This window comes from Capricornis sumatraensis, chromosome 9 (genome assembly GCF_032405125.1).
Source record: "Capricornis sumatraensis isolate serow.1 chromosome 9, serow.2, whole genome shotgun sequence".
NCBI lineage: Eukaryota > Metazoa > Chordata > Mammalia > Artiodactyla > Bovidae > Capricornis > Capricornis sumatraensis.
The window spans coordinates 32,553,683-32,697,861 of record NC_091077.1 but is presented as its reverse complement, the minus strand read 5'-3'; the positions used below and the strand labels follow the sequence as shown (position 1 = coordinate 32,697,861).

The 144,179-nt window shown below is 38.0% G+C and overlaps 1 pseudogene; it reads left to right on the top strand.

The window, feature by feature from the left end:
• Positions 1–69,712: 69,712 nt before the first annotated feature.
• On the top strand, positions 69,713–71,822 carry LOC138086533 (CREB-regulated transcription coactivator 2 pseudogene; annotated as a pseudogene).
• The last annotated feature ends 72,357 nt before the right edge of the window (positions 71,823–144,179 follow it).

Below are 144,179 nucleotides of genomic sequence, written 5' to 3'. Positions count from 1 at the left end.
GTCTCACAGAGTTGGACACGACTGAAGTGACTTAGCAGCAATTTAATAATGTTTTACCTTGAAAAATAACTTCAGTGAATCTTATTTTGTGTTAATTTTTCTGCTCAGTTTTAAAGATCTTAAATCACTAGTGTTTTGTTTAAAAATCTATGGCTGTTAGATAGTTTGCATAGTGTTTTTTTTTTTTTTAGAGGAATGAGAAAGAAGTTTATTTACAGAGATCAAAACAAAAGAGAGGAGTTGGTTCTCACAAATAAATTATCAAGTGTCTGCTGCTGTTCCAAAACCCTGCCTCCTTCTCACTTATAATCAAATTATACGTATGTCTCATTACATATCAGTCACACAGGGTAATAATTGCTAAAATGAAGCTGTAATCAGAATTCCTGAGTACTTCAGTAAAGAGAATTTAATTTTTCTTCTGTAGGTGAAGGAATACTTTTCAAATAGGACATTATCGGCCCTCAAAATTGGGGATGGTTTTAACAGGAAAGATAAAAGCTTTTCTTTTTCCTCTGTTGTCATCGATGACGACATGAGCACTAAAGCAGAGAACGGATGACCCATTTCCTTCATGGTTTTCATCAGGCCCTATCATTTCTTCCCACCTGCACCCCGAAGATTCTGCTATGAGTTAAAGCTGACTTTTCTTAAAGCCCAGTGAAGAGTAACAATGTAAAGATGGATGTCTGCTCCACTGGGATCATGCTTTGGGATGTGTAAGTCAGAAAGAAGGAAAATTAGTCAGTATTTAACTGTGTTGAGTTCAGAGTGACTTGTGAGTGACTATTTTTAGCTAACTTTTAGTTTTCTTGAAGCCATGAATGACTCAGTTTGTGTCCATATGTGTGTGTGTGTGTGTGGTGATTAGAGGTGGCTGTGAGTGGTAGAGCCCTGAATGGTGATGACAACTTACGCAGACTTCTTCAGGCCTGGCCCTACACCCCAACCAACGTGCTTCCCCCCCGCCCCCACTTATCCCCACACTTGTGCACTGAGGCAGAAAAAGAGATCTGCCTGTTAGGTAGATTGTCATTCTATCCTAGGCTTTTTTTCTTCTCATATCTCTGTGAAGGGTGGAATCATACCACTTTCCAGGGCCTGGCTCAATAATTCTGTCATTTCCACTGGAAAACCCTCAAAGGACAACTACTCAACAAGAGAGAGTTTTGACTTTCTTTTTAAAAAATTACTCATGATATGCAATTTTGGGACAGCTTCCCCATTCATACACCTAATATTACCAGTGCAGCAGGCAAGAATGTGGTTTCTTATTTAAATACACTTAACAAAAACTATTGAGTAATAATCCAGATAGTCTAAGTTAATTTTATACCCTATCAATTAAAGCATATTTCCCCAAATTAATAATCATGATGATTTGGTTTTATTTTATGAAAACATAAGAAAAAAAAATGTAAAAACTCAGAAGGAAGTGGTTCTAACAACTCTCCAATGAAGCACAATGGAAGAATGACAGTATAATTAACACATTTTTTTCACTGACAAATTATTATACTACATTTTGTTGTAGAAATCTCAGCCTATGATAAAAATTTCTTAGCATATACTCATGATTACTCCTCTACACAAGATGAATTTTTTTCATGAAAGAGCAAATTTAATTTTGGCTCAGGGCGATAGGACTTGTTAATCATTCACTGTCAGCAAATTCAGATACAATTTTTGGAAAATGATGATGGTGTTCCCAAAGCTGCCTGGCAAACAGAAACCATCCCAGCATTTTCAGAATAAACATATCAATATCTGACAATGCAGGCTCTTAAGACTCTCTCTGGCTTTGGTTTTACAAAATTCTGTTAAAGCGAGCAATAGCCTTAGTCTTGTTCTCCCGTGCGTTCTTGGTAAATGCATTCACAGCAATTAGCCTATGTGCCTTCATTTGGGGAAGGAACAAGAGCATGTCCTCTTTCTGATTTGAAAAGCAAGGAGCTAGAGACCAGCATTTCCCTTTCCCAGATCATCTACCCCAACCAGGCAAAACTATTAAAGTATTTCTTCATTGAGAATTGGCAAATATTTTCTCTTTATAAAGGGCCTGACAGTGAATATAGACTTTAATAGGCCATTTTGTCTGGGTCACAACTACCCAAAGATGTGTGCTGTTGTAGTGCAAAAACAGCTATTGACAATATGTAAATGAATTGGCAGGGCTATGTTCCAATAAAACTATTTACAACATCAGAATGTTGGCTGGCCAAGGTTTACTGACCTCTACTCTAGACAAATGGCTTGTCTTTTAGGTCCTCTCTCAAGTTAGCTCTGTAAATGATTTCCTAAAAAATAAAGAGAGGGAAAAAAAAGTGAAGAATTCTTTACTACCCACATTTTACACTTTTCCTAGATTAGATTTCCAGGTAACATGATAACATCAAGGTGGGAAGTATTGCTCACTCTGGCAAGCAGTAGTCCCATGTTCTTTCTAGATGTGAATATGAGTTAAATTTGAAAAATAACAGTGAGATAAAGCTAGCTCTCAGCAGGGGCTGCCCGGGAAAGTAAATGTTTGGTTCAAGAAGGAACTGGGAATAATCCTGAGAATAACTTATTTTGATAGGTACTACTTAATGAACAACTCTATTAGGCATTGTATGAACATCACCTTATTTAATTTCAGAATTGCTCTTTCAGGTTAATATTTGGAGACCTCATTTATATGAAGAAAAGAGGACTTAAGATACCGAAGACTTGATTTTAATAAACCAGAGGGAGGTGATGAACTTAGGCTGCGTGTATCTGAATTACAACAAATACGAAGTGAAGAGTAGAAAACTGTGCTATTCAAAATCTGACGGTGTCTGGGACCATGACAATAATTTATCTTACAGAGTCTATCATCCTAGCAAACAGCTGGGGCAGAGGACAGGAGTACTGACGGGAAAGGAATTTGTAAGCACTCTAAATTCAGAGGAAGAATCCAGTTCTATGAGTGACGAGACAGTTACATAACAATTTTGGATAGTCCATGGGTTAGGATAACCAACTGTCCCAGTTTGCCTATGACTAAAGAGTTTCTTGGAATCTGGGACTTTCAGTGGTAAAATCTGGGAAGTTCCTAGCAAACCAGGAAGGGTGTTATGGGTGTAAAGGTGTTTGAGACTTACTAGAAGCTCATGAGCAGTGCTGTGCTAAAGCTGGTTCACAAGCGCTCTTGAGAACTGATTGTTAAATTTTCAGGAATTTTGCAAGGGCATTTTTAAAACAACTATCATTAAAAATTAAATTATAGAAGTTATAATTAACTCAAAATGACTGCTTTCTGATTTTAGGGTGGTTTTCTCTCATCTATGATTGTGAAGTTATTTATATTCATTGCATCAGTCCATTTGGTAGTTCTTGTTGTTCTCACTAAGTCATGTCCGACTCTTTGTGACCCCATGGACTGCAGCACGCCAGGCTTCCCTATCCTTCACCATCTCCTGGAGCTTGCTCAAACTCATGTCCATTGAGTCAGTGATACCGTTCAACCTGCTCAAACTCATGCATATTGAGTTGATGATACCATACAACCATCTTGTCCTCTACCTCTTCTCCTGCCTGCAATCTTTCCAGGTCTTCTCCAGTGGATCATCTCTTTACGTCAGATGGCCAAAGTACTGGAGCTTCAGCTTCAGCATCAGTCCTTCCAATTAATATTCGGGGTTGATTCCCTTCAGGATTGACTGGTTTGATCTCTTTGCAGTCCAAAAGACTCTCAAGAGTCTTCTCAACATCACAGTTCAAAAACATCAATTTTTTGATGCTCAGCTTTCTTTATATTCCAATTGTCACATTTGTACATGAAAACTGGAAAAACCATAGCTTTGACTCGATGGACATTTATTGGCAAAGTAATGTCTCTGCTTTTTAATATGCTGTCTAGGTTTGTCATAGTTTTTCTTCTAAGAAGCAAGGGTCTTTTAACTTCATGGCTGTAGTCACTATCTATATGATTTTGGAGTCTAAGAAAATAAAGTCTGTCACTGTTTCCACGGTTTTCCCATCTATTTGCCATGAAGTGATGGGACTGGATGCCATGATCTTAGGGTTTTGAATGTTGAGTTTGAGGCCAGCTTCTCCTCTTTTACCTTCATCAAGAGACTCTTTGGTTCCTCTTTGCTTTCTGCCACTAGGGTGGTATCATCTGCACATCTGAGGTTATTGATATTTCTCCCAACAATCTTGATTCCAGCTTGTGCTTCATACAGCCTGGCATTTGGCATGATGTACTCTGCATATAGGTTAAATAGATAGGTTAAAAATATATTACATAAGCAGGGTAAGAATATACAGCCTTGACGTACTCCTTTCCCAATTTGGAACCAATGTCTTGTTAACATGTCCGATTCTAACTGTTGCTTCCTGACCTGTATATAGGTTTTGCAGGAGGCAGGTCAGGTGGTCTGGTATTCCCATCTCTTTCAGAATTGTCCACGGTTTGTTGTGATCCACACAGTCAAAGGGTTTAGTGTAGTCAATGAAGCAGAAGTAGATATTTTTCTGGAATTCTCTTGCTTTTTCAATGATCCAATTTGATCTCTGGTTCTTCTGTCTTTTCTAAATTCAGCTTGTACATTTGGATGTTCTCAGTTCATGTACTGTTTAGGCCTAGCTTGGAGGATTTGAACATTACTTTGCTAGTATGTGAAATGAGTTCTATTGTGCAGCAGTTTGCATATTCTTTGGCATTGCCCTTCTTTGGGATTAGATGAAAACTGACCTTTTCCAGTTCTGTGGCTACTGCTGAGTTTTCAAAATTTGCTGGCATATTGAGTGAAGCACTTTCACAGCATCATCTTTTAGGATTTGAAATAGCTCAGCTGGAATTCCATCACCTCCATTAGCTTTGTTCTTGGTGATGCTTCCTAAGGCCCACTTGACTTAGCACTTCAGGATGTCTGGCTGTATTGAGTGATTACACCATCATGGTTCTCTGGGTCATGAAGATCTTTTTTGTATAGTTCTTCTGTATATTCTTGTCACCTCTTCTTAGTATCTTCTGCCTCTGTTAAGCCCATACCGTTTCTGTCCTTTATTGTGCCCATCTTTGTATGAAATGTTCCTTTGGTATCTCTAATTCTCTTGAAGAGATCTCTAGTCTTCCTTATTTTATTCTTTTCCTCTATTCCTTTGCATTTTCACTTAGGAAGAAATACTGCAAAATTGTGAGTAACTGTATCTTTTCCCAACCAACTGTGATTCAGTGACATCATGCTATATGCTTGAAATAGGAAGAAAGGTGCTTTGTTTTTTTCTCTAGAAAATGACAGGAACAATGTTAATAATGCAGATTAAACTCTCTAGTGCATGGTGTTTATAAGTGTTACATTATGCATTGTTGCTGTTCAGTCTGTAGGTCATATTCAACTCTTTGAGACCCCATGGACTGCAGCACACCAGTCTCTGCTGTTCTTCACTATCTCCCAGATTTGGCTTAGATTCATGTCCATTGAGTCGATGATGCTATCTAACTATTTCATTCTCTGCCACCCCCTTCTCCTTTCGCCTTCAATCTTTCCCAGCATCAAGGTCTTTTTTCAATGAGTCGGCTATTTGCATCAGGTGGCTAAAGTATTGAAACTTCAGCTTCAGCATCAGTCCCCTTCCAGTGATTATTCAGGGTTGATATCTTTTGGGATTGGCTGGTTTGACCTCCTTGCAGTCCAAAGGACTCTTAAGAGTCTTCTCCACCCCACGATTTGAAAATGTCAATTCTTCAGCACTCAACCTTCTTAATGGTGCAGCTCTCACATCTGTACATGACTCTAGGAAAAACCATAGCTTGACTGTATGGACCTTTGTCAGCAAAGTGATGTCTCTTCTTTTTAATATACTGTCTATATTTGTCATGGTTTCTCTTATAGCACACACAAAAAAGAGGAAATGTTATTCAATATTTGAGAACTCTTCAGCAAACAGTAGCTTACATCATTGACAAATGAGTGAAGTTCCAACATGTATATTATGTCACTTTCATTTTACTCATTAAAGAAAAATATCAACCAACATTCATGTTGCAACTACACTGGTTCATCAGTTCTAGCTATAAATTGGCAACAATTCTAATGGGTTGGGAAAAATCAACTAAAACATTCTGAGAATTAATTGTCTATATGGACATTACAATAATGAATGCATTTTATTATTGTAGATTGTGTGCTTCATATCCTTTACATTAGCACACTTTTGTAATATATCTCTATAAATCTATATCTGTAGGTCTATAGCTATGTACCTTTTCCCCCAGAGAGCTAGTTGTTAACTATTGACTAGTATACTACTGCTCATAAATTCAGAAATGTATAGTAGCAGCAAGAAAAACCCAGACTCTAATAGCTGGTGAGTTTGAGCTTGTACTAGCTGCTTTATTCAAAATGTGTGTAGCTGTGTCTGGCATTACACATGTCTGAGAAGAAAGGGTCTTGCATAGAAAGTCCTGATAGTAAATAACATAAGAAACAGCATTCTTTGTGAAACTCATGATCCTCTTTCTCCCCAGATACATAATTATATTCTGAAGTGGCACTTAACTGACTGAAAGTCTTCTGTGATTATATCCCTTTATGCCACAGTATAGGAAACTTAGAATGTAAGTTCTATGAAAAGAGAGATCAAGATTATTTTTTTTCCTTGCAAAATTCACAAGATACATAGATTCTCAGCACCTATGCCTTGGGTGCAGGAATACATAATTGAATGAGTAAATTAAATTTCATTATCCCTTCTTAATGCTACAGCCAATGATGTCTCATTTCCTAAGACTTATTTAAGAGGATGGGGCATCAATAATATTACCATTATTATTTTCCTCTCAAATTAAAGCTAGGCTCCCTTCCTACCTGTAAGGACAGAGCCAGGAGCTTCGTCTGGGATTGGAAGTGTCCTGCTTTGAAAATAACATTTATTTGCACTTTTGTATTTACCCTTAAAATCTTTGCATTTTTCTCCAGAGAGCAACACATTTTATTACCCTAATATATCCATCAAGAGGTTTTTATAAAGTACATCAACTTTTTCTCTGTAAATCTTTGAATAAGACTCATGTTCTAATTAAATATGCTTTGCTTGTCATATAAGAACTTATGCACATATACTTGACACATACTCCAAAGTTTCATGTAACTCAATTTGAGAAGTTTTACACAACTAATACTAAAATCCTCTCTGAATAATTTATGCAAATAATAGAATGTTATTCTGAAAAGTCATATTTTAGTTAAAAACATAAGCCAATAGATAGTCCTTTTTCTATTACTGTTAAAGGTCAAAACAGTAATAAAAATACAAAATATTTTAATGAAATGTCTATAGCTTAGGGTATTTGAGGACCCAACTGTGAATTATATTATGTTTTAATTTATTCAAAGAAGTTAATTATAATATCCTGAGGGGGTCAATTAATTATCCATTAAAATAACATTTTACATTCCTTGAATGCTTTATATTATTTTATTATTTACTCAATTGCTTAAAAATTTAAACAACTAAAGAAAGAGTATGATATAGAGTTACTATGACAATATATTCCAGAGCCAGTTACTGACATTTTTGATGATGCAGTTAAGCAATATGGCTGTAATACTCTTAGGCTCTTGTCAGTTTAGTAATCGTGATTTTCTAAATGATTTTTGGAAGCAAGTTGTGCCAAGAATAGTAGACATCCTCACAAACACAAGTGGCCTATATTATTTCTTGGCAGATATTTTCTTTTTCTCCTTTAATTTGTTGGTGTGAGGTTGTAGGCAACTATATCATTTAGGGCATTTCCATGCTATCCAGCAGAATTTCCCTTTAAACATGTTTTAGAGGACTGTTAATTTTTTTTTGTGTTTTTAAGGGAGAAGAATTAATAATGTCTCAGAATCACAGGACCTACTGAAGTGCAAAGACATAAAACTGTCCTCAGCTCACTGATGAGTCCATATGTATGATTTTTAAATATCATTAAAACTGGGTAAGCATGTTTTAAAGTGTTAGTTGCTCAGTCATGTCCAACTCTTTGTGACCTCATGGACTGTAGCTGCCAGGCTCCTCTGTCCATGGGGATTCTCCAGGCCAGAATACTGGAATAAGTTGCCATGCCCTCCTCCAGGGGATCTTCCCAACCCAGGGATCAAACCCAGGTCTCCCTCATTGCAGGCAGATTCTTTAACCTCTGAGCCAACAGAGAAGCTCTTTTCATAATTCACCTGACATGTTTTTGACTGAAAGTTACCTGGAATAGTTTGCCCCATAGGATGAGTGAGAAATACCATCCACTCTCAAATAAATTACCCAGAAAATACTGAAAACACTGTGAACAAATAATCTGTTAATTTAGAGCAATTTCAACAAATGACGTAGATTTTCAACTAGAAACAAATTGGTTATGAAAGTTAAATTTTAAGTTGAAAGCTCTTTTGAAAAATATTGCGAAACAACAGTCCTCTCCATTTCTTTCTAAATACCCGGTCCTGGGGCTTCCTGGGTGGCTCAGTCAGTGAAGAATCCATCTGCAGTGCGGTAGACCCAGGTTCGATCCCTGGGTCAGGAAGAACTCCTGGAGAAGGAAATGGCAGCCCGCTCCAGTATTCTTGCCTGGAGAATCCCAAGGACAAACGAGCCTGGCAGGTTACAGTCCATGGGATCAGAAAGAGTCAGACACGATGTAGTGACTGAACCACCACCACCACCCATTCCTGATGAAAACCTCAGAGGCAGGGTATTTATATAATGACTTCTGTAAGTTATAACTAAATCTCTGTTTCCAGAACTATTTGTAGAACCACTGAAAGAGATATATAGAATCTGGAGAGGCCACTTCCTTTTATTTATTTTTAAAATTAATAGACTTTACTTTTTGGAATAGTTTAAGAATTTAGAGTTATATATTTACACACTGGTTATACTTTATTTCTGTGGCTCAGAGGTTAAAGCGTTTGCCTGGAATGTGGGAGACCCAGGTTCGATCCCTGGGTCAGGAAGATCCCATGGAGAAGGAAAATGGCAACCCACTCCAGTACTCTTGCCTGGAGAATCCCATGGAGGTAGGAGCCTGGTAGGCTACAGTCTGTGGGGTCGCAAAGAGTTGGACACGACTGAGCGACTTTACTATACTTTATAGAAAACCAAGTTTTTTGTTGTTTTTTGTTATTTTTCCCCTTTAAAACTGTAATACTGAGAACTACTAAAATGATTTCTGAAGATTTTTTTATTTGTAGCATCTGCTGTTATTTCCCCTAAAATTAGTTGGTATTTCCAGGACCCTTTTTTTCTGTTTACCATCATCACCATCCAACCACCGCTGGAAACTCAGAAAAAGCTGATAATTTGCCAGAAATGTCACAAAAGAAAACCAATACAGTATTGTAAAATAAAATAAAGTAAAAAAATAAATAAATAAAATAAAATAAAAGAAAAAGAAAATCACAGCACCTTTGGAGCTGCCTTGATCCACTTAAATAAAATTCACACTTTCTGATTCTAAAATGTTTTGCCCGGAGCCTTGCCATAGCCAGAACACAGTGAAATTAGTCTAAATTTAATGTGATGTTTATAAATGTAATGTGATGTTTCTTAGCAGTTGATAAGCAGAGAAATATTTGCAATCAACTTTTAAAAATGCATATATTTCTATACTTACAAGATTCCTCTGAGGAACATATAAATGAAATATTTAATTATTTAATTATGTACCTGTGTTTATGTGGGAGAGAAAAAGAGGGAAATAGTATTTGTATTATCTATAAATAATCATAATGATTGTCTTTTCATATAATATTTTCAATAACAGAATCAAACCAAGTTTTTACAATAAAATTCTCTTTTGGAAGGTATGTTACTGTTTTTTCTAACTAGTAAAAAATATTGCAAAACTTAAGTAATGATTGATTTCCAAAAATTTAAACACAATTCAAAGCAAATGCTGTCAAATTTTATTAATATATTATAAAATTAATATACCTCAAGGAAGAAATGATTAATGTTCCTTAGCTCCAAACTTCTTATGCAACCCTCTTCTTCACTGTGACTCTTTCATCTCTAGATTCAACTCTATCTAGGCCGTCCCCATTTTTGTCCATTCTTACACTCCCCTGCTTCTACTCCTTTGAGACTCCCTCAACTTTGTCATAAGAAACACTTTCGTCAACATAAAGAAAAATATACAAAATAAAAGTGGTGAGTCAAGTTTTACTCAGTAATTTTATGAGGCCCAGGAAACAACTTCTCAGTAATATTGAGAAAACTGCTTCAAAGAACTAGGGGAGTGATGTGTGTGTGTGTGTGTGTATTTTATTTTTTTGAACATACATGTTATCAAACATACATTTTATTTAAAAATTATTACTAAGCACAAAGAATAGATATCTCAAGTTAATGATTATGATGCTTTTCTATGTATTGGAAGATACAAGAATTTGGAATCAGAAATTCTTCCTTAGATATGCATTTCAACTACCTTGGGGTCTGTGTATACAAAGCACAGAAAGTTTAATCCTGTTGTTCATATTGAATTTACCTCGGATTGCACCAGTGGTGGAGATGGGAGACTGCAGTGGGTTGTGACTTAACTGTTCATATAATGGAATGACGAGTGACACTCTTTGTTATTTTGTTTATGATCCAGAAAATGTTGTCTCTTCTGCTTCTTCCCATGTATAGAGTTGTCCTATTGCAATTTTATATAGAGCTATTTGTTGTTGTTCAGTCACTAAGTTGTGTCTGACTCTTTGCCACCCCATGGCCTGCATCTTGCCGGGCTTCACTGTGCTTGAGTATCTTCTGAAGTTTGCTCAAACTCATGTCCTTTGAGTTGGTGATGCTATCTAACCATCTCATCCTCTACCACTCCTTTGTCTTTTTACCTTGATTCTTTCCCAGCTTTGGGATCTTTTCCAATGAGTCAGCTGTCCACATCAGCAGATAAAGAATCTGACAGCAATGCAGGAGACACAGAGGGAGGAAATGACAGTCCTCTCCAATATTGCCTGAAAAATACCATGGACAGAGGAGCCTGGTGGGCTGCAGTCCAGAAGCTCTCAAAAAGTTGGACTATATATGATATGTCTATAGTATATGTATAGTCTATATATGACTATGCAATCCATATAGAGCTATATGTGTGATCAATGACGTCAAGATGTTTAGCCATCACTGATTTTGTCCAAGACCTAGTTACACAATAGATAATGCAAGAAATACCAGTTCTGTCTTATAAAATTGACAGGACATAAGGAACATAGCTAGTAGCGTTAATGAGATCATAATTAGAGATTTAAACCATGAGATTCCAGAACCAAACCAGCTCCTTTAAAGATCAAAAAATCACCAAGACTAGAAAGTGAATCACTGCAGGCAGAAATGTTTCCATGTGGGTCATTAAATGGGTTATATCAGAATATTCATCTGGTGTGGAGCACAGCAATTAATTTGAATTGTGGTGCTGATGTCTCCTTGAGTGTTGAGGCCCTTTAATGGACCAGAACCTGGTGGTCCGGAGTCGACGATAAGAAAGTAAAGGAGAGAAAGCAGCTGATATTCCTTGGTTTACACAGAAAGCCAATAAAGCCCCTGCACAGGGCTTGCTCTGTTCTTGAAGGCCCAGAGAGAGACACAGAGCACCTTCTTAGAAGTCCGGGCAGGAAAGTGAACTCAGAGAGCCTCTGCGCTCCAGGGGATCAGCCTGAAAGAGAGAGACAGAGAGAGAGAGAGACAGAGAGAGAGAGAGAGAGAGCGCACGCATGCGAGCGAGAGAGCTCTGATGGAGGAAAGGTGGTTTATTCAACATTGTGTAGGTATTTATACTGTCTTACAAGATAGCTATTTTCAGCAGAGATAAAATAAAAACTTACAAGTTGTCAAGAAAACATGAGGTCATCCATATGAAAGAGAGAGTTGTAAATAACCACTTTTACCATATGTTTCATAAAAAGAAAGAGGGTACTTATCACCATATAGAAAAACTAATGAAGGAAATGCCTGGATTCCTCAGTCCCAGGAGAGGCTTGCCTCTCCTCTTAATTCCTGAATATTCAGGAATTAATAAGGAACAGAGAATTCCCGACAGATCCAAAACAACACACAGGAAGCCTCCTGTTAAATGCTTCCTGACACTTGAGATGCTGTTAAGGATATTAAGGGCCATGGAATTTTGTAATAATGCTTTCCTTATCATAAAGAAGTCAGAATTCAGTAGGTTAATAGCCTGATTACTATCATTTAAGGCCTGTTGGCTGAATTTTATTAAGACTTTGATGTGGGTAATTACATCTTCCATCTACAGAAGGCAAAATTTAAAAATAGCTAGCTGCTAAATGGTCATACAAATGGAATACAGAATTCTTGATCCGTCAGGCTTGTACTAAAGGTAAATTTGTTGGAGTCATATCTGAAGTGGCACACTTGTTTCAAACTCAAGGGAATCCTAAGGTGTATCTTCCTATCCATAGTGGTGGAAGCCAGGGTGACAAAGCCACTGAGTTCCTTTAGGTGTGACCTGGTATATCCCTGGTGATCTAACCCAGTCTGTTCCATACTGACTGCTTTCTTTAAGGGAAATGACATGTTGGTGTTTTCATAAAGCATCAGACTAATCAGAGGATGAGATTGTTGGATGGCATCACTGACTCAGTGGACATGATTTTGAGCAAACTCCGAGAGATGGTGAAAGACAGGGAAACCTGAAGTGCTGCACTCCAGTTCAGTTTAGTTCAGTTCAGTCCCCCAGTCTTGTCTGACTCTTTGCAACCCTATGGACTGCAGCATACCAGGTTTCCCAGTCCATCTTAAAGCTTGCTCAAATTCATGTCCATCAAGTCGGTGATGTCATCTAACCATCTCATCCTTTGTCATCCCCTTCGCCTCCTGCCTTCAATCTTTCCCACATCTGGGTCTTTTCTAAGGAGTCAGTTCTTCACATCAGGTGGCCAAAATATTGGAGTTTCAGCTTCAACATCAGTTCTTCCAATGAGTATTCAGGACTGATTTCCTTTAGGATTGACTTGTTTTATCTCCTTGCGGTCCAGGGGACTCTCAGGAGTCTTCTCCAACACCACAGTTCAAAAGCATTAATTCTTTGGCATTCAAGTTTATTTATAGTCCAACTCTCACATCCATACATGACTACTGGAAAAAAAAAAACATAGCTTTGACTAGATGGACCTTTGTTGGCAAAATAGTCTCTGCTTTTTAATATGCTGTCGAGGTTAGTCATAGCTTTTATTCCAAGGAGTAAGCGTCTTTTAATTTTATGGCTGCACTCACCATCTGGAGTTATTTTTGAGCCCCCCAAAATAAAGTCTGTCACTGTTTCCACTGTTTCCCCATCTATTTGCCCTGAAGTGATGGGCCCGGATGCCATAATCTTAGTTTTTTGAATGTTGAGTTTTAAGCCAGCTTTTTCATTCTCTTCTTTCACTTTCAAGAGGCTCTTTATTTCTTCTTTGCTTTCTGCTGTAAGTGAAGGGAAGTGAAAGTTGATTTGAAAAAAAACTACAGCTTCTTTCTTCCAGTGTAAACTTTCTAAGGGTCATCCAAACAGCCTGGGAGAGGTACAATCTACAAAGATAAGCCAGAAAGTAAAGGATTAGATCTGGTAGGTGAGGTGAAGTCGCTCAGTCGTGTCCAACTCTTCGTGTCCCCACGGACTGTAGCCTACCAGGCTCTTCCATCCATGGGATTCTCCAGGCAAGGGTACTGGAGTGGGTTGCCATTTCCTTCTCCAGAGGATCTTCCCGACCCAGGGATCGAACCCAGGTCTCCCGCATTGTAGGCAGACGCTTTACTGTCTGAGCCACCAGGGAAGTCTAGATTGAGTAGACAGAACTACAATTACTCTTAATCCTGGTAATTCCATTTCCCATACAGTATAAGCCTAAATAAGGAGTCTTTCAGTACCACCTTAACTTAAGTGAGAAGCAAGGAGGCTTATCTAGTCTTTACTATTAATTTTTAGATATTACATCATTAACATTTTCACAGAATTAAATTTCCTCTTGAAACAAGTCATCACACTCTTTTTAGGTCTTTTCCCAAGGGTTTCTGTATTTGTCTCATATTTTCATTTCTTCTACACCATGAGCTGTAGCCCACCCAGGATCCTCTTTCTATGGGATTTCCCAGGCATGAATACTGGAGTGGTTTACCATTTCCTTCTCCAGGGGATCTTCTCACCCAGCTCAGGGATTGAACCTGTGTCTGCTGCATTGGCAGGTGGGTTCTTTAACACTGAGCCACAAGGAAGACCATTCAGTTGTCTAATTTTCTCTAAATTGATGCTTTGTACCTAAGATTATTTTGATTTATCCTATTATTTCCTTGGCTAATTCTTCAAACTGTGCTCTTGCTTGCCTGTTATTATGCACTTTTAGAAAATCTGTTCCATCACTTTGTCTTACCTCTTCATTAATTCATCCTTCTATGATATAGTGATTCTCAGAACTTTGCTATCCTAAAAATTTAATCACAGGTATAAGTGATAGAAAGACCAGAATCAGAGAAGAAAATATTTCATTAGGTTGATGTTTGCATTGTATGGCTGGATATATATTCCGTGTGTCACCAATTAACCTTATGACCTAAAATCTTATATATCTACATATGAATATATTTTGTAGATTTGGGTAATATTTTCATTAATCAAAGTTCTCTGTTTGGCTTCATTTTTTTTTTCAATAAAAGCATGTAGATGTAAAATTTGAAGGAACAAAATATTTCAGCTTTACAAGCTCCATTGAATTGTTCTCTGCTATACCATAAGGACAGATGCCACCAAAATCTTTCCTTTACAAACTGTATCATAAGAAAGGATTTATTGAGCAAAAGATAAATCTGTTTCTGAATATGACTCTGTCAATTAACCCTAATATATTTGTCCTTTTATATCCACTAATTCCTATGTAATATGGAAATATATAGATCTGAGGCAGGGACCTTCATCAGAGCTGTTTTTCATTTGACAACCTGCTTTCAGTTTAGTAATTTGGGATATCTGCTTTGAGTTTTGCTATGTTTGGTCTATAAATATTTTTAGATTTCATAATGATACAGGCAAATAAAAATGGCAATTATTTTTTATTATAGAGCCTTCAAATAAAAATTTGAAAAGAATTTCCATGTTGCTTTAGGTATAAAGTTAAATTTGGAAAACTAATTATCCAAGGACACTAATTATATCATTATCTTTCATAAATTTTCTTTAGCTTTTAATCTTTCAAGTCAAATATTGGGCCAATTTTTAAAAAGGATTCCATTTTTTTTCTAGTTGAATTTTGATAGGCCTTTGGTTAGTAGCAAGCTTATAAGGCTTTGTGTGTATGGTGTGTATGGGTGTGTGTGTGGGTGTGTGTGTGTGTGTGTGTATGTGGTGGGGAAGCTATTTAACAAGCTCTGGGGCCAGCACTATGCTTGTAATTTTGAATTCACAGATTATGTCACAGATATTGTCTTCAATAGAAAAGATGCTCTGGATAGAGTTCAATAATACACCAAATACTTCAGAAAAAAAAGATATAATCCTCTGTCTTTGCTGTAAATTTAACAATTTATCAAAGTATTACGGTTACTTCAAAAGGTGAATTGATTTTATCTTTAAAATGGCATAAGGGAAATGATTGATGCTAGTATATATAGAGCTGAGTTCCATGTACTTTCTCCCTTAGGGCAAAGGGAAATCTGTACTATAAAATCCTTATAGTAGAGACGTCACCTGTAAAGGTAATTGAGTGTGTGGAGTGAATTCAAAGGAAGAGAGGAAAAGACAAATAAGTTTATGGGCACATGAGATAAAAAGTTGAGATATATTTGTGAGAAGCAGGAGCTTCTATTATTAATCTCAAATATTATGAGATTGAAGGTTTTAATATATAAAGACAGAGTTAGAAACCCCCGTTTTAGGAAAAGTTATTTAACACATGTTTCTGAGTATTTTTTTTTTTAATCTGTAAAATATAAGTAATAGGTTTGCTATGGTGATTTATAAAAATAAGGATTTTGTATCATCTTCTTTGTGGGTTTATGGAAAGTACAATTGAGAAGAGTGGCCCCAAATCATTTTGGGCACAGTAGGGGGTGCTGAAATTTTGGAACAGCTCCCTGTGTTGTAAATATTTACATTTCACGTTTTTAGATACTTGACAGTTCTTCATCAACTGTCATTAAATTTATGTGTGTTTTCCAAAGATAGCATGAGTCATCTCTAATTCATTGTTTCTTCTTACTTGAATCTAATTATCCTTTCCTCATTTCCTTTGATTGAAGTCTCACTACATCATAAGCAGGTGAGGGTATTAAGAGAATTTCATAAAAATCTTCCTTTTATCTTTTCTCTAAACTTTTACAAAAAAAACTGTTTTGGGCCAGATGGAAAATCAATGAGAAAGTCAACAAGTGAGTGAAGCAAATGTGAGGCAGCAGTTATCTTGGTCTGAGATAACTTGTACTGTTTCTAGGGAAATAAGAAAATAATAGGCAAAAAAAAAAAAAAAGGCAGAAAGTGAAGCAATACATCTGTGTAGATTATGTTAATGAAAATAATATTTTTAGGAAGCAAGACTTTTATTAAGGTCTTGTAAATTTCCTTTTTGGTTTAAATTTTTACTATATGTTGTTTCATTTAACATATAGCCTATTTCACTTATATTCTTAAGCTATGTGTTAAAGAAAATACTATAAAAGTTATAAATTCTAATTTTTTCAATGTTATTAATTTATGAAACACAGATTATGTAAGCATACTAATTTTTCTTTACTGACAACAAAATACTTTCCTTTTAAATGAAATAAGAATTGAGAAAGGTGATAGTTACCATTTGTCATCACAGAAGGATATAGTGTATGGCTAAGAAGGCAGTAGTAGAGAATACTGATAACTCATTTTTATAATTATTGCAAAAAAGATTATCTAACTCCATAGTATTGATGTACACTTTTAAACTCTGCTCTCTGATCCAATCATTATGAAAATGATCTTTATATATTATTGTTATAAATTGCATATATCTTTGACTGTCTACCAGTAAGAAGATATTTATACTATAATTATAGGATTATTCTCCCTCTAAAATTTACTTACTAATCTTAGAATAGTTTCAATCACTTTTCTATTAATCTTGAAAATAGAACTGAATTTTAATTTATTTTTTTAATTGAAGGAGAATTGCTTTACAATATTGATTTCATTTCTGCCATACATCAACATGAATTAGTACCACCCTCCCACCTCCCACTCTTTCCCGCCCCTTTAGATTGTTACAGAACCCCAGTTTGATTTCCCTGAGTCATACAGCAAATGTCTATTGGCTGCCTATTTTACACATGGTAGTATATATGCTTCTCTGCTAGTCTCTCCATTCATCTCACTCTATCCTTCCCCTAATCTCACCCTTGTCCACAGTCTGTTCTCTATGTGTCTCCACTGATGCCCTGCAGATAGGTTCATCAGTACCATCTTTCTAAATTCCATATATATGCATTAATATACAATATTTGGGTTTTTTCTGTCTGACTTACTTCACTCTGTATAATAGGCTCTAGGTTAATTCACCTCATTAGAACTGACTCAAATGCATTTCAGAAAAGGAGCTGAATTTTCTGGGAAAAAAATGGCTCAAACCATAGCTAAGAATGATGAAGCAAACTCAATTTTCCTCTTCCTCAACTCTCCACTGATGTTTCACTATCTCTCACTCCAGATATCATCATTTAGATTTTACCTCTTTATTCAGTTTTACTATTTTTCCATTAGAACTTTCAAATTTTAGTGAGGGTATTACTCATCATTGTGTAATATCATTAATACTACTCTTTGAAGTAAGTTGATTGGATTGACTTTTAATAATAAAAAAGAGTTCTTTCAAAACTCATTTTAGGATAAAGTATAACTAAAATCTACCCTAGGTTAAATCATTTAAGATGCTGCAACAAATATGGTTTTATAGGACATTTGTTTCTTGGTATAGACTGGCTCAAATGTCATAGATTTATCTCTATGATTGAACCAATCATGAAAATGAGTATAAACAATGGGTTAAATAAATATCAAATTAATATTTTATCTTTAGATGTAATGCTCAAAATCCTTCAAGCTACGCTTCAGCAGTAAGTGAACCAAGAAATTCCAGATGTACAAGCTGGATTTAGAAAAGGCAGAGGAACCAGAAATCAAATTGCTAACATCCAGTGAATCATAGAAAAAGCAAGGGAATTCCAGGAAAACATCTACTTTTGCTTCATAGACTACAGTAGAGCTTTTGACTGTATGTATCACAAGAAATTGGAAAATTCTTAAGGAGATGGGAATAGCAGACCACCTTACCTGCCTCCTGTGAAACCTGTATGCAGGTCAAGAAGCAACATTTAGAACTGGGCATGGAACAATGAACTGGTTTAAAATTGGGAAAGGAGTACATCAAGGCTGTATACTGTCACCCTGCTTATTTGACTATTCAGAGTACATGATGTGAAATGCTGGGCTGGATGAAGCTCAAGTTGGAATCAAGATCACCGAGAAAAATATCAATAACCTCAATATGTAGATGACACCATGCTAATGGCAGAAAATGGAGAGGAAATTAAGAGCCTCTTGATGAGGGTGAAAGTGAAGAATGATAAAGCTAGCTTAAAACTCAGCATTCAGAAAACTAAGATCATGGCATCTGGTCCCATCTTTGTGGCAAACAAATGGGGATAAAATGGAAACTGTGAGAGACTTTATTTTCTTGGGCTCCAAAATCACTGTGGATGGTGACTGCTGTCATGAAATTCAAAGATTCTTACTCCTTGGAAGAAATGCTTTGACAAACTTAGCATATTAAAAAGAGACATCAGTTTGCCAACAAAGGTCCATATAGTCAAAGCTATGGTTTTTCCAGTAATCATGTACAGGTGTGAGAGTTAGGTCATAAAGAAGGCTGAGTGTGAAAGAATTGATTCTTTCAAACTTTGGTGCTGGAGAAGACTCTTGAGAGTCCCTTGGACAGCAAAAAGATCAAACTGCCGCTGCTAAGTCGTTTCAGTCGTGTCTGACTCTGTGCAACCCCAGAGTCGGCAGCCCACCAGGCTCCCCCGTCCTTGGGATTCTCCAGGCAAGAACAATGGACTGGGTTGCCATTTCCTTCTCCAATGCATGAAAGTGAAAAGTGAAAGTGAAGTTGCTCAGTCGTGTCCGACTCTTAGCGACCCCATGGACTGCAGCCTACCAGGCTCCTCCGTCCATGGGATTTTCCAGGCAAGAGTTACTGGAGTGGGGTGCCATTGCCATCAAATTAGTTAATCCTAAAGGAAATCAACCCTGTATTCATTGGAAGGACTAATGGTCAAGAAAAATTCTAACACTTTGGCCCACTTGATGCAAAGAGCTGACTCACTGGAAAAGACCCTGATGCTGGGAAAGATTAAAGGCAGCAGGAGAAGAGGACTGCAGAGGATGAAATGGTATCATTAACACAATGAACATGAGTCTGAGGAAACTCCAGGAGATAGTGAGGGACAGGGAATCTCACATGCTGCAGTCTTTGGGGCTGCAAACAGTTGGCCACAACTGAGTGACTGAAAAACAAGATGTATTCTTTGGAAAGTTATGGAGTAGGCAGAGGGTAAACATGTTCAAGCCGTTCATTAGAATTACCTTTTAAAGAAGACTGATTAAATGATTTTAGGATGCACTTTTGATTTGGGGGCTCCTTCGATTGCTCAGTTGGTAAGGAATCTGTCTGCAGTGCAGGAGAACCCTATTCAATTCCTGGGTTAAGATCTGCTGGAAAAGGGATAGGCTACCCACTCATGGTATTCTTGGGCTTCCCTTGTGGCTCAGCTGGTAAAGCATCTGCCTGCAATGCAGGAGACCTGGGTTAGATCACTGACTGGGTTGGAAAGATCCCCTGGAGAAGGAAAGGCTATACACTCCAGTATTCTGGGCTGGAAAATTCCATGAACAATATAGCCCATGATGATTTCCCTGGTGGCTCAGACTGTAAAGCGTCTGTTTACAGTGCAGGAGACCTGGGTTTGATCCCTGAGTTGGGAAGATTCCCTGGAGAAGGAAATGGCAACCTACTCCAGTACTCTTGCCTAGAAAATCCCATGGATGGAGGAGCCTAGTGCAGGCTACCGTCCATGGGGTCGCACAGAGTTGGACACAACTGAGCAACTTCTCTTTCTTTCTTTCTTTCTTTCTCTCTCTCTCTCTTTCCTTCTTTCTTTCTTTTGCCCATGAGGTCCCAAAGAGTTGGACAAGACTGAGTGACTTTCACTTTTCACTTTTGATTTTTGATGTCCACCCCCCACCCCCACACTTAACTTCAGCTCAACTCTCAGTAGCTCCTGTGGACATATGGGACAATGCATTTCTATATCAACCCTCTAAATCTTTCTGTTCTTTTTCCTGAGGGCTTTCCCCACCACACCAAGGTGGTTGTAAAGGAGTAGCCCAACAAAGCAGAATTGTGAAATATTATTCTGGAGTTGACTTGTTCATTAGTTGGATGGTAACAAGGAACCTTTTTCAGTAGTATGGGGAAAGAGAGGCAATAATCATTGACTGTTTCTGGACCATCTTTACCATCTTTCTTGCCATGAACTCCATTAGTAGTAAATTGGGATGATGTTTAAACAGAAGATTAATTAGCAGTTTATGCAATAGCTCTGGTAATTGAAAGATGTAAGGGCAGTGGTGATTTTAAAGCCTTGGCTGGCTTTTGTTCACTGCCATCACAGTTTTGAAGACAAATAATGCAAAATTGGTGCAGTCAAGCCTTTACTCATAGCAAGCTCTAAAAGCCAGAAGGTATCTATGGAAACATTTAAGGACAGTCTCATCTCCTAAAGCAAGAGAGAAGATCATGCTAAAAAATTAGGTCCAGAATTTGATTGAAAGGATGGTGCAACTATAATGTAGATGCAATGCCATAACCCTGAATGCTTCCTATATTAAAGCAGATGCCCTGATAGGGAAATAAATAAAACCCTATAACATTGGCTCAAAGAGAAGATACTTAGTATAAATGAATATTCTGAGGTGGCAGGAGGAGACTGTAGTAAACACACACATCCACTTTCATCATTGCTTTGGAAGATTATTATTTTTCCTGGAAAAACCTGAGAGTGATTACTTGTCAGTTACAAGCTGAATGTAAAAGCTGGAAGTCCTCCTTGGTAGCACATACAGAGGCTAATGTCTTCTGTAGTAGGAGAGAAGAGCAAGCTGAGAATAGGTCCCAGGTCCTAATTATCAGAAAAGCCAGTTTCCAAAAGAGATTAAATTCTCAACAAAGCAAGTCTCAGGATTTGCTTTCTAAGATCAGAACCCTGGTTGGGGAAAAAAATGGGACTCAGATATAAAGAATGGGAATGGATTGATGTCCACCAAAATAACAAGTTATCAGATTCCTCTGAGTTCTCTGAGCCTGAAGAAGTGGTATAAACTTTCCTATTAAGAGGTAGAATTCTTTCATTGCCTTAAAATGGTATAAATACTTCTTTGCTACAAGTCGTGTATGGCACTTAAGATTAAACTCCACCTTTCTTTCTGACCTTTAGGCCTTAAACTAGGATTAAGTTATAACCTAAGATATCTTATACGCTATAAGAATTGTAAACTAACCAGCAAGAGCCAGTAGAGTATAAGTGGGATTGTATTCTGAGTTTATTTATTTGGGACCAATCTGCAAGGATATAAGTCTAAATACCCTGGTAAGTTCAGTTCAGTTCAATCACTCAGTCGTGTCTGACTCTTTGCGACCCCATGAACTGTAGCACGCCAGGCCTCCGTGTCCATCTCTAACTCCCAGAGTTTACTCAAACTCATGTCCATTGAGTTGGTGATGCCATCCAACCATCTCATCCTCCGTTGTCCCCTTCTCTTTCCGCCTTCAATTTTTCCCAGTATCAGGTTCTTTTCCAATGAGTCAGTTCTTTGCATCATGTGGCCAAAGTATTGGAGTTTCAGCTTAAACATCAGTCCTTCCAATGAACACCCAGGACTGATCTCCTTTAGGATGGACTGGTTGGATCTCCTTGCAGTCCAAGGGACTCTCAAGAGCCTTCTCCAACACCACAGTTCAAAAGCATTAATTCTTTAGTGCTCAGCTTTCTTTATAGTCCAACTCTCACATCAATATGTGACTACTTGAAAAACCATGGCTTTGACTAGATGGATCTTTGTTGGCAAAATAATGTCTCTGCTTTTTAATATGCTGTCTAGCTTGGTCATAACTTTCCTTCCAAGGAGCAAGCAATTTTAATTTCATGGATACAGTCACCATCTATAGTGATTTTGGAGCCAAAAATAAATAAATAAATAAATAAAGTCAGCCACTGTTTCCACTGTTTCTCCATCTATTTCCCATGAGGTGATGGGGCCAGATGCCATGATCTTCGTTTTCTGAATGTTGAGCTTTAAGCCAACTTGTTCACTCTTCTCTTTCACTTTCATCAAGAGGCTTTTTATTTCTTCTTTACTTTCTGCCACAAGGGTGGTATCATCTGCATATCTGAGATTTTTATATTTCTTCTGGCAATCTTGATTCCAGCTTGTGCTTCCTCCAGCCCAGCATTTCTCATGATATACTCTGCATATAAGTTAAATAAGCAGGGTGACAATTTACAGCCTTGACATACTCCTTTTCCTATTTGGAACCAGGCTGTTGTTCCATGTCCAGGTCTAACTGTTGCTTTCTGACCTTCATACAGATTTCTCAAGAGGCAAGTAAGGTGGTCTGGTATTCCCATCTCTTTCAGAAATTTCCATGGTTTGTTGTGATCCACACAGTCAAAGGCTTTGGCATAGTCAATTAAGCAGGAATAGATGTTTTTCTGGAACTCTCTTGCCCTTTCAATGATCCAGCAGATGTTGGCAATTTGATCTCTGGTTTCTCTGCATTTTCTAAAGCCAGATGTTTTGAACATCTGGAAGTTCATGGTTCACATATTGTTGAAGCCTGGCTTGGAGAATTTTGAGCATTACTTTACTAGCATGTGAGATGAGTGGAATTGTGCAGTAGTCTGAGCATTCTTTGGAATTTGCTTTCTTTGGGATTGGAACGAAAACTGACCTTTTCCAGGCCTGTGGCCACTGCTGAGTTTTCCAAATTTGCTGGCATATTGAGTTCAGCACTTTCACAGCATCATCTTTTAGGGCCCTGGTAAGGACATATGGAAAAACTGATGGTTCATGACAAATGAGGTAGAAATGGCAGAATTGCAGTGACACTTGGTGGAAGAAAGTATTAAAAGTTTCAGAGAAGTGGGCAAGCTGGAGTAAATACTAAATTTGGAAAACCTATCAGATTATGATATTCATGGAGAGGTCAAGGGGGTATACACAGGCTGATAAATAACATTGGGTGTGATGGAATCATGAAAGAAACAGGCCACATAGAAGCACTTAACCTCCAAGAACTGGGTGGATACTGTTATAATAGAGTGGTAGGGTAGCAATGGAAACTAGACGAATTTGACCAGAGTGCTATGGAGATGGTTAACAGAATATACCATCACTAAGGGAAAAAGAAATGAACAGTCACCACGGGTGCTGTTCAGTTTGCACCAGCAGAAAGAGGTAAGTCAAGTGCTGGCTTTCCAATGAAAAGTTACTTTTTCCCTTGTCCAATTTCAGAACTGAGCAAGTGTTTCAACCCAAAACTAAAGTGGCCATGGTGGCAGAGAGGAGGCTATGTGTAGGCCCCAAAGCATGGGCTCCCTTTCAGAAAGGTTCATTTAGTTGCTGCTGAAACTATATTAATTGCTCAGTTGTGTTTGACTCTTTGTGATACCCCATTTGCAGCCTACTAGGCTCCTAAGTCCACAGAATTCTTCAGGCAAGAATACTGGAGTGGATAGCCACTTTATTCCTCTGGAATTCCTATTGTCCACTTAGTGGCAAGTTTATTACTTGAATCCTTTCGTTCTGGAAAGGTCATATATTTACTCTAACAGGAAAGACATATTCTGACTATGAGTTTGCTTTCCATCTTTACAGGGCTTCAGTTAGCACCATTATCCAGACAGGATGTTTAGTGTGTCACCATGGGATATCATATCAGGCCTGATCAGCGAACCAGCTTTCCCTCTAAGGAAGTGTACCTAGGATCATGGAATCTACTTTTCTGGCACATACTCCACTACTCAAAAGTTCCTAATGTATTGGAATTAACAACAGAAGACCAAGTTAAAACACCAATTTACAGGCAGTACTCTGCAAGTTTAGGAAGTCCTTCTCAGTTATGCAATATATAAATTGCAGCAAGTACTTTAATCCTACACTTTGTCTCTAAATAGGAAGAATACAAGGTGCAGAGCAGAAGCTGTCCCACTTAGCATCGTTCCTCTTGACTTACCACAGGATGTTTTATTTCTTGTCTCTGAAACTCTGTACTTTGCATGATTAGTGGTCCTGGCCCCAAACCAATCATTTTCCAGGGAACGCTTCAAAAGTTCCACTGAACTCTCACCTATGGCTGCCGCCTGACCCTTTCGGTGTGTGTGCTGTGTGCTCAGTTGTGTTTGACTCTTTGTGACCCTGTGGACTGTAGCCCGCCAGGCTCCTCTGTCCATGGAATCTCCCAGGCCAGAATATTGGAGTGGCTTGCCATTTCCTTCTCCAGGGGATCTTCCTAACTCAAGGATTGAAGCCATCAGCTCCTCCATTGGCCGGCAAATTCTTTACCACTTGATCCACTTGAAAAGAGCTTTATTAACTAAACATGCATAAAAATCTGATATAAATGCTTTAGAAATTTAACTCTTCAAAACATAATAATAAATGTCAAGTATGATTTTAGAGATTCCCATAAATATAGTCTATAATATCTAGTCCTCTCATTTGTAGCTCTTAGACTTTGACAAAATATTCCTTTGACTTTGGAGTATGTTCTTCTCTGCCACAGTCTGAGGCTATTAAGCTTGTGCCTGTTGGTTTTAAAGGATGACTCTGGCTTAGAGCACAGATGGTTGTGGTAATGATATCCTTGGAGCAATTTGGAGCAGTAAGGTCTATAAAGTTGAACCATCCTGAAAGTAAAATATTTTAGGTAAAATGTTAAATCCACTACCCTTAAAAAAGAAATATCCTGAATTTTATTAGTTTTATTCATGAGTATTTACCATCACTCCTTTTTTTTCCCTCTCAACAATCAAATTGTATAATGGCTTTCACAAGGGAAAATGTAAAGGTGACATTTTAAGTATAAGTTTTTACCCAAATGAATGAATCTCAGAAGCAGAGAGATTATTTGCCTACCCTGTGTTTTGAATTTTACTATCGCAGACACCGTTTCTCTCCATCACTCCATAAAATACTGTAGTAATTTACTTGCAAACTTCAGTTCAGTTCAGTGGCTCAGTCGTGTCTGACTCCTTTGCGACCGCATGAATCACAGCATGCCAGGCCTCTCTGTCCATCACCAACTCCCGGAGGTTACTCAAACTCATGTCCATCAAGTCAGTGATGCCATCCAGCCATCTCATCCTCTGTCGTCCCCTTCTCATCTGCCCCCAATCCCTCCGATCATCAGGATCTTTTCCAATGAGTCAGCTCTTCACATCAGGTGGCCAAAGTATTGGAGTTTCAGCTTCAGCATCAGTCTTTCCAATGAAAACCCAGGGCTGATCTCCTTTAGGATGGACTGGTTGGATCTTACTTACCTGCAACCTAGTAAGTCAGAAAAAATTTCCTTTATGTCTAATTAAAATCAGTTCTACCACAATTACCAATTTTTGATTTCTTTCAAAGTTTTGATTTACCTGATGATTTTCATTTTAATACTCTCTAATACTTTTCCAGAGTTTTCTTAAAATGAATTTCCAGATAACAATTACGTGTGGGTGAGTAACCAAACTCTATTAGCCTTTGCCCTGCTTCATTCCATATTCCAAGGCCAAATTTGCCTGTTAACCCCAGCTGTTTCTTGACTTTGTACTTTTGCATTCCAGTCCCCTATAATGAAAAGGACATCTTATTTTGGGTGTTAGTTCTAAAAGGTCTTGTAGGTCTTCATAGAACCATTCAACCTCAGCTTCTTCAGCATTACTAGTTGGGGCATAGACTTGGATTACTGTAATATTGAATGGTTTGCCTTGGAAATGAAGAGTGATCATTCTGTCATTTTTGAGACTGCATCCAAGTACTGCATTTCGGACTCTTTTGTTGACCATGATGACTACTCCATTTCTTCTAAGGGATTCCTGCCAAAAGTAGTAGATATAATGGTCATCTGAGTTAAATTCACCCATTCCAGTCCATCTTGGTTCTCTGATTCCTAGAATGTCGACGTTCACTCTTGCCATCTCTTGTTTGACCACTTCCAATTTGCCTTGATTCATGGACCTGACATTCCAGGTTCCTTTGCAATATTGCTCTTTACAGCATTGGATCTTGCTTCTATCGCCAGTCACATCCACAACTGGGTATTGTTTTTGCTTTGGCTCCATCCCTTCATTCTTTCTGGAGTTATCCCTCCACTGATCTCCAGTAGCATATTGGGCACCTACTGACCTGGGGAGTTCCTCTTTCAGTATCCTATCATTTTGCCTTTTCATACTGTTCATGGGGTTCTCAAGGCAAGAATACTGGAGTGGTTTGCCATTCCCTTTTCCAGTGGACCACCTTCTGTCAGACCTCTCCACCATGACCTATCCGTCTTGGGTTGCCCTGCGGGCATGGCTTAGTTTCATTGAGTTAGACTAGGCTGTGGTAGGTGTGATCAGATTGACTAGTTTTCTGTGATTATGGTTTCAGTATGTCTGCCCTCTGACGCCCTCTCGCAACAGCTACCATCTTAGCTGGGTTTCGCTTACCTTGGATTGGGTATCTCTTCACGGCTGCTCCAGAAAAGTGCAGCCACTGCTTCTTACCTTGGATGAGGGGTATCTCGTCAGGGCTGCCCCTCCTGACCTTGAATGTGGGATAGCTCTACTCATGGACATCACCAGATGATCAACATTGAAATCAGATTGATTATATTCTTTGCAGCCAAAGATGGAGAAGCTCTATACAGTCAGCAAAAACAAGACCAGGAGCTGACTGCGGCTCAGATCATGAACTCCTTATTGACAAATTCAGACCATTCAGGTATGACCTAAAACAAATCCCTTATGATTATACAGTGGAAGTGAGAAATAGAGTTAAGGGACCAGATCCGATAGATAGAGTGCCTGATGAACTATGGACTGAGGTTCTTGACATTGTACAGGAGACAGGGATCAAGACCATCCCCATGGAAAAGAAATGCAGAAAAGCAAAATGGCTGTCAGAGGAGGCCTTACAAATAGCTCTGAAAAGAAGAGAAGTGAAAAGCAAAGGAGAAAAGAAAAGAAATAAGGATCTGAATGCAGAGTTCCAAAGAATACAAAAGGAGAGATAAGAAAGCCTTCCTCAGCGATCAGTGCAAAGAAATAGAGGAAAACAACAGAATGGGAAAGAATAGAGATCTCTTCAAGAAAATTAGAGATACCAAGGGAACATTTCATGCAAAGATGGGCTCGATAGAGGACAGAAATGGTATGGACCTAACAGAAGCAGAACATATTTTAAAAGGGTTGGCAAAAATACACGGAAGAACTGTACAAAAAAGATCTTCATGACCCAGATAATCACAATAATCATGATGGTGTGATCATTCACCTAGAGCCAGACATCCTGGAATGTGAAGTCAAGTGGGCCTTAGAAAGCATCACTATGAACAACGCTAGTGGAGGTGATGGAATTCCAGTGGAGCTATTTCAAATCCTGACAGATGATGCTGTGAAACTGCTACAATCAATATGGCAGAAAATTTGGAAAATTCAGCAGTGGCCACAGGACTGGAAAAGGTCAGTTTTCATTCCAATCCCAAAGAAAGGCAATGCCAAAGAATGTTCAAACTACCCCACAATTGCACTCATTTCACATGCTAGTAAAATAATGCTCAAAAATCTCCAAGCCAGGCTTCAGCAATACATGAACTGTGAACTTCCAGATGTTCAAGCTGGGTTTAGAAAAGGCAGAGGAACCAGAGATCAAATTGCCAACATCTGCTGGATCGTGGAAAAAGCAAAAGAGCTCCAGAAAAACATCTATTTCTGCTTTATTGACTATGCCAAAGCCTTTGACTGTGTGGATCACAATAAACTGTGGAAAATTCTCAAAGAGATGGGAATACCAGACCACCTGACCTGCCTCTTGAGAAACCTGTATGCAGGTCAGGGAGCAACAGTTAGAACTGGACATGGAACAACAGACTGGTTCCAAATAGGAAAAGGAGTACGTCATGGCTGTGTATTGTCACCCTGCTTATTGAACTTCTATGCAGAGTACATCATGAGAAACGCTGGGCTGGAAGAAGCACAAGCTGGAATCAAGATTGCCGGGAGATATATCAATAACCTCAGATATGCAGATGACACCACACTTATGGCAGAAAGTGAAGAGAAACTAAAAAGCTTCTTGATGAAAGTGAAAGAGGAGAGTGAAAAAATTGGCTTAAAGCTAAACATTCAGAAAATGACGATCATGGCATCTGGTCCCATCACTTCATGGGAAATAGTTGGGGAAACAGTGGAAACAGTGTCAGACTTTATATTTTTTGGGGCTCCAAAATCACTGCAGATGGTGATTGCAGCCATGAAATTAAAAGACGCTTACTCCTTGGAAGAAAAGTTATGATCAACCTTGATAGCATGTTAAAAAGCAAAGACTTTACTTTGCCAACAAAGGTCCATCTAGTCAAGGCTATGATTTTTCCAGTGTCATGTATGGATTTGAGAATTGGACTGTGAAGAAAACTGAGTGCCAAAGAATTGATGCTTTTGAATGGCGGTGTTGAAGTCTTGGACTGCAAGGAGATCCAATCTGTCCATTGTAAAGGAGATCAGTCCTGGCTGTACTTTAGAAGGACTGATGCTAAATCTGAAACTCCAGTACTTTGGCCACCTCATGTGAAGAATTGACTCAATGGAAAAGACTGTGATGCTGGGAGGGATTGAGGGCAGGAGGAGAAGGGGACAACAGAGGATGAGATGGCTAGATGGCATCACTGACTTGATGGACGTGAATTTGTGGGAACTCCAGGAGTTGGTGATGGACAGGGACACCTGGCGTGCTCCAGTTGATGGGATTGCAAAGAGTCGGACATGACTGAGTGACTGAACTGAACTAAGTAACCAAGGAACATTTTAAGAATTCTTGTATGTATCGTGCAATGGCCTGTTGCAAAGTGTTTTTCTTTCCCATTTTCATTAAAGCATATTGAAAATGGTTATATTCTGCAACCTACTAGGATAAAGAGAATTGGAGAAGGAAATGGCAACCCACTCCAGTGTTCATGCCTGGAGAATCCCAGGGACGGGAGAGTCTGGTGGACTGCCTTCTTGGGGTCACACAGAGTCGAACATGACTGAAGCAACTTAGCAGCAGCAGCAGGATAAAGAGAAAATACTGATCACTGTTGGATGGAGAAAACCCCTTGGAGAGTCTGGCTAGTTCAGGCCCTTGCTGAACACATAAAACCTGATGGGATTAATAGCTCAGTCTGCCTGGAGAATCCTGGGGATGAAGGAGCTTGGTGGGCTGCCATCTATGGGGTCGCACAGAGTTGGACACGACTTAAGCAATGTAGCAGCAGCGGCAGCAGCTGCCTGTAAATCATTAGCATTATAAGAGTGTGCTCTGACACATTTGTTGGGACGTTCTTGCTATATCATTGTATAAGACTTGCTAACTAGCCCGCATTTCATATTTTGACTCACATTCAGTTTAAGATGCAGGATAATCTAACTCTGGAGGATATTTTTAAATTTTTCACTTTTAATGGAAAAGACCTACTTTTATGTTATCTATTATTTCTGTTAAGTGAAAAACATTAAAGAAATTTCTTCCTCCCCTTGTCTCTTCTTGTCTCCATCACCTAATATTAGATAATAATGCTATATTTCTAGGATCATTTTCTTGAAATTGTTAACTGTTCAGTTCAGTTCAGTCACTTAGTCGTGTCTGACTCTTTGTGACCCCATGAATCGCAGCACGCCAGGCCTCCCTGTCCATCACCAACTCCTGAAGTTCACTCAGACTCACGTCCATCGAGTCAGTGATGCCATCCAGCCATCTCATCCTCTGTCGTCCCCTTCTCCTCCTGCCCCCAATCCCTCCCAGCATCAGAGTCTTTTCCAATGAGTCAACACTTCTCATGAGGTGGACAAAGTACTGGAGCTTCAGCTTTAACATCATCCCTTCCAAAGTAATCCCAGGGCTGATCTCCTTCAGAATGGATTGGTTGGATCTCCTTGCAGTCCAAGGGACTCTCAAGAGTCTTCTCCAACACCACAGTTCAAAAGCATCAATTCTTTAGCACTCAGCCTTCTTCACAGTCCAACTCTCACATCCATACATGACTACGGGAAAAACCATAGCCTTGACTACACGGACCTTAGTCAGCAAAGTAATGTCTCTGCTTTTGAATATGCTATCTAGGTTGGTCATAACTTTTCTTCCAAGGAGTAAGTGTCTTAATTTCACGGCTGCAGTCACCATCTGCAGTGATTTTGGAGCCCCCAAAAATAAAGTCTGACACTGTTCCCACTGTTTCCCCATCTATCTCCCATCAAGTGATGGGACCAGATGCCATGATCTTCGTTTTCTGAGTGTTGAGCTTTAAGCCAACTTTTTCACTCTCCTCTTTCACTTTCATCAAGTGGCTTTTTAGTTCCTCTTTACTTTCTGCCATAAGGGTGGTGTCATCTGCATATTGGAGGTTATTGATATTTCTCCCGGCAATCTTGATTCCAGATTGTGTTTCTTCCAGCCCAGCGTTTCTCAAGATGTACTCTGCATAGAAGTTAAATAAGCAGGGTGAGAATATACAGCCATGATGTACTCCTTTTCCTATTTGGAACCAGTCTGTTGTTCCATGTCCAGTTCTAACTGTTGCTTCCTGACCTGCATTCAGATTTCTCAAGAGGCAGGTCAGGTGGTCTGGTATTCCCATCTCTTTGAGAATTTTCCACAGTTTATTGTGATCCACACAGTCAAAGGCTTTGGCATAGTCAATAAAGCAGAAGTTGATTTTTTTTCTGGAACTCTCTTGCTTTTTCCATGATCCAGCGGATGTTGGCAATTTGATCTCTGGTTCCTCTGCCTTTTCTAAAACCAGCTTGAACATGAGGGAGTTCACAGTTCATGTATTGCTGAAGCCTGGCTTGGAGATTTTTGAGCATTATGTTATTAGTGTGTGAGATGAATGCACTTGTGCAATAGTTTGAGCATTCTCTGGCATTGCCTTTCTTTGGGATTGGAATGAAAACTGACCTTTTCCAGTCCTGTGGCCACTGCTGAGTTTTCCAAATTTGTTGGCATATTGAGTGCAGCACTTTCACAGCATCATCTTTCAGGATTTGAAATAGCTCCACTGGAATTCCATCACCTCCACTAGCGTTGTTCATAGTGATGATTTCTAATGCCCACTTGACTTCACTTTCCAGGATGTCTGGCTCTAGATGAGTGATCACAGCCTCGTGATTATCCGGGTCGTAAAGATCTTTTTTGTACAGTTCTTCTGTGTATTTTTGCCACCTCTTCTTAGTATCTTCTGCTTCTGTTAGGTCCATACCATTTCTGTCCTCTATCGAGCCCATCTTTGCATGAAATGTTCCCTTGGTATCTCTAATTTTCCTGTAGAGATCTCTATTCTTTCCCATTCTGTTGTTTTCCTCTATTTCTTTGCATTGATTGCTGAAGAAGGCTTTCTTATCTCTCCTTTTGTATTCTTTGGAACTCTGCATTCAGATCCTATATCTTTGCTTTTCTCCTTTGCTTTTCACTTCTCTTCTTTTCACAGCTATTTGTAAGGCCTTCCCAGACAGCCATTTTGCTTTTTTGCATTCTTTTCCATGGGGATGGTCTTGATCCCTGTTTCCTGTACAATGTCACGAACCTCATTCCATAGTTCATCAGACACTCTATCTATCAGATCTAGGCCCTTAAATCTATTTCTCACTTCCACTGTACAATCATAAGGGATTTGTTTTAGGTCATACATGAATGGTCTAGTGGTTTTCCCTACTTTCTTTAATCTGAGTCTGAATTTGGTAATAAGGAGTTCATGATCTGAGCCACAGTCAGCTCCTGGTCTTGTTTTTGTTGACTGTATAGAGCTTCTCCATCTTTGGCTGCAAAGAATATAATCAATCTGATTTCAGTGTTGACCATCTTATAATGTCCATGTGTAGAGTCTTCTCTGGTGTTGTTGGAAGAGGGTGTTTGTTATGACCAGTGCATTTTCTTGGCAAAGCTCTATTAGTCTTTGCCCTGCTTCATCCGCATTCTAAGGCCAAATTTGCCTGTTACTCCAGGTGTTTCTTGACTTCCTACTTTTGCATTCCAGTCCCCTGTAATGAAAAGGACATCTTTTTTGGATGTTAGTTCTAAAAGTTCTTGTAGGACTTCATAGAACTTCAGCTTCTTCAGTTACTGGTTGGGGCATAGACTTGGATTACCATGATGTTGAATGTTAACTGTTAGTATATCTTTAATTTTTTAAATTATAAATGGTATACTTTGACTTCTCAGTGTTACTTTTGCTTATAATAAATTAGCAACAGTTAATCAACACTTGCTTTATCTAAAAATAACTTTTCATTCTTTTCTTTCCAAGTTCTCAATTCTGTCTATATAAATTGTTGTACCATATTTGTATTCTTTGTTTTAATTCTAATACTTACATTTTTTTATACATAGTCCTATACTTAAATGTAATGATCCTTGTCAGTCCTTTTGCAGTGGTTTTCAAATCAATTTTTGATTGTCTGAAATTTATTCTCTAGTAGTTTTTTTGAGAAAAACTTATGAAAATGAATTCTTGCATACTCAAAACTCTCTGAAGCTCCTAAATTTGAAGAGCAGACATGTTAAAATTAGATACTTGACTTCTACTTTATTTCCTTGAGTATCTTGTTGGATTATTATTATTACTTGTTTGGATATTACTGAGTGGAATCTGAGGCCATCGTACCATTTGCACTTTTCTAAGTCAAACAGGTTTTGCCAAGTTATTCCCCAAATCCTTTATTTTTAGGTTCCACTGACTTTTTTTAAAAGAATATTTTTCAGCATTAACTATTCTGAATCTGTTTTATTTAGAACATAGTGTACCTTTTAATATGTATATTTTAATCTTCTTTTCTTCCTTTTTTATTTCTAGAAAGTTATTTTTTTCCAAAAGATATATATCCCATATTCTGTTTTGTTTTGTTTTTGTTTTTTTACAGGTGAGGTGAAGAAGAGCTCTGAATTTGTAATTATTGAATTTCCTTTGCCTCTTTTCTGTATCTAAATTTTTTCTCTAATCCTTCTAATATTTTTTTAAATTATTGATTTATTTATTTTTGCCTGTGCTGAGTCTTCATTGCTGCATAGACTTTTCTCTAGTTGCAGAGAAAGGGGCTTCTCTTTGTTGCAGTGCATGGAGTTTTCATTGTGGTCATTTTTGTTGTTGCAGAGTACGGGCTTTAAGGCGCTCAGGCTCAGTAATTGTAGCTCCTGGACTCTGGAGCACAGGCTTAATAGCTGTGCTGAGTGGATTTAGTTGCTCCTCGGTGTGTGGAGTCTTCCCAGACCAAGGACTGAACCTGTGTCTTCTGCATTGGCAGGAAGTTTCTTAACCACTGAGCCACCAGGGAAGCCCCCTTATACTATTTAGATCTATTACTTTTTGCTGTGCTCAGTTGCTCAGTTGCTCAGTTGTGTTCGACTCTTTATGACCCCTTCGCTTGCCGCCCACCAGGCTCCTCTTTCCGTGGGGATTCTCCAGGCAAGAATACTGGAATGGATTGCCATGCCCTCCTTCAGGAGATCATCCCAACTCAGGGATCAAATATTCCCACATTACAGGTGGATTCTTTACTGTCTGAGCCACCAGGGAAGCCCTATTACTTTTTAGTTGCTTTTTAGATCATATTTGCACAATGTCTGTTTCCTTTATGTGTTGGCCATTATTTTTTTCAATTTAGTGAGAGATTTGCTTTCCATTTCTAACTTCTGGCTGTCTCAGATGATCTGTCTGTTCAAAACCCACTCATCTTGACTTCTCAGATCTTACATAGCCATGCTGCTCTTTACCTCCTTGACTTAATTTTCTACTCCTCTTCTTTGATTTTCTCAGCTCCACTACACTTGAGTGACTTGGCTGTTCTCTCTTGCCATAGTATGTTTCCCCCTATTTGTCAACATCACTAGCTGCCTCTCTTTGTTCAGATCTTTTACTCACAAGAAGCTTTCCCTGGCTAATCCACCTATAACTTCAATCCTATTCCAGAAATATCACATTGTTGGTCTGCTTTTTTCCATTTAACTGCTATCACGGCTGGTGCACTGTTTTATTTATTTACCTTGATTATGACTTTCCTAATAGAGTAAAACAACAACAACAACAACTCCTTACAAGATTTTTGTCTCTTTACTATCACATCTTCAGCACCTGGCAGAGATGTCATTTCTTACAAAAACAACAAAATGTTATCATCAGAAGAAAATGCTTACTGAAACATCAAAGACGGTTTTGTTAGATTTGTTCAATTATTAGAATTATAGTAAAGAAATAATACCACTTTAGCATGTTTACTCTCAGAATTTTATCACTTGCCAGTTGAATATAATACAAAATGATTTCGCAAAAAGCAAATCTTCACGAGTAGATATTTTCAATGGTAAGATAAAAGCTACTAGCCCAGGGTAAGGAGGGAGGAATTTAGTTTCTTAAGGGGAATGTGCTTTATGACATGATTTATCAGAGTATAGCTCTTCTCTATAGGCAGTGATACTCATTTGGGAAATGTCTTTCATGTATCTTTTTAAGTAAATAATAAATTCCCTGTGTAATATCAAGAATGGCAATACAAATGGTAGATTAGGAACTAAGATGCATCAAAAAACCTACTCATTTTCATTACATGTCTATTAAGCTCTGTGACACAGGGAGCTCAACCTGGTGCCCTGTGACAACCCAGAAGACTGGGATGGGTTGGAAGATGGGAGGAAGGTTCAAGAGAGAGGGGACATATGTATACCTATGGCTGATTTATGTTGATATATGGCAAAAACCAGCACAATATGGTAAAGCAATTATATTTTAATAAAAACAATGTAAATGTCTATTAGGTACCTAGTTAGATTTTGCAGTTTCAATAAAAAGAGCTTTCCCATTTATGAAGTTTTTGCAATAAATTTCTTAAATGCCTAAATTCATTTGGTCTTGACAGTATTTCTCCTGATGATAGATTCTACTCCTCGATGTTAGGGGAAAAGTACTTCTATAACAGAGATGAAAATGTGATCCTGCCAACCCTGTTTTTTCTTTAAAGATTTTAGAGATAGGTGTTCATCTAAACCATAAATAAAACTTTTCATTAAAATACAAAAATAAAGATTAATAATTATAAAGTTATTTTACATTTTGAAATTTTAAGTCAATCCCACTGGATCATAGGACTCACAGCTTAATATTGACACAAAAGTTGTAGAATGTTCTTGACTGTTTCCTTCTGTGATGTGGCTCTAAAGATATAATTTAAGTCTTCTCTATTTCATTTTTATTTACTTTTGTTTCTGTAATTTTGCTACTTTCAGCTTTGCAACAGTACATTTTTCTCTTAGCCTTCACTATTGTGAAACAGGAAGGCTCTCTCTCTTTCTTCTTAAAAATAAGTCATTTCTCACTAACATTAAAAATCTAACCAAAGGGTCTAACAGAACTTTGAAGTTAAAAGGGTCACAGGGAAGCAGACGAAAGACATGATAGCTGCTACAACTTATCCTTGCTCAGCATATTTCATGGGTGTTATTCAGTGGCTTTTCTTTTTCTAACCTTATGTTTTACTGTTGTTCAGTCACTAAGTCATGTACAACTCCTTGCAACCCTGTGAACAGCATCACACTAGGCTCCCTGTCCTTCACTGTCTCCTGGAGTTTGCTCAGATTCATGTCCGTTGAGTTGATGATCCTCTCAAATCATCTCATCTGCTGCTATCCCCTTCTTCTCCTGCCCCCAGTCCTTCCCAACATCAGGGTCTTTTCCAATGAGATGGCTCTTCACATCAGGTGACCAAAGTATTGGTGCCTCAGCATCAGTCCTTCCAATGAATATTTAGGGTTGATTTCTTTTAGAATTGACTGGTTTGATCTTCTTATAGTCCAAGGGACTCTCAAGAGATTTGAAAGCATTAATTTTTTGATGTTCAACCTTGATTGTCCAACTCTCACATCTGTGCAGGACATCTTTTAGGATTTGTTAAATTTCTTTGTTTAGATACAAATATGGTCCAAATACTAAAATAAAGATACTTTCAGAGTGGGGAATGGGGAAGATTATTACTAAAGAAAAGAGAAATCCAGATTGATTTTTCTGAGGTCCTAGGAGACTTTTATGTGTATAAGCAATCTTTGGCAGTGAAGGTAGCATCTTCACTAGGTTAATGCAGTTTTGTGGCTATACAGATGAAGGAGGCCAAATTGTGGAAAATTCTTCACTCCTGTGTACCAGCTTCTCATTTCTTCCTCCTAAAAACATTGATTTTAAAAAGAAAATGTCCATGCAAAAAGAATCAAAGGTAGCCTTCAAAGGAAGTGTTTATATGCAGCATATGATCTGAGTGGTATGTGAAAATGCAGATTTCTTAATACTGGATTTTTTTTTTTTAATATCCTGTTCCATTTAGATTCCATCCACATTTTTTTTTTTAAACCTTTCATGCCAGCAGAGTCGACAACTATTTGATCCCCAGGAGCTAATGTTTCTTTGGTATAATTTCTGTATATTATTTAGTACCATCTAGTGGAAAAGGAAATTGCAACCCACTCCAGTGTTTTTGCCTGGAGAATCCCACGGACGAGGGAGCCTGGTGGGCTGCCGTCTATGGGGTCGCACAGAGTCAGACACGACTGCAGTGACTTAGCAGCAGCAGCAAAACTGAATGGTTTTATGAGATCTACAAGAGCTTCTAGAATTAACACCAAAAAAAAGATGTCCTTTACATCATAAGGAATTGAATGCAAAAGTAGAAAGTCAAGAGATACCTGGAGTAACAGGCAAGTTTATCCTTGGAGTACAAAATGAAGCAGGTCAAAAGCTAACAGAGTTTCACCAAGAGAATGCACTGGTCATAGCAAACACCCACTCCAGCAACACAAGAGACAACTCTACACATGGACATCAACAGATGGTCAATACTAAAATCAGATTGATTATATTCTTTGCAGCCAAAGATGGAGAAGCTCTATACAGTCAGCAAAAACAAGGCCTACGAGATGACTGTGGCTCAGATCATGAATTCCTTGTTACCAAATTCATACTTAAATTGAAGATAGTAGGGAAAACCACTAGACCATTCAGGTATGACCTAAGTCAAATTCCTTATGATTATACAGTGGAAGTGACAAATAGATTCAAGGGATTAGATCTGATAGACAGAGTGCCTGAAGAACTATGGATGGAGATTCATGACGTTGTGCAGGAGGCAGGGATCAAGACCATCCTCAAGAAAAAGAAATGCAGAAAAGCAAAATGGTTGCCTGAGGAAGCCTTACAAAGAGCTGAGAAAAGAAGAGAGGCGAAAGGCAAAGGAGAAAAGGAAAATTACATCCATCTGAATGCAGAGTTCCAAAGAATAGCAAGGAGAGATGAGAAAGCCTTCCTCAGTGATCAATGCAAAGAAATAGAGGAAAACAATAGAATGGGAAAGATTAGAAATCTCTTCAAGAAAATTAGAGATACCAAGGGAACATTTCAGGCAAAGATGGGTAGAATAAAGGACAGAAATGGTATGGACTTGACAAAAGCAGAAGATACTAAGAAGAGGTGACAAGAATACACAGAAAAACTATACAGAAAAGATCTTATAACTTAAGACAATCATGATTGGTGTGATCCCTCACCTAGAGCCAGACATCCTGGATTGTGAAGTCAAGTGGGCCTTAGGAAGCATCTCTACAAACAAAGCTAGTGGGGGTGTTAGAATTCCAGTTGAGCTATTTCAAATCCTAAAAGATGGTACTGTTAAAGTGCCACGTTCAGTATGCCAGTGAATTTGAAAAACTTAGCAGCGGCCACAGGACTGGAAAATGTCGGTTTTCATTCCAGCCCCAATGAAGGGCAATGCGAAAGAATGTTAAATTACCATACAATTGCACTCATTCCACATGCCAGCAACATTATGCTCATTTGTTTTACTTTTTTTTTTTTTTTTTAGGGGAAAAGTGTTATATTATTTGGAAATTTACCAAGACCTGTCAAAGACTGTTTAATTAAGATAGCTCTGCTGACAGTCAGCAAGAATCGCTGGGCTGTTATCAAATAAAGTCTTCAGGGCTTGGGCAAATACATCTGCATGCTTGGCAGTTTCTTGGTATTTCTGATATACATAGAGTAGGAAGACTATGAACCAGATAAAAAAAGCAAGCTAAATAGGGACCTGGATGTTGGAGCATGATGAGATGTGAAAAAGAGAAAACATTTCTGTATATTTGACTCTACAGTATTGTCCATTGCTTTTATAAATTTCTCAAATTAAGAGGAACATATGAAAGTGAGACTGTGGTGCTTATTGCTGATTTTTAGAAAATGTAAGATTAGAAAATTGTGTATATTCTAAAGTGCTATATAAAATAATACATATATGAATAAGACATATGATCTTTTTCTCAAACAGTAATACACACCTAAATATATTAACTACTTTTAAACTCATACATCTGAAAAGATTTACCTCAGTGAATAAAATGAATTTAATAGAATTATAAAGGTAAGATATTTCTTTCATTGCTTTTATATTTCTTTCCTTTTTCTATATAGAAGGAAATAGCTTATAGAAATTGAAAACATGCTTTACTATAAAGCCAAGCAAGATATTGCAAGTTTACTGTGTGCATATATGTATACTTGGTTCTATCTACTTGAATGTGTAGGAAGGTTGAGCTAGCTAAATGGTGCCATGGGCAGGGGATTTTTATTATCACAATAGCTGGAGAGAGAGATGGGCTCAGGGAATAACTTCTCTTTTAAAATTTGTCTCTAAGTGTCGTAATTTTCCTGAAATGTCATTATTATACATTTGGAAGTTAGTAAAACGTTAGGGGTACTCACAGAAGCAATAACTCACTTTTCACTGTTTCAGGATTGTTCATTGATTGGTTCCACTATTAGACTTATCTTTTATTTTTCTTTTGAACAAAGTGCATTTGCTGAGTCACTTTTGCTCTGAAGCATTTATCTTTGTTTGGAGATACATTGATATCCCTCATATAATGCTGGTATATCTTTACATTTTCTGGGATATAAGTAAATTTGAAATTATATTTAATTGTAGCAATTTTTATACAATAGCTAAGTATGTTTATTTTGTAATTATAAATATATATGTATGCATGTGTGTATATATATATATGTGTGTGTGTGTGTGTGTGTGTGTGTGTTAAGAATTATAGTTTCCCTCATGTGATAGTAAACATAGAAAAGTGTTCTCTCGGTCTTCTTCTTTCTTCCTCTTTCTCCTTCATTTTTTTCCTCTCTCTCTCTCTATTACTATTGTTATTGCAGCTCATCAGGCAATAGAAAACAAATTGATCATTTGCAGTGTCTATGTTTCTTATGACCTAGTGGGATAGCTAATCTTAAAGAAAACTTTAAGGGGATGACAAATATATTAAACAAGCTTATTTAAGACTGAAGCTTCCTGGGAAACTAGACTTTGAATTCTAAAACAGAGATAGTTCAGGGAAAACAGTCTTTCTGGCAATATACTGCAAGCTTTTATGGAAAAAAAACAGTTTTTTTAAAAAAAATATTTTTCTAGAAAATAGAAAACTTTATTTTATGAAAACTTAAGTGATTGTTTCCCTCCAATCATTGTGCAGCGCAAAACAACCAGCATATTAAAAAAAAGATTTGTGTACATGAGATTAATTGAACAAGCTCATCAGAAATCAGTGTTTTTAGGCAGATAATTCTCTTCATGGAAATACCACAAAAATTATAGACAAATTTAGTAACAAAATTTCATATATATTTAGAATAATCATACTGTTGGTTTAAGAAAAAAAAATGGCAAAAAGATTGCAGAGAATAAACAGATTCAGTTCAGTTCAGTCAGTCTTGTCGAGCTCTTTGTGACCCCATGGACTTCAGCATGCCAGGCCTCCCTGTCCATAACCAACTCCTAGAGCTTACTCAAACTCTTGTCCATTGAGTCAGTGCTGCCATCCAACCATCTCATCCTCTGTCGTTCCCTTCTCCTCCTGCCTTCAATCTTCCCCAGCATCAGAGTCTTTTCCAATGAGTCAGTTCTTCACCTCACAGATTACCAGTGTAATTTATTACCAGTGTAAAAATTACCATTAACTTTGTTAAAGAAAAAAATTCACTGGACTGAGTTAAACAGGTGAAGAAAATATTATTCAATACTATTGTAATAAGGGAGAGAGTGACTTCAAATTGCCTCAGACAAAAAGCAGAAGAATTTTTAAGCACTAGCATGAGTTAGTGGAAAGAGTGGGAGGAGTTAGGAAGGATACTGGCCAATAGAATTTGGACATCTGTGTTTGAACCTTCTATCATAGCTCCGACCCTCCCATAGGGAGGGTGCTGTCTCAGTCTGCTCAGACTGCCATAAAAAAATACCAGAGGCTGGGCTGCTTAAACAACAGAAATTTATTTTCTCACAGTTCTGGATGCTAGGAAATCTAAGATCAAGGTGTCAGCAGAGGTGGATTCTAGAGAGGACTCTCATTTTTGCTTGCAGATGATGACCATGAATGCTGTATCCTCATAAAGTGGGGGGAGAGAGAGATCTCTGGTGTATTTTTTTTTTCATAAGGACACCAGTTATATTGTATCAAAGCTTCATGATTATGATTCTGCTTAACCCTAATAACCTCCTTAAAGGGCTTATGTTTAATACAGGCCCATGGAGGGAAGATTAGGGTTTCAACATACAAATTTTGGAAGGACACAATCAGTCCATAGCAGGTACTTTCTTACTTCATGATTACATTTCAAAGAGAGTTTCCAAGTCCTCGAGAAAAATACTTCTGAGTTGTAATATGGCAAGAGGCCGAGCAAAGATTTATATCTCAGAGGGTTAGGAAAAAAATTATAATTACAAGTTTTCTAAAGTAAATGTTCTGAGAAAAGAGACGTTAGGAACTTTAGTTAGGAAAAAAAGACTGTCTAAAGCTGAGCAAATTAAGAGGAATGTTAAGGCTGTTAGGGCCAACCTGTGGGTCATTATTTCATAGTACTGTCTAAAATAGGAATTGCCATAAGTCCTTGTCTTTTCATTCGTTCATGGTAAAGCTGGCCATGTCATATCCTGTGCATTAGCTGCTGCTGCTGCTGCTAAGTTGCTTCAGTTGTGTCGGACTCTGTGCGACCCCACAGGTGGCAGCCCACCAGGCTCCCCCGGTCCCTGGGATTCTCCAGGCAAGAACACTGGAGTGGGTTGCCATTTCCTTCTCCAAGTACATTAGCTAAGCCATTTGAAATGCTGCATAGCACAGTAAATGGTAACATTTTAACTAATATACATAGATTCCTTTGCTACTTGTTAGCTAAAGAGGAAAAAAGTGAGCTCCATGATAAATAAACTTTTTATGTCACTTGGGATTTCACTGTCCTTGGACCAATTATCCCATTAAAAAATAACCTAATAACAAAAGACTAAGAGCCTAGGTCTAAGAGCAGAGGTCATGCCTTGATTTATCTCTGAATATAAAGGGCAAGATCAGATTTGTTTATTTGTGTCTTGAGGGAGAAAATGTCAAGGGAATATAAAGAGAAGGAAGGGAGGTGGGAAATGGAGGAAAAACAGAAAGAAGGAATGTCCTCTCTTAGACTGATAGTATCAATATCAACTACTTTTGCTATTGTTGGCAAACTGCCCAAGGTTCTCTTACCCTGTTGAAAGTCAACTGCTCACAAAGGGGCTTTTCAACTTATTTACCATCTGATGAATTTTGAGATAACTAGCAAAAACAGTGGTGGGATGAGGATGAGGTAAGGGATGCACCTGCCTTTGGATGCAAAATTTAAATGGACAAAAAAGTCAAAATTAATTCAAAAAAGAAGATTGATGTTTTTAATTTTTCCTTTGGTTCAGGGTCTAATATAGGTCTATGAGGCACTGTTACTGATCTTTATTGGAAATCTTGATATTTTGTTTCCCATGGATTTTTGCATCAGTTTTAGTTTTTTAAACTATCACTTTAAGCATTATTTATCTTGATTGCCAAGCTTTTTGGCATACCCTTAAATTTTACAGCCAAGGCAGATGCCTCACTGTATCATCTCAGTCCCTACGCTGCTAGAGAAAAAAAAAAAAGGCAAACAAAACAGTATTATCCTCTAGATTTTTGAATTTGTTTTCATTCTTTCTAGATGGGTGAAGTCTGTCTAGAAAGCCTTATAGAAGAATTGTGTTCCTGCTGGTCTAGTTAAGAACAGTATTGTTCTGTCCTTGTATATGTCACTCAAAGACATTCAGAAAGATGCGAGTTTGGCTGAGAGGGAATTTGATGAAAAGAAACACCAGTGAGAGTGTGCAGATAGTTCAAAGCACACAATTTCATGTCATTAATAGAACATATTAATAAGCTATTGATTAAAAGGAACATAACAATAAATGCAACAATTTCATCGTATCATATGTGTGAATCTCTGAAATCTAAGTGTCTTTAGTCTTCTAAAGAGGGGATTTAATCTTTGTCTCTTAGCCTCATAAGGAGAAAAATGAATGTACTTTAACAGTCTGTAAAAACTTACATTTGTAATTTCCTGTAGGTTTAACTGAATATACTTTTCATTGTTTGATTAGCTGAGTAGTTGTTGTTGTTCAGTCACTCAGTCGTGTCCAGTTCTTTGCAATGCAATGCACTCTTCAGAATACTAAGATCATGGCATCTGGTCTCATCACTTCATGGCAAATAGATGGGGAAACAATGGAAACAGTGAGACTGAATTTTTTCAGCTCCAAAATCACTGCAGATGGTGATCACAGCCATGAAATTAAAAGATGCTTGCTCCTTGGAAGAAAAGCTATGACCAACATAGACAGAATATTAAAAAGCAGGGGCATTACTTTGCCAACAAAGGTCTGTCTAGTCAAAGCTATGGTTTTTCCAGTAGTCATGTGTGGATGAGAGAGTTAGACTATAAAGAAAGCTGAGCACTGAAGAATTGATGCTTTTGAACTGTGGTGTTGGAGAAGATTCTTGAAAGTCCCCTGGACTGCATGGAGATCAAACCAGCCAATCCTAAAGGAAATCAGTCCTGAATACTCATTGGAAGGACTGATGCTGAAGCTGAAACTAATACTTGGGGCAACTGATGTGAAGAACTGATTCATTGGAAAAGACCCTGATGCTGGGAAAGATTAAAGGTGGGAGGAGAAGGGGATGACAGAGGATGAGATGGTTGGATGGCATCACCAACTCGATAGACATGAGTTTAAGGAAGCTTCGGGAGCTGGTGATGGACAGACTGCGGTGTGGTACTGCAGTCCATGGGGTCACAGAGTTGGACAAGACTGAGTGAATGAACTGAACTGGACTGCAGCAATCCAGGCTTTCCTATCCTTCACCATCTTCCAGAGCTTGCTCAGAATCATTTCTGTTGAGTTGGTGATGCCATCCAACCATCTCATCTTCTGTTTTCCCCTTCTCCTCCTGCCTTCAATCTTTCCCAGCATTAGGGTCTTTTCTAATGAGTCAGCTCTTCACATCAGGTGACCAAAGTATTCAGTTTCAGCTTCAGCATCATTTAACTGGGTACCTGACAGCAGTTAATATTATCTGCTACTTATTTAAATGATCTTTTTTCTTTTTATTAAATCACAATTATTCTATGTGGAATTGAAATATACAGAATCTTGATTATAAAAACAAAATAATCTATCAGCTAGAGAAGAGAAATATAGTATTTCTGTTGACTTGGGAGAGCTCTTTTACCAACAAAACAAACCAAAATATGGTGGTTCACCTAACTCTTCTGTATTTTGCATGGATCACAATTAAATTAGCATGAATTAATGCACCATGTCAGAATTGGTAAATTTTTGTAAAGCGCCAGTTTTGCAGATTTTCAGCTTTGCTTGATATTGTTCATCTGATAATCTAATATGCCTGATCATATTTCTAAGATGCCATGATTTATATGTTTTCCAGTATAAAGCATTCATGACTCATGATAATAATGGGTTTATTTTTCCCTGTTATAAAAATTTTAAATTATAAAAGTTTTAGTTTTTAAAATTTTTATTGTATTTTTTTCCAGGTTTATCTAGCTACAATTGATTTAAGGTACTATATAAACTTAAGATGTACAGTATAATTTTATGATTTATATACACCATGAAATTTTTACCACAAGAAATTTGTTAAATAACCAACAACTCATATAGATACAAAACTGAAGAAATACAAAAAGTTATTTATTTTGTAATGAAAAATTTTAGGATTCACTCAATAATTTTCATATATAATATGATGCAATATTGATTGTATTTATCATATTATATGTATACATCCTTAGTACTTATTTTTCTTATAACTGGAAGTTTGTACCTTTCCATTGCTTTCATCCAATTTTCCTTCCCTCTGTTGACCACAAATATCATCTATATTTCTTTGCATTTATTTCTTTTTGAAATAAAAGTGACCCATATAGCACATTAGTTCTTGTTACACCTCATAGTGATACAATATTTCCATCCATTTCAAAATTATCACCAGGATAAGTCTAGTTCCCCTCTGTCAGCTTACAAAGATGTTACAATTATTGACTATATTTTCCCTTGGATATTTCATACCTGTGACTCATTTATTTTGAAACTGGAAGTTTGTACCTCTTCATCTGTCTCACCTATTTCTTTCCTTCTGTGTCTTTACCTCTGTTTCTGTTCATTTATTTTTTTATATTTTGTGTATAAGTGAAATCATACATATTTGTCTTTTTTTTTTTGTCAGACATATTTCATTTAGCATAATACCCTATAGTTCATTCATGTCACAAATGCCAAGACTGAGTCCTTCTTTTGGCTGAGTAATATTCCATTGTATGTGTATGTCACATCTTTATTCGTCTCTTGATGAGCACTTACATTGCTTCCATGTCTTGGCTATTGTAGATGATGTTGCAGTGAACATAGAAATGTGTATATCTTTTCTAATGAGTGCTTTTGTTTTCTTTGGATAAATGCTAAGGAGTGGAAGTGCTGGATATAATAATAGTCATTTTTATAATTTTTTGAAGCATCTCCATACTATTTTCCACAGAGGCTGCATCTATTTACATTACTACCAATAGTGCATGAAAGTTCCCTTTTCTCCACATCCTCCAACACTTGTTGTTTGTAGAATTTTTGTAATAACCATTCTCACTGGTGTGAGGTGATACCTCATTGTAATTTTGATTTGCACTTCCCTGATAGCTCAGCTAGTAAAGAGTCCACCTGCAATGCAGGAGACCCCAGTTCAATTCCTAGGTCGGGAAGATCCTCTGAAGAAAGGGACAGGCAACCCACTTCAGTATTAGGCTTTCCTGGTGGTTCAGGTGGTAAAGAATCCACCTGCAATGCGAGAGACCTGGGTTCAATCACTGGTTTTGAAAGATCCCCTGGAGAAGGGAAAGGCTACTCACTCCAGTATTCTTGCCTGGAGAATCCCATGGACAAGAGGAGCCTGGCAGGCTACAGTCCATGGGATCGCAAAGAGTTGGACATGACTGAGTGACTTTAATCAGGCTTCCCTGGTAAGCTAGTAAAACTGCCTGCAATGCAGGAACCCCAGTTTGACTCCTGGGTCAGGAAGATCCCCTAGAGAAGGGATAGGCTACCACACCTGTATTATTGGGCTTCCTGGTGGTACAGATGGTAAAGAATCTGCCTGCAATGACGCTGAACATCTTTTCATGTTTTTGTTAGCCATCTCTATGTCTTCCTTGAAAGAATTTCTATTCAGATCCTTTTCCCATTTTTATCTTTTTTTTTTTTTTTGGATGTTGAGTTGTATTTGTCCTTTGTGTAGCTTGTGTACAAACCCCTTATTTGATATATTTTTTGCAAATAACTTTTTAGTAACAAAGTGTGTGTGTGTGTGTGTGTGTAAGCATAAAATCCAAGTTTCCTTGAGCAAATCTGGCATTGATTTTATCTAGTTTTAGTTCAAAAATTTTGTGGCTTCCTTTTTTTGCCATCAGTTCTTTAGCACAGATTTCTTACTTAATTCCTATGTGTATTGTCTATTGTGGGGAATACAAAGTACACACTTCTTAAATACAGCATCTGTGCTCCAGCTATAGTTGTTCATTTTGGCTGGAAGTATATGATCCAGTTTGAATCAATGAAAGAGTAGTCTGCATAAAGCAAATATAGTCTCTTCATCACCTAATAGTTCATATTGCAATTTGCCTTGTAAAAGATTACCCTGTGAGAGAAATGGCTGGATGTTTTCTCATTTATGTATCAGGGCAGCACAATAATAAATATATATGTATTCCCTTGCTATGGAAGACCATCAAGGCCAAGAACATACAATCATTCTGTGGTAAAAAGTTCAAACACAACCCTGACTCCAAAGATCAATCTTAAATTCAACTATACAACTCATGAGGTCAGCATACTCATTTATTTTCAGAGCACTTAACATTTTTTTTTTAATGGTTGTAAAATACACATCACATAAAACTTTCTACCTTAGGCATTGGTGAGTGTGCATTCCAGTGGCATTGCTACATTAACACTGTTACGCTGCTGTCACCACCTTCCATCCATAGAACGTTTTCATCTTTTAAAAGTGAAACTACACACTGAACAGTAACTCCTTATCCCTCTCCCTCCAGCCCCTGGCAACTACCATTCTATTTTTTGTTTCTGAATTTGACTACTGTATGTCCTTCATTGAAATGTTTATTATAATTGATTTACTTTAGATAAATAAATATCTACAAGGTTCATCTATGGAATAACATATGTCCTGATTGCCTTCTTCTTTATGACTTAATATTCCATTATATATATGTGTGTGTTTGTTTATATATACATCTGTTTGTTTATTCATCCATCCGTGGACACATGGGTTGCTTCCAGTTTTTACCATGTTTATTTATATGCCCGCCATGGTGATGAAAGCAACTTTGCTGTACATATTTTTAAGGTAACATTCTAAATTAAATAATCAACACTAATCTTAGCAAACAGAGAATGAAATAATAAGTTAACCTTAGCACAACCATAGAATTACTTCAGGTGTTTATGATAAGTGGTAGAAAACTTTTTGGAAATCAGTAGAAGTATATTAAAGAAAGAAAAAAGGACCATGGATATTTTGCTCTGTGTGAAGGAAAACGGCACATGCTTCCATTTTACCACAAAAAGAAAAAGGGTTATGCCTCCCTGCAGCAGTATTTGCAAGAGTCTTGGCGGTTTTGGTCGTAAAATATACTGTATATTTATGCTCTTTTTTTTCCTCCTTCTGGTAAACCAGTATAAGTGAACACATTATTGTTTAAGTATCCTTAGGGAAAACAGTAAGAAAGAATAAGCAAACACCAGAAGGACATTTTAATTCAGAACAAATGCAGCACATATTTTCTAAAATTCACTATTATTAGAATGAATCAATCTCTCTGGAATGAGTTATTGATGTCATTTTTTAAAAAGTAAAATTACTTGTTGATTCCAAAAATGGTGTGTATAACATGCATTTTGAGTGTCTGTAAAGACTTTTTAGCTTAGGATTTATACTATGAACTCAACATAAAAGGTCAGAAATACACCATAACAGTTTAGTACCCAAAGTGTGTAAAATGCTAATAAAAGAGTAATTTTTTGTAAATGACTTTAAAGCTGCATAATAATATTTTACTTGACATTTTTAAAAGAGTTATATATTTAAGAAGATAATTCTAGACTGTAAATGTTTAATTTTAGCATGTCCTGCTGTATTAATTTATAATATCCTAGAAAATATTTAAAATAGATTTAATACTGTTTTCATGAGTTTTTCTAATGTGCAGAGTTAATTACTGTTAAGTTGTTTCACTTATAAGCATTTCATATTTTGGTGTAAGGAAATGATTATGAAAATTCAATCTAAATTATTATAACTTTCCTTTTTCATTGGAAATACTCAACGTGAATTTCTTTCTTCTTTCTCCTGGTTTTATGAGTATGTAAAATACTTTGATATCCACAACTTGCATTTGTGAATTATATGAACATGAATTAGTTCACATTATATTTTTCTTCCTTTCTTTGCTTTTTTCCTTTTCAGATAATTTGTTAATTTTTTCATGAAAAGACGGTTTTCCTGAAGGAGTTTAATTTTATTGTTCTAAGTTTTATACGATTTTAATGGTTATTTTCAATTTATAGTTATTACACATGATTAGTTGTATTCCCCATGTTGTAAAGTACATACTTGAGCCTATCTTATACCCAGGAGTTTGAATCTCCCACTTCCCCACCCCTATAGTGCCCCTCCCCCTCCCCACTGGTAACCACTAGTTTGTCTTTGTATCTGTAAGTCTGCTTCTTTTTTTGTTATATTCATTAGATGTTGTAATTTTTAGCTTCCACATATGAGTGATAACATACACTATTTGTCTTTTTCCATTTGACCTATTTCACTTAGGAGAATGCTCTCCTGGTCCATCCATGTTGCTGCAGATGGCAGGAATTCCTCCTTTTTATGGCTGAGCAGTATTCCATTATATGTATCACATCCTCCTTACCCATTCACTTGTTGATGGATGCTCAGGTTGTTTCCATGTTCTAGCAGTTGTAAATAATGCTGCATGAACATTGGGATGTATGTATCTTTTCCAGTTAGTGCTTTTGTTCTTTTGGATATATATCCCAAAGTGGAGTTGTTGGCTCGTATGGTACTTCTATTTGTCATTTTTTTTGAGAAAACTTCATACTGTTTTCTACAGTGGCTGCAACAATTTACATCCCCACCAACAATGTATTTTTCTCCACCAAATACTAGCAATACTAGCAAACCGAATCCAGCAATACATTAAAAGGATCATAAAATATGATCAAGTGTAATTTATTCCAACAGTGTAAGGATTTTTCAATATTCTCAAATCAATCAATGTGACATATCATGCTAACTAATTTAAAAATAAAACTGTATGATCATCTCCATAGATGCAACAAAAGCTTTTGATAAAAATTCAACATTTATTTCTAATAAAAATTCTCCAGAAAGTAGGCATGATGGGACTAAACCTCAACATATTAAAGCCCAAATGTGACAAATTCACAGCTAATATCATACTCAATGGTGAAATGCTGAAAGCATTTCCTCTAAGTTCAGGAATAAGACAGGAGTTTTATTCAACATAATTTTAGAAGCCCTAGTCATAATCATCAGAGAAGAAAAAGAATAAAAGATGTACAAATTGAAAAGGAAGAAGTGAAATGGTTACTGTTTGCAAATAACATGATAACACATATAGAAAACCTTAAAGATACTATCAGAAAACTACTAGAGTGCATCAGTGAATTCAGTGAAGTTGCAGGACTCAAAATTAATATACAGAAGTCTCTTAAAAGACATATTTTTAAAGATACCTTTCATGTATTTGTTAAAACTATCCAATCATCCCATTTCCTAATAAGTTCCTGGTAACAGAATATGTTATTTCTTCTTTATTAAACATGATATTTTTAAAGAATTCAAATTTAGAAAATAATTGGTATATTTTCTCTTGTAAAAACTAGAATTCAAGTGACTAAATTTGCCACTGTGCTAAAGTTAGGGAAAAAAATTCATTATCTCTTTAGGTTTACCCTGGGAAACACACTTTTACCACAAGGTGGATCTATGGCATTTGGTACAGGTATTTTTATTGTCTGGTTTGTTACTTTATATTAAGTTTCTACCCGAAGATATGCCTTGTTTCTTATAAGAAAAAATTTTCCTATGGAACTGTGTTTGGATAGACATTTAAAACATATGTCTACCATATAAGAAGAAAAAAAAAATAACCTCTGAGATTTGGTTCAAATTATTGGTATGGGAAATGAAAGAGACGTTTCCATTTCTTTCTCACAATGTCATGCCTTACTGTGTTTCTAAGTATTCTTTATTCCTTTCCTTCTACTTTTTGTGAAAGAGAAAGTGAAAGTTATTCGCACAGTTCTGTTTGACTCTTTCCAATCCCTTGGACTGTAGCCTGCCAGGCTCCTCTGTCCATGGAATTCTCCAGGCAAGAGTACTGAAGTGGGTTTCCATTTCCTTCTCCAGGGGATTTTCCTACACCAGGGATCGCACCCCGTTCTGCATTGCAGGCAGATTCTTTACCAACTGAGCTCCTAGGGAAGCCCTACTTTTTTCCTTTTTGTATAGTTAAACAGGTAAAAAGTAGAAGTTAAATCTGGTTAAGAAAAGTTAGCTTCACTAAGTTCAGTTCAGTCGCTCAGTCGTATCCGACTCTTTGCGACCCCATGAATCGCAGCACGCCAGGCCTCCCTGTCCATCACCATCTCCCAGAGTTCACTCAGACTCACATCCATCGAGCCCGTGATGCCATCCAGCAATCTCATCCTCAGCCGTCACTTTCTCCTCCTGACCCCAATCCCTCCCAGCATCAGAGTCTTTTCCAATGAGTCAACTCTTCGCATGAGGTGGCCAAAGTACTGGAGCTTCAGCTTTAGCATCATTCCTTCCAAAGAAATCCCAGGGTTGATCTCCTTCAGAATGGACTGGTTGGATGTCCTTGCAGTCCAAGGGACTCTCAAGAGTCTTCTCCAACACCACAGTTCAAAAGCATCAATTCTTTGGTGCTCAGCCTTCTTCACAGTCCAAATCTCACATCCATACATGACCACAGGAAAAACCATAGCCTTGACTAGACGGACCTTAGTTGGCAAAGTAATGTCTCTGCTTTTGAATATGCTGTCTAGGTTGGTCATAACTTTTCTTCCAAGGAGTAAGCGTCTTTTAATTTCATGGCTGCAGTCACCATCTGCAGTGATTTTTGAGCCCAAAAAGATAAAGTCTGACACTGTTTCCACTGTTTCTCCATCTATTTCCCATGAAGTGATGGGACTGGATGCCATGATCTTCGTTTTCTGAATGTTGAGTTTTAAGCCTACATTTTAGCTCTCCTCTTTCACTTTCATCCAGAGGCTTTTTAGCTCCTCTTTACTCTCTGGCATAAGGGAGGTGTCATCTGCATATCTGAGGTTATTGATGTTTCTCCTGGCAATCTTGATTCCAGCTTGTGTTTCTTCCAGTCCAGCGTTTCTCATGATGTACTCTGCATAGAAGTTAAATAAGCAGGGTGACAGTATACAGCCTTGATGTACTCCTTTCCCTATTTGGAACCAGTCTGTTGCTCCATGTCCAGTTGTAACTGTTGCTTCCTGACCTGCATATGGATTTCTCAAGAGGCAGGTCAGGTGGTCTGGTATTCCCATCTCTTTCAGAATTTTCCACAGTTTATTGTGATCCACACAGTCAAAGGCTTTGGCATAGTCAATAAGGCAGAAATAGATGTTTTTCTGGAACTCTCTTGGATTTTCCATGATCCAGCAGATGTTGGCAATTTGATCTCTGGTTCCTCTGCCTTTTCTAAAACCAGCTTGAACATCAGGAAGTTCATGGTTCACGTATTGCTGAAGCCTGGCTTGGAGATTATTGAGTATTACTTTACTAGCATGTGAGATGAGTGCAATTGTGTGGTAGTTTGAGCATTCTTTTGCATTGCCTTTCTTTGGAATTGGAGTGAAGACTGACCTTTTCCAGTCCTGTGGCCACTGCTGAGTTTTCCAGACTTGCTGGCATATTGAGTGCAGCACTTTCACAGCATCATCTTTCAGGATTTGAAACAGCTCAACTGGAATTCCATCACCTCCACTAGCTTTGTTCATAGTGATGCTTTCTAAGGCCCACTTGACTTCACATTCCAAGATCTCTGGCTCTACATTAGTGATCACATCATCATGATTATCTGGGTCGTGAAGATTTTTTTTGTACAGTTCTTCTGTGTATTCTTGCCACCTCTTCTTAATATCTTCTGCTTCTGTTAGGTCCAGACCATTTCTGTCCTTTATCGAGCTCATCTTTGCATGAAATGTTCCCTTGGCATCTCTAATTTTCTTGAAGAGATCTCTAGTCTTTCCCATTCTGTTCTTTTCCTCTATTTCTTTGCATTGATCGCTGAAGAAGGCTTTCTTATCTCTTCTTGCTATTCTTTGGAACTCTGCATTCAGATGCTTATATCTTTCCTTTTCTCCTTTGCTTTTCACCTCTCTTCTTTTCACAGCTATTTGTAAGGCCTCCCCAGACACTCATTTTGCATTTCTTTTCCATGGGGATGATCTTGATCCCTCTCTCCTGTACAATGTCACGAACCTCATTCCGTAGTTCATCAGGCACTCTATCTATCATATCTAGGCCCTTAAATCTATTTCTCACTTCCACTGTATAATCATAAGGGATTTGATTTAGGTCATACCTGAATGGTCTAGCGGTTTTCCCTACTTTCTTCAATTTGAGTCTGAATTTGGTAATAAGGAGTTCATGATCTGAGCCACAGTCAGCTCCTGGTCTTGTTTTTGCTGACTCTATAGAGCTTCTCCATCTTTGGCTGCAAAGAATATAATCAATCTGATTTCGGTGTTGACCATCTGGTCATGTCCATGTGTAGAGTCTTCTCTTGTGTTGTTGGAAGAGGGTGTTTGCTATGACCAGTGCATTTTCTTGGGAAAACTCTATTAGTCTTTGCTCTGCTTCATTCCGCATTCCAAGGCCAAATTTGCCTGTTACTCCAGGTGCTTCTTGACTTCCTACTTTTGCATTCCAGTCCCCTAGAATGAAAAGGACATCTTTTTTGGGTGTTAGTTCTAGAAGGTCTTGTAGGTCTTTATAAAACCATTCAACTTCATAAAACCTTGAGAACCCCATGAACAGTATGAAAAGGCAAAATGATAGGAAACCAAAAGAGGAACTTCCCAGGTCATTAGGTGCCCAATATGCTACTGGAGATCAGTGGAGAGATAACTCCAGAAAGAATGAAGGGATGGAGCCAAAGCAAAAACAATACCCAGTTGTGGATGTGACTGGTGATAGAAGAAAGGTCCGATGCTGTAAAGAGCAATATTGCATAGGAACCTGGAATGTCAGGTCCATGAATCAAGGCAAATTGGAAGTGGTCAAACAAAAGATGGCAAGGGTGAACGTCGACATTCTAGGAATCAGCGAACTAAAATGGACTGGAATGGGTGAATTTAACTCAGATGACCCTTATATCTACTCTTGCAGGCAGGAATCCCTCAGAAGAAATGGAGTAGCCATCATGGTCAACAAAAGAGTCCGAAATGCAGTACTTGGATGCAATCTCAAAAATGACAGAATAATCTCTGTTCATCTCCAAGGCAAACCATTCAATATCACAGTTATCCAATCTATGCCCCAACCAGTAACGCTGAAGAAACTGAAGCTTCACTAAGTTTATTCCAAATTCATGAGTATATTTACTTAAAATAATTCTTCAGAATTGACAAACTGTTCTACTTTTCATTTATCCAACAACACCCACTTTTACTGAATGTTGAATGATAGGGTCACAGCATTGCATTCAGCATAATTAGGAACAAAATGACTATACATGGCTTGTGCAATGATTTTGCCCGTGGGATCAAGCGTTCTAGTTGGTGTGACAAGAGTGCATATATTTGTTGTTGTTCAGTCTCTTTACCATTTCCTGGAGCTTGCTCAAGCTCATGTCGATTTCGTGATGCCATCCAACCATCTCATCCTCTGTCGTCCTCTTCTCCTCCTGACTTCAGTCTTTCCCAGAATCACGGTCTTTTCCAGTGAGTCAGCTCTTTGCATCATATAAACTTCGCATGTATTAAACCATTCATATACCTTTTATATTTATTTTTTAACATATACAAATGAGTGATTTAACAGGATAGAATACACGTATGTATATATGTATATATACACACACACCAGCAGAGTCAACAATAGGGAGAAAAGTTCAAAAGAAAAAATAGGTTAGATTCCATTAGGAAAAACTTTACTTATGCATTGCACTTGAGCTTGACCTCGAAGAATTGAAAGAACATGCTTAAAAAGAGAGAAAAGAACTATTTCAGCAATCATATCAGCAAGGGGATTGCCCTACATCTACCAGAATCACATTAACCTGTTAGGCTCACTATTATACATTTCACATTAGCAGGCCTTTATTTTCCTTTTCAGTGTGTTCTTGCTGAGCCTCTGGCAGCTGAATTCCCAGAGATTTTATATCTGCATGTCATATAAACTTCAGCTCCAATCCAGAAGATTAAAGTCTTCCTGAGATCCAGAATGAGCAGGCTTCTCCCACTTTAATTGGCATAGCACTATATCACAGTGATGTTGGCTCCTTCCCCACTCACTGAGTATTGTAAATCCTCCACATGCTGCAAGGTCAGCTGAGTATTAAGATGCAGGGACCTGTCAGAGGTGCTGACAGCTCCATCTTTCTAAGGGAAAGGAAATGCTAGGTCCTGAAATTCAGTTCCAAGCCTGACCCCAGAGTCAAAACTGCTTTCATCTTGAAGGATGTGATGATTATTATGGACTATGTTTCTATGATTCTTGTATCTCTTTCCAGACATGAGTCCTATGTTGTCCCTTACTTAAGTTATTGGAAGGTACAGGGAAGGGGAGGGAGTATAATTGAAATGGGCAAGTGTGGAAAGAGGAAAATTAGTCCCGAAAGTCATACAGAATTTTGTATACATGTTAATTAACTAGTAGTTACCTTATACTTCATATTTCTTTAGCACACAATGGGAGACTTGTTTTAAGAATAACCGTGGCGTATACAAGAACAGCTTTAGGATCATTTTCTCGTTCTCTTTGTCCTGGTTAATTTTCATGTCAAAAAGTATGCTTTCATTGCTTAAATGTAAGAGGTTACATTAAAATAAAATCAAAATTGCAAAAATATCTTCTGGGTAAAAATGTGGAAAGGCTATACTGTTAAGTGAAGTGAAGTGGAGTGAGCTTGCTCAGTCGTGTCCGACTCTTTGCGACCCATGGACTGTAGCCCACCAGGCTCTTTCATCCATGGGATTTTCCAGGCAAGAATACTGGAGTGGGTTGCCATTTCCTTCTCCAGGGGAACTTCCTGACCCAGGGATCGAACCTGGGTCTCCCGCATTGTGGGCAGGCGCTTTACCCTCTGAGCCACCGGGGAAGCCCAAAAATATCCCTAAAATTTCCTAGTAATGACCGAATAAGAAAAAGAGGACAATAACACTTAAGAAAGTGGCTATCCAAGGAAAGAGATAGAAGACACTACCACAATTCAAGTTGCTCTTAATACCACCTTTACCAACCAAATCAGGTAGGGTGGAGGGGGAGGTGCAGAATAATGCAATCATAGTAATAGATGAGTAGACAAATACCCTGAGTAGGGAAGCAGAGAAGTATGGAAGAAAAAATACAAACCAAAGGAGGGAAACCTCTTAAGTATTACCACTAGATTTCAGGCAGGACTAGCTCAATTAATGCCCTGTGACCAAGGCCCCATGCCTAGAAGGAAACCATGCTTGACTCCATACTCTTTTTCCACAGTCTTGAAATTCTTAACAGTTTTCAAAAAGGGGTTCCATATTTTAATTTTGCACAGTATGCCACTATTTATGTAGTTGGTTCTGACCTCTGTGAAAGAACCTACATCTGGCCTCACAACTGGGTTTAGATGCAGATTGGAAGAAAAACTTAGTGAAGCACTAGACACCCTGAACATTAGAATCATCTGGTGGGTGGGTTTTTTTAAATTGCAATGCTCAGGTCATGTTGCAGACCAATTAAATAAGAGTCTTGGTGGGTTTAAAGGCAGGAATAGTGGGGGAAGGTGGGAGAAGACCACCAGTATCATCTAAATATCCCCAGATATTACAGCAAACAAGAATGATGACCACTGAAGGGGAGAAGAATGAGGGCACAAACCTGGAACTAGCAAAGGCAGGTACATCATGACTTGCAAGTGAAGTCCTCAAACTCACCTGTGAATTCATATTAACGTGCTGTTATTTTTTGTGTTTCTTTTTGACCTGGAAATTGTTGCTGGTGGAAGAAGAAAAGAGGCCAACTTGAATGACAGGGTTGCTTTTCTTGGACAGAGCATTATCTTTAGAGATCTGCTCTGAATTAAAGGAAGGGAACACCATCCCATATCTTATCCCCAGTATGTGGGGAGAACCCAAGGAGAGGATATTTCAATTTTAGGTGAGAGAACAGAACTCAAATCATCCAGAATGGGCCCAGCTGATATTTGTTAGTAAACACCCTACTATCAATTATACCTCATAAGAAAACACAGATTCCAGTAAGCCGTGTATTAGACTAATTATAAATGAACTGTAGCAGTAGAAATAGAAATTAAATGAGGGGACATATAGACTGATATTTATAAATTATATATACATAATTTATATATATATTTATAAATTATAAATGATTTATAACTGATTTTTAAACTATAGATTAAGTTTTAATGCTCCCTTACTGATAGTGTGGGGAAGGAAGAAGGCACTCCCTAGTCAAATAGGGTCTAGAAAGCAACATATGTGCAACGTTCCAGGGAGGGCAGAACAACTATGAAAACAGATAAAGTGTGTCAGGAATGATATTCTAACAGCCCGTGAGTCACCAAGAAACCTGGATACTTTTTTTTTTTTTTTTGTCTACCACATGACATGTAGGATCTTGGTTCCTGATCAGGGATCGGACCTATATTTCCTACAGTGGAAGCTCAGAGTCTTAACCACTGGTCTGGCAGGGAAGTCCTGCAAACTGGATACTTGTATTTGGGGAGAAAAAGTACTTCCATCAGAGAATGTTAGTAAATGCGATAGAAGCAATATGAACTTAGTACTTTTTCCTTAGATATTTAGGAAAGATAGCCATTAGGGGCTATCTGAAGGCTATCTGGAAACCAAATGAGCTTATTTATGGCTCTTACGGAGTGTAGCTAGATATTCTGAAATTGTATACTTCTGATCTTATCTTTTTAGACCTCGTAAAATACTAAACTAAGTCACTCTTTACTTTAAACATAGAACTAGTGCTTAAATTCAAGTGCTAGGAGTTTCATTACATTGCCTAAATCAGTTTTCATAATTAAATTGCTTTGGATCAGTATAATGATTAAAAAATTACTAGTATAAAAAGTGCATCGAGATTTCTGATTCCTCAAAATATGGTAAGCTGGCTTGAATATAATTTTTTTTTCTCACACTGTCTCCATTATTGACGTGATGCAGAAGGCCTAAGGAGGCTGATGGTTTGTTAAACTCATAAAAATGAGAAACACCAAGGGTGACAAATACAAGGTGTTAGGTAACAGTGTGCTTGCTAAAACAGCATCTAGGAGTGGAACAGGGCAAAGGATATGTGTACGTGTGGTTGGAAAAAGGTTTTTAAGTATGTCCTTGTCTTTCTATCCAGAGATCAAATTGCCAACATCAGTGGGATCATTGGAAAAGCAAGAGAGTTCCAGAAAAATATCTACTTCTGCTTTATTGACTACACCAAACCTTTTGATTGTGAGGATCACAACAAATTGTGGAAAATTCTTAAAGAGATGGGAATACCAGACCATCTGATGTGCCTCCTGAGAAATCTGTATGCAGGTCAAGAAGCAACAGTTAGAGCTTGGCATGGAACAAAAGACTGATTCCAAACTGGAAAAGGAATACATCAAGGCTGTATATTGTCACCCTGCTTATTTAACTTCTATGCAGAGTACATCATAAGAAAAGCCGGGCTGGATGAAGCACAAGCTGGAATCAAGACTGCCAGGAGAAATATCAATAATATCAGATATGCTGATGACAACACCCTTATGGCAGAAAGTGAAGAAAAACTAAAGAGCCTCTTGATGAAAGTGAAAGAGGAGAGTGAAAAAGTTGGCTTAAAGCTCAACATTCAGAAAACTAAGATCATGGCATCTGGCCCCATCACTTCATGGAAAATAGATGGGGAAACAGTGTAAACAGTGACAGTGACATTTTTGGGGCTCCAAAATCATTGCAAATGGTGACTGCAGCCATGAAATTAAAAGATGCTTGCTCCTTGGAAAAAAAGCTATGACCAACCTAGACAGCATATTAAAAAGCAGAGACATTACCTTGCCAACAAAGGTCCATCTAGTCAAGGTTATAGTTTTTCCAGTAGTCATGTATGGATGGTGAGAGTTGGACTATAAAGAAAGTTGAGTGCCAAAGAACGGATGCTTTTGAACTGTGGTGTTGGAGAAGACTCTTGAGAGTCCCTTGGACTGCAAGGAGATCCACCAGTCCATCCTAAAGAAATCAGTCCTGAATATTCATTGGAAGGACTGATGCTGAAGCTGAAATTCCAATACTTTGGCCACCTGATGCAAAAACTGACTCATCGGAAAAGACCCTGATGCTGGGAAAGATTGAAGGTGGGAGGAGAAGGGAACAACAGAGGATAACATGGTTGTATGGCATCACCAACTCAGTGGACATGTTTTTCAGTAGACTCCGGGAGTTGGTGATGGACATGGAGGCCTGGGCCGTGGCAGTCCATGGGGTCACAAAGAGTCAGACATGACTGAGTGACTGAAATGAACTGAACTGAACTGTCTTATCATTGAGTTTTGTGGATTGGTGCCACAGTGCTTTCTGTCTAATGAAGAAAATAGCATCATCCAGCCTAGTGCTGACTAGGAATAGTGGGGAAACATCAGGATTATTCTGGGACCCCCGACTATGGTGTGCACAGCAGAACGAGGGATAGTGACCACCTCATGGACAACCCTCTTTTTCTGGAGGTCTCTCTTCCTTTGGAAACAACCTCTTCTTCAACTTACTAGGCCAACCAGCCAGTGTCCCCAGGAAAAAATACATTAAGATATAAATAAATAAATAAGGTGTTGTAGCATAGCAACTACTATAACTGAAAGGTAATAAAATGAGCAATCTTAAAGTAAATTTATAGGACCAGAAGAAATATAGGGAATAATATGAAAAATGTTAATGAAGAAAAATAAGACAATAATAGTATTGACTGAAAATGTCAAGTAAAAAAAAAATAGATGATGAAAGGATAAGAACCAATGAGCTAAATTATATAATGGATACAGGTGAACAAAAATGCATGCACTAAGAGGAAAGGTCAGGCACTCTATCATTTCAAAGATCAATACATTATGACCAGGTGGGATTATTCCAAGAAAAAAAGTGTTATTCAGTCTTAAAAGTGTGGCAGGAAAATCCACCCTATTGTATCCAAAGATAAGCCCCATATGATCACCATGACTACATAAAATTAAAAGTTGCAAAAAGCTGGACACAACTAAGAGACTGAGCACATATGCACAGTCAGTATATTGAAAAGCACACCCTGTTTAAGACAGCGATGTAAAAAAAATACCTTTGAATCAACAAAGATGCAAAATCGATATGAAAAAAATTAAAATGCTCTGACAGAACCAAAGGAGACTTAAAAAAAGGAAAAATCTTTTGATATTTTTGGCTATATAGATTTAATATAAAAAGGTATCAATTATCCATAGGTTAATTTATAAATGTAATATTAACCTGATAAATATGCTGACAGAAAGCTTTTATTTTTCCCCTGGAACTATTCAAGCTATAGTAACTTCAGTTATGAAAGAAAAAGCAACTACTTAAGAGAACACAGGGGAAGCAGTGTCATCAGGGTGATGAACACAGGACAGATTAAAAAGAATCTGAGGTTGCATAGGGAGTTGTGGGTAACAGAGCATTCTAGAAGGCACAATGAAAGGGGTTTTAGGAATGTAAAGAGGTTGGGACAGTAAAAAAGCGATTACAAAGCAGGATATGGATGTTGGCTAGTACATTGTAGACTGAAATATCTGACTGTACAAAAGTATTTTGGACTTAATGTTCCCCTGGAGATGTTTTAGCAGTCTTCCAAAATCGAAAGTTATTGTATAAGTAACAGTGATTGACAGAAAGAGGGTAGAGAGTGAAAAAGTGCCAATGATTTTTCTCAAGCATACATTGCATGCTTCTATTTGGAGTGCTTTTTGATCAAGGGCAATCACTTCAAAGATCCTCTGAGTGGCTGCTGGTCAGAATTTCTGATCATTTAGTAATATTACTGTTGAGAATGGAGAAGCTAGGAAAATGAAATATTTTAATGAAGTAATATAGTAGTCCATGAGGTAAAACAGAAATTGATATTTGTTTTGGCAATGTTGAACTTTACCTGATCCCGGTGCACCTGGAAATCAGTGATGATTAAGAATTTCCTACCTCATTTTGTTCCAGGAAAACACCTTACTTCATATGACTTAGCTACACCCCTGGCGATGACCCCTTTGATTACCACGACAATGCCAGAGACGGATGCTCTAAATCAGGGATCCACAATCCTCGGACCATGGACGCTACCCATCCATGGCCTGTTAGGAACCAGGCGCACAGCAGGAGATGAGCGGCGGGCAAGTGAGTGAAGTTTTATCTGTATTTATAGCCTCTCCACTGGTTCTGCATTATGGTGAGTTGTACAATTATTTTATTATATATCATAAGTTAGTAATAATAGAAATAAAGTGCACAATAAACGTAATGCACTTTGAATGCAGCAAAATTGTCTTCCATGAAACCAGTCCCTGATGCCAAAAATTTGGGGACTGATGTGCTAAAATTTTCCTCTAAAGAATTTGAATATTATTTGCTTAATAAGAAATTAATATCACTGTTCATTCTCACTGGTTTAAGCAAAATGCCTACTAATATGACTTATTCAACATTTAATTAGGCTTTTCTTTTTTCCTTTGAACTTTGACTTGCTCTTGAGCTTATGCAAGCACTGTAACAAGAAATGTCTCTTCCTTTATTCTCTCTCCCAAGAGTAGGAATTACAAAGAAAAACATTTGCTGCTCAACTCTCTGATTTTGCCACTGCCTCATCCCACTCCCTCACACCTAGCTCCTTCTAGTTTTGTTGATTCTTACTGAAAAACAAACAAACAAAAAAAAAAACCTCCCTTTCTGACTTTTAAGATATTTATAAATTTGATGGTAAGATCATTTCTCTGTTGTAATAGTTCCCCTTAATGAAATCTTTTATTATTTGTTCTCATACTTGCGTGTTTTATCTGACAGTATATATATTTTGCTTTGTTTTGCCCATTAACATCTCTTATGATACTTGCTCACTTAAATTAGAATTTCAAAGAGAAACTAGAGCTATGAGTGCTGGAGATATAAACTTGTGACTCCTTTGCATGAATGTGGGAGGTGACAGGAGAAAGCTGAAGTAAAGAAATAAATGAAAATTTTCAGAAGAGCTTGTATATATGTGTGTGTGTGTGTGTGTGTGTGTAGAGAGAGTTATGGCTAGAAAGTGTTAATCACTCAGTCATGTCCAGCTCCTTGTGAGCTCATGCACTGTAGCTCTCCAGACTCTTTTGTCAATCAGATTCTCCAGGCAAGAGTAGTGGAGTGTGTAGCCATTCCCTTCTCCAGGGGATCTTCCTAACCCAGGGATTGAACCCATGTCTCCTGCATTGCAGGTGGATAATTTACCATCTGAGCCAACAGAGAAGCCCCTAGAAATTTTAGGCGTATATAAAAATTTTAAAAATTAAGAAACTGTAGTACAGGAAAAGCAAAAGGCAAGAAAACTTTACCTCTTTTTCAGAGAAATTAGTGTTTGGAATCTCCTCCAAGTTTGTCAACAATCATCTCTTCAACTCTAAAAGTAATTTACTTTGTACTTGTATTATATACAAAGTTTAAAAATATTATCAAGTTATTATCAGACTAAAAATCTATGAATTAAAAAAAAGGTTTGTTTTCTTTTCAACAAAATTTGATGGATTTTGTCAAAAAAAAAAAAAAAAAGATAAAAGCTACAGTCAAAGGTCCAAAAGTTACAAAATGTAATTGAGGTAAATTCATCAGAGAAGGTTTTATTAGAAAATCATTCCAAAGACACTGTATTTTTAAATGATGTCAGTAAGATAGAGAGCATGAAGGAACTATTATCAATGAGCAAAAAGAGAAAGAAGCTAAAATATTAACAAAGAAACCAGTGAATAATCTGAAAGAAAGCATCAAGATAGAGCATGGTCCCAAGTTCAGTTCAATTGCTCAGTCCTGTCTGACCCTTTGCAACCCCATGGACTGCAGCACGCCAGGCTTCCCTGTCCATCACCAACTCTCGGAGCTTGCTCAAACTCATGTCCACCGAGTCGGTGATACCATCCAATCATTTCATCCTCTGTCATTCCCTTCTCTTCCTGCCTTTAACCTTTCCCAGCAACAGGGTCTTTTCCAATTAATCAGTTCTTCATATCAGGTGGCCAAAGTATTGGAGTTTCAGCTTCAACATCAGTCCTCCCAATGAATATCCAGAGCTGATTTCCCCTAGGATGGACTGGTTGGATCTCCTTGCAGTCCAAGGGACTCTCAAGAGTCTTCTCCAACACCTCAGTTCAAAAGCATCAATTCTTTGGCACTCATCTTTCTTTATAGTCCAACTCTCACATCCATAGATGATTACTGGAAAACCATAGCTTTGGCTAGATGGACATTTGTGGGAAGGTAATGTCTCTGCTTTTTAATATGCTATTTAGGTTGGTCATAGCTTTTCTTCCAAGGAGCAAGTGTCTTTTAATTTCATGGCTGCAGTTACCATCTGCAGTGATTTTGGAGCCCCAGAAAGTAAAGTCAGTCACTGTTTCCCCATCTATTTGCCATGAAGTGATGGGATCAGATGCCATGATCTTAGTTTTCTGAATGTTGGGTTGTAAGCCAACTTTTCACTCTTCTCTTTCACTTTCATCAAGAGGCTCTTCAGTTCCTTTCTGCTTTCTACCATAAGAGTGATGTCATCGGCGTATCTGAGTTGATTGATATTTCTCCCAGTAGTCTTGATTGCAGCTTGTGCTTCATCCAGCCCAGCATTTCTCATGATGTACTCTGCATATAAGTTAAATAAGCAAGGTGACAATATATAGTCTTGACGTACTTCTTTCCCAATTTGGAACCAGTCTGATTCTAATCTTTGCTTCTTGACCTGCATACAGATTTCTCAGGAGGCAGGTCAAGTGGTCTGGTATTCCCATCTCTTTAAGAATTTTCCACAGCTTACTGTGATCCACACAGCAAAAGACTTTGGCATAGTCAATAAAACAGAAGTAGATGTTTTTTCTGGAACTCTCTTGCTTTTTCTATGATCCAATGAATGTTGGCAATTTGATCTCTGGTTCTTCTGCCTTTTCCAAATCCAGCTTGAATATCTGGAATTTCATGGTTCATGTACTGTGGAAGCCTTGCTTCGAGAATTTTGAGCATTACTTTCCTAGTGTTTGAGATGAGTGCAATTGTGTGGTAGTTGTGAGTATTTTTTGGCATTTCCTTTCTTTGGGATTGGAATGAAAACTAACCTTTTCCAGTCCTATGGCCACTGCTGAGTTTTTCAAATTTGCTGGCATATTGAGTATAGCACTTTCACAGCATCATCTTTTAAGATTTGAAATAGCTCAACTGGAATTCCACCACCTCCACTAGCTTTGTTCATAGTGATGTTTTCTAAGGCCCACTCGACTTTGCACTCTAGGATGTCTGGCTCTAGGTGAGGGATCACATCATCATGGTTGTCTGGGTCATTAAGATCTTTTTTGTATAGTTCTTCTGTGTATTCTTGCCACCTTTTCTTAATATCTTCTGCTTCTGTCAGGTCCGTATCATTTCTGTCCTCCTTTGTGCCCATCTTTGCATGAAATGTTCCCTTGGTATTTCTAATTTTCTTGAAGAGATGTCTAGTCTTACCCATTCTATTGTATTTCTATATTTTTTTGCTTGATCACTGAGAAATACCAATTGTAAGTACCTCTTCAAACTTTATGAGAAGCAAACAAGTGGTAAATATACTAGCAATTTAAAATTTTTGTTTTGGGGAAATTATATCTCATGATTTATTAGTATATTCTTTTTCTGAACATTTTCATCTAAAGAGTATTTTCTATATTTCCTCATAACCTATTATTTAAATATACATATTGACTAAATCTCTTTGGAAAGTGTATAGAGATGTTTGGTTCTTTTCTTTTTTTTTTAAAGTGTGTTCAATTTATGTGTACATAAGCCCTTCAAAAATTGAGCACATACTTAAGGTTTTTACTAATATGCTCCAGAATGTTTCCTCTATGAACCAAGCTTTGCATTATAACTATCTCATGGTTCTCATTTGTACTTATCATGAAGTGTATATCACTGGTGCAGCTCCATGCTTTTTGTTTGAAAAATAACTGTCAATATATATTTAAAATAATAATAGAATTCTTAGGAAAATGTAGTCATTTAATTATATTGTCATTCATGGTAATGACAAACTAAAATTCTGTAAAAGATACATACAGTAAGAGCAGGAAGGAATCTAAATATACCATTAAAATAATCATCAAATCACAAGCAAAGAAAAAGGAAAGAGAAGAATATAACAAGAGTAAGTAATGAAAAGAACCCTGAAACAATTAACAAAATGGCAGTGAGTACATATCTATAAATGATTACTTTAAATATAAGTGGACTAAATGCTCCGATAAAAATACATAAGGACTCAATGGACACAAAAGCAAAAACCATATATATGCTAGTTACAAGAGACTAACTTCAGATCTAAAAACCCACAGTGAAAGTGAGGGAATGAAAAAAGGTATTCTATGCAAATGGAAATGGAAACAAAAAGAAAGTCAAAATAGCAATATTTATATGAGCCGAAATAGGCTTTAAAACAAGGACTGTAAAAACCAATGAAGAATGTAACATAATTATCCAGGGATAATTACAAGAAGCTATAATAAATGTGTGTATATGTGTCTGTATGTATGTATGTGTATATGTATATAAATATATAAATATATATATATATATAATACCACCAACATATGAGCACCTAGATAAATAAAACAATTGTTGTTTTGCCTAGTGGTAAAAAATCTGCCTGCCAATATAGGAGATGCAAGTTCAGTGCTGAAATTGGGAATATCTTCTCAGGTATGAAATGACACCCTATTCCAGAATTCTTGCCTGGAACAGAATTCTTCCATGGACAGAGGAGCCTGGTGGAGTACAGCCCATGGGGCCACAAAGAGTCGGACATGACTGAGCACCCGAGCACTGCAGCAAACATAAAGCAAAAACAGGCAGTATCCCGTAATAGTGAGGGATTTAATACCACATGTACGTCTATGGACAGATTATCCAGACAGAAAGCCAACACAGAAACACTGGTGTAAGTGATATATTAGGTCCAATAGATTTGAAAAGAACATTCCATCCAAAAGCAACAGAATTCATATGAATGGCACCTGAAACATTCTCCAGGCAAGATTACATGAGACACTATGAAATAATTCTTGGTCAGTTTGAGAAGATTGAAATAATAACAAGCATCTTTTCAGAATACAATGCTATCACACCAGAAACCAAGAAGGAGAAAAAAAACTTCAAAAGACACAAGTATATGTGGAGGTAAACAGTATTCTACTAAACAATGAATGGGTCCATGAAAAAATCAAAAAGGAAATAAAAATACTTGAAGATAAATGAAAATGAAAACAAAGTGGCCCAAAATCTTTGGGAAGCAGCAAACGTTCTAAAATGAAAATTTATAGAGACACGAGCCTACATCAGAAAACAAGAAAAATCTCAAACAAACAAACAAACAAAATAACCTTAAAGGAACTAGGAAAAGAAAGCAAAACAACAACAAAAAACCCAACAAAAGTTAGTAGGAGGAAATGAATCATATAATTCAGAGAAAAAGTAAATGAAGACTAAGAATACAATAGAAAAGATCAATGAAGCTAAAAGCTGTTTTTTTTGAAAAAATAAACAATATTGTTAAACTTTTAGACAGACTGATCAAGAAAAATGAGTGAGATGTACAAATCAAAAAAATAAGAATTGAAAAAAGAGAGGTTACAACTAACACTACAGAAGTACAAAGGATAATAAGGAATTGTTAAGAACAATTATATGCCAATAAAATGATCAACAGAGAAGAAATGGACACATTCTGAGAACTGCACAATATCACAAGACTGAATCAGGAATATGAACAGAACAATTACCAGCAATCACACTGAAATTAGTGATAAAAAAAAAATCCCCAAACTCCAAGACCAGGTAACTTCACAAGTGAATTCTACCAAACATTTATCAAAGAGTTAATGCCAATACTTCTCTAACTATTCCAAAAACTGTATAGGAACAAAAGCTTCATAACTCATTCTACAGGGTCAGCATTTCTCTGATACCAAATCAAAGATATAAAAACTAAAGGAAGTTGCAGGCCAGTATCACTGAGAAACATAAATGTAAAAATCTTCAAGAAAATATTAGCAAGCCAAATTCAAATATGCTTTAAAAGGATCATACACCTTGATCAAATGGATTCATACCAGAAATGCAAGGATAGTTTCATAAGCAAAAATCAATCAATGTAATATAAGACATTAAAAAGTTGAAGAATAAAACAAATGCAATCATCTCAATAAATATGAAATGCTTTTGACAAAATTTAACAACCATTTGTGATTACAAAATTAAAGTCAGTACAAACAGAATATGCCTCAAGATTATGTAGAACATTGCAATAAGCCCAGAGCTATCACCATACTCAAAATTGAAAAGCTGAAAGCATTTCCTATAAAACCAGGATCTAGACACCGATGCCTATCTTGCCACTTTTCTTCAACAGAGTATTAGAAGTCCTAGCCACAGCAGAAGTAGATATTTTTCTGGAACTCTCTTGGCTTTTTGATGAAAAAGTTGGCTTAAAACTCAACATTTAGAAAATGAAGATCATGGCATCTGGTCCCATCTCTTCATAGCAAATAGATGGGGAAACATGGGAACAGTAATTTTCTTGGGCTCTAAAATCACTTCAGCTTGTTACTGTAGCCATGAAATTAAAAGACACTTGCTCCTTAGAAGAAAAGCTATGACCAACGTAGACAGCATATTAAAAAGCAGAGACATTCCTTTGCCAATAAAGGTCCCTCTAATCAAAGCTATGGTTTTTCCAGCAATCATGTATGGATGTGAGAATTGGACTATAAAGAAAGCACTCATGAGTGCCAAAGAATTTATGCTTTCGAACAGTGGTGTTGGAGAAGATTCTTCAGAGTCCCTTGCATTGCAAGGAGATCCAACCAGTCCATCCTAGGGGAAATCAGTCCTGAATATTCATTGGAAGGACTGATGCTGAACCTGAAACTCCAATACTTCGGCCACCTGATGTGAAGAACTGACTCATTGGAAAAGACTCTGATGCTGGGAAAGACTGAAGGCAGGAGGAGAAGGGGACGACAGAGGATGAGATAGTTGGATGGCATCTCCAACTCGATGGACATGAGTTTGAGCAAGCTCCGAGAGTTGGTGATTGCCAGGGAAGCCTGGCATGCTGCAGTCCATGGGGTTGCAAAAAGTCAGACATGACTGAGTGGCTGAACTGCACTGAATTGAGTCACAGTGGTCAGACAAGAAAAAGAAATAACCCAAGTTGGAAAGGAGAAATATAAGTGTCACTGCTTGCAGGTGATATGATACTATAAAAAAATTGTCTTAAACCCTACAAATATATAAAAACTCATCAATGACTTCAGTAAAATTACAGGACGCAAAATTAATATATAGGAATCTGTCATGTATTTACTGAATATATATTAAAGCAAAATAGCAGAACAAGAAATTTTAAAAAATCATATATAATTACATCAAAAGAATTAAAATACCTTGGAATAAGTTTAATTAAAGTGATAAAAAAATCCGTACTTGGAAAATTAAAAGACACTGATGAAAGTACTTGAAGATAACACATACATATGAAACATACTGTGCTCATGGATTAGAATAACTAATATTGTTAAAATGAGAATACTATCCAAGGCAATCTAGAGATTCATTGCAGCTCTAATCAAAATAACAATGATATTTTCCAGAGAACTAAAACAAATAATTTTAAAACTTAAGTGGAAACAAAAAATATCCCACAGACCAAAAAATTCTTGAGAAAGAACATCGCTGGAAGAATCAGGTTCCCTGACTTCAGACTGTACTACAAAGCTATAGTAATAAAAAACAGTGTGGTACTGGTACAAAATCAGACATTTAATCAACGGAACAGAATAGAGAGTCCAGAAATAAATCTATGTACTTATGGCCAATTAATCTACAATAAAAAAGGCAAGAATCCACAATGAAGAAAAGACAGTTTTTTTAAACTGTGCTCAGAAAACTGGAAAACTACATGTAAAAGAATGACATTAGAACATTTTCTCATACTATATACAAAAATAAACTGACAATGAGTTAAAGTTCTAAATATAAGACCAGACGCCATAAAACTCCCAGCAGAGAACATAGGCAGAAAACTCTTGAACATAAATCATAGCCTTTTGTTTGGATCTATCTCCTATGGCATAAGAAACAAAAGCAAAAATAAACAAATGTGACCTAATTTAACTTAAAAGCTTTTGCATAGCAAAAGAAACCATCAACAAAATGAAAAGGCAATCTACTGAATGAAAATTAATTGTAAATGACATGACCAATAAGGAGTTAATCTATCATATTTAAGCAACTCATACAAGTCAAACATGCAAACACATGACCCAGTTAAAAAATGATAGAACAAATGAATAGACATTTTCCCAAAGAAGACATACAGATAACCAACAGGCACATGGAAAGATGCATGATATCAGTAATCATCAAATCAAAATCAGCAAATCAAAATCAAAATGAATTACTTCTCCCCCTTCTCAGAATGACTATCATCAAAAACCAAAAATAACAAATGTTGAGGAGGATATGACAAAAAAGGAACACTTGTATGCTATTGATGGTAATGTAAATTGGTGCAATCACTATAGCAAACCTTATAGTTTCCTCAAAAAAAACTGAAAAGATAAACTACCATGTGATTCACCAATTCCACTTCTGTATATGTATCTGAATTTAAAAAATTACCTAATTCAAAACATGCATACACCAATGTTCATAGCACCATTATTTATAATCGTCAAAATATGGAAGCACCCTAAGTGCAGATGAGTGTATAAAGAAGATACACACACACACACACACACACACACACACACACACACACACACATATACAGTAGCATAGTACTCAGCCATACAGAAGAATGAAATCTTGCCATTTGCAACAATATGGATGGACTGACAGTATTATGCTAAGTGAAATGTCAGACAAAGCCAAATAGTGCATGATTTTACTTGTATGTGACATCTAAAACCCAAAATAAATGAGCAAACATAACTAAACAGAAACAGATACAGAGAACAAATAGGTGATTGCCAGAGAGCAGGGGTGGTGGGGAGAGAAATAGGCAGATTAAGAAGTATGAAATTTCAATTAATAGTCATAGGTTTGAAATGTACACTATGGGGAATATAGTAAACATAGTTTCTTTGTATGTTGAGAAACTATAACTAGACTTATCATGGTGATCATTTTGTATAGCTAGAATTATCAGATTAATACATGGTAACTAGGAGATAAATTAGTGTTGTAGGTCAATTATACTTCAGAAGAAAGAAAGAAAAAATTCAGAGGTGGCGGCGGCTATGGCTGGAAGAGCCGGGCTGGGGCCCATGGCGGAGGTGGAGGCTTGTATTGGGAGGGTGGCGGGGATTGAAGGGCGAGAAAGATGGTGACGTCTGGAGCAAATGGGCCGGTTTGGCCACAGCCTCAGCTTCCAGTCCACTTAAGTTTAGTGAGAAGATCGCACTGCAGAAGTAGTGTCAGGCCGAGGAGACGGTGGCCTTCAAGGAGGTGATGATGAACGTCAGCTCCACCCAGTTGCAGGTCCAAAAACTGCAGCTGGCATACACAAGGAGCTCCCACTATGGTGGCTCTCTGCCCAACGTGAACCAGATTGGCTGTGGCCTGGCTGAGTTCCAGGGTCCCTTCCACTCCCCTCTGGATTCATCTCAGAGCACTCGGCACCACGGGCTGGGAGAACAGGTGCAGGGAGATCCCCGAAGAATGGTATCCCCACTTCACCGCTACCCTCACCACATTGACAGCTCTCCCTATTGTCCTATTTATCTCCTTCTCCAGAGTCCAGTGAGTGGAGGACAATGCTCTGGAGCAATTTCCCTGCAGAGAAGGGGCAGTTGTTTCAACTACCATCTGCACTTAAGAGAACAAGCTCTGACTCTGTCCTTCACACAAGCATGATGTACCCCAGCCCTCTGGACAGTTATCCAGGCCCTGCATCCACCAGGGTCCTGCCGATCAGCCATGAAGGTTTTCTGGATGGCGAGATGGGCTCCAAAGTCCCTTCTATTGAGGAGAACTTGCTAAACGGTAAGCACTTGCTGAACGGTAAGCACTTGCTGAAACCATGGGATGCTAAGAAGCTGTCCTCATCCTCCTCCTGACTTCAGTCCTGTGAAGTCTCTGGAGTTAACATCTCCCTGTCTCCTGACCAGCCTGCTACTGTGCCTGTCCTCCTACCTGCCATGAACACAGGCGGCTCCCTACCTGACTTCATCACCCTGCACTTTCCCCCACCACTGCCCACCTCATGGACCCAGAGGAGACAGCCTGTCTCAGCCTGAGTGGGGGCAACAGTCCCTCCAGTTTGGCCCACACCATGACCCATCTGGGCATCAGTACGGGTCTGGGCTATGGTATACCAGGACATCATTCACCTCTCAGCCACCCATCCTTGCTGTCCTCCCTAAGCAATCCCAACCTCCAGGCTTCCCTGAGCAGTCCTCAGCCCCAGCTCTAGGGCTCCCACAGTCACCCTTCATGACTGCTTGCCGCCTCCTTGGCCCACCAGGCACTGCCCACCACCTCCCTGGGTCACCCCTCGCTCCGTGCCCCAGCCCTCTCTTCCTCCTCTTCCTCCTCTTCTGCTTCATCTCTGGTTCTGCCGTCCCTGCCAACCCCCCACCTCTACCTCTGCCTTACTCAGCTTCTGCCCCTAGGGCCTTCCCCCACCACCGCTATGTGCCCCTCAGTCCCCATAGTTTGCTGGCCCAGCCAATGCCAGAAGGTCCCAACAGCAACTGCCCAAACAGTTTTTGCCAACAATGTCACCCATTTTGTCTTCCATCACTCAGGGCATCCCCCTGGATACCAGTAAGCTGCCCACCAACCAGTGGCTGCCTCCATATCCACTACAGCCCCCAAGGTTTCATTCTGCCCATTCAGCCACCTACCCCAAAGCCTCTGCAGCAGCCAGGGCTGCCCTCTCATGCCTGCTCAGTACAGCTCTCAGGGTGTCAGCCCCTGGGCAGGAAGCTACAGTAATGGACACTGGACCCGGCCAGCCCCAGTGAGCATGGACAACAGTCTTACCACCAGTCAGTGAGTGACTTCAGCCTCGGGAACCTGGGGCAGTTCAGCATGGAGAACCCATTGACCAGCTGGTGCTGAATCTCCCTGGCTTTTCCAAAGGGCCTGGACTCTTAGGGGATGAGAGGACAGTGAGTGGGCCCCAGGACCCTCATGCCCTCAACCACCAGAATGTAACCCACTGTTCTCACTATGGCTCAGGGCCTAACATCATCCTCACAGGAGACACCTCCCCAGGCTTCCACAAGGAGATTGCAGCGGCCCTGGCCTGAGTGCTGGGCTTCGAGGTGTCAGCAGCTGGGCTGGGGCTAGGGCTGGGACTGGGGCTGGAGGAGGAGCTGCACAGGGAGCCACTGGGCCTGGAGGGGCTCAGCATGCTGAGCAACCCCTGCACCTTGCTGCCTGACCTGGCTGTGGAGGACTTGTTCCGCAGTGACCAGCTGCAGTGAGGCCAGCTCAGCGCCATCCCTCTTCTCGGCCTTGTCCCTCATCATTGTCCCTTTGCTCCGTTCCCCCTAGCCAGTAGAGATGTCACTCTCTGTCCCCAGATCCTCTTTCTGACATGAATGAAGGGTCCCAAGAATAAGAAAAGGCAAGGGTTTTTTTCCCAGGTGGCCCCTGAATTCTGCCCAAGGCGGGGGGCTGGGGGAGCTCAAGGGAGGGCCTAAAGCACTTGTAACTTTGAACCATCTGTCTGGAAGTCACAGCCTGTTGGAAAGTGGCGGGTAGAGGGGAGCCTTGGAAGTAGGGCTTGTCCGGATGCCTAGGGGTGGACAGAGTGCCAGCCCCTCCTCATGACTCTTCCCCTTACAATGGAGAAGAGAGCCAGAGTAGATATTATTTTTTATTAAATGTATGTTAAAAGAAAATCCTATTAAAAATAAAATAAAAAAAAAAAAGTCATGGAAAAAGAGATTAATTTTTAGGTTACCAGAAATGAAGATTAAGGAAAGGGGGAATTAGGTGAAGATAGTCAAAATATACGAACTACCATTTATAAGGTAATACCAGGGTTGTAATGCAGAGAGTCGGACACGACTGAGCAACTGAACTGAATGTACAACATGATAAATATAATTAACACAGCTTTAAGTTATTTATGAAAATTGTTAAAAGAGTAAATCCCAAGAGTTCTCATCACAAGAAAAAAACTTTTTTCTATTTTTTTTTTTTTTACAATTTTGTGTCTATATGTGATAATGGATATTCACCAAATTTATTGTGCTAATCATTTCATGATATATGTAAGTCAAGTCATTATGCTGTATACATTAAATTTATCCAGTTCTCTTTGTCAATTGCATCTTGATAGAATTGGAAGAATAAAATAGTATCACCTTTGTTAGAAGTTATTCTTAGCAAAACTAAGGTAGTAACTCATTATGGGTATACAGATAAAAATTATACAAATAAAATTGTTTTCATTACAGTTTAAAAATAAAGTAAAATAAAAATAAAATAGATTCCTAAGAAATCTTTGGTCTTAACACCAGGCCTTTAGTAATGATTTCTCTTTTAAAAGATGTATATTTGGAAATCATCTGTTAGTTAGTAACTACTCCTGTGGTGATTTAGATTATTAAAAACTTGTTCAGCATTACTTTTTCCTGTTTTGCAAACTCTCATAAAGAGACAACTACAGGTGATTTGAGACAATTAAATGCTAATTATCTTTTTATCTCCATAGAAAGAAAAGTTTTTAGCACCAAAGATAGTAAAACACAGCCATTGCCAGATAACAGATAAAACATTTTGCATCTGATTTCTCAGAGCAGCTATTTTAAAGTGCATTTAAATGAAAACAGAAACATACTCATCAAAGTAGCACAATGCCAATTTTCAAGAGAATTTTAGAAATGCAGTTCTTTCATAAGATTGTAAAAGGCAAATGAGAATTGTCATTTTGGATTAATATAGGAGAACAAAGAAAGTAAATTGAGTAAAATGACTTCCATCTTTAAAATTAAGCAGGATGTGAAAATATTTAAACAGAGTAAGTGCTGAAAGTAAATCAGCTATTTTAATGTCTCTATTTTTAATTCTTTATTGCCCCATGGACTGCAGCCTGCCAAGCTTCTCTGTCCTTCACCATCTCCCAGAGCTTGCTGAAATTCATGTCCATTATTCGGTGATGCCATCCAACCATCTCATCCTCTGTCATCCCCTTTTCCTCCTGTCTTCAATCTTTCCCAGCATCAGGGCCTTTTTCAAAGAATCGGCTTTTCACATCAGGTGACCAAAGTATTGGAGCTTCAGCATCAGTCCTTCCAATGAGTATTCAGGACTGATTCCCTTTAGGATGGACTGGTTGGATCTCCTTGCTGTCCAAGGGACTCTGGAGAGTCTTCTCCAACACCACAGTTCAAAAATATCAATTCTTTGAGGCTCAGCCTTCTTGACGGTCCAACTCTCATTTCTGTGCATGACTACTGGAAGAACCATAGCTTTGACTAGATGAACCTTTGTTGGCAAAGTAATGCCTCTGCTTTTTAATAGGCTCTCTATGTTTATCATAGCTTTTCTTCCAAGTATCAAGTGTCCTCTGTTAGGATTTACCAGATTTTTTGTGTTAAACCAGACATTTTGATTTAATTTAGATTTATCATTTCTTATACTATTTTATGTGTAAATAATGCTCAAAATTCTCCAAGCCAGGCTTCAGCAATACGTGAACCGTGAACTTCCAGATGTTCAAGCTGGTTTTAGAAAAGGCAGAAGAACCAGAGATCAAATTGCCAACATCTGCTGGATCCTGGAAAAAGCAAGGGAGTTCCAGAAAAATATCTATTTCTGCTTTATTGACTATGCCAAAGCCTTTGACTGTACAGATCACAATAAACTATGGAAAATTCTGAACGAGTTGGGAATGCCAGACCACCTGACTTGCCTCTTGAGAAGCCTATTATGCAGGTCAGAAAGCAACAGTTAGAACTGGACATGGAACAACAGACTGGTTCCAAATAGGAAAAGGAGTATGTCAAGGCTGTATATTGTCACCCTGCTTATTTAACTTTAACGCAGAGTACATAATGAAAAACGTTGGGCTGGAAGAAGCACAAGCTGGAATCAAGACTGCTAGGAGAAATATCAGTAATCTCAGATATGCAGATGACACCACCCTTATGGCAGAAACTGAAGAGGAACTAAAAAACCTCTTAATGAATGTGAAAGAGGAGAGTGAAAAAGTTGGCTTAAAGCTCAACATTCAGAACCATCACTTCATGGGAAATAGATGGGGAAACAGTGGAAACAGTGTCAGACTGTATTTTTGAGGGCTCCAGAATCACTGCAGATGGTGATTGTAGCCATGAAATTAAAAGACACTTACTCCTTGGAAGGAAAGTTGTGACCAACCTAGATAGCATATTGAAAAGCAAAGATATTACTTTGCCAACAGAGGTCCATGTAGTCAAGGCTATGGTTTTTCCAGTGGTCATGTATGGATGTGAGAGTTGGACTGTGAAGAAAGCTGAGCACCAAAGAATTAATGCTTTTGAACTGTGTTGTTGGAGAAGACTCTTGAGAGTCCCTTGGACTGCAAGGAGATCCAACCAGTCCATCCTAAAGGAGATCAGTCCTGGGTGTTCTTTGAAAGGACTGATGCTAAAGCTGAAACTCCAGTACTTTGGCCACCTCATGCGAAGAGTTGACTCATTGGAAAAGACTCTGATGCTGGGAGGCATTGGGGGCAGGAGGAGAAGGGGACAACAGAGGATGAGATGGCTTGATGGCATCACTGACTCAATGGATGTGAGTTTGAGTGAACTCCAGGATTTGGTGATGGACAGGGAGGCCTGCCTGGCATGCTGCAATTCATGGGGTCGCAGAGTTGGACACGACTGAGTGACTGAACTGAACTGAACTGATACCATCTTATGTGAAAATGCTCAACACAGAGTCACCTTTTCAACATAATTATCAAGTGCTAACACTCATCCAGGATGTGTATTCAGATTTTTGTCACATAATCTTCAACTCTATAGATTGCCATCATTCTATGATGAAAAAGTTGGAGCATAGGAAATTCAGCATTCTTGCCCAGTCTCCAATAGGTACTAAATGACATATTTGGAGTTTCAACTAAGAGCTTTCTCCAAAGCCCATGCTCTTTACTCTGTTTTATATTCATAAAACTGACACAGGTCATGTCATTGCAGGAACTAACCTCGCTTGTCTGTTTCCTTTCAAGCTACCCATTCAGTATAGAAATGTGGCAGAATTATAAACAGAAGATTGAAAGAAGGGTTGTGGATATTAGCCCTATCTATGTTCCTTGCTAGGAGAAGGCAATGGCAACCCACTCCAGTACTCTTGCCTGGAAAATCCCATGGACGGAGGAACCTGGTAGGCTGCAGTCCATGGGGTCGCACAGAGTCGGACACGAATGAAGTGACTTAGCAGCATGTTCCTTGCTGACCCAGTCCTCTGTCTCTGTCCTACCTTCCACCAGTTGTCCTAGGAAAAAATCATGTAGAACAATTGAGTCTTCAGTGAAGAAACTCATAGCTTTCTTGGCACTTTCTGTTTTTCTTGTACTCAGCCTCACACCTCTCTGCAGACAGCTTTGCTTCAGTAGAGAGACTTGATAAAGATTGGATGTTACAGTAGAGTGTGAAGTTTGTTATTTAAGCTTCCTCTTGAGAGCTGGCATCAAGCAGGTGCTATTCTAGTCAGTGTTGTTGACCTCTACAAAATCTGCCATTTGGGAGTGATAAAAAGTTAAGGATTATTAAAAATCTCAGAGCTGATTTATTGAGTCAAAATTTCCACTGCTATATTAACCTAATAAGGAATGGCTCTAAGTAACACTGTATTATTAAGGTCAGCATCCAAAACAGAATACAGTTTCTCCTAGGTCAAGGGAAGACAGATTTCATTTCACTTTATGTTAACTAAGTATAGAAATTCCATAGTTACAAGTCATACAGCCAAGAAGATTGCTTAACTGTCTGAGGCTTTCTTAATGTTTCCTCTTTATAAATCATAACCAGTAGCACTCATTTCGGAGAAGGCGATGGCACCCCACTCCAGTACTCTTGCCTGGAAAATCCCATGAACAGAGGAGCCTGTTGGGCTGCAGTCCATGGGGTCGCTAAGAGTCAGACATGACTGAGTGACTTCACTTTCACTTTTCACTTTCATGCATTGGAGAAGAACATGGCAATCCACTCCAGTGTTCTTGCCGGGAGAATCCCAGGGATGGCAGAGCCTGGTCGCCTGCCGTCTCTGAGGTCGCACAGAGTCGGACACGACTGAAGCAGCTTAGCAGCAGCAGCAGCACTTTTATGAGAAGAAATGATGTGTCTAAATGAATTTGAAAGATGTTGTAAGAAGGATATTATGAGATACATTGTTTCTTCACTTAATGTAAGTTAACTAATTAAAGCCAGAGAAAAGCTAACCACATTTTTGACCATGAATTCATTCATCTTTACTCATTTATGGGTTAATACATATCTTTGTGTAATATATTCCTATTGTTACAATAAAATATCTATTGCTGCTAATACTAGAAATATAGCAATTAACAAGGTAGATCATAAATATAGCCTTTACAGGGGTTACATATTGGTTTACATATTAAAGAGGACTTCTTTTCCCATTAAAAATTTAATAGGAGGCAATTTATCATTGACTTAGATCAATTCAATATGTAATTGTAGCTGTCCATATAGAAGAATTTATGCCATGGCCTGAGTTACCTTTAAATGTTACAGGGCATATGTGAAAAATAAATAAATACCTTGACCTACCTGTGAGAATGTCTTCAGGATAGAGTACCTCATTAGACAGTCATAAGTTATATAATTATATTCATATGCATTTCACTGTAATTGGATGGTGTACCAAATTAAATAGATCAGTAATGTTGTTGAATATATTTCAGTACTTTCAGAACAGGAAAGTACAGAAAGACATTCTGGTTGTGTTTTTGGCTGATTAGTGTTATACATAATTATAATCTAATTAGTTATCACATAAATTCCACCTGGTATTTTACAACAGGATAATCATATGAAAGTGTTTATCAAGATTTACATTTCTTTAAAAACCAGAAACTTTCAAAGATGTAACAATTTATTACTAAACATAAACATTTTAAAAAGAAAAGATACTCAGAGAAAGAAATGCCAAACTATTATCCAAAGTTTTCAAGTTATTTTCCCTAGATTTACATTATTTAAAGAAAGTCTTAGTTACTCAGTTGTGTCCAGCTCTTTGTGACACCATGGACTATGACCTGCCAGGCTCCTCTGTCCTGGAATTTTCCAGGCAAGAATATTGGGTTAGATTGCCATTCCCTTCTCTAGGGGATCTTCCTGACCCAGGGATCGAACCCAGGTCGCCTGCATTGCAGGCAAATTCTTTACTGTCTGAGCTACCAGGGAAGCCCTCTTTAACATTTAGCATAATTTTAGTGTTTTTATATAAGTAATACAAAATTAAACTGAAATTATATATATATATATATTGTGTGTGTGTTTACTTGAAGAGGATTCTGAGCACTCACTACCATGCTAAACTGGGTGTACAGTGATGTATACATTGAATTTCCTGACTTAGAAAACATCCAACTTAAACCATCAACCATTCAATGTACTAAATGACTAAATGCAGTAACAGTCAAGCCCAGATGTTGAATTAATTTTCAAAACAGGAAGAACAAGTTGACCAAAGCAGAGAGATGAGTAATCATACAGATGTAATATCAAAATTTAGGTAGTGCTGGGGCAGGTGGTAAGACAGAACAAGTGACAAAGGCTAGAGCAGTTGAACTTGACCAGTGCTTGAAAGCTCTCAAATCCAAACTGATTCACAGAGAATCAGTTCACTTCAGTTCACTTCAGTCACTCAGTCGTGTCTGACTCTTCGCGACCCCGTGAATCACAGCACGCCAGGCCTCCCTGTCCATCACCAACTCCTGGAATTCACTCAAACTCATGTCCATCGAGTCTGTGATGCCATCCAGCCATCTCATCCTCTGTTGTCCCCTTCTCCTCCTGCCCCCAATGCCTCCCAGCATCAGGGACTTTTCCAGTGAGTCAACTCTTTGCATGAGGTGGTCAAAGACTGGAGTTTCAGCTTTAGCATCATTCCCTCCAAAGAAATCCCAGGGCTGATCTCCTTCAGAATGGACTGGTTGGATCTCCTTGCAGTCCAAGGGACTCTCAAGAGTCTTGCTCCAATACCACACTTCAAAAGCATCAATTCTTTGGTGCTCAGCTTTCTTCATAGCACAACTCTCACCTCCATACATGACCACTGGAAAAACCATAGCCTTGACTATATGGACCTTTGTTGGCAAAGTAATATCTCTGCTTTTGAATATGCTATCTAGGTTGGTCACAACTTTCCTTCCAAGGAGTAAGCATCTTTTAATTTCATGGCTGCAGTCACCATCTGCAGTGATTTTGGACCCCAAAAAATAAAGTCGGACACTGTTTCCCCAACTATTTCCCATGAAGTGATGGGACCAGATGCCATGATCTTCATTTTCTGAATGTTGAGCTTTAAGCCAACTTTTTCACTCTCCTCTTTTACTTTCGTCAAGACGCTTTTTAGTTCCTATTCACTTTCTGCCATAAGGGTGGTGTCATCTGCATATCTGAAATTATTGATATTTCTCCTGGCAATCTTGATTCCAGCTTGTGTTTCTTCCAGACCAGCATTTCTCATGATGCACTCTGTGTAAAAGTTAAATAAGCAGGGTGACAATATACAGCCTTGACGTACTCCTTTTCCTATTTGGAAGCACTCTGTTGTTCCATGTCCAGTTCTAACTGTTGCTTCCTGACCTGCATATAGGTTTCTCCAGAGGCAGGTCAGGTAGTCTGCTATTCCCATCTATTTCATAATTTTCCACAGTATATTGTGATCCACACAGTCAAAGGCTTTGGCATAGTCAATAAAGCAGAAATAGATATTTTCTGGAACTCTCTTGCTTTTTCCATGATCCAGCAGATGTTGGCAATTTGATCTCTGGTTCCTCTGCCTTTTCTAAAACCAGCTTGAACATCTGGAAGTTCACAATTCACGTAACTGAAGCCTGGTTTGGAGAATTTTGAACATTACCTACTAGCATGTGAGATGAGTGCAATTGTGCAGTAGTTTGAGCATTCTTTGGAACTGCCTTTCTTTGAAAACTGACCTTTTCCAGTCCTGTGGCCACTGCTGAGTTTTCCAAATTTGCTGGCATATTGAGTGCAGCACTTTCACAGCATCATCTTTCAGGATTTGAAATAGCTCCACTGGAATTCCATCACTTCCACTAGCTTTGTTTGTAGTGATACTTTCTAAGGCCCACTTGACTTCACAATTCAGGATGTCTGGCTCTAGTTGAGTAATGACACCATCGTGATTATCTGGGTCATGAAGCTCTTTTTTGTACAGTTCTTTTGTGTATTCTTGCCACCTCTTTTTAATATGTTCTGCTTCTGTTAGGTCCGTACCATTTCTGTCCTCCTTTGGGCCCATCTTTGCATGAAATGTTCCCTTGATATCTCTAATTTTCTTGAAGAGATCTGTAGTCTTTCCCATTCTGTTGTTTTCCTCTATTTCTTTGCATTGATCGCTAAGGAAGGCTTTCTTATCTCTTCTTGCTAGTCTTTGGAACTCTACATTTAGATGCTTATATCTTTCCTTTTCTCCTTTGCTTTTTGCTTCTCTTCTTTTCACAGCTATTTGTAAGGCCTTCCCAGACAGCTATTTTGTTTTTTTGCACTTCTTTTCCATAGGGATGGTCTTGATCCCTGTCTCCTGTACAATGTCAAGAACCTCCATCCATAGTTCATCAGGCACTCTGTCTATCTGACCTAGTCCCTTAAATCTATTTCTCACTTCCACTGTATAATTGTAAGGGGTTTGATTTAGGTCATACCTGAATGGTCAATTGTTTTCCCTACTTTCTTCAATTTAAGTCTGAATTTGGTAATAAGGAGTTCATGATCTGAGCCACAATCAGCTCTCAGTCTTGTTTTGGCTGACTGTATAGAGCTTCTCCATTTTGGCTGCAAAGAATATAATCAGTGTGATTTTGGTGTTGACCATCTGGTGATGTCCATGTGTAGAGTCTTCTCTTGTGTTGTTGGAAGAGGGTATTTGCTATGACCAGTGCATTCTCTTGGCTAAACTCTATTAGCCTTGCTGTGCTTCATTCTGTACTTGAAGGCCAAATTTGCCTGTTATTGCAAGTGTTTCCTGACTTCCTACTTTTGCATTCCTTTGACCTGTAATGAAAAGGAAATCTTTTTTGGGTGTTAGTTCTAAAAGGTCTTGTAAGGCTTCATAGAACCATTCAACTTCAGCTTCTTCAGCATTGCTGGTTGGGGCATAGACTTAGATTACCGTGATATTGAATGATTTGCTTTGGAAACGAACAGAGATCATTCTGTCATTTTTGATATTGCATCCAAGTATTGCATTTTGGACTCTTTTGTTGACCATGATGGCTGCTCCATTTCTTCTAAGGGATTCCTGCCCACAGTAGTAGACATAATGGTCATCTGTGTTAAATTCACCCATTCCAGTCCATTTTAGTTCACTGTTTCCTATAATGTCATTGTTCACTCTTGCCATCTTCTGTTGACCACTTCCAATTTGCCTTGATTCATGGACCTGACATTCCAGGTTCCTATGCAATATTGCTCTTTACAGCATCGGACCTTGCTTCTATCACCAGTTACCTCCACAACTGGGTATTGTTTTTGCTTTGGCTCCATCCTTTCATTCTTTCTGGAGTTATTTCTCCGCTGATCTCCAGTAGCCTATTGGGCCCCTACCGACCTGCAGAGTTCCTCTTTCAGTATCCTATCATTTTACCTTTTCATACTGTTCATGGGGTTCTCAAGGTAAGAATACTGAAGTGGTTTGCCATTCCCTTCTCCCGTGGACCACATTCTGTCTGACCTCTCCACCATGGCCCTCCCGTCTTGAGTGGCCCCACAGGGCATGGCTTAGTTTCATTGAGTTAGACAAGGCTGTGGTTCATGTGATCAGATCATTGGCTAGTTTTCTGTGAGTATGGTTTCAGTGTGTCTGCCCTCTGATGCCCTCTTGCAACACTTACGGTCCTACTTGGGTTTCTCTTACCTTGGACGTGGGGTATCTCTTCATAGCCGCTCCAGCAAAGTGCAGCTGCTGCTCCTTACCTTGGATGAAGGGTATCTCCTCACAGCCACCCCTCCTAACCTTGAGCGTGGAGTAGCTCCTCTCAGCCCTCCTGCGCCTGTGCAGCCACCGCTCCTTTGACGTGCGGTTGCTCCTGTAGGCTGCTGCCCCAACCTCGGGCCTGTGGTAGCTCCTCTCGGCTGCCGCCCTGACCTCAGGCATGAGGTAGCTCCTCCCAGCTGATGCCTCTGACCTCGGGTGTGGTGTAGCCCCTCTTGTCTGCCCCCCCGACCTTGGATGTGGGGTAGCTCCTCTAGGTTGCTCCTGTGCCATCACAGCCTGGCACTCTCAGTCGCCGCCCCTGATCTTGGGCGAGAGATAGCTCCTGTCGGCCACGCTTCTGCAGTGGTCCATTGCAGCTGGACTATTCATAGACAATAGTATAATATAATTGGAAATATAATTGGTCAATCCCCATTCCACTCTCACCTCCACCACTGGATATTTGCTACCAATATTCTACTGTTCTTTGACATAAAGTATTGCATTTTTAAAATATTTTCATAGTATTTTCATTCATTTTTTAAATTGTGTTACAGAGTTGAGACTTTTTTCATGAATCTCTCATATAACACATATTCTCTGAAAAATTTTTGACACATTTGACAGTGTCTGCCTATACAACTTGACTGCAAATAATAAAGCAATGTGACACCTTCTTTGTTTCAGTATCTGTGGATACTTCTCCACTATCATCAAGTATAGATGTTGCTTTGTGGAAGGGTAAAGCCAGCTTTGCCCTGGTCCTGGTGGTGCTAGAGAAGATTTGAAAGTCCCTTGGACTGCAAGGATATCAAACCAGTCAATCCTAAAGAAATCAACCCTGAATTTTCATTGGAAGGACTGATGCTAAAACTGAAGCTCCAGTACTCTTTGACCACCTGATGCAAAAAGCCAAGTCATTGAAAAAGACCCTCATGCTGGGAAAGATTAAAGGTAAAAGGAGAAGGGGATGGCAGAGGATGAGATGGTTAGAGAGAGACAGCATCACCAACTCGATGTACATGAATCTGAGCAAATTCTGGGAGGCAGTGGAGGACAGAGGAACCTGGAGTGCTACTGTCCACAGGGTTGCAAAGAGTCAGTTATGACTTAGTGACTGAACAACAACAAAGCCAGTTGTAAAATATTTACCACTTGAAAATGACTTGTTTCTTCTCTTAAAATACTTGAATTTTGCTTTATTCTTTACAATTAAAAAAAAATGTAGTGAGGTTATACATTTCTGGAAGTTGTACTATATTATGTTTTTTCCTGAAAACATATGAATACCCTGTTCATTTGTAATTTCAGTTTTTCCTTTATCCTAGGGATATTTTACTGTATCCTATCTTGAAGAATTCTGGTTCATTTGTTCATTTCATTATTGTGTTCCATCAGTTGGTCTTTTAAAAAAATTATTGTCTTCTAATTATATGCTTATCTCTTGCTTTAGACTTAAATCACTATGCCAGTTTTTCAATTTGAAACTTTATTCTGGCTTTTCTGGTTATGATTTATTTATCCTGTTTTGACATTATAGAGACGTTTTATTTCTTCTGCTCTTAATTCTCCATTTTTATTTCTTTTCATTGACTCATCAGCTTACGAGTTCTTAATTTACTGTATGTAGTTGCTTAAATTCTATAGCATGAAAGATTCTCATGTGGCTGTTCTTCTGTTCCTTGGACTATGTTAAATTTCAAACAAAGTTTCTTTATTCATTCTGCTTTGTTTTACTCAATATATCTATATTTTCCCCTATTGTTCTTGTTTAATTTGAGACTTATATTTGTACCTTAGTATATTTTGCTATAGGTAAATTTAATCTAGCAGTCTGTTTCTCCCTTAGTTTCTTGGTAGCTAAAGAACTCCCTCTTCCTCATCTGCTTTGGGAAAAAAAGTCAACCTCCTAATCTTTGGAACCTCTGAATATGTTATCTTAAGTATCAAAATGTGGAAAGAGCTTTTGCAGATGGGATTAAGTTAAGGATTTTAAAATGAGAAGATTATCATGAATTGCATTTGGGGGTTGATATAATAACAAGGATCCTTCCTTATGAGAGGGGAGTGGGAGAGTAATAGAGTGGAGATGTTAACAGTGGATGCAGGATGCAGAGTTATATGTTTTGAAGTTGAAGGAAGGAGAAAATAGCGAAGGAATGCAGGTGACCTCTAAAGCCTGGAAAGTGGCAAAGGAACAGATTCTCCCCTAAAGCCTCCAGATAAAGTGAATCCTGCTAACATCCTAATTTTAAGCTATTAAATTCATTTTGGACTACTGACCTCCAATACTTTAAGATAATTTGTATTTTAAGTCACTGATTGTGATAGTTTGCTACAACAGCAATAAGAAACTAATACAGTAAAGAATCTTTAGAACAATCTTGCTCTTAAATCTAGACCTGATCTGACCTATTTCACTTGAGGAACAGATTATTTTTTCTATTTTTCCTTTTTTAAAAGTGACTGACTCTTGAGTTAATAATTCTCCTTAGTCACTAGCCTGTTTAAGATTACTTGTAATTATTTTGCTGAATTATACTTTCTTTTTATCTGTGATCAACAGTTCCTTCTTGATGTCCCACTCTACCGGCATATATCTTAATGGGCTTGATTTCTATTCTTGAAATTCTGAAGATAGAAATAAGAAAGTATATACCTACCATGTTTTTCTTATCCATTCTTAAGTTGGAGACTAAACAAATTTAAACTCCCTACTAGTTGAATGCTGTGATTATTATCCTTGTAAAGATTCCTATATGGAATGAGATTAGAGTATCATGGGTTATAGCTTATTTGATTTTATAAGATGTTGACTATTTATTCTCCAACACAAGTACACAGGTCAGTACCTTATTTTAGGTCATAAAGTTTGCTTTTTCACCAAGTACTTAGCAATTATTTGTATAGTTTGATTTTTTTTTATCAATTTGATGTATGTAAAATAGTATCTAACCTTTGCTTTCCCTTTTTCTGATAGTTAACAAAACTAGGAATTTCTTGGTAAATGTGCCTACTATTCCTTGGTAATAAGAAGGCTGAGCCCATGGTAAGTGAGAGAACTCTCAGGGGTATGGTTTACTGGGGGCAAAGAACACAGAAGGGAGGTTTGATTCTGGGCTGATTCTGTTGTAACTGCTGAACTTGGAAGTAAACATTTATTGTCTCTAGGAGAAGAGGCATGTTCAGAGGTGAGCAGGAGGTAGAATGGAGCTCATTGTAGAGTTCAAATCCTGTACAGAGCCCAGTCATTTCCAGAAGACATAGACTGAGGCCTGCAACAAGAAGCCTAGAACATGAGACCTTCAGGCTTCACAAGGACATGATTCATGGGGAGGGCCAGTAGGGTGAGAAGACAGGGGCTTCCTCTTTCTCCATACCTCTGGGAAAGTGAAAAAAGAAAAGTGTCATGAGACAGTAGCTTTTAAAAATTCACGAGAGTATTCTCAATAGCACAGTAAATGTATTAATATTAGAATTGTGTGAAATTATGAGATATTCTCACATCTACACCTACATTGCAACATACACCACACATATAACTTATATTTGTACATAAGTTCAGTAGTACACTAATACAATATGTATTAATAGACATATCTGTGAGACAGGCAGGGTTCTAAGCCTAGTACTCTCAGATACTGCGTTATCCTCAGCTCTAGAAAAATTCAGTAATGTGGTTATCACCCTGGACACATAAAGTATTTTCTTCATTTAGTCCATGTCATCTATCCTCTAGCTTTGATATCAGGTGTAAGAAATAAAAATTCAAGTTAATGGTAGAGTTTTTGTTGGATAAAAGGAATCACCCTAGTCAATGGGCTCCCTCAGTCTTGCCATTTTGTGAATACTAGCTGAGCCCTGGAGTGTAAGGATGCAACCCATAGGTCATAGAATCCTGCTGAGATCCTAGTGACTTATGACTTACATCATAATACCTCTGAAGTACTGGTCAGGACAGTGATTTGATGAGGAGACAGACTTTCAAATGAGTTGTTCTTGAATGTACTAATTTGATTCTTTGTCATTATCAGCTGACTCTCTGGCTACAGAATTTCAGGAAAAAGTTACCTGATTTGAATCACTCTCCAAAGAGTTGAACCATGAAACAGAAACAAAAAAGGAGACGTGGAAAGAACATACTTCTCTAGGCTTGCAAAGATGTCAAGAGGTATGTGTTAAGCCTATTTACTGAGCATAGGGAACTGCCTTCTGAAGAAAGAAGGGAAACATTTCCTATTTGTGGTGAGGGAGGAAGGGAAAGAAGGAGAGGAAGATGCATATAAGCTGGTCTTTCTGGGATTCCAGGTGGTCTGAGACTTAAGAGAATTGTTAGATGATCAGGTCTTTGTCTCTGCTGCTTTGGACTTGAGCTACCTATACCATCTCGCTCTTGAGTTACTGTCACATATGTAGTGATTGATTACTATAATTTTTTTTTCAAAAATGTTTTCCCCTTTATTTGACTTCTACCTAAGAGTGAGGGTTAAATAAGTGATGTTCTTATACATTTTCCAATAGTACTTTCTCTTGTTAATAAAGAAAAAAGTGTGACTATAAAGTAGAGGGGAAAATTAGGGGAAACTATTTAAACATTAAATCTGGTTGTGCAGGAATGAGAGAATAAAGTCATATAGAATTTACTCAGGAATAAAGACAAATTGTTTTCTCAGATTATGAAAATATAATATGGGGGCATTCCTCTGTGAAATGTAAGGAAATAAAACAGAATCCACACAACACATGTAAAACACCATTAAACCAAATTGTTGCCTTGAAAAGCAAGTTGGACTCTTTCTTTAAAAAAAAAAAAAAAGAGGGGAAGAGAAATTGAAATAGTTCTGGTTACTATGGAGGTTCACAGTAGACAGGTAACTACTGTGAGAAGTAATCATTGCTCAATGAGAGGAGAAAGACAAATTGGAGCCTACCCTAAAGCTTTGAGTGATAGCTCATACCCATGAAAGGAATTTAATATTTCCAAGAGCATGTTACATCATGAGGAAGGTGTGAAAGCAATAACAGTTTAAAACAGACAAATAAATGGACATTTCTCCAAAGAAGACATACAAATGATCAATAAACACATGAAAAAATGTTCAACATCATTCATTATTAGAGAAATGCAAGTCAAAACTACAATGAGATATCACCTCACACAGGTCAGAATGGCCAACATAAAAAAAATCTAGTAACAATAAATGCTGGAGAGGGTGTGGAGAAAAGGACACTCTCTTGTACAGTTGGCGGGAGTGTAAATTGATACAGCCACTTTGGGGAACTTAAAACACTAAGAATAAAGCTACCATATGACCCAGCAATCTTACTACTGGGCATATACCCTGAGGATATCACAATTCAGAAAGACACATGTACCTCCAGTGTTTATTGCATCACTATTTACAATAGCTCGGACATGGAAGCAACCTAGATGTCCATTGACAGGTGAATGGTTAAAGAAGTTGTGGTATATGTATATTTATATGTGTGCATTTAACATTACTTAGCCATAAAAAGGAATGAATGTGAGTTGGTTCTAGTGAGGTATATGAACCTAGAGCCTGTTATACAGAGTGAAGTAAGTCAAAGAGAAAAACAAATATCGTGTATTAATGTATATATATGGTATCTAGAAAACTGTGCTGATGAACCTGTTTGCAGGGCAGCAGTAGAGATGTCAACAGAGGACATACTTGTGGGCACAGAGAGGGGGAAGGCAGAGGGTGGGACGAATTGAGAGAGCAGCATTGAAACATATATATTACCATATGTAAAATAGATACTAGTGAGAAGATGCTGTATAACACAGGGAGCTCAAACCTGTGCTCTGTGACAACATAGAGGGCTAGAATGTGGTGGAGAGTGGGAAGGAGGTTCAGGGGAGAGGGGGACATATGTATACTTATATCTGATTTCCACTGTCGTACAGCGGAACCCAATACAATATTGTAAAGCAATCATTCTCCAAATACAAATGAATAAAACAGGCAAAACATAGTGATATCCTCAAGATCTAGTCTTGAGATGAGGTCATCTAGTTCAGGACCACATCACATCCATCACATCTAGGGCTCGCACGTTCATCCATATACAGACCCATCTGCACTAGCTATCCTCCTCATTCATTTCCTTACAATATTCCACATGCACCCAAAGTCTCTGTGCTCTATTTTTGTCCTGGTAGGTACAAAGAGAGATAATTTCTCTGACTTCTAAAACTCTAGACTAATTATCTTTGTTTATTTAAATCATGTAAATAAAAGTGTACAATTTATACTTTGCACCTGGTTTCACTCATTTCTATATTTGTGAACTTCATGTTGCCTGGGATTTTAGTTTCTTCATTCTTAATGTATATCTTCCATTGAAGCATTTGGGTTCTTTTCATTATGGGGCTACTATAAACAGTGATATGATATTATATTATATATATTTTGCCCTTATGACATATTTCTGGTTGGTAAATATTTGAGGGTTAAACTGCTAAGCAATATTGCATAGGAACCTGTCCATGAATCAAGGTAAACTGGAAGTGGTCAAACAGGAGATAGAAAGAGTGAAAGTCGACATTTTAGGAATCAGTGAGCTAAAAGGGACTGGAATGGATGAATTTAACTCAGATGACCATTATATCTACTACTGTGGGCAAGAATCCCTTAGAAGAAACAGAGTAGCCATCCTGGTCAACAAGAGTCTGCAGTACTTGGATGCAATCTCAAAAATGACAGAATGATCTCTGTTCATTTTGAAGGCAAACTATTCAATATCAGAAAAATCCAACTCTATGCCCTGACCAGTAATGCTGAAGAAGCAAAGTTGAATGGTTCTATGAGGACCTACAAGACCTTTTAGAACTAACACCTAAAAAAGATTTCCTTTTCATTATAGGGGACTGGAATGCAAAAGTAGGAAGTCAAGAAACACCTGGAGTAACAGATAATTTGTCTGTGGAGTAGAGAATGAAGTAGGGTGAAGGCTAAGAGAGTTTTGCCAAGAGAACGCACTGGTCATAGCAAACACCCTCTTCCAACAACACAAGAGAAGACTCTACACATGGACATCACCAGATGGTAAACACCAAAATCAGATTGATTATATTCTTTGCAGCCACAGATGGAAAAGCTCTATACAGACAGCAAAAACAAGTCCAAGAACTGACTCTGGCTCAGATCATGAACTCCTTATTGCCAAATTCAGACTTAAATTGAAGAAAGTAGGGAAAAACCCTAGACCATTAAGGTAAATGGTCTAAATCAAACCCCTTAACAATTATACAGTGGAAGTGAGAAATAGATTTGAAGGAGTAGATCTGATAGAGTACCTGATGAACTATGGTTGGAGTTCATGACATTGTACAGGAAACAGGGATCAAAACCATCCCCATGGAAAAGAAATGCAAAAGAGCAAAATGGCTGTCTGCGGAGGCCTTACAAATAGCTGTGAAAGGAAGAGAAGCGAAAAGCAAAGGAGAAAAGGAAAGATATACCCATTTGAATGAAGAGTTCCAAAGAATAGGAAGGAGAGATAAAAAAGCCTTCCTCAGTGATCAGTGCAAAGAAATAGAGGAAAACAATAGAATGGGAAAGACTAGAGATCTCTTCAAGAAAATTAGAGATACCAAGGGAAAATTTCATGCAAAGATGGGCACAATAAAGGACAGAAATGGTATTGACCTAACAGAAGGAGAAGATATTAAGAAGTGGCAATAATACACAGAACTGTACAAAAAAGATCTTCACGACCCAGATAATCATGATGGTGTGATTACTCACCTAGAGCCAGACATCCAGGAATGTGAAGTCAGTGGGCCTTAGGAAGCATCACTATGAACAAAGTGAGTGAAGGTGATGGAATTCCAATTGAACTACTTCAAATCCTAAAAGATGATGCTGTGAAAGTGCTACACTCAATATGCCAGCAAATTCAGTGGTGGCCACAGGACTAGAAAAGGTCAGTTTTCATTCTAGTCCCAAAGAAAGGTAATGCTATGAATGCTCAAACTACCACACAATTGCACTCATCTCACATGCTAGTAAAGTAATGCTCAAAATTCTCCAAGCCAGGCTTCAGCAAGTACATGAACCGTGAACTTCCAGATGTCCAAGCTGGCTTTAGAAAAGGCAGAAGAACCAGAGATCAAATTGCCAACATCCGCTGGATCATCGAGAAAGCAAGAGAGTTTCAGAAAAACATATATTTCTGCTTTATTGGCTATGCCAAAGCCTTTGACTATGTGGATCACAATAAACTGTGGAAAATTCTGAAAGTGATGGAATACCAGACCACCTGACCTCCCTCTTAAGAAATCTGTATGCAGGTCAGGAAGCAACTGGACATGGAACAACAGACCAGCTCCAAATAGGAAAAGGAGTACATCAAGGCTATATACGGTCACTCTGCTTATTTAACTTACATGCAGAGTAAGATGAGAAATGAGCTAGATGAAGCACAGCTGGAATGAAGATGATCAGGAGAAATATCAATAACCTCAGATATGCAGGTAACACCACCCTTATGGCAGAAAGTGAAGAACTAAAGAGCCTTTTGATGAAAGTGAAGGAAGAAAGTGAAAAAGTTGCTTAAAACTCAACATTCAGAAAACGAAGATCATGGCATCCAGCCCCATCACTTCATGGCAAATAGATGGGGAAACAATGGAAACAGTGACAGAGTTTCTTTTTGGGGGCTCTAAAATCACTGCAGATGGTGATTGCAGCCATGAAATTGAAAGGTGCTTGCTCCTTGGAAGGAAAGTTATGAACAACCTAGGTAGCATATTCAAAAGCAGAGACATTACTTTACCAAAAATTTATGTCTAGTCAAAGCTATGGTTTTCCCAGTAGTCATGTATGGATGTGAGAGTTGGACTATAAAGAAAGCTGAGCGCTGAAGAATTGATGCTTTCAAACTGTGGTGTTGGAGAAGACTCTTGACAGTCCCTTGGACTGCAAGGTGATCTAACCAGTCCATCCTAAAGTAAATCAGTCCTGAATATTCATTGGAAGGATTGATGTTGAAGCTGAAACTTCAATACTTTTGCCACCGCTTTCGAAGAACTGACTCATTTGAAAAGACCCTGATGCTGGGAAAGATTGAAGGCAGGAGAAAAAGGGGATGACAAAGGATGAGATGGTTGCATTGCATCACTGACTCAGTGAACATGAATTTGAATAAACTCTGGGAGTTGGTGATGGATAGGGAGGCCTGGTGTGCTGCAGTCCATGGGGTCACAGAGTCGGACACAACTTAGCTACTGAACTGAAATGAAGCCACCTGGCTTCTCAGGTCATACTAGTGGTAAAGAATCTGCCTGATAGTGCAGGAGATTAAGAGATGCAGGTTCCATCCCTGAATCAGGAAGATCCCCTAGAGGAGCTCATGGCAACCCACTCAGTATTCTTGCCTGGAGAATCCCATGGACACAGGAGCCTGGGGGCTACACTCCATAGGGTCACAAAGAGTCTGACATGCCTAAGGTGACTTAGCATACACACACGTTAACCAATGGCACTGAGGTTGGTTGATGTTGAAACAGTGACAAACTTGCCTACTGTTTCATTTGAGGTTGTACATCTCTATGAGATAGAATCCATAGGTAATATAGAGGGAGATAAATGATACCAAAAATCTTAACCAAGGTAAACGAATATGTGGTGCCTTGCTGTCAGGAGCCAGATGGAAGCACAGACTACTGAAATATGGCAATTATCCATCCATGTTAAAGATTCAGTACAGATAAGTATCTCCATGGAGCTGGTGGGGAAAATAGATTAGGGAGAAGAATGTATAAGAACAGAATGGAACTAATATTCTTATGACTTTTATTCCATGTTCTAGAAATCTCAAAATTACACGAATATGATCTTCCATCAGTGTACTCTTTGGAGTCCATTGCCATGAACCCTGAAGGAAGAGACATGTCCTCTGAATCAGAATACTTCTCCTGTGACTCCTTTTTATACTCCCTTCTTTGCTGGTAAGGATGAAGGAAGAATGTTAGCATCTAGGCAGATCAGAGCAATGGGTGTTTGAGCAGCTCAACATTTCTACATAGCTCCTGCGGGAAAGATGTACTTGAGATCCAGTCATAGTCTTTTCTTTCTTATTTGGGAGTCTAGGTCTCTCTGTTCCATCATAGGAACTCATCAAAAATACTTCTCACTTTTTTGGGAGTTAGGTGAGGAACCCTGTGCATATCTTTAGGGGAAAAAGGCATTTATCAAGGCACAGTGTCCACAATTATTATATAATTAGTTAAACCTCAGAGTGAAGAATTAATATAATACTAAATTGTTGCTAATAATATACCAGTAACATCCGACAGTTGAAAATGTAAGAGTTCTGGATTGTCAGTCCACCACATTGAAGAGTCCTATAGATAATGACTTGCTGAAAATGAGCTCACACTCTAAAACTATAAAATATAACTCTAAGGTAGATTCTAATATGAACAGCAAGTTTTAACCATAAAGATAATTTAATTGAACAATGTTATAAGAATAGTAACTAACAATGCTCAAAATTATTGACTGTAAGAATATAAAACCTAATCAAGAAAAAAAATACAAAATAGCCAAATAGTTGTAGAAAATAAAAAATGTTGTTCTAAAACATATTAAGTATGAATATGAGTTAAACAGCAAATTAGACATAGATGAAAACTGATGAACAGGATGATAGAGCTGAAGGATTACCTACAATATAAATCAGAGAAATAGATGGAATTATAAAGGAAGGATTCAGACAAAAGAGGGTAAAATGTGAAAATATGATGCATTGAGGTTTCTCAATAAAATTTTATAAGTAAAACAAAGAAAATAAGACAGATAATCAAAGGGATGATGGCTAAGCACTTTTCAGAACTGATGAAAGGCCTAAATCCTTGGGAAAACAAAAATCCACACCTTGGTATACTGTACCACAAATTCAGAATCCCAATAGCACAGACCTTAACAAAACTAGAGAGGAACACAGAATAATTACACAAGAATGATGATATTATCAGACTTATAAGCTTCTCAGAGTAGTTCAGATGATAGAAATAAAAACCTAATGTCACCAATGTAAAATAGTGTGTTTAAGAAACAGTCACTCTTCAACAAAAAAGAGTGAAATTGAAACTTTTTAAAGTAAAAAAACTATGAAAAATAAAGTATTAAATATTCAAAGCATCATATGATACCTTCTAAAATTCCTGTCTGTTCCCAAGTCCTTATCGCTTCACATAATTCCACAATCTAGGGGCTCACATGATCTCCCTCACATGTATCCTTCATATGGTCAGTGTGTAACACTTCATGGTCTCAGCAGGATTCACAAAATTACTCATACCTCACACTCTCTCATATAAATCAAACATAGATAACTGCTTGATCTTTAATAGTGCATGACACATAGATCACTCATGATACAGGAGAGATATACTGCCTTTGTTGTTCAGTCACTCAGTTGTGTCTGACTCTCTCTGACCCCATGAACTGCAGCATGCCAGGCTTCCCCTTCCTTTACAATCTCCCGGAGTTTGCTCAAGCTCATGTCCATTAAGTCAGTAATGCCATCCAACCATCTCATCCTCTGTTGTCCCCTTCTCCTCCTGCTTTCAGTCTTCCCCAGAATCAGGGTCTTGTCCAATGAGTCGGGTCTTCGTGTCAGGTGGGCATAGTATTAGAGCTTCAGCCTCAGCATCAGTCCCTCCAATGAATATTCACGGTTGATTTCCTTTAGGATTGATTGGTTTGATTTCCTTGCAGTCCAGGTGACTCTCAGGAGTCCTCTCCAACACTGCCATTCAAAAGCATTAATTCTTCAGTGCTCAGCTTTCTTTATGGTTCAACTTTCACATCCATACATGACTACTAGAAAAACTATAGTTTTGACTAGATGGACCTTTGTCAGCAAGGTAATGTCTCTGCTTTTTAATAGGCTGTCTAGGTTTGTCATAGCTTTTCTTTCAAGGATCAAATGTCTTTTAATTTCATGGCTGCAGTCACTGTCTCTTGCAGTGTGACCCAAAGCATCATGCTCATGCTAGTTTCATATACAGTGACCATCTTATCCCAACATTCACTATGTAAAATTGTTGAAAAAGGTAAACTGTGCTCAGTAAATATGACATACAAGGCAATTCTAAAAATTACCACATACACACCACATTTTCCCATTCCCACACTAACATGACCCACCAGACACCTCAGTGAGCTAAGAGACAAAGTAGATATATTTGAGAAATAAAATTCTGTTGTAATCTTAATTAAAACTTTTAAACAGAGGGAGTGATTCAATGTGTTTGTTATTTTATCTGGAACAAGAATTTGCCTATTTGCTGAAGCTTGTGTCTTTAAAGATATAGTCCTTTCCATTGGAAACTTAGATTAAGAGGAAGTAAGAAAAGTGACTGGGTATATTTTTGATATGTTTAGATCATTGATAGAGGTGATTCAAGAAATACAAAGTTTATTTGAGGAGATTCCAAGAACCTAGAATTCATCTGTAAATTGATGAGATTTCAAGATAGGCTATGATTATGGTGAGTATAAATGAAAAGCTGAGTCAGAGCCCTGTCTACAGAGGTCACTGAGAAAGGTGACATCACTGACTAGGCCAAGGGATGACCTGTTAGTTGATGACCAAGTTAGTTCCTGAGAAGGGAGCTGTAGCTAATGTTGGGAGTTAAAAGTCTGGAGTCAACCCTGGATATCCTGCTGCAGTCTCCTACTCAACCATAGGACCCAGCAGTTCCCTCAAAGTTCTGGCAACTCAGGTCTCTGAGTAAGGTTCCACAAGAACAAATAAGTGAAAGGTGGAGCTGGGGACTAGAAATAGATGTCAGCAGATTCTTTTCTGTGAATTCTAACTCTTTCAGGAAGCAATAAGATTTTTATATGATAATCCATAGCTGACGATCTGATGTGCTTTACCTATGTACATACACTGAATTTATTCTTCTGGTAAATAGAGTAGGAATAACAACATGTACCTGACAGTGTGCAAGAAATGGAGCCTCTCATAAAGTGAAGGAAATAGTATAGGCCACTTATAGGTAATCAGCCACATGATTCCAGCAAATATATTTGTATACCTGGGTTTTGGAACTTTGGACAAAAACCAAACCATATATTGCATGACGATAAGTGCCATGTGTGTTATTGTACATGGTATTTCTTCAGTTTTTGTTGAAGGGAAATGATATCATGGGCTCAGAAGAAGAAACTCTGCTGTCTGGAGTTTGACCCATGCCCACAGCCAGACAGCAGAGGATTCAGATTGAGACGACATCTCCTGTGCCTTTTCTGTAGACAGACTTATTCACAGTGGTGTAGGTGTGGGAAAGAGGAGGTGCTGAGAAGGAATCAGGGCAGTGGGTCAGCATGATGGTCTAGAATGGGGACTGAGCCCCATTGCCCAAACATGGCCATGAAAAGTGAAAGTGAAAGTCACTCAGTCATGTCTGACTCTGCGACCCTATGGACTGTATAGTTGATGGAATTCCCAGGCCAGAATACTGGAGTAGGTAGCCTTTCCCTTCTCCAGGGGAATCTTCCCAACCCAGGGATCCAACCCAGGTCTCCCACATTGCAGGCAGATTCTTTACCAGCTAAGCCAGCAGGGAAGCCAGTCATGGCCTTTGTTAACCCATTTTCTCTATGGGTGCTTAAGGCCTTTATTTCTGATCAGTGGGAAGAAATGTAACACATAGGTGTCCCCTGTCTTCTTTGAAAGAGACTCTTAAAGGATATGAATGGAAAGGTTACAAACTGAAGAGAAATGTAGAAATATATTTTCAGGAGTCTAGGGCAAGTCTATGAAGTCTTCATTTGAGCATCTCCAACACCATGGCCAGTTCCTAGGGAACTGTGAAAAAAAAAAAAAAATGACATTGTTGACAGAAAGAAAAAAAGCACAACTGACATGTGAGTTGTTTTCCTGGGGCCTTCCTGAGAACTATAGATCAGGAGACAGATAACTCTGAGGGACTGCTCCAAAGAGGTGGAGGATGGTCATTATATATGTGCTTTTGATGAAGAGGATACAAGCATGTCAAACAAACATCTTGGTAAAAAGTTTCTTCCTGTCACAAGAAGGCTGCTACTAGTCATGAGGAGCACATATCTCTATGAAAGATTTTAGTGCTTTTCTAGGTATGAGAAGATGCAAGACACTGGATTTGTAAAATTTTGTCATTAAAATAACTGTGTGAGGACCTGCAGCACAGAGTGTCTCTTTTCTGATCTCCACTGTGAACCCCTTTCAGGATATGTTAAAGGTCAGCAACTTCAGTAGCTAATGTCCTAATCCTTGTAGGGTTAGATGGTGAGAGACATTCTTTAGTTTACAATATCTCTATGTATCTGTCTCTCTTTCCATATATATGCATATGTGTGTGTGTATCTCTCTGTATATGTATATCAATATAGATTTCAATGTAAATATAGAGTTAGACATATATGCAGAATAATTAAAAACGTGTATCCTGTATCCCCTAATGGAACAAGTTCTGATGAGGAAAATTGAGTTAATAATATCCAAGTTTTCATGACTATATACTGTATTTCAGGCATGGGCCTAAGTTTTTGATGTTCTGTATACATCTCTAGAAATATTGTATACAAGATATGCAACATCCCTGACATGCACCACACACACCATTTTGATAATTGTTTATTTACATTTTGGAGTAAGTGGAGTTTCACACAGGAGAGTCACCCCAGTATCTATGAAAGCAAGACTCATGAGTGGTAGAAATGTTTGACATATAATATCCAGTCAATGTGTCCTTTTTGGAATGGACACAGATCCCAGAAAATGTCACTTCTCATTTTTTTTTTTTTTTAATTCAATCCCATAGAATCCGGGAAGACTCAGGAGGATGCTCCTCAGCTGGAGTCATTTGTGATGGTCCCAGCCTGTAGTCAGATAATAGGAGAAACATCCTCTGCCTCCGCAGGATATTTCGCTTGTGTCTCCTCTGAATGCGAGCTTGTCCTTTCTGATGAGGATGGTAAGGAAGATGCAGAGGTGGCCTCTGAGCTTGGAAAGGGGGTGCAGTTGAAGTGCTTAGCCTGCTCCCTATTTACTTTACTTTCTCTTTGAAAACAAGAAAAGTCAAGGCAGAGGGACCAGAGCTGAAGTCTCTGCCCAGGGAAAAATAGGGGGTGTGCCTTCAAGAATAAGACCAAGTTTCTCAGCACTGATTTTCATCATATGAACCCTGGGATAGCTGTGAGTGAGGTAGGGGGCAGTGCTGATATGCACATGGGAACTTAATCAGAACCTTCCCCCTTAGATCAGCACAAACTCATATCCTCATACCCGCTCAAGCAGTGTGCACAGAGTCCTTCATACCAAGTATGGCCCTGTTTCTCCTTCCTTTCTCTTTTGCTCTCAAATATACACAACTTCATTCCTCCGTCTGTCTTTCCCATTCTCTAATAGCGTTACACAGCTATACATTTATACCTCATTCTTTCACCCAGTCATTTTCAGATTCAACTTTACACATTGATCCCATAAATTATTCACATCCCTTTACACATGTGACCTCTTTTAACTCACTATATGCTAGGTCAAATTCAAGAAAATTCATATGCCCTGACGGGAATACACTTTTCTATACAGTCTTTCTAATCTAATCACTTTACCCACAAAACCTTCAGTCCTTCCTAGAAAGACATTCTGAGAAGTCACATACACTTCCTCAAAGTCTTATTATCTCACGATAAGAACGTGTACCACTCTTGAACTTGTTTATGTATACTGAAACACCTCATACTACACATAGACACCCATTCACCATGCCCTTTCACCATTGGACATGCCATGTATGCCCCAGAACATACATACATCATACCCTCATTCCCAGATGTTTATAGCATACATGAAGTCCAAATATAACATGCCACAAACAGAATTCTGAAATATCCCGTATATATGTACTTTCACTCCACATGCCCCGATAGAAGTATTTTCACGGCCATCTCAACGTCTATAGACTTTACATACTTGATTCTAGTTTTCTTATGTTTGAAATTTTCTCTCCTGGGAGTCCAACAATCATGTCAAGATGTTTCTTGTCTTGAATCCACTGAGATGCCTCCAGTCCTGGATTTGGAGCAAGGAGAGACTTCTTCCCCTTTCCCACAAGTCTCGTCTCCACTTAAATTGGTTAATAGTAATGAGTCATTGTCATCAGTACATACGAGAAAGAAAAGAGTCTTGAAAATTTACTACACGCATGTTCAAACAAAAAAGGGTATGGCTTCCTTGCAGGATACAGAGGAAGAACTGGAGTCTCCCACAAAGAAAATACAGATGGAAGAAATGATCTCTCCTGAAAAAATACGTACAACATTCACCCCCGCTCAAGTGACTACAACGGAGCTCCTGACTGACAGTGAATCCAATTTGGATATCCAAGCCAAAGATGAAAGGGAGAGGGCTGAAAGCCCACCAGAACCTCGAGCTTTGGAGGAATGTTCCAGGGCCAAGACACCTGAATGGCTGGCAGTCCTGGACAGTGGCTTCCAGTGCATGAGCTGCTACCGGGTCTTCCCCAGCTTAGAGGACCTTCAGAAGCACATGGAACGTGGGATCAGTGCGGGCTTTAGCTGCTATGTTTTCCATCTTGCTTTGGCTTGGCTAAAGCGAAAGTGGAACAGAAAAGGGAAAAACAGGAGGAGGAAGAAGATTATTAAGACAGCCACATCTGGTTGCCACAAAGAAAAACATTTTGGCATGAAGATATACTCATGCAAAGACACTGACTCTCACCCCTAAAAAGAGAGGAAATGAAAGAGGCCAGCCTCTATTGAGGAGGCTTCATCTCTAAGCAGCCATTGTACCTACCCTTGTTTATGCATCTTTGTCAGCACACCACCCAAAGAGCAGAGAACCCATTCTAATATTATCCACTGCTCTCCTGAGGAGAGAGGAGAGGAAGGCAGATCTCACCATACAGAAGAGCAAGATGTCCTTAAGCAAACTAAAGAAAAATGAACAACAGTATATCATCTCCACCAGTAAAAGTAAAGAAAGGATGAAAGTGAAACTGCTTATGGACTAGATCACAGAAGGGGTGAGAACTGGAAGGGTAAGAGATCATGTCAAGAATATTTAGGATGCAGGATTCTGAGAAAAGGCATCCATCACCAATGCCTCCCAAGGTCCCATAATCACTCTAATGAATAATTTCCTTCAGAATAATATATTCTTGGAAGTGGAATATTTTTTTGTTGTTTAGTTACTCGGTCATATATGACTCTTTACAATCCCATAGACCTGCAGCATGCCAGGCTTCCCTGTCCTTCAGTATCTCCTGAATAGTCTGGGACACTAAATTCATGTCCATTGAGTCAATGATGCCATCCAACCATCTCACACTCTGTCACCCCCATCTCCTTCTGCCCTCAATCTTTCCCAGCATCAATTTCTTTTGCAATGGGTTGGCTGTTCACATCAGGTGGCCAAGTACTGGGGAGCTTTAGCTTCAGCATCAATCCTTCCCATGAATATTCAGGGTTGATTTCCTTTAGGATTGACTGGTTTGATTTCCTTGCTGTCTTTGCTGTGGAATATTGTGGAATATTTGGTTGATGACAAATTAATGAGAATGTCTCCTGTCCACCCCCTTGGAAGGGATAGGAAAAAATACCCGACTAGGAATTCTGCTACTCACTGGAAAAGACCCTGATGCTGGGGAAGATTGCAGGCAAGAGGAGAAGGGGGCCACAGAGGATGAGATGGTTGGATGGCATCACCAACTCAATGTACATAAATTTGAGCAAACTCCAGGAGACAGTGAAGGACAGCAAAGCCTGTCATGATGCAGTCCATGGGATCACAGAGTCAGACATGACTGAGTGACTGAATGGCAAGCAGTTCAGCAGGGCAGAGAAGGCCTGGCCAACAATTCCTAGATAAACCAGAGGTCACTAGTGTCCCATCCCCTCTAGGTTTATTCCCTAGCATGCCTCCCTCCCAGAAGGCACCGGGTAGGACAGAGACAGGCCCTCTATCTTGAGGAAGTGTTGTTGTGCAGGCCCATCATGGTTCTACCCTTTCTCTGGGTGTGAGTGAGATCTCAGTATCTGTCTAGTGATTTCATACCTGGGAGGGGACTACTGAGGAGGTGTAACTACTTGAAATAAACAACAAATCAAATCCTTTAAAAAAATTTTTTTTTTCTGGAAAGAGTTTCCCTTCTTGTATACTGTGAGCCAGTATTTCTGGCTGTCTCTTCAAAAGTATCAGATATCACTGACACTTATGCCATGAACCATTTTTGAAAACTTTTAATTTAATGCATTGCTTCTTGGAAGACCTCCATATCTTTTTATGAAGGGTCACCATTCTTGCATCTTATTCTTTGTTACAGCATCAGTCATGTTATTCTAATTGAACAGCAGAGGAATTGAATACAGACAAAGCTGCAAAGCCAGGTTCATACTACAGTAAATGAGAGTGTGTCTTTTTAGTTAATGGAGTAAATGAAGGACTCTTCTCTCATGCTCCAAAAGTCACAGTTAGAATGGAACCTATCAATTTTCCTGAATTTTCTATATCATGCAGGAAATATTGAGACAATATTTTAATTTAATATTGAGACAACAGTATCATCACCATAGTGACAATAAACACTTGTCACCAAAGTATGAAAAGCTGCTTTCTTCACTGAGTGGATTCCCTTCTCTGATTCATTTTTCATACAGTGACACAGACCCAGTGGCCTGAAGATTTCAAACAATGATGTCCAGCACATTCCTGTGATCTCATGAGAGCCCCGCAGTCCCTGTGAACACCACAGCATCAAGGTAGGGTTGGCCGGAAGGCATATGTACCTGATTCTCTGTGGCTCCTTTCAGTTGTCCTGGTAAATGTGACACCAAACTCTGGAGAAAACGTTCACATAGAACGGGGCTTGAACACCTGGCTGATAGCCAGATAATTGTCCTTAACTCCAATTTTATTACCTCCCCCCACATATAAATGCATGAACACAGACGTGATGCAAACAAGTATGGGCACTGCTGAATTTAGTATAGACTGCAGTACCCCTTTTCCCATGTACTCATGTCCATGCATTTATCTCGAGGTTATTTTTCCATATCTTTTTCTTTAAATAAACTTTTCCTCATATCTCCTTTTTACATACTCACTTGCACAGTTACTTGGCTGAAAGACAGACATTCTTACTATTGAGAGAGGAAAAGATACTGGATAAAGCCCAAGGCAATTAAAACACACCCCTTGGCTTCTCTGGACTTGTGTAGGTGTAGGTGCACAAACACTTCTTATAATGATAAAATGTGTAAAAATCATCTGAGACAATCAATATGTGTATATACAGGTCATAATTCAGTTTTAAGCTTAATAACTTTAGAGCTGTAAAAGCTACCAATTTTTGGAAAATGTAAATTGCATGTTTAATTATTTGTATGTGATTTACATGGATAATTTTTGCACTTTCAAAAATTAATTTTAATCTTTGTCACTCCAGCGTCTTCAATCATAAGGGCAGAAACAAAAAATAAAAATTTAAAAAGTATTATGGAAAATTCACAAAACTATATAGGAAAAGGGAAATTAAAATATTAGTTTGATTTCCAAATGATGTTCTTCCTTATTTCTAGCTTTTACCCTCCTGGAATTATTAAAGCTTGAGATTGCATAAATAAATAATATGTATAACAACTGTATGTATACCTGTGTGTGTATAAGTTCATAGAAGACAAGAGATGAGTTAAGTTGCTTTCGCTTTGATCTGCCAAAGACTTTCTTTCTTCCCTTGATAAGAGGCTCTGCCTTCAGAACAAATATGAGGGCAAGTCAGGCTAGCCAAATGAAGTCAGTACTTCACTGACTGGCTCCCTCATTGACCTACTGGTAAACATTTGTCTATGTTGGATCAATCTGCACTAATAACTTGGAGAAATCAAAATAGAAGAGTTTGTGGTGGTTAGTGGGGGGTTTTCCTTTGCAACTCACATTAAGGCCCATGAGCCTCTACTACTGGACTTGCTTCAGTTCCTCTTTTTTTGAAAGGCCTGGCTGTTTTACCTGTTTTTTTTTTTTTTTTTTTTAAGCATCCCCACTAACCATTCAATAAATTATTGGTTTGCCTCAGGTAGCCTGAGACATTTACTGCTGTTTGTAACCTAATGTACCTTTATTGATACAAATTAGCTTCAACATGATAATTTCTTCCATTTTAACAATTGAAATGATACAGTCCAGAAAGGAGTAACATATTACATTCCTCTGATTTTATATGGAAACAATAAGGGATAAAATTATACTCAGTATGTATATGATGTCCTTGATTAATTAAGAAAGTGCATTGAAAATGTATGGATATACAAACAAAATTACTTATTTGGACAAAATGGACTTCAGTACATTAGGCCTGGTAAATCCCTTATTGCTAGTTAGCAACTCTGAGTAGTTTCTGAGTCTGCTCTTCCATCTTGCAAACAGAGATCATAATACCTAAAATGATGGAGATTGTGAGAGTAAGAAGACATGGGTAAATGAACCCAACATAGCCTCTGACATAAATAGCAAAATAATTTATCACTCACTTTTGAAATTTACTTTCTTTACCAATGAACATCTTCAGTTTGATTATGATATGTATAGTAGGATTCTTTTTTATTTTTTAATTTATGTTGTTTGATACTAGCTGAGCTAAGCTTTTTTAAAAAAATCTTTTGGATTTTGAAAAAATTATAAACTCACAAGAAGTTTCAAAAACAGTCCACAGTCCAGAGGGGTCCCATGTACACATCATGCATCTTCCCCAGCATAATTCTAGTACATTATCAAACAAGGGGAATGATGATAACAATAGGATAAATCAGACTACAGAACAGACCTTACTCGGATTTCACTGTTTTCTTAAGTGCTCACATTTTGCATGTTTTTGTGTATAATGCTATATTTTATATGTGTTGATTTTTGTATGCCCATCACTGAAGTCATGGTACATAAATGTTCTGTCCCACAGAGCAGTTCTTTCATTCTGCACTTGACAGGCACATACATCCTGTTTCCCTAACTTCTGGAAATAGCTGTGCACTCTTTTTTTTTTTTTTTTATTCCAAGAATTTTATACAAAATGAATGATGTAGTATGTAAACTTTTGAGATTGGCATTTTCAGCTAAGCCTGATTTCCATAAAATTGAGCCAAATTGTTGCATATATCATAATTTATTACTTTTATTGCTGAGAAGTATTCCATTGTATGATGTGGAACAGTTAAATGTGTTATACGTTTAAGGGCATTTGGATTATTTCAAGTTGTTGGGATTGGAAATAAAGCTTCCAGGACACTAGTGTGCAGATTTTGTGTGAACGTGTTTTCATCTTTCTAGTGTAAATGCCTGAGAGTATTATTGTTTGGTTAGATGGTAAATGTGTTATCTTCTTAAAACAACTGCAGGCTAATTTCCATAGTGGTTGAACCATTTTTATATCCCCACTAATGTATGAGAAGTGTAGTTTCCCTGCATCCTCACCAGTATTTGATAGTATAAGTATTTTTAAGAGCCTTTAGTAGGTATGTGGTAGACTTTTGTGGCTGCTTAAATATTCATTACCCTAGGGATTTGTGATGCTGAACATCTTTTCATGTAGATGTCATTTGCATGTCTTTTTTGGATTACCTTTGTAATTCATGGGGTCGCAAAGAGTCGGACATGACTGAGCGAATGAACTGAACTGAACTGAACTGATGTTAAGTCTTTTGCTCATATAAAAATTAGATTATTTTCTTTTTATCCAGAGTGTTATTTGTATGTTTGAGATGTGAGTTAGTTGTTGGATATATAATTTGCAAATATTTTCTCCCAGTTGGTGGCTTGTCGTTTCATTCTCTTAACAGGGTCTTGGGTAGGTTAAAAGGTTTTAAATATTAATGAAACCAAATATATCAGCTATTTTCTTTTATGGATGGTGCCTTTTGTGTCACATCTAGGAATGTGGCACTTAACTCTGGGTCTCAAAGATTTTCTCCTATGTTTTCTTCTAAAGGTTTTAGAGCTTTACATTTAGATTTATCTGTGATTCTGTTTAATTTTTGCACAAGGTGTAAGGTTCAAATGGATTTTTGGTCACTGCTGTCCAGTTGTTCCAGCACAGTTTTATAAAAATGTTATTCTTCCTCTATTGAGTTGCTTTTGAATTATTTCAAAAGAAGCTTGTCTCACTTGTTTGGGTCTATGTGTGGTCTCCTCATTCTGTTCCATTGATTTACTCTTTATCCCTCTGATATCATATGCTGTATTGATTGTTGTAGATATTGACTATGTCTTAAAAATAGGTGGTACGATTTCTCTGGCTTGATGCTTCTTTTTCAATATTATTTAAGCCATTCTAATTCATTTGTGTCTCCACATAAATTTGAAGATAAGCTTGTCCACATTTATTTTAAAAATCTTGCTGGGATTTTAACTGGGTTTACACAGAATGTACAGATCATTTTGTTAAGAACTAGCATCTTCAATTGGAGAAATAACTCCAGAAAGAATGAAGAGATGGAGCCAAAGCAAAAATAGCACCCAGGTGTGGATGTGACTGGTAATAGAAACAAGGTCCTATTATTGCAAAGAGCAATATTGGATAGGAACCTGGAATGTTAGGTCCATTAATCAAGGCAAACTGGAAGTGGTCAAACAGGAGACGGAAAGAGTGAATGTTGATATTTTAGGAATCAGCAAACTAAAATGGACTAGAATGGGTGAATTTAACTCAGATGACCATTATATCTACTACTGTAGATATAATGTCTACTACTGTGGGCAAGAATCCCTTAGAAGAAATGGAGTAGCCATCATAGTCAACAAAAGAGTCCAAAATGCAGTACGTGGATGCAATCTCAAAAATGATAGAATGATCTCCGTTTGTTTCCAAGCCAAACCATTTAATATCATGATAATCCAAGTCTATGCCCCAACCAGTAACACTGAAGAAGTTGATTGAATGGTATATGAAGACCTAAAATACCATTTAGACCCAAAAAAGATGTCCTTTTCATTATAGGAGACTGGAGTGCAAAAGTAGGAAGTCAAGAAACACCTGGAGTAACAGGCAAATTTGGCCTTGGAGTACAGAATAAAGCAGGGCAAAGGCTAATAGAGTTTTGTCAAGAGAACACACCGGTCATAGGAAACACCCTCTTGCAACAACATAAGAGAAGACTCTACATGTGGACATCACGAGACGACCAACACCAAAATCAGACTGATTATATTCTTTGCAGCCAAAGGTGGAGAAGCTCTATACAATCAGCAAAAGCAAGACTGGGAGCTGACTGTGGCTCAGATCATGAACTCATTATTTCCAAATTCAGACTTAAGTTGTAGAAAGTAGGAAAAACCACTAGACAATTCAGATATGACCTAAATCAAATCCCTTATGAGTATACAGTGGAAATGAGAAATAGATATAAAAAATTTTGTATTTTGGCCACATCATGGGGCCTGTGGGATCCTAGGTTTCCAACCATGGATCGAACCCTCATCCTTGGCAGTGGAAGCACAGAGTCTCAACCACTGGACCACTGGGGCATTCCCTTTTTGTTGTTTAAAAATAAAAAAGTTTATTTATTTACGTTTTTGGCTCTGCTGGGTCTTTGTGACTGTACCAGCTTTTCTCTGGTTGCAGTGAGCCAGGGCTATTTTTAGTTGCAGTGCACTGGCTTCTCACTGCGATGGCTCCTCTTGTTGCAGAGTGCAGGCTCTAGGGTACACAGGCTTCAGTAGTTGCTGCGTGTGGGCTCAGCAGTTTTGGTTTCCGAGCTCTAGAGCACAGACTCAATAGTTGTGGTGTAGGAGCATGTGGAATCTTCCCAGACCAGGGATCGAACCTATGTCTCCTGCATTGGCAGGCAGATTCTTTACCACTGAGCCAGCAGGGAAGCCTCTTTTTTGTTGTTGTTGTTATTTTTAAATGAACTTTTAATCCATTTAATAGTTTCCTAAAATTTCACCAAATGGGCATATATTAATGTAGTTAATCATTGCCCTGTTGTTCGACATTGGGTTGTTTTCAATCTTTTGTTGTTATAGATCACATTGTGATCAGCATCATCTTCTGTTCCCTTATAATGTCCCTGGGTCCCAAGGGTATGCACAGGTTTAAGGTTCTGCTTTGACTTGCTTCTCTTTCTACTGTTCATGTGTACTGATCTAACCTGTCCCTGAAGCTTCAATTACTCTCAATGTACTGAAGACCCACAAGTCTGTTTGTTCAGACTAGACCCCTTTCAATGCTCCAAGCCTGTATCCAGCTACCTGCCGTACATCTTTCGCTAGATTCCCACAAGCATTTGAGATCCGTTGCCCCAAGCTGGACTCTGATTTTCCACCAAATCCTCACCTCTTGGTAGATGCCAAATCTTGGCAGGTGATACCCCATCCACCAGCCAGACGCTCTAACCAGAAATGGAATCATCCCAGGCTGCCCTCTTTTCCGTCTGACTTCATCATCTACATCTCACTGGGGTCCAGTGAGTACCTGTTTCCTCATTTCTCATGTTTGTGTTTCCTCTCCATTCTTGCCACTCCCCCCAGGGCAATGGTCCTGCTGTAGTTTCGTGACTGGTCCTCTGTCTGACACTCCTGCTCAACTGACACTCAGAGATCAGTCATTTCCTTCCCAGCTTTAAAAGCTCCCAGTGATCTTTCCTTTAAAAGGCCCCCAATTATCTAATGTTGGCCAAACTTTTCCATCCAAATGCTCCGAGGAGGCAAAATCAACATAGCCTCTAAGTCCATGACTTCTTTGAAATCTTTGTTTTATGTTCAAAATTCGTGTGACTTGTCTGGTTGACTCAATTATAAATTTGTGTTTGTTCTAACATAAAATAATAATTCCCCTTCTGAAATCTTCAAATAAAATTGATATGGCCTGAAGGGGTCCTATGGCTTTTTTTTTTCTTTTTTTTTAATTTTAATTTTATTTTATTTTACTTTACAATACTGCATTGGTTTTGCCATACATTGACATGAATCTGCCACGGGTGTATACGATCTCCCAATCCTGGATCCCCCTCCCACCTCTCACCCCATATCATCTCTCTGGATCATCCCCGTGCACCAGCCCCAAGCATCCTGTATCCTGTATCAAACATAGACTGGTGCTTCGTTTCTTACATGATAATATACATGTTTCAATGCCATTCTCCCAAATCATCCCACCCTCTCCCTCTCCCTCAGAGTCCAAAAGTCCATTCTATACATCTGTGTCTCTTTTGCTGTCTCACATACAGGGTTATCATTACCATCTTTCTAAATTTCGTATATATGTGTCAGTATACTGTATTGGTGTTTTTCTTTCTGGCTTACTTCACTCTGTATAATAGGCTCCAGTTTCATCCACCTCATTAGAACTGATTCAAATTTATTCTTTTTAATGGCTGAGTAATACTCCGTTGTGTTTATGTACCACAGCTTTCTTATCCATTCATCTGCTGATGGACATCTAGGTTGTTTCCATGTCCTGGCTACTATAAACAGTGCTGCAATGAACATTGGGGTGCACATGTCTCTTTCAATTCTGGTTTCCTCAGTGTGTATGCCCAGCAGTGGGATTTGCTGGGTCATAAGGCAGTTCTATTTGCAATTTTTTAAGGAATCTCCACACTGTTCTCCATAGTGGCTGTACTAGTTTGCATTCCCACCAACAGTGTAAGAGGGTTCCCTTTTCTCCACACCCTCTCCAGCATTTATTGCTTGTAGACTTTTGGATCGCAGCCATTCTGACTGGTGTGAAATGATACCTCATTGTGGTCTTGATTTGCATATCTCTGATGATGAAAGATGTTGAGCATCTTTTCATGTGTTTGTTAGCCATCTGTATGTCTTCTTTGGAGAAATGTCTATTTAGTTCTTTGGCCCATTTTTTGATTGGGTCATTTATATTTAAGGGACTAGATCTGATAGACAGAGTGCCAGATGAACTATAGACGGAGGTTCATGACATTGTACAGGAGACAGGGATCGAGACCATCCCCAAGAAAAGAAAATGCAAAAAAAGCAAAATGGCCATCTGAGGAGGCCTTACAAATAGCTGTGAAAAGAAGAGAAGCAAAAAGCAAAGGAGAAAAGGAAGATATACCCATTGAATGCAGAATTCCAAAGAATAGCTAGGAGAGATAAGAAAGCCTTCCTCAGTGATCAGTGCAAAGTAATAGAGGAAAACAATAGAATGGGAAAGACTAGAGATCTATTCAAGAAAATTAGAGATAACATTAAAATTAAAGGGAACATTTCATGTAAAGATGGGCTCAATAAAGGACAGAAATTTTATAGACCTAACAGAAGCAGGAGATATTAAGAAGAGGTGGCAAGAATACACAGAAGAACTGTACAAAGAAGATCTTCATGACCCAGATAATCACCATGGTTTGATCACTCACCCAGAATGAGACACCTTGAAATGTGAAGTCAAGTGGGCCTTAGAAAGCATCACTATGAGTAAAGCTAGTAGTCGTGATGAAATTCCAGTTGAGCTATTTCAAATCTGAAAAGATGATGTTGTGAAAGTGGTGCATTCACTATGCCAACAGATTTGGAAAACTCAGCAGTGGCCACAGGACTGGAAATGATCAGTTTCATTCTAGTCCCAAAGAAAGGCAATGCCAAAGAATTCTCAAACTACTACACAAATTGCACTCATCTCGCACACTAATAAAGTAATGCTCAAACTTCTCCAAGCCAGGCTTCAGCAATATGTGAACCGTGCAATTCCAGATGTTCAAGCTGGTTTTAGAAAAGGCAGAGGAACCAGAGACCAATTGTCAACATCTGCTGCATCATCAAAAAGGCAAGAGAGTTCCAGTAAAAAACATCTATTTCTGCTTTATTGACTTTGCCAAAGTTTTGACTGTGGATCACAACAAACTTGGAAAATTCTGAGAGAACTGGGAATGCCAGACCACCTGCCCTACCTCTTGAGAATTCTGTATGCAGGTCAGGAAGCAACAGTTAGAACTGGACATGGAACAACAGACTTATTTCAAATTAAAAATGGAGTATGTCAAGGCTGTATATTGTCACCCTGCTTATTTAACTTATATCCAGAGTACATCATGAGAAATGCTGGGCTGGATGAAGCACAAACTGGAATCAAGATTACCGGGTGAAATATCAATAACTTCAGATATGCAGATGACACCACTCTTATGGTGGAAAATGAAGAAGAACTAAAGAGCTTCTTGATGAAAGTGGAAGAGGAGAGTGAAAAGGTTGGCTTAAAGCTCAGGGTTCTGAAAACGAAGATCATGGCATCCAGTCCAATCACTTCATGGGAAATAGATGGGGAAACAGTGGAAACAGTGTCTGACTTTATTTTTTGGGCTCCAGAATCACTGCAGATGGTGACTTCAGCCATGAAATTAAGGCACTTACTCCTTGGTAGGAAAGTTATGACCAACCTAGACAGCATATAAAAGCAGAGACATTACTTTACCAGGAAAGGTCCATCTATGGGTTTTCCAGGAGTCATGTATGGATGTAAGAATTGGAGTATAAATAAAGCTGAGCACCCAATTATTGATCCTTTTGAACTGTGGTGTTGGAGAAGAGTCTTTAGAGTCCCCTGGACTGCAAGGAGATCCATCTAGTCCATCCTAGAGGAGGTCAATCCTGAATTTCATTGGAAGAACTGATGTTGAAGCTGAAACCCCAAAACTTTGGCCACCTGATACGAAGAGCTAATTCATTTGAAACGAAACGACCCTGATTCTGGAAATGATTGAAGGCAGGAGGAGAAGGGGACAACAATGGATGAGATAGTTGGATGGCATCACCGACTCAATGGACATGAGTTTGTGTAAACTCCGAGAGTTGGTGATGGACAGGGAGGCCTGGCATGTTGCGGTCCGTGGTGTCACAGAATTGGACATGACTGAGCAACTGAACTGAACTGAACATCTTCCATGTGCTAACTCTTCCAAACGTTGAACATTATATTTAATACATTTTACTTGCATATTTTTTATTTAAAATGTACTTGTGTTTTTCATTTTATAAATTCTTCAAATTTTTATAAAATTCATTCACCAGTCTTCTTGAATCTATAAATTTGTCATTCACAAAATTTGGAAAATCTTTGGCTGTTATTTCTTCAGATATTTTCTGCACTTATTTATTCTCCTTGCTTTCTGGGATACCAATGTGATATATATTAGAACTGTTGATATTGTTTCATGGTTCCTTGAGGTTCTGTTCATTATATTTCACAATTTTTTTTTCTCTCTTCTTCAGATTGAAATTCTATTTATCTAGTTTTAAATTTATTGAATCTTTCCTTTGTCATCACCATTCTGCTCTTTGTGACTCTACTGTGACTTTTTATATCCATCAGAGGGCAGACAGAGTGAGAACCACAACCACAGAAAACTAACCAAACTTATCACATGGACCACAGCCTTGTCTAACTCAGTGAAACTATGATCTATGCCATGTAGGGCGACCCAGGACAGATGGGTCATAGCGGAGAGTTCTCACCAAACATGGTCCACTCGAGAAGGGAATGGAAAACTACTTCAGTATTCTTGCCTTGAGAACTCCATGAACAGCATGAAAAGACAAAAAGATATGACACTCAAAGATGAATGCCCCACGTCAGTAGGTGCCCGACGTGCACTGGAGAAAAGTGGAGAAATAACTGTAGAAAGAATGAAAAGATGGAGCCAAAGTGAAAACAATGCCCACTTGTATATGTGACTGTTGGTGAGGATAAAGTCCGATGCTATAAAGAACAATATTGCATAGGAACCTGGAATGTTAAGCCCATGAATCAAGGTAAATAGGAAGTGGTCAAATAGAAGATGGTAATAGTGAACATCGACATTTTAGGAATCAGTGAACTAAAATGGACCATATTGGGTGGATTAAATTCCCTTAGATGAAATGGAGTAGCCATCATAGTCAATGAAAGATTCTGAAATGTAGTACTTGGGTGCAGTCTCAAAAATGTCAGAATGATCTCTGTTCATTTCCAAGCCTAACCATTCAGTGTCATGGTATTCCAAGTCTATGCCCCAACCACTAATGCCAAAGAAGCTGAAGTTGAACGGTTCTATGAAGACCTACAAGACCTTCTAGAACTAATACCCAAAAGTCCTTTTCATTATAGGGGACTGGAATGCAAAAGTTAAGAAGTCAAGAAACACCTGGAGTAACAGAAAATTTGGCCTTAGAGTACAGAACGAAGCAGGGCAAAGGCTAACTTTGCCAAGAGAACGCATTGGTCATAACAAACACCCTCATCCAACAACACAAGAGATGACACTGCACATCACCAGATGGTCAACACCAAAATCAGATTGATTATATTCTTTACAGCCACAGATGGAGAAGCTCTATACAGTCAGCAAAAACAAGACCAGGAGCTGACTGTGACTCAGATCATGAAATCCTTAGTGCCAAATTCAGGCTTAAATTGACGCAATTAGGAAAACTACTAGACCATTCAGATATGACCTAAATCAAGTCTCTTATGATTTTATAGTGGAGGTGACAAATAGATTTGAGGGATTAGATTTGATACACAGAGTGCCTGAGGAAAGATGCATAGAGAATCATGATATTGTACAGGAGGCAGTGATCAAGACAATCCCCAAGAAAAAGGAATACAAAAAAGCAAAATGACTGTCTGGGGAGGCTTTACAAATAGCTGAGAAGAGAAGAGAAGCTAAAGGCAAAGGAGAAAAGGAAAGATATACCCATCTGAATGCAGAGTTCCAAAGAATAGCAAGAGAGATAAGAAAACCTTCCTAAGTGATCAATACAAAGAAATAGAGTAAAACAATAGAATGGGGAAGACTAGAGATCTCTTCAAGAAAATTAGAGATACCAAGGGAATATTTCATGCAAAGATTGGCACAATAAAGGACAGAAATGTTATGGACCTAACAGAAGCAGAAGATATTAAGAAGAGCTGGCAAGAATGCACAGAATTCTACAAAAAAGATTTTCATGACCAAGATAATCATGATGGTGTGATCGCTCACCTAGAGGTAGACATCCTGGAATGTGAAGTCAAGTGAGCCTTAGAAAGCATCACTACGACCAAAGCTAGTGGTGGTGATGGAATTCCAGTGGAGCTATTTCAAATCCTGAAAGATGATGCTGTGAAAGTGCTGCACTCAATATGCCAGCAAATTTGGAAAACTCAGCAGTGGCCTCAGGACTGGAAAAGGTCAGTTTTCATTCCAATCCCAAAGAAAGGCAATGCCAAAGAATGTTCAAACTACCGCACAATTGCACTCATCTTACATGCTAGCAAAGTAATGCTCAAAATTCTCCAAGCCAAGCTTCAACAATATGTGAATCCAGAACTCCCAGGTATTCAAGCTGGGTTTATAAAAGGCAGAGGAACCAGAAATCAAAGTACAAACACCCACTGAATCATAGTAAAAACAAGAGAATTAAAGAAAATAAAACACATCTACGTTTGCTTTCTTGACTGCACCAAAAGCCTTTGATTGTGTGGATCATAACAAACTGTGGAAAATTCTTAAAGAGATGGGAATACAGACCATCTGACCTGACTCCTGTGAAATCTGTATGAATGTCAGGAAGCAACATTTAGAACCAGACATGGAACAAAAGACTGGTTCCACAATGGGAAAGAAATCATCAAGGCTGTATATTGTTACCCTGTTTATTTAACTTATATACAGAGCACATCATGCAAAATGCCAGGTTGGTTGAAGCACAAGCTGGAATAAGATTGCTGGGAGAAATATCAATAACCTCAGCTATGCAGATGACCCCACCCCTATGGCAGGAAGTGAAGAAATGGCCACCTACTCCATTATTCTTGCCTGGAGAATCCCCTGGAGAGAGGAGCCTGGTGGGGTACTCTTCGTAGGGTTGCAGAGAGTTGGACATGACTGAGCAGCTAACACACGTATCATCCCACTCATTTAGTGTTTATCTTCACCTCATAGATCAGTTATAATAGCTGCATTAAGGTCTTTTTCTGAAAATTTGACCATCTGTGTCATCATAAGATTGGCATCTGTGGGTTATCTGCTTTCTTGAGAAATAGTTCTTTTTTGGTAATTTAAATTGTATTTGACATATTTTTAATCCAAAGAATGATTCTGGCTTCTGTTAAAATCATATGGAAGATATTTATTTTGTGTTTTTACATGCAATCAGCTGAATTTCAGAGTGCAAATTCTGTACCATTTTCTGCAATGATGGTTTGTTTTCATGTCAGTTCAGTTTTCAGTGCCTTTGTTTGGCTTCTTTGGGTCTACCTTGCAAATAGAGACTTGACACACAATGGATACTCAAAATATTTTTTCTTTCATTTTCAGTTTTTAGTACAGCTTGTTTGAAGCTGAATCATATGGAAATAATAAGCTTTGACAGTCTGTTACTTGTTAAAAAATATACCTTATCTCTCAAATAACAGGTATGTTTCTTCAGGGAATGGAGCATAACATGTATTTTGCAAAGTGATATATTTAAAGAGCACCCAGAGGATTTTGTTAAATGTTTAAAGAGAGTAAAACTTCTAACATGCTACCAATTTCATTTTTGGTATTTGTTTCTTAGTCTTATTTTCCATATAATGGCTAATAATTCTAATATCTATGGCATATATTGACTTGATTTTTTTATTTGCCTATAGAAGTACATGTTATATGCTCCTGAGATTCAAAATCATATGCTTCCCATTTTCTTCCTCAATCCCAGCATAACTAAGTTCACTATGAAATAAAATTTTTTAAAAATCTACTTTTACAACTATAATAGTTGAATACTTTTGCTATAAAATTCTAGTCCTTTTACAGACTAACACATACCAACGTAAATATGGAAAATTATCTGTTTAGTCTGATAAGGACAGCTCTTTAGTTTTAAACATGTTGAAAATTGAATCTCATATTACAGTGTTGTGCCTTTGTTTTAAATTCATGCTATTTTTATATTGTGTAATTTTCTCATTCATGGCAGTTTTTAAAATGTTCTCCATTATAGATAGAGTGACTTAAAATAGTTTGTCATTTAAAATTTTTAATTGAAAATCCAAAGAACTTATCAATGCTAAAAAGAAATGAATTATTGAACCATGAAAAGACATGGAGGAAACTTAGATGCATATTGCTAACTGAAAGGAAGCAATCTGAAAAAGCTACATACTATGTGATTCCAACTCTATGACATTCAGGAAATGGTGAAACTTTGGAGATATTAAACATATTAGTTATTACCGTGGGTAAGATAGAGGAGAGAGGAATGAATACTCAGCACAGAGAATTTTCAAGGCAGTGAAAATACTTTTAGGATGCTATAATGATGGATATAAAACCCATAAAATGTGCATCAAGAGGTAAGGTACACTGTGAACTTTGAGTAATTATGACATGTCAGTGTACGTTCATCCATTGTGAGGAATGTACCACTCTGCTGGGGAATGTGGCTAATGGGGAGGCTCTGTATACATGTGGGGGGGATGGGATATACACGAAATCTCTGTACCTTTCTCTGAGTTTTATTGTGAATATAAAATTTCTCTAAAAAATCTTGTCTATCTAAAAAAGAAAAAATAATGAATCAGCATTTCATATAGTACCAATAAATGAAATCAAACTTTATATCCTCAAGTTTAATATGCTTTGCATAATTAAAAAGATTTTGAAGTCATGACATATATTATAATTATTAATAAGAAATTTAGAAACAATTTGCTAAAATACTACGGAACTACAGGACCTGTAGTTGGTTGAATCGCTGGATACAGAACTGCAGATATGGAAGAACCAAGTGTACTGGAATGTGGACTATAAATAATTCCTGGATTTTTGACTTGGTGGAGGGTCAGTGCCCGTAACTACAGCATTATTCTGTGTTAGCATGCTCTTGTTTGCAAGAAAGCATACTCATATCATTACTGTTATACTGCTACCGAGACTTGAGGACATAAAGTACATAAAATAGTTCCATCCTGGCATGGTCAGTCTGTTTGTGTTTCTTTTGTGTGATTTCAAGTAGAAAAAATGGACACATTTGTGTTTGTTCTGAATATAGGTAAGTAGTTGTCTACCTAGCTAATCTCAATACCTCTAAATTCTTTAAGATATTCCTGCAGTTATCTCAGAGACAGGTATTGATAGTCCTCATATTTGAGAACCATAGGATGAACTTATTTTTAAGCCCCATTTTCCTTTATTTTTTTGGCTTCTTTAGAAGGCTAGAAACATAGTAGAGATTTTTTTTTTTATTGTACTTTGTTCAGATTACATTTAGAACACATTTAAGGGTACTACCTAGAGAAGGAAATAGCAGCCCACTCCAGTACTCTTCCCTGGAGAATTCCATGGACAGAGGAGCCTGGAGGGCTACAGTCCATGGGGTTGCAAAGAGTCAGACATGGACTGAAGGAGCTTAGCATGCACACATGCAAGGATCCTTCAGTGGAATTTTTGTATAGCATTTGAAGAAAACTATATTGTGAATAGTATTTGAGATTGTCACATATGTGCTTTTAAAAATTAGGTTTATCTTTTATATATAAAGAGCTTGCATGAATCATACACACTCTCAGGCAAATTAATAATGACCTTCATGATGAAACAAAACAAGCCTTTGTTAAAATATCTTGCAATGTCACCAATTCAACTAAAAAGTAAACACCTGATAAGATTTAAATTTTGTTTTTAGGACAAGTTGACTCAATTAAAAACCTATGAACAGTAGTTTAATTTCCTTTTAGTGACTAAGTTACTCTCATTAGTAGAGTTTTAAAGATGTATATGTTTTGGTGATGATATGAGTATAATAAAATACATTCAGAGATGCAGGTCATACCCTTACTGCAATAAGACACTTCTGTTAGCTCAGCTGGTAAAGAATCTGCCTGTAATTCAGGAGACCCCAATTCAATTCCTGGGTTGGGAAGATCCCCTGGAGAAAGGCTGGCTACCCACTCCAGTATTCTTGGGTTTCCCTGGTGGCTGGCCTGGGTTCCATCCCTGGATTGGGAAGATCCCCGAGAGGAAGGCATGACAACCCACTCCAGTATTCTTTCCTGGAGAATCCCACGGGCAGAGGAGCCTGGCAGGCTACATTCCATGGGGTTGCAAAAAGTCAGACACAACTGAGCTACTAAGCACACAGAAGATGCTGCATTTCATCCACAGCCACAAGAATAGCACCTGAGCATTTATCATTGATCACATAGTTTACTCTAAAAAGGAGTTTTTAGCTTCACCAGGCTGTCATTATTAAGCTCTATCTGAAATTTTTTAAACATATCTCAGCACCAAGTACAAGAGCATATGATTTCTACCAATCTATTTTAATAGAACAATGTACGAATCTCACTTTATTATGTGTTTTAATATAATAATGATTGTGATCATTAAAGTGCATCTGCTTATTATTGAATGAACAATTCAAAAATACTATTTCTAATATCTTCTTCATTTCAAAATCACAAATAATAGAGAAGAATTTTAGAAACCAGAAGTCCTTACCTTCTCCACATTTATAGGAAATTACATTTTTAGATGACAGCTCAATAAGTTGAAAGTTACCATGGTAACTTTTATAATAGTTACAAGTCATAGAAAATTACCTTAGTAATCAAAAATTGATTACACATTGTGGGAACCAAACAGGAAAAGCAAACAGTATGCCCTAACCTGCCTGTTTTTTCTATTCTTCTGGCACTGCCAATCTCACACAAGATATAGGCAGTACTCTGTTTCACAAACTAAGTTCAGTGCAAGTAGAACTTTGAAAATATTGAACCAATATATGTCAGTGTCCATCTGTACCTCATCCCCACCCAGAATCTGCAGCCATTCCATCTATAACAGGAGAGAACATCATCCTAGGAAGAAAAAAAAGAATGAAAGTGATATTCTTTACACATTAGAAGAGGTAGGAAGATGTGGCTTTCCAGTTGGTGAAATATTGGAAGAGGAATATCAGAAAGAAAAGGAAAGGTCAGGTATCAGTGTTTGCTTCTCTCATACATTGCTAAGAACAGAAGGGTTAACGGAATCATCCAGAAGTGTATGGAAGAAACCACTAGTATGACTATGAGTCCTTTTATATAGAAGTAGCAAGGGCTGGGGGTTGGGATTTAGAAGCAGGGATCTGCAGGCCTTTTTTGATCTCCTTTACTTCTGTGACCCATTCAATAGGCTTTATGAGTGATTTTGGATGACTTTAGTTGAGAGAAGTGTTTAAGCCAATTACCATACGGATTCAGTTATCTATTCATATTATAAATAATGCTTTTATAAAAGCATTGTGCCTATATTCTCTCTTCTTTGAGAATGTGTACTTTTGGATTATGATCCTAGAAGATCAAACACATAAGTGTATCTAATTTTACTTGATATACCAAATTATACTGTTTAGAGTTTTAACTGTTACATATTCCCACCAGCCATAATATGAAATAATTTACTTTCTCCAGTCTCACCGATAGAATATATTATTGAATTTAGTATTTTTGCCAATCACATGGGTGAGAAATAATGCATCTGTTGTTTTAGTTTTTCTTAGTCTTAGAATGGATATATATATTTTCCACTTAAGGGTTTTTTGCATTCTTTTTTGGTGAGTGGTTCATATATTTTGACTTTTTCTCAGCTCTGGTCTCAATTTTTAAGAGCCCGTATATATAAAAGAAAGATTTTTTTACAATTTAATGTTTGCCTGTTGACTTTTTATGAAAACGTTTAAAGTCCTGAAGTGAAAGTAACTCATGTATAAACTTCATTTTTGACCATTTCAATAATTTTCAATGTGTAATCAATGAAGTGTTAGTGCTTAATTCTATTATTTGAGGTAGATTATCTCAAAATCTTCTTGGGCAAAATTCTGGCTTATCCTGCCTTCTGAGGTTGGCCTTTTTGATCACTTATGAGCCTATCATTCAGTTTCTAGTGTTTCTAGTTACTCTTCATTGGAAGAGTGATTTACATTGAGTCATGCATCCTGGATATCATCATCTTCTTCCTGACAAAGGCTTCTGGATTGATAGGTTTTCTGTCTCAGTACTTTTGAGATAACTGCTGCTCCCTCTTCTACTTTGTATTGTTACCTACAAGAAAAATGCTGTTATCCTCATTCTTATTCCTTTATATTTAATGTCACATTTTTTCAGTAGTCATGATTTTTCTATTTAGTACTGTCATTAAGCAATTTGTTTATGGTATGTCTTCATGAAGTTCCCTTTTTCTTTCTTATAAATGGAGTATATTAAATTTCTCATATTTGCACATGTATAGATTTTTATTCAAATCAATAAAAAAGGTAACCATGATTTGTCACTCCACCCCAGGTTTCCATCATTTTCTGGGTATTTACACATGAATTTGACTCCATGAAACTGCAAATGTTTTATCTTTTATCTTTTTGAATTTTAATTTATTATTTTCACTTTACTTTTTTTAATTGAAGTATAATTGCTTTGTGGAATTTTGTTGTTTACTGTCAAACCTCAACATGAATCAACCATAGGTATACACATATCCCCTCCCTTTTGAAACTCCCTCCCATCTCCCTCCCCATCCCACCCCTCTAGGTTGATACAGAGCCCCTGTTTGAGTTTTCTGAGCCATACAGCAAATTCCCACTGGCTGTCTATTTGATATATGGTAATATAAGTTTCCGTGTTACTCTTTCCATACATCTCACCCTCTCCTCCTCTTTCCCCATGTCCAAAAGTGTATTCTCTATGTCTCTCCATTGCTGCCTTGTAAATAAATTCTTCAGTTCCATTTTTCTAGATTCTGTATATGTGCATTAGAATATGATATTTATCTTTCTATTTCTGACTCACTTCACTCTGTATAATAGGTTCTAGGTCCATCTGCCTCATCAGAACTGACTCAAATGCTTTCCATTTTATGGCTGAGTAATATTCAATTGTGTATATGTATCACAACTTCTTTATCCATTCACCTGTGGATGGACATCTAGGTTGCTTCCATGTTCTAGCTATTGTATGTAGTGTTGCAATGAGCAATCGGATACATGTGTCTTTTTCAACCCTGCTTTCCTCAGGGTATATGCCTAGGAGTAGGATTGTGGGGACATATGATGGTTTTATTCCTGCTGCTTCTGCTGCTAACTCGCTTCAGTTGTGTCCGACTCTGTGCGACCACATAGATGGCAGGCCACCAGGCTCCCCCATCCCTGGGATTCTCCAGGCAAGAACACTGGAGTGGGTTGCCATTTCCTTCTCCAATGCATGAAAGTGAAAAGTGAAAGTGAAGTCGCTCAGTCGTGTCCGACTCTTAGCGACTTCATGGATTGCAGCCCACCAGGCTCTTCCACCCATAGGAACTTCCAGGCAAGAGTACTGGAGTGGGGTGCCATTGCCTTCTCCAGGTTTTATTCCTAGTTTTTAAAATAAATCTCCATACCGTCTTCCATAGTGGCTGTATCAATTTACATTCCCACTAACTGTGCAAGAGCATTCCCTTTTCTCCACACCCTATGCAGCCTTTATTGTTTGTAGACATTTTGATGATGGCCATTCTGACTGGTGTGAGGTGATATCTCTGTAGTTTTGATTTACATTTCTCTAATAATGAGTGGTGTTGAGCATCCTTACATGTGTTTGTTAGCCATCTGTATGTCTTCTTTGGAGAAATGTCTGCTTAGGTCTTTTTCCCATTCTTTGATTGGCTTGTTTGTTTTTCTGGTATTGAGTTTTATGAGCTGTTTGTATGTTTTGGAAATTAATCCTTTGTCAGTTGTTTCATTTGCTATTGTTTTCTCTTAATCCAAGGGTTGTCTTTTCACCTTCCTTATGGTTTCCTTTGCTGTGCAAAAGCTTCTAGGTATAATCAGGTCCCACTTATTCACTTTTGTTTTTATTTCTATTACTCTAGGAGGTGGGTCATAGAGGATCTTGCTTTGATTTATGTCATCAAGTGTTCTGTCTATGTTTTCCTTTAAGAGTTTTATAGTTTCTGGTCTTACATTTAGGTCTTTAATCCATTTTGGGTTTATCTTTGTATACGGTATTAGGAAGTATTCTAATTTCTTTCTTTTACATGTAGCTGTCCAGTTTTCCCAGCACCATTTATTGAAGAAGCTGTCATTGCCCCATTGTATATTCTTGTCTCTTTTGTCAAAAATAAGGTACCCATAGGTGCATAGGTTTATTTCTGGGCTTTCTATCTTGTTCCATTGGTCTATATTTCTATTTTTGTGCCAATACCATACTGTCTTGATGACTGTAGCTTTGTAGTATAATCCAAAGTCAGGAAGGTTGATTCCTCCAATTCCATTCTTCTTCCTCAAGACTTCTTTGGCTATTCGGGGTCCTTTGTGTTTCCATATGAACTGTGAAATTTTTTGTTCTAGTTCTGTGAAAAAAAAAAAAAGGCATGGTAATTTGATAGCAATCACATTGAATCCGTAGACTGCATTTGGTAGTATTTCACTTTCACAACATTGATTCTTCCTACCCAGGAACATGGAATATCTCTCCGTTTGTTTATGTGATCTTTGATTTCTTTCATCAGTGTCTTATAATTTTCTTTGTCTCCTTAGATAGGTTTATTCCTAGATATTTAATTATTTTTGTTGCAATGGTGAATAGGGTTGATTCCTTGATTTCTATTTTTGATTTTTCATTGTTAGTATATAGAAATGCAAGTGATTTCATGTATTGATTTTGTATCTTGCAACCTTGCTAAATTCACTGATTAGCTCTAATAATTTTCTGATACTATCTTTATGGTTTTTTAGGTACAATATCATGTCATATGCAAACAGTGAGAGCTTTACTTCTTCTTTTCCAATCTGGATTATTATTTTTTTCTTCTCTGAATACTGTAGCTAGGGCTTCCAGAACTATGTTGAATAATAGTCACAAAAGTGGACACCCTTGTGTTGTTCCTAATCTTTGGGGGAATGCTTTCAGTTTTTCACCATTGATAATAATGTTTGCTGTAGGCTTAGAAAGCTGGGTGCCGAAGATTTGATGCTTTTGAACTGTGGTGTTGGAGAAGACTCTTGAGAGTCCCTTGGACTGCAAGGAGATCCAACCAGTCCATCCTAAAGGAGATCAGTCCTGGGTGTCCATTGGAAGGACTGATGTTGAAGCTGAAACTGCAATACTTTGGCCACCTGATGCTAAGAGCTGACTTATTTGAATAGACCCTGATGCTGGGAGGGATTGGGGCAGAAGGAGAAGGGGATGACATAGTATGAGATGGTTGGATGGTATCACTGACTCAATGGACATGAGTTTGGGTAAACTCTGGGATTTGATGATGGACAGGGAAGCCTGGTGTGCTGCGGTTCATGGGGTTGCAAAGAGTAGGACATGACTGAGAAACTGAACTGAACAGAACTGTGGGTTTATCATATATGGTCTTTACTATGTTGAAGTAGCTTCCTTCTATGCCCATTTTTTGAAGGATTTTAATCATAAATGGGTGGTGAATTTTGTCCAAGGCTTTTATTGCATCTATTGAGATTATCATATGGTTTTTATCTTTCAATTTGTTAATATGGTGTATCACATTGTTTGATTTTGCATATATTAATGAATCCTTGCATTCCTGGAATAAACCCAACTTGATCATGGTGTATGAGCTTTTTGAGTGTTGCTAAATTCTGTTTGCTAAAATTTTGTTGAGGATTTTTGCATCTATGTTTGTTAGTGATATTGGCCTGTAGTTTTCTTTTTTTGTGTTGTCTTTGTCTGGTTTTAGTATCAGGGATGGTGGCTTCATAGAATGAATTTGGAAGTGTTCCTTCCTCTGCAGTTTTTTGAAAGAGTTTTGGAAGGATAGGCATTAGCTATTCTCTAAATATGTGATAGAATTCTTCTGTGAAGCCTTCTGGTCCTGGGCTTAGAATTCTGTGAAGCCCTCTGGTCCTGGGCTTTTGTTGTTTTGTGAGATTTTTGATCACAGCTTTAATTTCAGTGCTTGTAGTTGGGTTGTTCATAATTTCTATTTCTTCCTGGTTCAGTCTTGGAAGATTGAACTTTTCTAAGAATCTGTCCATTTCTTCCTAGTTATCCATTTTATTGCCATACAGTTGTTCATAATAGTCTCTTAAAATCCTTTGTATTTCTGTATTGTCTGTTGTAACCTTTCCTTTTTCATTTTTAATTATGTTGATTTGATTCTTCTCCTTTTTTTCTTGATGAGTTGAAGAGCCTAAGCTATTCCATCTTGTAAAAGAACTCCATTTTGTAAAGGTTCCAGGCAAACAGACTTAGACTTTGGATATTGCCTAAACTTGCCCCACTGTGCATGAGCCAATCAGCCCTTAGGTTAAACCTCCTGACTTTAAGTTCAAGAATTTGTGATTTACCTTGGAAATAAGGAGTTACATTTGTGATTTACCTTGGGAGTAATTAGTTACATTTGTGATTTACCTTGGAAGTAATGAGTTACCATGGAAATAAGAAAACTAATCAGAACCCAACACCTAACCTCTTCCACAGAAGGTAACCAATTAGACGTCTCCCGACCCGGAAACTCCCGTTTTTCGAATTTTTTGCGTGAGAATACCCTATATAAGCAATGTAACCCAAGACTCGGGGCTCCTCTCCTTAGCCGCCGCGTCGGTAACGGTGGGAGCCCCAGCTCGAGCTTGGTAATAAAAGCTCTCTTGCTTTTGCATCAGATACCAGCTCCCTGGTGGTCACTGGGAGATTTCTCGACTTGGGCATAACAGAGTCTGGCTAAAGTTTTGTCAATTTTGTTTATTATCTCAAAGAACCAGCTTATCGTTTTATCAGTCTTTACTGTTGTTTCTTTCGTTTCTCTTTTTGCTTATTTCTGCTCATATCTTTGTGATTTATTTACTTCTACTAATCTTGGTTTTTGTTGTTGTTGTTTTTCCAGTTGTTTTAGGTGTAAAGTTAGGTTGTCTGTTTGATATTTTTCTTGTTTCTTGAGGTAGGATTGTGTTGCTATAAACTTCCCTCTTAGAACTGCTTTTGCTGCATCCCATAGGTTTTGAGTTGTCATGTTTTCATTGTCCTTTGTTTCTAGAAATTTTTTTTATTTCCCTTTTGATTTATTCAGTAACCTGTTGGTTATTTAGAAATGTGTTGTTTAATCTCCATGTGTTTGTGTTTCTTACATTTTTTTTCCCTTGTAATTGATATCTAGTCTCATAGCGTTGTGGTCAGAGAAGATGCTTGATATGATTTCAATTTTTTTTTTTTACATCTACTGAGGTTTGATTTGTGACCTAATATGTGCTCTATCCTGGAGAATGTTTCATGTGCACTTGAGAAGAAGGTGTATTCTTCTGCATTTGGATGGAATGTTCTGAAGAAATCAATGAGATCCATCTCATCTAATGTATCATTTAAGACTTGTGTTTCCTTATTAATTTTCTGTTTTTATAATCTATCCATTGGCATGAGTGGGGTGTTAAAGTCTCCCACTATTATTGTGTTACTTTCAATTTCTCCTTTTATGTCTGATAGTATTTGTCTTATGTTTTGAGATGCTCCTATGTTGGGTGCATAGATATTTATAATTGTTATGTCTTCTCTTGGATTGATCCCTTGATCATTATGTAATACCCTTCCTTATCTCTTGTAACCTTCTTTATTTTAAGGTCTGTTTTGTCTGTTATGAGGATTGCTACTTCAGCTTTCTTTTGCTTCCCATTTGCATGGAATATATTTTTCCATCCTCTCACTTTGTTTTTTTTTTCAAATAAAAAGTTTTTAATGTACTTATTCCAAGGTTATAGAAGTACATTTTTATAAATGTATATACAAACTTACATACGTTTTATAAATGTATATAAGTACATTTTTTATACTTTTGCCTAAAATAGCATTTTAATTTTCTATCTTGAAGACACCTAAACTTCAAAAGACAATTATGGCTGAATTCCAACCCTCTAACTGCCATGTATTTTGTTCCTAAAACAGATGAATTGCTACCATTAGCTGGAGAATTAAAACTCTATTGAAAATGGAAAAGTAGGAAAATCAAAAAGTGCTCTCAAATTAAAATAAAATTGCCGATAGTTAAAGTAATAAACTTGTTTTTTGCTTTTCTGAGCTTTTCCTCCTCACTTCCAACTAGTTGTTTGGTTTTTTGTTTTTGTTTTAGGTTTTTAAGGAAATGGAGTCAGTAAGAGTAAAAACATATCTCAGCTCTAAGCTCACCTCTTTGTCCCTGAAACTGATGTCAAAACACAGCCTCTGTGCACTGCTGCTGAATCGAATCTTGGAGACAGGTTTTGGGTGAGGTAGAAAGTTCTGTTCAGTCGCTCAGTCATACCCAACTCTTTGCAACCCCATGGACTTCAGTGCACCAGTCCTCCCTGTCCATCACCAGCTCCCGGAGTCTACAGAAACTCAGTGGGTGATGCCATCCAACCATCTCATCCTCTGTCATCCCCTTCTCCCACCTTCAATCTTTCCCAGCATCAGGGTCATTTCAAATGAGTCAGCTCTTCTCATCAGGTGGCCAAAGTATTAGTGCCTCAGCTTCAGCATCAGTCCTTCCAATGAACATTCAGGACTGATTTCCTTTAGGATGGACTGGTTGGTTGGACTGCAAACCAAGGGACCCTCAAGAGTCTTCTCCAACACCACAGTTCAAAAGCATCAATTCTTTGGTGCTCAGCTTTCTTTATAGTCCAACTCTCACATCCATACATGACTACTGGAAAAACCATAGCCGTGACTAAACAGACCTTTGTTGGCAAAGTAATGTCTCTACTTTTTAATATGCTGTCTAGGTTGGTCATAGCTTTCCTGCCGAGAAATAAGCACCTTTTAATTTCATGGCTTCAGTTACCATCTGCAGTGATTTTTGAGCACCCAAAAAATAGAGTCCGACACTGTTTCCACTGTTTCCCCATCTATTTGCCATGAAGTGATGGGACAGGAGGCCATGATCTTAGTTTGTTGAATGTTGAGCTTTAAGCCAACTTATTCACTCTCCTCTTTCACTTTCATCAAGAGGCTCTTTAGTTCTTCTTCACTTTCTGGCATAAGGGTGGTGTCATCCGCATATCGGAGGTTAGTGATGTTTCTCCCGGCAATCTTGATTCCAGCTTGTGCTGCCTCCAGCACAGCATTTCTCATCATGTATTCTGCATAAAAGTTAAATAAGCAGGGTGACTATATACAGCCTTGACGTACTCCTTTCCCTATTTGGAACCAGTCTGTTGTTCCATGTCCAGTTCTAACTGTTGCTTCCTGACCTACATACAGATTTCTCAAGAGGCAGGTCAGGTGGGCTTGTATTCCCATCTCTTTCAGAATTCCCCACAGTTTATTGTGATCCACAAAAGGCTTTGGCATAGTCAATAAAGCAGAAATAGATGTTTTTTGGGAAATATTTTGCTTTTTTGATGATTCAGCAGATGTTGGCAATTTGATCTCTGGTTCCTCTGCCTTTTCTAAAACCAGCTTGAACATCACTTTCAATCTGTATGTGTCTTTAGACCTGAAGTGCATTTATTGTAGGCAGCATATATATGGATCTTGTTTTTGTATCCATACACCAGTCTGTGTCTTTTGGTTGGGGCATGTAATCCATTTACACTTAAATTAATTATTAATATATATGTTCCTATTGCCATTTTCTTAATTCTTTGGGGTTGACTTTGTAGATCTTTTTTCTTCTCTTGTATTTCTTAACTACGTAAGTCCATTTAATATTTGTTGTAAAGCTGGTTTGGTGGTACTGAATTCTAAGTTTTGCTTCTCTGAAAAGCTTTTTATTTCTCCATCGATTTTGAATTAGATCCTTGCTTGGTACAGTAATCTTGGTTGTAGATTTTTCCCTTTCAGTACTTTAAATATATCCTGCCATTCCCTTCTGGCCTGCAGAATAGGCTGAAAGATCAGCTGTCAAGTTATGGGGTTTCCCTTTTATGTTACTTGTTGCTTCTCCCTGCTGCTGCTGCTGCTGCTAAGTCACTTCAGTTGTGTCCGGCTCTGTGTGACCCCATAGACAGCAGCCCATCAGGCTCCTCCATCCCTGGGATTCTCCAGGCAAGAACACTGCTTCTCCCTAGCTGCTTTTAATATGTGTTTAGTCTTTGTTAGTTTGATTAGTATTTGTCTTGGCATGTTTTGCCTTGGGTTTTTCCTGTATGGGACTCTTTGTGCCTCTTGGACTTGATTGACTATTTGATTTTCTATGTTGGCGGAATTTTGAAGTATAATCTGTACAAAAATTCTCTCATACCCTTTCTTTTTCTCTTCTTCTTCTGGGACCACTATAATTCAAATGTTGGTGTGTTCAATACTGTCCCAGAGGTCTCTCAGACTATCCTCCATTCTTTTCACTCTTTTTACTTTATTCTGCTCTTCAGCAGTTATTTCCACCATTTTATCTTCCAGCTCACTGATTCATTCTTCTGCTTCAGATATTTTGTTATTGATTCCATCTAGAGTATTTTTAACTTCAGTAATTGCGTTGTCTCTTCATGTTTATTCTTTAATTCTTCTAGGTCTTTCTTAATTGGTTCTTGCATTTTCTCCATTTTGATTTCAAGGTTTTTGATCATCTTTACTATCATTATTCTGAATTCTTTTGCAGGTAGGTCGCCTATTTCCTCTTCATTTATTTGGACTTCTAGTTTCTTCTTTCATTTGTGTAATATTTCTCTGCCTTTTTGTTATTATTTCTTTTAACTTACTGTATTTGAGATCTCCTTCCCCCAGGCTTCATGGTTAAATTCTTTCTTCCTTTTGGTTTTTGCCTTCTAAAGTTGGTCCAGTGGTTAGTGTAAGCTTCTTATAGGGTGATATTTGTGCTGAGTTTTTGTTGGTTTGTTTGTTTGTTTTTCCTCTGATGGGCAAGGCTGAGTGATGTGGTAATCCCGTCTGCTAATGATCGGCTTTGCAGTTTTGCTTCCTTTGTTGTTTAGGTGAGAAGTCCTGCACAGGGTGCTATTGGTGGTTGGATGATGCCAGGTCTTGTATTCCAGTGGTTTCCATTATGTGAGTTATCACTATTTGATACTCTCTAGGGTTAGTTCTCTTGTAGTCTAGGATCTTGGAGTCAGTGCTCCCACCCCAAAGGCTCAGTACTTGATCTCTGGTCAGGAAAGAAGATTCCACAAGTGGTTTGTTATGGCATTAAGTGAGATTAAAAGAAATATCCAAAAACGAGAAACCAAAGATGAACCCCAGACAAATGGCAGTTAAAAAATCAGGCAAATTATAATTAAAATAATGGTATATACACATATACATATATACCATGAGAAAAGTCAAAACAGTTCAACAAAAATAAAGTACAATAAATTGACCTGGCAAACAAAGAAGTCAAAAATTAGACTTATCAGTTAAGAACAAAACTAAAGCACAAACTGGAAAACAAAACTAAAGCAAGGTGCCAAATGGGGAATAAAGCAAACAAAGAAATATGTTGAGAGGAGAGGAAAGAAAAGAAAGAAAGATTAGATATGCAAAGTTAGAAGTAAATGAAGAAGATTTATATATATATATATTAAAGATTAACTGCAAGGGGAACAGAGCAGTAGGAAAAGCAAACAAAGGAATAAATGTAGAGAAATATAATAGGTTTTAAAGAATTAAAAGTTAAAATTATAAAAATGAAAATTAAAAAAATGGAAAAAAAAAGGGAAAATTCCATAGAACTGCAAAAGCCCAACATAGATGCAAAGGTTTATAACAACAATAAAAAGTGTGACTGAATATACACATATACATATACACCCAGAAGCAAAATCAAAACAGCCCAACAAAAATAAAATACAGTAGATTGACCTGGTGAACAAAAGAAACCAAAAATTATATCTAACAGAACAAAACTAACTAAAGCACAAACTGGAAAACAAAACTAAAGCAATGTGCCAATTGGGGAATAAAGCAATGAAAATAAAACTAACAAATATGTTGAGAGGAAGGGAAATAAAGAAAAGAAAGGAAGAATAGATATGCAAAGTTAAATAGAGGTAGATGAATAAGATTTATATATATTAAAGATTAAGTGCAAGGGAAAAGAACAGTAGGAAAGGCAAACAAAGGAATAAATGTAGAAAAATATACTAGGTTTTAAAAAATTAAAATTATAAAAAGGGAACAAAACATGGAAGAAGAAAGAGAAAAGGATAAAAAAAAAAGGGGGGGGGGGGAACTCCACAGAAGTGCAGTGGCCCAAGTTAGAGGCAGAGGTTTGTAACAGCAATAAAAAGTGTGACTGAATATATACATATACACCCCTAAGCAAAATCAAAATAGTCCAAGAAAAGTAAAGTACAGTTGACTGACCCAGCAAACAAAGGGAACCAAAAATTACATCTACTAGAACAAAACTAACTAAAGCACAAATTGAAAAACAAAACTAAAGCAAGGTACTGATTGGAGAATAAAACAATGAAAATAAAACTAACAAATATATTGAGAGGAAGGGAAAAAAAAGTAGATATGCAAAGTTAAATAGAGGTAGATAAAGAAGATTTATATATATATTAAAGATTAACTACAAGGGGAAAAGAAGAGTAGGAAAAGCAAAGAAAGGAATAAATGTAGAAAAAATAATAATAGGTTTAAAAAATTAAAAATTAAATTTAAAAAGAGAAAAACATAAAAAAAAAAACAAACCCAGAACTGCAAAAAGCATATAGGCAGAGGTTTTTAGCAACAATAAAAAATGTAATTGAAGAAAAAAAGAAAAAAGCTCAAAAGATTAACTGGATTTCATAGTGCCAGTAAAATTGACAACTACAACAGAGGAGGGAGAAAAAGAAAAAAAAACAAAAACAAAGAAAATCCAAAAAAATCTATAGAACAAGTCAAACCATATAAGTAATACATGTTTTTCTTGAGTCACTCCTATCAGCGTCCTTTCTCTCATTGGGAGTCACAGTCTACTTCACCTCCCTAGGATGCCCTCTAACACTGTGCTGAACTCTGGACCCACTGTAGGGGCAGCTCAGATTCTAATCTGGTCCTACTCCTCTGTGTTGTTGCCTTCATGTCCATAGCTATCAGAACTAGTGTGTTTTCTTTTGTGGGAGCTCTCAATGACCTTTTACATATTCCATAGACACAGGGTCTGCCTAGTTGATTGGATTTAATCTGTAGCTTGTACAGCTGGTGGGAGGGTTTTGGGTCTTCCTTAATCACACTGCCCCTGGGTTTCAACTGTGGTTTTATTTCCACCTCTACATGTGAGATATGTCAAGAAGTTAGCAATGAGAAAATTATCACTTTGTAAATATCGAGAGTAACAGTAAAATGTCCAGCAAAATAGTAAATATAACCTCAGTTTTTTGAATTAATATTTATTCTAGCCTATATTAAGAAATTCAGTATATGAAAAATGGTCTTTAAAAAATTGGGCCTGAATAATATAAAAAAAAATTTCCTTTGAACAAAAGATGCTATTTTCTTGAAAGATTTGTGTTGGTTATATCATGACTACTAAATTTAAATTTCAGTTCAGTTCAGCCACTCAGTTGTGTCTGACTCTTTGCAACCCCATGAATCACAGCACGCCAGGTCTCCCTGTCCATCACCAACTCCCAGAGTACACCCAAACCCATGTCCATTGAGTCGGTGATGCCATCCAGACATTTCATCCTCTGCCGTCGCCTTTTCCTGCTGCCCTCAATCTTTTCCAGCATCAGGATCTTTTCAAATGAGTCAGCTCTTCCCACCAGGTGGCCCAAGTATTGGAGTTTCAGCTTCAACATCAGTCCTTTCAATGAATACCCAGGACTGACCTCCTTTAGGATGGACTGGTTGGATTTCCTTGCAAGTCCAAGGGACTCTCAAGAGTCTTCTCCAACACCACAGTTCAAAAGCATCAATTCTTTGCCGCTCAGCCTTCTTCACAGTCCAACTCTCACATTCATACATGACCACTGGAAAAACCATAGCCTTGACTAGATGGACCTTTGTTGACAAAGTAATGCCTCTGCTTTTTAATATGTTGTCTAGGTTAGTCATAACTTTCCTTCCAAGGAGTAAGTGTCTTTTAATTTCATGGTTGCAATCACCATCTGCAGTGATTTTGGAGCCCAGAAAAATAAAGTCAGCCACTGTTTCCACTGTTTCCCCATTTATTTCCCATGAAGTGATGGGACTGGATGCCATGATCTTCGTTTTCTGAATGTTGAGCTTTAAGCCAACTTTTTCACTCTCCTCTTTCACTTTCTTCAAGAGGCTCTTTAGTTCTTCACTTTCTGCCATAATGGTGGTGTCATCTGCATATCTGAGGCTATTGCTATTTCTCCCGGCAATCTTGATTCCAGCTTGTGCTTCCTCCAGCCCAGCATTTCACATGATGAACTCTGCATATAAATTAAATAAGCAGGGTGACAATATACAGCCTTGATGTACTCCTTTTCCCATTTGGAACCAGTCTGTTGTTTCATGTTCAGTTCTAACTGTTGCTTCCTGATATGCACACAGGTTTCTCAAGAGGCAGGTCATGTGGTCTGGTATTCCCATCTCGTTCAGAATTTTCCACAGTTTATTGTGATCCACATAGTCGAAGGCTTTGGCTTAGTCAATAAAGCAGAAAATGATGTTTTTCTGAAACTCTCTTGCTTTTTCGATGATCCAGCAGATGTTGGCAATTTGATCTCTGTTCCTCTGTCTTTTCTAAAAGCAGCTTGAACATCTGGAAGTTCATGGTTCACGTATTGCTGAAGCCTGGCTTGGAGAATTTTAAGCATTACTTTACTAGCGTGTGAGATGAGTGCAATTGTGTGGTAGTTTGAGCATTCTTTGGCATTGCCTTTCTTTGAGATTGGAACGAAAACTGACCTTTTCCAGTCCTGTGGCCACAGCTGAGTTTTCAAAATTTTCTGGCATATTGAGTGCAGCACTTTCACAGCATCATCTTTTAGGATTTGAAATAGCTCAACTGGAATTCCGTCACCCCCACTAGCTTTGTTCATAGTGATGCTTCCTAACACCCACTTGACTTCACATTCCAGGATGTCTGGCTCTAGGTGAGTGATCACACCATCATCATTATCTGGGTCCTGATATTCTTTTTTTGTACAGTTTTTCTGTGTATTCTTGCAACCTCTTCTTAATATCTTCTGCTGCTGTTAGGTCCATACTATTTCTGTCCTTTATTGAGACTATCTTTGCATGAAATATTCCCTAATAAAAATGGGCTACCATTAAAAGAAAAAAAAATTTAGATCTCGAAACTTTGCAATTTGGTGGCAGATGTAAAACATTCAATGAAATATACCTCAGTATAAATATACCTTAGAAAAACATTTTTAATAAAAAAGTTAAAGAAATGTTATTGAGCTGAAATGTTGATCTAATGAAATAATAAAATTTAAATTAGAAGTTTTGTGGTACAAGTTTCAAATGAAGAGAGTAAACCTGAATAAAAAGAACAAAAGTGTTAAAGAAATGATTAAAGAAAATGTTTTAAAACTTAAGTAAAACATGTTGAGAGGATTCATACCAGCCATTAAGAACTAATCAAAAACATTTTCTGCAATATTGAAATGGGGCCTCCCAGATGGTTCTGTGGTAAAGAACCTGCCTGCCAACACAGGTGACTCAGGGGACTCAATCCTTGGGTTTGGTGAGATCCCCTGGAAAACAGAACAGCAACCCACTCTGGTATCCTTGTCTGAAAAATCCTGTGGACAATGAGGCCTGGTGAGCTATGAGATCTGGTGCGCTATGGTCCTTGAGGTTGCAAAGAGTTGGGAACAACTAAGAGAGCAAGCAGGCATGATAATGAAAGTAACATTGTCGTTACATTCTGAGCATATTTTCAGAAATCTGAAGAAATAGTAGATCTTAAAAGGAAACATCAGAAAAGGATCAGAACAGTTTCAAAGTTTCTGTTGCTATTACTAGATCCTAAGAAAAACTTCTAGATCCACAGCTTTTAAAAAAGGGTATGTAAACCAGATAACATGAAGTAGTTGTTAAAAAACAGTCTATCTTGATTACAGGTATATTATTAAAGCATAATAATTGTTAGTGTGATAAATTTGAAAGTTCCTTGTACAGTTTAAAGTATGTATTACTTTTTCCTTTGCCCTAATACAAAAGAGAAAAATATTTCTGTTTTCTTTTAATTATAGCAATGCAGGATTCAGACTCCTTTTTCTTTATTTCTACCTTTATTCCTCACATCTGGTATGGATTAAACAACTCTAGGCCCCTGGGCTTTAACTATGACTTGCTGAACAGAAATCTGATAGCTCATTCTTTGAATTCCTCAATTCTAGAAAGGAAAGAAAAATACCCAATTTCGACATTAGCAGCCTTTCCTCTGCTTTCTGCTAAAATGTTACAGTTCCCTGATGTTTACATACATTAACTATCACATAGTTACACAATTGAGGTGGTCAGAGTACTAAAGTTACAGTCCTTCCTAGAGCAGGCATATAAAAATCAGAACACAAACAGCTTTGTAAAGCAACATGAAGCTCAGAAGGAGATAAAAGGAGTTGGGTTTATTACCTTTATATCTCAAGGAAACTATATAATGGGTTTTAAAAATTCATTTCATCAGGTAATGTATTGGCTTTCCATAAATGTTGATGATTATAATTACTGTTATATGAAATCTGTCTTTTTTCCTTGTGGAAATGAATCGTTTATAAAAACGAAAAGGTTCTGCCTTGATAATGATGTGACATGGTTTATGAAATGAAACCTCTATTCTTTCAAAAATTTGGTTGAATACTGGAGCTGTTTTGGTAACAAATTATTGCTAAATTGTTAGTTAAAACTTAGTAGAGGAGAATAGTCATTGCCACTCACAGGTTTGTCTTGTGGCTTTTGGCAATGATGTTGGAAAATTAAGGCCGTCAGTGTGTTCTTGTTAATCATCCTTGTTATTTCTCCAGAAAACCTCCTCATAACCATTGTGGTTTCAGTTGGACCATGTGTATCACATTTTCCCAGGCTCTCACTCTTCACTAGGAATCTGAGGCTTGGTGTTCATGATCACTGTGGCTTCCTTGAGATAAATATGCAGTAAGAAGCATTGAACCTAACCATTTTATTATCATCAAGGACTTTTGCTGCTTTTGTAAAATTTGCCAGTCCACTCTTTTTATTGTTCATGTCTGTTTCCAAGATTACTCTTTTCCTCATCCAATGTGGCAACATAATTTAGTTTCTCAAAAACATGTGGGTTATCATCTGTGCTGATTAGTGCCTAGATTGAATCACAGAGCCCAAATGTATAAAGAACTTAGTTCTAGCTTAGGCTCTTCCACGTACCTGAGTCACTGTGATCATGTTTCCAGAATCTGTGATACCTAGTGGAGTGTACAATGAAAAGGCACTTATGAAACTTCTTGAGACTTGTCTGAAGAATAGACTGATACTTATAGTTTTTGTGTTTTCTTTTTGCTTAACATTTTAATGCAGTGGAACAAATAGGAACACTCTTGGTTTTATCTTACACTAGAAGTTTTGAATGTTGTTTTTGATCCAGTACTTGAGGAGCAGCCTTTATAATAGCTATGCTAATGCTTCTTGCTTTTATAAGATCACAAGCAAATGATAATATGACCAAGATAAATTAGTCTTTGCACTTTTATCTCTAAAGAGTTCATTTTCCTATCAGTTCATTTTCCAGCAGAGAACAGTGCACTAAAAAGGGGGCAGTTGGCATGAGTTTAATAACGTATTTTTAAAAGATAACAAAACCAAGTCAATATTGTTAATTAAAAAATAATAATAATAGAAACTAACAGGGAAGAATGCATAGGCCCAGGGCTAACAGTATGGGAAGTTAGGCTTGAAGGAGCCAGTGGGGAGAGCTATAGGATGGTTATACAGGGTTCCTAGCCTTTGGTAGACTAACACTAGTAACACTTGTACTGACAACTAGCTACCTCAGCACGAGGGGAGTTGTACCCCAACAGCTCTCTCTTCCTACCCTTTGAATCCTAAGAACTCGTTTTTCAAACATAACCATACCTAAAGGGTAAATTATTTTTGTATTTGTTTATAGAAAGCAACATCCTGAGTTTTGGAACAAGGTAAAGAAGACTGCAAGAGGGACATTAAGAGACAAATGGGGAATGACCAATACATCTGTAACTTGAAGCTTTTTAACTAGAAGATCTCAAAGTTCCTTTCTGCTTAGCAGTTCTGCCTGACTCTTACCTATAGCTCTTTGCCACACCTCAAATATATTTATGCAATTTTATATGGCCTTTTTGCATTATATCAATTGTGATTTATCATTTCCATAATGCTTTACTTAGAGCATGTTTTACAGTTCCTTTTGTTATTTGCAATTTTTTTTCACTCTTGATAATATAATGATACAAAGGGGAATAATAGACTGTGAGAAGCTCGGTGATAAAGAATCCTCCTGTAATTCAGGGGACCCAGGAGATGAGGGTTCGATCTCTGGGTAAGGAAGGTCCCCTCAGGAGGAAATGACAACCCACTCCAGTATTCTTGCTTGAAAAGTTCCATGGACAGAGGAGCCTGGCAATCTACAGTCCAAAAGGGGTCCCAAAGAATCAGACATAACTAAGCATGCATGCACAAATGAGAATATCACACTAATATCTTGAGTACTACACAAAGCTAATCCAATAAATTGAAATTTATGATTGTTCAAGTTTTTCTATGTAGACAGAGAGTACACTAAGGATACGATTGATTCTCTGATAGGATTAAGAATTATGCCTTGTTATATTTTATTTTCTATAAATACATCGAATAAGGCAGGGAATAGGTTTAAATTCTGGGAATTTTAGATGATATTTATTCATGTGTTTATAAAATATAGTGCCATAGAAATGTACAACATGGAATGTCTGGAGAGGATAGATATTTTTACCTTCTATCACAGATATGTCTCTATGAGAAATGGCTATAATTCCCATGATTTTCTGAAAGATGACTAAAACTACTCACTATTACTGACAACTTTCTCATGGAGCATGTTTCTCTATATTACTAGGAAGGATAGAGCTAGAAAGTTCAAAATCATAGTTCAATGAAAAATTGTTTGGAAATGAATAAGGAACTATGTTTGAAATAGCAAGAACATATGAGCAACTGTCAAAATCATTGATATGCAATGTATTAGTTTGCTTGGGCTGCCTTAACAAAACACCACTGTGGTTTACAGGACAGAAATTTACTTTGTCACACTTCTGAAAATCATAATTATAGTGCCACCAAATTCAATTTCTGAGACGGGCTCTCTTCTTCATTTATATAATGCTGCCTTCTCATCATGTCCTCAGTTCAGTTCATTTCAGTCACTCATTCATGTCCGAGTCTTTGCGACCCCATGAATCACAGCACGCCAGGCCTCCCTGTCTATCACCAACTCCCGGAGTTCACACAAACTCACGTTCATCAAGTCGGTGATGCCATCTGGCCATCTCATCCTCTGTCGTCCCCTTTTCTTCCTGCCCCCAATCCATCCCAGCATCAGAGTTTTCCAATGAGTCAACTCTTTGCATGAGGTGGCCAAAGTACTGGAGTTTCAGCTTTAGCATCATTCCTTCCAAAGAAACCCCAGGGTTGATCTTCAGAATGGACTGGCTGGATCTCCTTGCAGTCCAAGGGACTCTCAAGAGTCTTCTCCAACACCACAGCTCAAAAGCATCAATTCTTCAGCACTCAGCTTTCTTCACAGTCCAACTCTAACATCCATACATGAGTACTAGAAAAACCATAGCCTTGACTCATCATGTCCTCACATGGATATTTATTTACTGCATAGATAATCATACATCCACACACACAAAATGTCCTCTGGTATCTCTTATCTTTTGAGTCAGGGCCCCACTATATGACCTCACTTAATGTTAGTTACTTCTCTAGAAGCCCTTCTCTAAATAGAGTCACATACAGCCTGGGGATTCAGGGTTTCAACATATGAGTCAGTGCTTTTTAAAATTAATTTTATTTTTTATTTTATCATTTTATATTAGAATATAGTTGATTAACAATACTGTGTTAGTTTCAGGTGTATAGCCAAGTGATTCAGCTATACATGTATATGTATCAAGTCTTTTTCAAATTATTGTTCCCATTTAGGTTATTACAGAATATTTAGAAGAGTTCCCTGTGCTATACAGAAGGTCCTTGTTATCTACTTTAAATATAGTAAGTAGTATCTGTATGTCAGTTCCAAACTCCCAATTCATCCATCCTCTCAACGTTTCCTCTTTGGTAACTTTAAGTTTTTTCTCTAAGCCTGTGAGTCTATTTTTGTTTCATAAACAAGTTCATTTGTATCATTTTTTAAAGATTTCATATGTAAGCAGTATCATATGATATTTGTCTTTCTCTATCCAACTTACCTCACTTAGTATAGTATCCAAGTCCATCCATGTTGTTGCAAATGGCATTATTTCATTCTTTTTAGAGGCTGAGTAATACTCCATTTTATATATGTACCACATCTTTACTCATTCATATGTTGATGCACATTTAGTTTGCTTCCATGTCTTGACTATTGTGAACAGCACTGCAGTGAACATTGGGAGCATGTATCTTTTCGAACAATGATTTTCTCTGAATATATGCCAAGGAGTGGAATTGCTGGATGATACAATAGTTCTGTGTTTAGTTTTTTTAAGGAGCCTCCAGGCTGTTCTCCATAGTGGCTGTACTGATTTACATTCCCACCAACAGTGTAGGAGGCTTCCCTTGTCTCCACACCCTCTCCAACATTTATTGTATGTAGACTTTTTGATGGCTATACTGATTGGTGTGAGGTGATATCTCATTCTAGTTTTGATTTTCATTTCTCTCTTAATTAGCGATGTTGAGCATCTTTTTGTGTGCCTCTTGGCCCATTTGTATATCTTCTTCAGAGACATGTCTATTTAGGTCCTCCATCCATTTTTTAATTAATTTTTTTTTCTTTTTGATATTGAGTTTCATGAGGTGTTTGTATATGTTAGAGATTAGTCTCTTGTTAGTTGCTTTGTTTATAATTTTTTCCCCATTCTGTGGGTTATCTTTTCATCTGTTTATGTTTGTTTGCTTTTGCTGTGGAGAAGCTTTTAAATTTAATCAGGCCCTATTTGTTTACTTTTATTTTTATTACCCTAGAAGGTGGGTCAAAAGAGATCTTGCTGTAGTTTATGTAAAAGTGTATTCTTCCTATGCTTTCCTCTAAGAGTTTTCTAGTATCCAGTCTTAACATTACGTCTTTAATTCATTTTGAGTTTATTTTTGTGTATGGTGCTAGAAAGTAAAGTAAAGTCGCTCAGTTGTGTCTGACTTTTTGTGACCCCATGGACTCTAGCCCACCAGGCTCCTCTGTCCATGAGATTCTCCAGGCAAGAATACTGGAGTGGGTTGCCATTTCCTTCTCCAGGGGATCTTCCCAACCCAGGGGTCAAACCCAGGTCTTCTGCATTGCAGGCAGACGCTTTAACCTCTGAGCCACCAGGAAGGCTGGGCAAGTTCCCCATAACTCAGAATCCAAATGTGACAGTAACCTGTGATTCCCCAAAATCCTCTCAATTGTCTTAAAGTCATAGGTAGGGGATGATTTAGTATAGGTTTAATTCTCTCGGGGCCTATGGCCCTAGTCCCTTCTGATATGATTAGGCCCAGATATCTAACCGATTGTTGACAAAGCTGAGCCTTTTCTCTTAATGCCTTGTAACCACAGCCTGCCAGAAAGTTTAAGAAATCTTCTGAGGCTTGTGAACAAGTTTCCTCTGTCTCAGCACAGAGCAAAATATCATCTACATATTGTAATACCACTGCTTCAGAGCTCTTAAAGTTTTGTAGATCCCATGACAAACTTTGTCCAAAAAAGTGAGGATGGTGCCAGGAAGTGCTCTAATTTCATTATTTTAGACAGCTGTCCAGTTTTCCCAATGAAATAGAAATCTGAGTTCTTGTTTGCCAAGCTAAAGAATGAACTTTGCAAACACACAAACACTCATGGTAGCAGGCAAATAGGATATATTTCAGAGAAAAAGTACAAAACTTTCAGCATAGATACTGAGAGGGAGTGAAGTTCCCCCAAAAGGCAGGACTTACAGCAGTTTATATCCTTACTAGTATTGATTTTTACACTTTTGATTGGTTCTTACTTTTAACATATGCCATTTATAACCAATCTGCTTAAAGGTCACTATGTTTAACTTCACATCTTTATGGCTTCTTTTGATCCTCAGATTCTTAGTTTTCTTAGACATTAAGTCACCATCCCACAACCCTTTCTCATGATTCCTGGGCCATTTTACAGTGGACCAGATGTATGGGCTAAAGAATAATGATCACCAGTTGTTTCTCCCTCAGGCATATGGAACAGAAGTTAATTACTACCTTTTCCTGGATCTGAGTGCCGATGATTTATCAGACAAAGGACACGTTCCTCTACGAGCCAGGAATTAGGACAAAGGGTATAGTTTCAGGTTAATGGAATAGGATGTTTATTGAAACTGGCCAAGGTCTCAGGGTTCCCGCACTAACTGCCTAACAATTTCTACCTTACCAGCACCACTTATTAAAGAGACTGTCTTTTCTCCATTTATATTGTTACCTCCTTTGTCATAGATTAGGTGATTATAGGTGTGCGGTTTTATCTCTAGGCTTTTTGTCCTAGTCCATTTATATATATATATATATATATATTTTTTTTTTTAATTTATATTTTTGTTTTTGTGCCAGTACCATACTGTCTTAATGACTAGCTCTTTCAGAAGATGAGCGTGGTCCTGAAATATAGCATGGTTAATTTTAATGGGCTAGGTAATTTCATAGGCTAATTAATGGGAGGATTATTCCAACTATTTCAGGGAGGGGTCTGGGTTTTCCAGGAATTAGGCCACCAACCACCTTTTGGCTGTCCTTTGACCTCAGAACTGTCATGGTGCTAATGGTGTGTCATTCAGATGCTAACATATTTACAGTGAGTGCATAATGAGGTTCAAAGTCCACTGGAGATCTAATCTTCCACCATTTTGAACCTTGTTTCTAACCAGTCTTGATCATGTCCTATGGTTATGTCATTCTTTTAAAGGTTATGCCCTGCCCCTTCTGTCCTGTTTCACATACATAAAATTTGTGTGTGTGTGTGTGTAACATAGCAAGCTACATAGTGTTTCTCATTAGTCATAGTAACAGGTAGAGATTTATTTTATGGTATTTACAAGAGCATTTTGCTACATTACTGTCTAATTGAAATGAGAGTTTTGGACCAATTACATTTATGATTAGTGTAGGATGTTCTAATGGATATTTGGTGTATATATAAAGAATACTGTTGAACCCAAATTTGTGTTTTCCATGCACAGTAAGGCCAAACAAACCAAAACCTCCATGTTTAGAGCAGAGAAAGGTTTATTGCAAGGGCCAAGCAAGGAGTACAGTTGGCTCGTGCTCAAATGATCTAAACTCCCAGTGGTTTTCAGGGATGAGTTTTCAAAGTTAAAATTTGGATGAGAGCTGCAGGGTGCATGTGTTTCTTCTGATTGATTGGTGATGAGGTAACAGGACAGTGTTCCAGGAAATTTGTGCTTGACCTAAAGCTGTCATTTTGCACTTGGGTGGGGGCCTTTGTTCTTATAGATGAACTAAAAGATAGGTGTCAGAATGCCATGTATAACCATTGAGGAGGAATTTGGACCCTATTTTATCATTGCACTGTTGTTTGTGACTGCTTTCTTTTTATTTCTGCATTTCCTCACTTTTCTAATTAGTAATTATTTGAATCTGCCCCTTGAAACTCAGGGAAGTTCTAGAAGGCTGGAGCCATTTTTGCATAAGAAAGAAATGGGGGACACATAAAGGCTTGACAGCTGGGAGGATCCTGCAGGGCCCAGCTTGGTTTCAAGAATATGGGCCTAAAGAGAAGGTAATAACAAAATGCTTAATTATATAGGGATTTCCTGGCCAATTCAAACTATGATTACTTTTTCAGTTTTAATTGATATCCATACAGCTTTTATTTTCAACTCAGAAATTTCCTCAGAATCACAGTCTGATGAAGACATGATGGGAATTTTAGCTGAAATTTTATGATTTGTTTCTATTGGATCTGGATATTAAGGGCCATTAAATATGTGGCTGTCTGCTATATCAGTTTTCACCACATTGTGACTCATGCAACTTCTCCTCAGAATTCTTCAATTTATACTGTTTTGTCAGGCCTGTCTGTGAGATTTTCAAACATTGAAAAATAGCAATTGTTAGGATTAATTTTCATTTAGGAGTAGTACCATATGTTAGAAATTTTCACCTTGTTATAATGATGTGGTATTGGAAGCAAGTCTAACTTTCTAAACATCCTTTAAATCTGGAGTTTCCAAATTTAGTAATAGTTCTTCCTGGTTATGACAGCTGAACTAGTTATTTAAAAAAATGCAAACTTTCACACAAAGTCTCAGTTATGGCTCCTGAAACACCAGAGTAAAATTTTATTAACTCATAGTTTGTATTTCCTCTGTCAAAGTAGTGTTTTCTGACCACTAAGTGAAAACTGCCTTGGTCTACAATTATTGAAATACTTTTGTATTAAAGCTATTTTACTTTATAATGGATTTATCACTAATTTTAAATGGTACCATTTTCTTTTGTATTTCATCAACATATACTCAATCTTCAACATTGAAACCAAGCAAGAACCTATGGGGCCCTCACAGTTACAGATCTTTTCATGTCCCCTGATTCTTGTTCATTCATTCTCCTTGACCTTCCCTGAGCTCCAAAGGGCAGATTCAAACAGTTGCCTGTAAGAGAAGGGAGAGAATGCAGAAACAATGGAGGAGGAATCCTAAAAGAGGGTCCTGGTTCCTCCTCAAGATATACATAATAATATTTTTGAGTCCTTTGGCACAAACTAAGGCCGCCTGAGAAGACTCCTGAGAGTCCCTTGGACTCTCACAAGGAGATCAGACTAGTCAATCTTAAGGGAAATCAACCCTCAATACTCGTTGGAACGACTGATGCTGAAGCTGAAGCACCAGTATTTTGGTCATCTGATTCAAAGAGCTGACTCACTGGAAAAGTCCCTGATGCTGGGAAAGATTGAAGGCAGAAGCAGAAGAGGGCATCAGAGGATGCAGTGGCTGGATGGCATCACCAATGCAATAGGCATGAACTTGGGCACACTCTGGGAGATGGTGAGGGAGAGGGAGATGCTGGGCTATAGTCCTTGGTGTCACAAAGAGTCAGACATGACTGAGTGACTGAACAACAGCAAAAGGCCCCCACATAAGCAGAGGATGGTAACTTCAGGCTGAGTATGAGATTCTTGGGATGCTGCCCTGTTACCTCACCACCAACCAATCAGAAGAAATGCTCCACACGGTGGAAGATAAGGAAGACTCTGACTCCCTCCTCAAATGATTGACTGCAATTAACTTCCCCTTTCTCCCTTTAAAAGTACTTTCATAGTCAAGCTCTTTGAAGTTGATTCTTGGACATGCATCTATCTGCCTTCTACCCATGCTGCCAACCTCTTACCTTTCCTTTCCATCAGCACTTGTCTCTTGAGTGGCGAGCAGCCAAGCATGAGTTTGGTGACAATATGATAACTGCCTCTTAGCAAAAACATAAGTAAACATTTGTTGAATAAATAACAATTAGTGATTTAAAAAAATAATGAATTTGGCTAAAAATAATATGCTTTATGTTTTTTCCCCAACACGAAAACAGTGAATGATTTGTTGTTGTTCAGTCACTCAGTCATGTCTGACTCTTTGTGACCCCATGGACTGCAGCTCACCAGGCTTCCCTGTCTTTCACTATCTCCCAGAGCTTGCTCAAACTCATGTCCATTGAGTCAGTGATGCCATCCAACCATTTCACCCTCTGTTGTCCCCTTCTCCTCCTGCCTTCAGACTTTTCCAGAACCAGGATCTTTTCTAATGAGTTGGCTCTTCGCATCAGGCAGCCAAATTATTGGAAATTCAGCTTCACCATCTGTCCTTCTAATGAATATTTAGGATTGATTTCCTTTAGGACTGACTGGTTTGATCTCCTTGCAGTCCAAGGGACTCTCAAGAGTCTTCTCCAAGACCACAGTTCAAAAGCATCAATTCTTCGGTTTTTAGCCTTCTTTATGTTCCAACTTTCTCATCCATACATGACTACTGGAAAAATCATAGCTTTGACTAGTGAATGATTAGGAAATTTGTAAGTTTAAGACAACATAATCATTAAAATTGAGCAGCCTTGTAAGATTTAGAAAATGCTCTAAAAATTTCAGTATAACTATTTTTCATAAATATACCTTACAATTTAAGCTAATGTTGGATTTGATGTTTGTTCTTATCTACTAATAAAACATAATGGATATAATTACAGTGTATATAATCTTCACTCCAAATTGATAAATTAATGAGAATTTAAATGATCAACCCATAAAAAATGAATGATATGCATTTTCCTGATTATTTTCTTCAGAACAAATATGGAGGTATAACATTTACCTTGAACTCAGTTTTTCTCATTATTCATATTTACTACTTTGGTTAATGGGCTTCCCAGGTGGCTCTAGGGGTAAAGAACCTGCCTGCCAAAGCAAGAGATATAGACACAGGTTTGATCCCTAGGTCAGGAGGATCTCTGAAGGAAAGCAGGGTAACACACTCCAGTATTCTTATCTGGAGAATCCCATGGACAGAGGAGCCTTGCAGACAATAGTCCATAGGGTCACACTGAGTCAAACACGACTGAAGTGATTTAGCATGCACTGCCAATGCAGGAGACATGAGAGGTGGGTTCAGTCCCTGGGTCTGGAAGATTCCCTGGAGGAGAGCATGACAGCTTACTCCAGTATTCTTGCCTAGAGAAGCTCCATGAATGGAGGAGCTTGGCAGGCTGTAGTCCATAGGTTTTCAAAGAGTCTGGACCTGCCTATAGCGACTTAGCATATACACACGCACTTTAGTTAGTATTAGTGTGATTTTTTTCTGCACTTCTCTTAATTCAGACAATATCTGAGCTCAGTCAGTCAGTTCAGTCACTCAGTCATGTCCGGCTCTTTGTGACACCATGAACCACAGCAGGCCAGGCCTCCCAGTCCATCACCAACTCCCAGAGTCCACCCAAACCCATGTCCACTGAGTCAGTGATGCCATCCAACCATCTCATCCTCTGTCGTCCTCTTCTCCTCCTGCCCTCAATCTTTACCAGCATCAGGGTATTTTCCAAAGAGTCAGCTCTTCACATCAGGTGTCCAAAGTATTGGAATTTTGGCTTCAACATCCGTCCTTCCAATGATCACCCAGGACTGATCTCCTTTAGATGCACTGGTTGGATCTCCTTGCAGTCCAAGGGACTCTCAAGAGTCCTCTCCAGCACTACAGTTCAAAAGCATCAAATCTTCAGCGCTCAGCTTTCTTTATAGTCCAACTCTTAAATCCATACATGACCACTGGAAAAACCATAGTTTTGACTAGATGGACCTTTGTTGACAAAGTAATGTTTCTGCTTTTGAATATGCTATCTAGGTTGGTCATAACTTTCCTTCCAAGGAGTAAGCGTCTTTTAATTTCATAGCTGCAATCACTATCTGTAGTGATTTTGGAGCCCAGAAAAATAAAGTCAGCCACTGTTTCCCCATCTATCTGCTATGAAGTGATGGGACCGGATGCCATGATCTTAGTTTTCTGAATTGCCGGGAGCCAGCGTGAGGAACTCTGCCCGTGGCAAAGGTCATGAGGAAGGAGGCTTTGGCATATGCAAGGCGGGATCGAACCTCAGGAAACTCCCTGGTCCCGAGCATCTACCCCCAAAACCAGAGTCTACCTACTTTACTGTTTCATGCTCTCACCTACACCTCTGACTTTATGGGGGGCTGTTCCCCACTGGTTCTCTCAGAGCAGGAGTAAACTTGCAGCTCCAGTCAATAAAAATTCCTGGGTGTGACAAGGGTGTCTCAGGTCAAATCTCTCTGCTGGTGGACTAGCTTGTGTGACAGGATTATCCACACTCCTGCCACTATGCACATGATTGTTTACTGCCTCTCAACCATGAACAGCACAGAGAGTTTGGAGTATTTTGAAAATCTTAATTAGCATAGGGCTTTTCTCATTGTTGAGTCAATGATTGCCGCCAGGCCTCCATATCCTTAGGCACCTGGGAATATATTAATGTATTTGGAATATAGAAAAGGAAATATAGTAGTTTTTGATGTTAGCAATACTAGACTTTTTGAGTTAATGAATTTCTCTTTTGTTATAGATCACTGTACTTTATTATAAATCACTGTGTCCTTGCTATGTAAAAATGTAACTTTATTACTATCTTAAGACAAAATAGATCTTAAGGGGAACATTGGTGAAGGGTTTTCATTTGTTGGGCTGATGTTTGCTGCTAAATCTCCATATGTCCTGCCCTTATAATGAATATAACTAGCATATAGGAGAAATAAGTGTTAACCTTTAAGATTAATCATGTTAACCTTAGGTTAAATAAATTTCTTTCTTAGTTGTAACCCACTACACCCTCACCCTATAGGAATGCAACTTTATCTGGTATCTTCAGAGGGTGATACCTGGTTTAAGGAAAAATACCCTTGGAAAAAATAAGTTTTCTGGTTAACTGACCATTATCAGAAAAAAAGGGTCATAAAATGTCAGCAGGCCTCATGGCCAGAAGATGATGTAAAGCCCCTAAGACCTTTACGTATACTTTTATATGAAGCACCTGATTTTGATAAAGGTCAGGACTGCTAACCCCCGCGTGACTTTAGAATTTCCATTTGTCTCTATGTGTAACAAAAGGTATATAA